Genomic DNA, 124,079 nt, shown 5'->3' with positions numbered 1-124,079 from the left:
GTAATTCAAGCAGATAATTGTAGCTGTTGAACGTCATTTTTAAATGCTGTACTGTACGTGCTTATTTACCATACTGCTGCCTAAACATAAACCAAATTCATTTAGTTAAACATGATTTTTATTTGCTTTTCACAAAGTGCCTCGTAGAGATTATAGGGAAAACTTCCTCAAATGCTGCCTATCTTGTTTGGTTCCTGATCTCTTTGTCGAATGTCTCTGTTATGGAAAACTATTTGTATTGAATTTTTTCTAGTCAACCTGCCAACTACTATTCTAGTATAAACTAGTGCTAGTGTTCCACGTGCTACTGGACCTGGTCCTCAAGTCTTTTTTTTGTTACTGTTAGTCTTTAACATATGACATTAGACAGCAGAGATATGAATGGCACATTGAAAATGAGAATTAATAAGAGACATAATATTCAGATGTAGAATTTGAATATGCAAAAAGTAAACAAAATGTTTGGATTAGCTTACTCAAAATGATTTGTTCTGAATGTATGCTAAATCACTACAATATTGCATTTTTTAATTTATTTTGTCTTGTATTTACTTTGCTTTTTTATATGATATAAAATGAAATAATCTTGTTTTGTCACCTTTGTTATTTTCTGGGACGCATATGATTTTTAGGTTTATTAGTTGATGTAATATTGATGAAACCAGCTTTCCTGTTAAGTGGTCAGCTTTAATACTTTATATTTAAAATGAATATATGTTCATAGATTTTTTTTCTGTTCTGCAAGTGATTTACAGAGAAATATTTTTGTGCTGTTTTGTTGATAATGGCATTGTGAGCAGAATAAAAATTGGTGAGAGATTAAATGCTCATCCTCTTTTAATCATGCACAAAGTCTGGCGGGTGTGCTGATGTTTGGAGTAGAGGACATATCTCTTTGTCTAATGACATAAATGTAAAAATGAACCTAAAGCAAAAATAACAGTGCTGTGCTTTCATCCTGCAGTTCCTGGAAGGCTGATGAGATGCAGCAGAAGTGACACAGAGGTAATGTGTAGATTCAGGCGACAGTTCTGCAGTCAGATGGATGAAATAGTAAAACAAGATGGACTGAGATCATCCCAAAAACATTTTCTATCCTGACTATCCTGTTAAAATAAAGGATAATAATAGTAAATAACGGCTTTTGAGTCTTCTCCTATAATGCCTGATGAGTTTGGAGAACACCTGACAAGAGATCAGAGACCATTCCTCCATACAGAATCTCTCCAGATCCTTCAGATTACCAGATTAATGTTGGTGCTTCTTCTCTTCAGTTAAACATGGCAGAAGCTTCATTTTGTGCTTAGTGACACATTTTTGTGTTGATTTTGATGTTTGTTTTGGACCGTTGTCCTGATGGAAGATCCAACCACGTCCCATTATAAGATTTCTAGCAGAGGTGGTCAGGTTTTACTTTTTTTTTTGAAAATCTGTTGGTATTTGCTAAAATCCATGATGCCATGTATCTGAACAAGATGCCCAGGACCTCCAGCAGAAAAATAGGCCCCCAACATTAAAGATCCATCAGTATATTTAACCGTGGGCATGGGGTACTTTTGATTCCTGTGTGCACCAAACACATCTGGTGGGTTTGCTGCCAAAAATCTTTTTTTTTTTTTTTTTTTCAACTGACCATAAAATCCAGTCCCTTTTGAAGTTCCAGAAGTGTCTGACAACTAAATATGCTGGAGTTTGTTTTTAGATGAGAGTAGGGGATTTTTTTCTTGAAACCCTCCCAAACAACATGTTATGTTTATTTTTTAAGTTTTCTGACCCCAAGACCAAACTAATATCCACAATTCTCCATCTGTGATCCTTGGAAAGGCTTTGGCCACTCAAACTTTCCTCCTCGCCGTGCATTAAGACAATATAGAAACATGTCCACTACGGCCTTAACGAAATTCACCAATGATTTGTTTACTTCCTTTGATAAAGGCCAGTTACTGGTGCAATCTTCGTTGATCTCTCTAAAGCATTTGACATGGTGGACCATTACCTTCTGCTTGATAAATTACACACTGTAGGCTTTGATCAAAACTCTCTCCTCTGGTTTAATTCCTATCTCCATAACAGACGCCAATATGTTTTTTTTTTCAAGGCTCAAATTCGGATTATTTGGTTGTTAACGGTGTTCCTCAAGGCTCAACACTGGGTCTTCTGTGCCTTTATTAATGACCTTCCCAAAACTTGCTCATGCTCTTCCATTCATCTTTATGCAGATGACACTGTCATTTACTCTTCCCCTTCTCTGCAGTCAGATTTTAACTCATTGCAGGATTGGTTTTACAAAAACAAACTTGTCCTCAATAAAAAGAAGTCTTGCAGTATGCTGTTTTTTAAAAAGACGCCACCCCTCGCATTCCTTTGATTTAGATATTAGTTTTAATGACGGGTCACTCCTCATTGAAGTTAATCTATTTAAATATCTTGGTCTTTGTCTGCACCAGAACTCTCCTTTAAGCCTCACATTAATTTTGATCAAAAAATCGTATGGTTGCTTATGTTCTCTTTATCGCTCAATTCATTGTTTTTCATTTCAAGACAGAAAAAGATTAATCTCCCAATTAATTCTTCCTATTATTGACTATGCAGACATTATTTACCAAAACACTTCAGATACCAATTTAAAACCTCTAAATGTCATTCACAATACTTTATGTAGGTTTGCTTTGAGATGTCCTTACAGAGCCCACCATTGTATGGAACTCTTGATTGGCTCCAATTAAAATCCCGAAGGCAATATCACTGGTTCCAGTTTCTTTTTAAATGCATTCATTTTAATTGCCCTTCTTACTTAAAACAGCTTTTGGTTCCATTTACATCCTCCTATCCCTTTCGACACATGCAGCATCCGTTTTTCTGTGTCCCGAGAATTTTTACTGAAGTCGACCGCAGGTCATTCCAGTACAAAGCTCCATCTGACTGGAACAATCTCCCTTCTCTTCTCAGATCAATCACATCTTTCCGTCTTTATAGGACTAATCTATTTACTCGTCTGAAAATAACCTGCTCATGTTTTTAAATCAAGGCTCCTATACCAACGCTTATCACTTATCCTGTTTATTATATTGATTTATTCATTTGTATGTCTGTTATCTCTCAGGGTGCAGGTACATTTTGATTTCCATGTTTGCACTAAAATGTATGTCCTCTTGTGTGTACATGCTCCTGTTTGTCTAATACAGTTGTAGACGGTAGGTGGGAGAATAGGGGAGTGAGCTATTTGTATGTTTAAGTGATTTTATTTGTTTGTTTTTTGTTTTGTTTATTTGTTTGATTGCTTTAAATGTGTTGTATTTTGTATTGTAGTTTATATGTGTTATTGGGACCCCCTCGAAAATGAGATGTTGCATCTCAAGAGACTATCCTTTCAATAAATTCAAACTCTTCCAGGCAGATTTGTAACTTCTTTAGTTGATTGGAACTTGATGGAAATGGGAATTTTCAATGCTTTAGCTATTTTCTTACAGCCACGTTCTAATTTGTGAAGCTTAACAATCCTTTGCTGTAAATCAGAACTATATTCTTTGGTTTTACTTATGATGGATGATTAAGGGAATTTGGCCTTTGTGTTACCTCTTATTTATACTCATGTGAAACAAGAAGGGACTTTGGCTAGCATATCTGCATTGTGTTATCATTTCAGGCAGCTGTAATAAATCTTTCAGGAAACGCTGGAAAAAATGCTTACTGTAGGGAAGCAGAGATCTGCTGACAAACAAAGTTGCTTCACAGATTTAAAAAGCTGTAGAAGGCCTAAAATTTTGTCAGATCTCTCGTTTCTCTGTTCTTTGCTTTCCCGCGCACAGTCTCCTCAGCTCGGGTTTCAGTGGCACTGAAACTGACACCAAAATTAAAACAAAACACTGAAGCGCATATGAATTAGTGATCGTCGCTGAAAAGATAAGCTAAACTTAAGAGGACAATTATGGTGGGTCATGATGAATGGCTTTTGAATGGGAAACCTTGAGCATATGCAGTGGTTACATAGCCAGTGTGCGGATTAGCTTTCAAGGGCATATAGCGCTATCAATTGAGGTTTATGTGGCACTCAATGTTTTTTCTTAGGAAAATACAAAATGTATTGTGCATTTTGTATGTAAATCTATGATAAATAATGACAGTAAGCTTCCTACGTTTTGCTGATCAGCCAATACAAGCGGCCCATTGTTGCTATGGTTACTTCATCAGGTGCTAGCAATTTACGGTTTTGCGACAATAAAACTTTAAAATTAAGTTTTATCCTTTTTAAACGTTTGTAAACACTATAAAATGTACACATATCATGTACTGATTATATCTGTTAAGAATAAGTATGTTTGTCTATATAGCTTGTTTCCACAAATGAATAAAAAGTAAAAAAAGGATAATTCAATTGCGACTTTTATCTCACAATTTGAACTTTTTTTCTCACAATTGCGAGTTTTATCATCTCTGCGTGATATAAACTTGCAATTGTGAGTTATAAAGTCAGAATTGCGTGTTATGAAGTTATAAAGAGATATAAACAATTCCGTAATTCGCAATTCTGACTTTATAACACGCAATTGCGACTTCATATCACAATTATGAGAAAATAAGTCAGAATTGTGAGATAAAAACTCGCAATTACGAGAACAAAAGTCGATTTGTGAGTTTATATCTCTTTATAACTTTATATCACACAATTCTGACTTTAACTTGCTATTGCATGTTTATATCGCAATTTTGACGTTATAACACAACTGTGAGAAAAAAGTCAGAATTGCAAGATATAAACTTGCAATTGTAAGAAAAAAGTCCGAATTGTGAGATAAAAAGTCACAATTATCTTTTTTGGCAGAAACAAGCTTCCATATAAAGGAGACGACATACAAAGAACGAGGCCCAATCTTTCCTACATGACCACGAACACAGATTTAATTTAAATTTAGGATATTGTTCATATGCCTCTGTCCACATTAGCCTGTGAGAACATGAAACGCTTGGCTGTGACATCATCAGTTTTATCTGCTGCTAACAACAGTGTCACATGACTGTATCTGATTTAATCTCTGTGCCCTTTCTTCACACAAGCCAAGCTTCAAGAAATACCACCCAAGAACGGACTCGCCTGTCAAAACAGCCATCAGGACAAAGTGTGAACTAACCAAAGCCAAGGGTTGGCTGGTCATTGAGCAACCAAATAGCCTGAATTACATGCAGCTGACATACTGTGACCTAAACAGTCAAAATACAACAGAAGCACTATGATCCATTCTATATGTAGCCACCCGTGCTTTGACAATAGTCTTTTCTCATTATATCTTGGCTGCTGCTGTCTTAAATTGATGCAGGTTTATTTTGAGTAGATGAAATGTAAAGTACAGGTACAAAAATAGCTTTAATAAGTCATTAAAAATGTACTCTTATCAACTCAAAAGAGTGCATTTAAGAGTTATATACTACTATATACAAGTGCATTTATGGAGCTTTCACAGTTCACTCTGACGGTACAGTACATTGGATTCAGATTTTGGCTTCAGGTTCTGCTGTTTCGATGTCAGAGAATGGTACAAAATCTGGATGCTTCTGGTGAGGAGGGAGGCACGGAATCTTCCGGTAGCTTTGGAATGCCATCCAGAACTTGAAGTTTTGGCAAACAGAAGAACACACTGCAGAGGAAACGGCACAAATCTCAAGGTTAGACTTTAAGGTGAGACTTGGCTCCCTAATGAACGCTTGAAATGAACCATCACATCTTTGGTCAGCTCTTTTTTTAGTAAATTATATCTTCTGGCATAGCTATTAACTTGAGGCATAATGTGATTTTGGAGACAAATTATGCTGTATGGCGTTTTATAATAATTAAAAGCTGTAATTAGCTGATTAGTTTTAATCAATCCACTGTTTTGACAGCAAGTTATTAAAAGCTCAGTGGTGTTCTATATACCCTTGTGGAAAAGAAGTGTGGTTAACTGTATTGAATGTGCACTTGTAGTGTACTTCAAATCTGAAAAGTATATTTTTAAAAATATGTACTTGCAGATAATATATTATGTTGTAAATAAAAGACCACTTAAGGGTATTTCCAATCCACTTTTCATGTTTCTTTACACAGTTAAAGGGATAGTAGAACAATGACAAGTCTGTCATCATTTACTCACCCTCAAAATGTTCCAAACCTGAATTAATTTTTCTTCCGCTGATCACAAAAGAAGATATTTTGAAGAATGTCGGTAACCAAGCAGTTGATGGGACCCAAAAGACTACCATAGTATTTTCCCCCCCCATACTATGGAAGTCAATGAGGTCCATGAACTGTTTGGATGCCCATGTTCTTCAAAATTTCTTCTTTTGAAGAATTCAAATATATTCATTGGAGCACAGACTTTGGTCTCTTTTTTAAAGAGGACACTTAGCAGATTATTGTTTAAGTTTTTTTATTTTTAAATGAAACAAAACAGTTATACAACTTTAAGTTTATTATTATGAAAAATGCATACAAATACTCTTTTTAAATTTTATATGAAATACATGTTTTCCAAAACATGTTTTAGTCTAAAACTGTGAGAAAATCAAAGTCATAAATCTAAACAAATTGTGTTCCAAATCTGAGGTTGATTTCTCAAAAAATAAACTTTTTAGTTAGATTTTGTTTGGGCGCAGTACCAAAGGTTTCCACTAATTGAAACTCGCTTCCCATTCGTTTCCAATGCGGTCATTTTCGACTGTGAACAGTACAAGTGTGACTATTTTTTTTCAGGACCATTTAACCTTTTCGAATCATGTCCATAACAAGGGCCTTTGCCAAGTTTCATACCATTCCAATAAAGTAAAAGATTTCTCTCACCGTGAGCGGTAGTCCTCCTGAAACTGGCAAGGGTTGCATTTGAGGGTCAGAGATCGGAGCGGCGCGCTCCTCAGCAGAGACAACTCGCCCAGAGAGGAAATACTGTTTTCAGACAGGCACAAGTGCTGGATCTCAGGAACCTTTGGCAGCTGACGAATGGACGTCAAGTTGTTCCGGTGAAGATTCAGGATTTTACATCTATAACACATGCACACTCTCAATCACAAGTTTTGTTAGTGATTGTAATGCGTCCCAATGTTCTGCCTCGTATAACTCACACAAAAAATTGCATGAATGATAAAATATTAAAGCAAGCAGTATTATTCTAAAGAAAAAATACAAGCCAAATATTTCACAAAAAAATGTATAGGTAACGTGTTGATCTACAGTGAGGAGAAAAGTATGTATATATATATATATTGAAATGATATTCACTGACACTAATTGCAACCAAAGTGTCCAAAATAATTTTGGAGCCACTGTATTTATGTTTCATTCAGTACAAAAATGTACTGATTATAAATGAAATATTATGATATTAGCAATGCAACTCTTTTATCAGAAAGAGACATTTTCAAATAAAATAACGTGATTAAAGAGGCTGAGTTTGATGCTGATACATAATTAACAGTTTCCTTCTTACTGTAAAATAAACTCCTCATATGAGATTACAGCACACAGCTAAAGTTGCACTACATGTATTTTTACACAGCCATACACATACTGTTACCAAACAACTAATGCAATATAATAGGACAGCCTCCGTTAAAGAAAGATCAATGGGAATTTGTGTTATTATAACCAACCAGATCTGCGCTCCATCACAACTCATGACAGTGTCATCAGTACTCAGAGTTACCTTCATGTGCACTATCTTGCAGTTATTACAGTCTAGAGGTTAGTTTGGTACCTTGGCAGTCTGACAGAGCTGAGATCCCTCAGAGCGTTATCCACCAGCTGCAGACGCTCCACCCGGATCAGTCTCCTCAGGATGCGGATGAAGTTCTCCAGCTGGTATGGATCTCCCAGGTCCTGATAAGACAAGTTCAGCACCTGCAGTCACAGAGACAGAACTTTGAATGCAATACGAAGCTGGATAGACAGAATTTTTAGCATCAGTTTTCAGTGTCACATGACCATTCCGAAATCATTCTACAGGTTTTCTCAGTCGCTTCGGTGCATTTCTCAAATCATCCTTAATATTTGCAAAGAAGTACGTGCATTCTCAAAACAATTCGTACAAACAGCACCACACATTGGATTACCTGCAAAAGCCTGTAACTTTTTTAAAATCTTTAGTTCATCTCTCAAAAGTAAGTATTTATGTCAATGAACATATCAGTGCCATCAGAATGAAAATACAAGATACAAGATTCACAAACAAGATAGTCAAAATGCTTAGTCATGTTGTCAATAAAACACTGCATTCTGTTAGTATTACCTGATGTAAACTATGGCAACAGTTTGGATGACAGTTACTGTATTGAAATGTTCAAAGCTGCGCTTCTTCTGTATGCCATATATCCATTTCAAAAGTACAAATTTACGCACTACTGTACGTGAGTTATTGATTGAAAGAGACTGGATAGGATTCACAGTTACACTTTTACTAGTGGTCTGGCAAAAAAAACATTACAATATTATTGTGATATAGAAAAGAAAAAGAAATTTCGCACAAAGGCGAAAATACAATATTAGACAGGCAAACACAGGAAAGACCCCTTAGGCAGAAATTTCCTTTTGCATGCACTGTGTGCTTGCCAATTGAAGGTTCATGAGATGCAACTTTGAGCTATTTCAGAGAACTGGTTTCTCATTGTTTGATCTACATTCTCTTCATTAGTGAAAGTCAAGATTCACCTCCACAATTCATCAATGCATGGCATATTTACAAAAAGTCTAATAGAAATGTGTAGAAAATATGGTTGACAGTTTATGACAACTAGATCAACCATTTTGCATTTAATGACTTATACGATGAACTGATGACTAGATGTTTTGAGGGGTAAGAAGACTATTGCACAGAGAACTATTTAATACATTTTGAGCAACATGGCATTAGCAACTGTAGGAAACCGCAGACAATTTTACATAATCAATTGCATGAATTTACTAAAGCAATCACAACTTGTTCAAAAGAATGAGAAACTGCTTTATGATGTGCAGAAGTGACTAGATGATGTGGAGGTTGAACAAGTAGTTTTGAGAATTTCATTTCTGATCTGAGAACTGCACCAAAGCGAATGAGAAAAACTGTAATATGCTGATTTGCTGCTCAAGAAACATTTCTTATTATAAGCAATGTTGAAAAAAGTTATGCTGATTAATATTTTTGTGAAAACCGTGATACATTTTTTTCAGGATCCTTCTTTGATTAATATGAAGTTCAAAAGATAGATTGGATGGATGGATGGATGGATGGATGGATGGATGGATGGATGGATGGATGGATGGATGGATGGATGGATGGATGGATGGATAGATAGATAGATAGATAGATAGATAGATAGATAGATAGATAGATAGATAGATAGATAGATAGATAGATAGATAGATAGATAGATAGATAGATAGATAGAAGGATGCTTGTTTGGTGTCTCACCACACAATTCTCCCAGTTCTCCTGAAGTCTCTCCTCCCATTTCTGTCCTTCATCCTCTCTCCTCTTCCTCCTGCCTCCTCTGAGAAACATGTCTTCACTGTTAACAGACAGCTCGTCTTCAGCAGGTCCTGTTTGATGACATCACTGATTGTCTGTGTCCAGTGATTATATGCCACAAAAAAAACTATAAATGCATAGTGACCCAGAATGGACTCTTACCCTCTCTGACCCTGGGACAGGCGAGCTGGTCTCCGCGGACATCATGCTCCTCGAGCCAGTGCCACGAGGCAAACCTGAACCGGCTGGATGGCAACTACACAAAATAAACGTAATGACAACATTCAATGTCCATACAGTATAGACAAATAAGGTGTCAATCAAACCACACATGATACTTTGCAATCATATTGACTTTGAATTGGCTTACTGGTGTGGCAACAATGCCAGAGTCTGGAGTCAGTTCCACAGAGAAAGGAGTGTGTGTGTCGCTTAACTCAGAGTAGTGCGAGTGAGACTTCGGAAAACTTTCACTGCTGGTGTTCACTCCAGAGGAACTAGACAAAGAGAGACTGAAGTCATTAACAAACATTACTTCGGCCTCATGCTTAACATTCAAATTACATTCAAATTTGAATCGATATACAAATATAGCTATTTGACTTCACATTACCTTGCTATGATAAGCTTTATACAAATAAATAATATTATTAATGACATATAACCAACTAATTTCAATAAATTTGCACAAATATTGACAGATCCTTGGCTGTGGCCAAAAACATAGTGAGTTGACTCCCCCCAAGATCATGTATATACTGTATATAGTGTACTGGTCAAAAGTAAAAAAAAGACTATTTTTAATGTTTTTGAAAAAAGTCATAGCCTATATATGTAGTATATATATGTACTATATATATACACATACACACCACTAAACTAGGAAATCCCCAGCTCCATTTTTGAAATTCCGTTCAACATATGCTACTGCAAAAATTAAAAATGTGCGGTTGTTATTTAATGTTTTTTTTTTATTATAATTAATTATTAGCCATACTTCCTTTGTTCGTTCGTTCGTTTGTTCATTTATTTATTCATTCATTCAGATTCAATCATATTAAACTACCACTTAATTTATCAAATGACACACCATCCTTATAGAAATTAGAATCATAGATTCGATAGAACACCTACGACACATGTTCCTGCCTAGGGAGCTCAGCAGGCATTGAGACACATCCTCTGTGTGTAATAAGAGCCCGTGCGTCCTTACATCCGCTGGGCTGAGGTTCTGGTGTAGATTACCGTGAACTCTGCACCCTGATCCGGATTAAAGTCACCCACGCCACCCGAGCACACCCGCACATTATATCAGAACAGTATAAGATGTGCTCATGTTAACGCTGTAATGGCTATTGATGATGTGCTAGGTTTTGTGAAGCTGCTACTTGTAAATACACATTATTTTCACTTAGTGATTCATTACAATATCATTAAATATTTGTAACATGGACATAGATTACATAATGTCATACTAATGTTTTAATATAATGTCTTAATAACTGTGACAATATCATAATTACCTAAAGCCTATTTAGTCCACGAATAAAATTGCTTTAAAGGTAGATATTCATGTTCCAGTGGTAATTCCCATAAATTATGCAGAAAAGTAACTATAAACAGTCTTCCAAACCTGAATGAAGCAGACAGATCTAAAATAAAAGCCAGCTGATCATGCGTTTTTGTTCCAGACAGTGTACAGAAAAAAGAAGAAGAAGAAGAAGAAGAAGAAGAAGAAGAAACAGCAAGACATCTCCATGTTTCAAAACTTTTCCTACCTTTCGGACATGTCCGTAGGTTCTGACAGATCCCTTTGGCATTTGACATGCAGTGAAGAGTATTATTTACAAGGAATATAGTGCGGTTTCCCATTGATGATGGATGAATAGTGTGCTAAAGTGCGACAGGTGAGTGTAAGCTCTGCGCATGCGCGCAGCAGCGTCAGCTTCAGTGATCTGCGCACGGAGGTCAACTAGGGCAGCAGTGTGTGTCTAAGGTTGCACTTCAGTGACTTTTGGAAAATGCAGTATATCAATACCCCTTTTATGTGGTCATCATTGTCATATTGAGATTTGTACTTATGAAAATGAATTTGTCACACCGCTAGACCATTTAAATAAACTATAGAGTGAGGGAAAACAGTACAACAGTAGGCTAGTGTGTGTGTGTGTGTGTGGGGGGGGGGGGGGGGGTAAATGTATAAAAGTATACATTTACTGACAAATCAGAGCAGTTTTAGTTTATAAGACATGCCAAAATAACAGTAGATATTGATTTTCCAAAAAAATAGGCTGATTTTCCATGCTGAAAATCAGCCTATTTGAAAAATATTGTTAGCTGATGCTAACTGGCTAGCTAGCTAACTAGCTAGCTGATACTAAATTGAGGGGATTTTTAAATATTATGTCCAAATATTTTTATTCAACCACCAATTACATTTGATGGAAAACCAACGGTTGTATGATAGTGGGAAGCGTTTTACCCATAGATATGGTTTTACCCCACTAGATTTGGGAAAAAAACTTTACTGCTGAAAATTGTATCACTTGAGATCAGTTTTCTCTTAGGTACGTCGCCAGTGTAAGCTTCACAGTGAATTCTTCTACTTCACTCTTGTCAATTTAGTCCATAGCAATAACAAAAACGTATCAACTTTATCTATTGGTATCTACAGGCCTGAGCGGCTTCAACACGCAGTCTGTCAGAGACGATAAATACCTAATAAAACATAATTGACTCTCAAAAGCATATATTCGTATTATATATATATAATATAAATAAATAAATAAATATGTATATGTATATAATGACTTTTTCTGCAAGATATATTGGTGAGCCTGTAGGTGGCGACAAGTGACAATCTTTATGAGTGAATTATTCAATAAACCGATTCGTTTACAAAACTGATTCATTCTAACTTTAGATTGAACTAATTTGGTACCAGGTGCTAGGTGAATTTTGAAGGGGCTAGAAAGGCTGATGAAGTGGGCAAGGATGTACTTTAAGCCTGCAAATCAAGATCTGTAGTGCTGAAGAAGGGGAGAGTCTCAGATTTAGATTCTCAATAGAGGTTACCAAATCCCAACCATCACAGGTAATCCTGTTAAAATGTATGCAGCACTCAAGGACAAGGCAGCAGTAAGAGGTACTTGTGGGGAGTGTGAGCAATGGTTGCAAAAGTCGACAGGAGTGGTCACCCAGGGCGGTTCAAGACTTGGATTTATCAACATGGCATACTACCAAGAATCATCTGGCCACTGCTGCTATAGGAGTTCACAATTGCCAAACTTGATATGGTAGTCAGTCTGTTCTTGCGACGATGGCTGGGTCTCCAAGAAATATTTAGCTATGAATGGGAGCTTCTGCAAACTAAGACTCCCCTTGACATCTATTGAAGAGTTTAAGGTAATGCTAATGTGAGAGGAGTGCTGTTTCAGAACCGAACACAGAGCTCCAGCTTCAATAAAGCAGGTTATGGCAGTGGCCATAAATCACACTTACAGTGGACAGTGTGCTTGGACTGCACAAGAACGGATTGTCTTCATCATGGCTGGAATCTTCTGCAACAGCACAAAATACTTTGTTCATTTGTAAGATTTATCTGCAAGCAACTCAAATTGTGATAAAACATGAAGTAGTTTCAATAGAGTTGGTCTTCAAATAGACATTTTACTCTGTTTGAACACTGCTTTGAGCACCTTCTCTCGCTTTGGCATATAATCTCACTTAATCACGCAAAATTACGCACTAGACATATTTTAAATGTTACTAACCTGACTGTTTACATTTACATTAACTCCACCAACATAAGTGCACCTATTGTCAGTAAAGTAATATATGTTGCTTGTCTTTGAAGTGGATTGTTATAGTTTTCAATAGAGGTTATCTTAGACATCAAAAGTGTGTGCTGGCAGTGTGTGAAACCATAGGCTAGACTAGAGGCTTTTCTGTATCTATATTTTGGATCAATTCTGAAATGTCAAAACTTCTGTCACTAAAGTTACACAAGACGACAAGTTGAAGACATTCATCTTTATTTCTGAAATAGAGAATACAGCGGGTATTTTTTCAATTTTTATACCAAATGCACTCTCTCTTGGTCTGCCTGAGTCTCCATGGCAACAGCGCTCCACTACCTGTACATTCGCAATCTTACATTAAATCAAAAACTCATATTTATATAATAAGGCATATTAGTATGTCAGCAGTAGTTCAGCCATGTACAAAACCAAACAAAGGTGGTGGTGGTTGAGGGGAATAAAAGACCTTAAGTGAGTCTACATATAGAGAAGTGCACAAATCCTTGCAATAAATATCAACGTTTTCTCTACGTAACACAATAGCAAATATACAAGAGAAGAAATACAGGAATTACAGGAACGAATTATGCTGGTGTGGAATAAGACGTGATTGAATGGGAATACATGGAATGGAGTGATTGCATAGTGTCGGCCCAGATCCGGGCCACATCTGGTACATGTGGATTCAACGCGTACCAGATGTGGGCCGCATCTGGGCCGACACTATGTTGCTGTCTGGGCGACTTCAAATATTTACAGCTCTGTATTTCCTGGTACGGTTAAAGCTTATGAGTATCAAAACACAATCACTTTCATAATATAAATATCTTGTTTATATAATATTTTCCTTTGTGTTTAGAAAACCATGGCAAAGTAATGAGTTTGCTTTCTGTGATGTAACTCGTGGTTGGTAGAAGATAAGCATGAACTCGGCTGAGTGTCAAGTTGTGATTGCTGGGCTTTTACATGTCAAAGTTGTTGTCAAAGGGCTCGATGACTTCAGGATTCATAACCCTGCCCATAAAGAGGATTGATCCTATTAGAAAACAAAATAAAAACAATTAATTAACAGCACAACTGATAACATTCACAGAAAAAAAAAAAACCCACAATACTAAAATAAGATTTGTGCTTTATATATACACATTACAATACCATTCAAAAGTTTGGGGTCAGTAATTATTTTTTATTTTTTTTTAAGAAATGAATACTTTTATTTACACTTTGTATTTTTGGACCTGAAAAAAGTATAACGGTTTTCAGCATTGATAATAATAAAAAATGTTTCTTGAGCAGCAAATCATCATATTATAATGATTTATGAAGGATCATGTGACCCTGAAGACTGGATGCTTAAAATTTAGCTTTGCCATCACAGAAATAAATATAAAACAGTTATTTTAACATGGAATAATATTTGGTAACACTTTATTTCAATAGTCCACTTTAGACATTCTACTAACTATAAATAACTTTGCAACTATATGTCAACTAACTGTCATTAGAGTATTAGTAGACTGTCTGCTTAATATTTGCAAACACTTTATTTTGATGCTCCCCAACAGACATTCTACTGACTATAAGTAACTTGGCAACTACAAGTCAAATTATTCTACTAACCCGAACCCTAACCTAACAGTCTACTGACAGTCTACTAATACTCTAATGAGTGTTAGTTGACATGTAGCTGCAAAGTTACTTATAGTTAGTAGAATGTCTAAAGTGGACTATCGAAATAAAGTGGAACCTAATATTTTACAATATCATTGTACACGGCCCTCATCTGGTACACGTGGATTCCACACTGTCCAGATGTGGGCCGGATCTGGGCCAACACTATGTTGCTGTATGGGTTTTAACAGCAGTGTATATATTGTTGTTTTCAATTTGTGTTATGGTCATGGTTTTTTGAAGATGGCATGTACCTGTTTTTCTGTTTCTGATGACGAAGAAAAAAGGGTGGTCAGCCATGACCTGTGGGTAAAGCACCAGCGTCCTCGTCAATGCTATCATACCTGTGGGAAAGACAAACAATAGTGGCTCAGTGATGTGAAACATTTCTTTTATTTAATTAAAATTTTTTTTTAATTAATTTTAATATTTTTTATTCAAATTAATTGTAATATTTTTGTGGGGTTTAAAATGAGGGTGTACAATCCTTGGGGAAAACCTTTAAGTAGTTTGGCATGATCTTTTGGTTTAAAATATTAATATTTAAAAAACTGTTTGTTCACTAAAAATCCGTTGTTTAGCGTCAATGCTGTGTTAACAACATGCATAACCATAAAACTGGGAATTATATTCTTCCTTCAGGCCCTCAAGGTTAGTTGATCAAATTTGTCCTTGTTCTGCAAAATGCTATTTAACTGGTATAACCTAATGAAAAGAATGGACACAAAAATGTTCTCCAAAAATAAAAATCTTTACATTCAAATTTACAGAAGCCACAAAAAGGTCCAATAAAGTGCAAAGTGCAAATGTTTTCGGGATCAACCCTTCATCAGTGCCATATAGTGTAAGCACATCTATTGACGAAGTATTACTGTAAACATCCTAATACGTGTATTGGCACAATACATTGTCACATTTAAGAGCAAAGTCATTATCACATATAAAAATGAGTAATGGTCATATATTCATATAAGTCCCTATATCCTCTAGGTATAAATTAAGAACTGGCCATGAATTGATTTTTCTGTGAAACAATTTTTGTGCATGGTTTACAAAGATTGTGGTGCACATCTGTTTTGTATATTTGTGTATATATATTTCTATCATTATTGAAATATATGGGTCATGTTGGTTTATTATAATTTCATAAGCCTATAACTAAGGCCTAATTGTCCAACTGATATTGGACATTTAAAATATACATCTAATGTTTTCGTTTTTTTTAACATCTAAGCGGCACATGCCTTATTTTAAAATCCTTTTCATAATTTCGGACTTCCTTGTTTGTTTTTGACATCAATACAGAACTGATATATAAAAACTAATATTAAAAGGATTTAACCAACACTACATGACGACTCAGTCAACCTTTTATGAACCTTGATTAAAAAGACTTGTGTTGAACAGGAGGGGGCGCTTTTAGCTTGTCTGAATGTACAAGATTCTCAAAGCAATTTACTGCAGTGAGAAAAAAGCGTATAGAGAACAGACAGAAAAAGGAAGGATGGGGAGGAAAGTTAAGGTGCACAAAAGGTAAAATTGAGAAACAGTGATAAAGGGGAGACTTGAAAAGGGAAAATTTGAATTAGAAATGCAGATAGAGAAAGAATATTAAATGTGTAATGTAATTATAGTAGAATGTGCCAGTAAAATAGAGATTAGTGTCACCTGATCCTGCGGCCCCCTCGGCCCCTTCCTCCGTCACCTCCAGGTAAGCCTTCTGCACAGCCTTCCCGATAAACAGATCCTGTCCATCTGTAGACAGACAGAATATGTAAATAAAGAAGATTACAGAATCTGAATATGCAAAGCAAGTTATTTCCATTTATTTATGAGCTGGTGTAATTAGGGATGCAGAGCAGTGTAAAAACACATACAGCTCATTCACAGATTATAGTTTTAAGGGCATATTTAGCACTGAAATAGAACAATTGATAAATTGAACATGAAATTTTTTATATAATAATAATAATGAACATGAAACACATGTAAAATAAAATACTTTTGAACATGAAAAAAATACTAAAATAATAATATTGAACATAAAAAAATATATAAAATAATAAAACTGAATCTGACTAATTGAAAAATGAATCAAATTAAAACAAAAACACTTTTGTTATTTTCACCACACCCAACACAGAAAACAAGATCATTTCAGCTGAATAAAAACGTGCTGTATGCATATATGATCATCACAATTAGACTTAATAATAATAATAATTATTATTATTATTATTATATAGCATATGCAAATAGATAAATAGAACGTCTTTGATGCTAAAAATGTGGGTGATGCTTGTATGAGCAAAAGTCGGCACAACAATAGCTGGGTGGTTGCCAGAGAAAAACAAGTGTGTTACATCCTGTCCTTGAGCTGTCAATCACATTTTGATCATCTGCATACATGTTCAGAATAACAAAGCGTTCTCATAGGTCAGTGGATTTGTTTTATCGATTACCTGTCACCTCGGTTGTCATGGCTGACAGATCGGCATCTTTGGTGAAGATGTTCTTAATGCCCAGCTGCTGCAGTGTGTCTCTCAGATCGATCTTTTGTTCCACCTTAAATCTAAAAAATGATCAGGTCAGTGTGAACTTTGTCCAAAAACAACAATTACACAGGTTTTACATAAATCAAAAATCATTTATAAATGAAATGAAAACACCTGGTAAAACAGAACACCGTGCGGCTCACCTGGGCAGGTAGACCTCCACCTTCTGCCTCTTGACGTTGTTGGCCCACTCCTCCAGCAGCTGGGCTTTGATGATGGGCTCCAGGGTGGCCAGAGGAACCTCCTGACGGGGCAGAACGATCATCATGCTCATGTCTTCTCCTTCATAGACCATCTCCAGGACCTGGTACGCTCCACCCGCCTCTGTGGTGCCATCGCTGAACTCTCCTGATGATGGAGAACATGGCGAGGTTAGTGATTATTAAATCTACTGAATGATGGAGCCATGTTACTTTAGTATGATTGAGATACTATAATACCGGTAGCTTTCATTCATATGTTGAAGTTTCATTTTCATTTTAGTTAAAGTTTTAGTAATTTTGTCATTTTTAAATGTTGGTCCTGGAAGAGCATTCTTATCAACTAAGTATGGCATTTAGCAGGATGTTTTGAAGTTCTGTACTGAGCCATTTCCAATGTCCTCGAAAGCTAAGTTAGGCAATTTCAGAGAGGCTAGCAATAGCAAGCTAGCTTTGAAAGCATGAGATCCAGCCCTCCCTTCAGAGCGTCTCCAAAGCCACGCCTCCTTCAAAACACATGATCACAACTCACACAGCAGCGTCATCTCATGTCTCAAAGCACATAACATTACAATAATAATGAATGTGAACAATTTAGAGAGCTCTTACTTTTACCCCCTGACTGCTTAAAATTAATTTCGGCGTTGATATTGATGACATTTATCTAGACTATATATATATAGAAACTCATAATTCCGAGTCTGAGGATGTGAACAGCTCCAGGCAGAACGTCACGGGTTGCCTTCTCTTAATTATGCTAGTTACGACAGGGAACTACGTGAACGCAGCATACGCTTGATGTTTTGGTTCAGGAGGAAATGGAAGCTTTAGCGTTAAATTCTGCCAGGAAGACTCAATTGCTACGTCACTTATTACCTTCTCATCTATCCAATCGTGTTCTAATACTTGCGGTATAAAAGACCAGTACTTACACATGTCTGAGTTCGCAGATGCTGACGCTTTCATTCACCTCCATCCTCCCTACCACCATCAAGATGGTTCCTTCCCCTCCATCCTCCCCACCACCACCAGGATGGTCCCTTCCCCTCCATCCTCCCCACCACCACCAGGATGGTCCCTTCCCCTCCATCCTCCCCAGCACCACCAGGATGGTCCCTTCCTATACCTCCCAGGGGGTCAGCTGCGCCCCTGCCTTCGTCTTCAGGCAGGAAATGCAGAGTCCGGATCCTCGGATTGCGAGCTATGGACGGGGCCTACGCTAACGCCAAAGAACTTTATTGACAGCAGATTTCTGTGCAACAACATTTTTTGGTCCTGAGACTTCCACAGACAATATATGTACATTTTTAATATTTAGACCACTTCTATTATTGATTGCTATCAGGATGCAAAAAGAGTTTCAACCAGTATAACAAAAAGTGTTTATGAAAAACATTACTTACCCTGAGCCAGAATATAACAAAAAGTGTTTGTGAAAAGCATAAAACCTAGCTTTAATGTGACTCTGCTTTTCCCGTTTTTAAGAGCTAGAGAATGCAAATGTTGAAGATAGCTCTGTCTCTCATTTACCTTCATCTGTCTTTTTTTGTCGAAGAGATGGATGGGACAAGCGCACTGCAGTGATTCTGTGGGATCTGAAAGTCTCAGCCTGACCAATCCGCAGTGAGCCATGCATACTATATACCACTGCTTTTGAAGAACATCTTACCATGACTGCATTTATTTGTTAAAAATACAGTAAAACTGTAATACTTTGGAATTTTTCAGCAATTTAAAATGATCTTCTATCTTAATATACTTTAAAATGCAAATTTATTCCTGTGATAGCAAAGCTGAATTTTCAGTAGCCATTACTTTCAGACTACTCTTTTCAAGCCAATATTCATACTTTCATTTTCTAGTTAAACTCCTGCAATCACTCCATAGGAAAAGACATACAGCGAATTAACAAATAATAATAAAAAAAACTAATTCAAGCCTGGTCTTACCGTAGTAGAAGTCTCCCTGCTGGTACATCATCAAGGTCTGAACTTCACTGCCATCATCCTTGGTGAAGGAGAAGGTTCTGGTGTTTTCTGGTCTGAACTGGTTCTTCCAGCTGCCCCTGAAGTACACAGCATTTACTAACATGATCATGTTGGAGCTGCTGAAGTCGTCGGCAGACACCAGGTTTTGGACTTTGCCTGCAACAACAACAAAAACCCAGACTGAAAAAAACGCTGCATGTCACAATCCTCTCTTTCTCGGAACAGGAAAGACGGCAAGATCTCTTCAGTGGCATAAAATCATCTCTCTTCCAAAGCTCTGGGATTTGTGCTGGTATCTGACAGTCCTCCTGCGAAGGCTAAAGCTGACTGTGAGAAAATGGATCTGCCTGGAAATGGATTGGAAATGTCATTATTATGCAGAATATGACTGATCTGCCATTATCTACTTTAATGTCCTCCTTCACTAAAGTCATAGTAATTCCTCTTAATGCCATCTATTCATTTTGAAGAGAGTTTTACTTGAAAGTAAAATCATTCTAAATTGGATTACACGCTTTGTATTTATTCAGTGGTTAAATGACATATATATTTCTATATAATATATTTGGGGAAATTAATACTTTTATTCAGTAAGGATGTAATAAATTGATCAAAAGTGACAGTAAAGACATCTATAATGTTACAAAAGATTTCTGATAAAAATACATCAAGCTATTTTCAACATTGATACTAATAAGAAATGTTTCTTTAGCAGCAAATCACTTTCTGAAGGATCATGTGACACTGAAGTAATGATGCTGAAGATCATGTGACACTAGGGTTGGGTATCGGTTGGGTTTTATCCGATTCCAGTACCTACTCGGTATTTTTTAAACGGTTCCGGTGCTTAAACGGTTCTTAAATCGGTACTTAAGAAAATGAAACCGTACACACTTTATAAAAAAATAATACCCTTTAATTTACAGGGCCAAACTGGACACAATATCAACTTAAATCTTTAAACAATATAAATACAAGTAACATATGGTAATAATAAAACCAATATAAAATAAAAATTCATATTTACATAATATCAAATGAAACAATATTGTATCAAACAATGTAATAATACTGGAGATTAATAGAGATTTCTAGCAGGCAGAGCTGCCAACTCTCACGCATTGACCGTGAGGCTCACGCAAATGACCCTTTTCACACAGAGAAATCGGGGACAAAGAGGACACTGACACCGACAGACAAGACAGAGAAGGTTACTTTTGATATGGAACAAATCCACAGCTGTCAGATTCTGTCAATATTTTAACGAGATTCACACAATAAATAACGTTTTGGCTCTTTGAAATGTGACAGATCGCTGTAGCGCGTCAGTTCAAACGCCACGTGATACAGCAGCCTACAAATCCACTGCTTCTTAGCTACGCAGCGTTGAGTGAACCTATGAAAGAGAACATCTCTGGTTGCTGGTGTAACATGAACGGGACGCTGCCAAGCTCCTCGCGCTGCCGACCAGCTTCCTTTTTCGGCAGAGAAATCAGAGGAGCAGATGGCGCGCGCGCGCCAACATAATATGACGACGTAAGTGCGTCGATGCGGCGCCCGCGCCATCAGCCAATGAATTGGCTTGATTCTATATGGGATTCAGACTATCGGCACACCCAGAGGGCGTTCTGACACGTAGTTTTACACGTGAAATGCAGCCAAACCTTGCGAGAAAGAGCGCGCATGCGAGACAGAAGAAACTGTGCGCCAAACTGTGTAGCACACGCGCGGCGGAGAGGGAGAGAGCGAGAGACCTTGTGTGTGTGTGTGTGCGTGTGTGCCTAATGAAGTCAGGCACCGAAATCAGGCACCGAAATTTTCGTTCTTATTCGGTCTGGTTACTACCGTTTACGTCGGAACCGGTTCCCTATTGGCACCGAGTTTCGGTACCCAACCCTATGTGACACTGAGTAATGATGATGCTGAAAATTCAGCTTTGACATCAGAAATAAATTACATTTTAAAATATATTCAAATAGAATACAGTTATTGTAAAAAATATTTTACAAAAGCACACAGCCAGTTTGAATACATTTTTTCCTCAGTGGTGTAAGATGACTTACTCTCCGTGTGGTTCAGCACCCAAGAGTTGATGCGTTCAGCTACGGCTGCTGACTCGCTGAAGTCCACCGTCTCCAGCTCCGCTTTGAAGTACTTCTTCATGAGCTGCAGGAAGTCCTCATTGAAGTGAACCCCCCTCTGCAGAAAGAGGGAGTTGGCCAGCCGGACCACGTACTGCTCTTCGTCAGTGGACAGGGCCTGGGTCAAGTTACTCAGCAGAGAGAACTCCTCATCTGGAGCAGGTGAAGAGAACAAGAAAATGCTTTTGTATTATATGCTGCAATAGTAAGGTCCGGTATTAATAATCTCTTTAAAAATTCTAAATCTATTTAGAAACTAGGACATATTTCACTCCAAAATAAAAAAAAGTAAAATTTCACATTACTGTAAAGCAAAATAATAATAATTAAATAAATAATATACAATTCATTTAAATTTTGTTTAAATGTATTATTATTATTATTATTATTAATTTCTTTCCTTTTTTAACACCATTCCAGCTTCTATTGTTATGTTAATGGCGAGAGCCAGGTTTAGTTATTCAAAAATAAAAAAATGTTTAAAATAATTTTAAAGACTTAATTTGGATTTACTTGTTTAAAAACCTTTACAAAAGTATCAACAGAATAAAAGAAGTTTCTCAAAGGGCATTTCTCAAAGTATTACAGTCCAGCAAAATATGTTTAAAGGGGTCATCGGATGCAAAATTCGCTTTTATATGGTGTTTGCATATAAATGTGTCTTTGCAGTGTGTGGACACAACCACCATACAATGAAAAAAATCCATTCATCCTCAAAAAGCTTAAACACTCTCAGTAATCAAGCCGTTTGGATTTACTGAGCAATATGATGTCATATTGCTCATGCTCCACCCACGACCACTGACGGACTGTCCCGTATTAGCATATTTCATGTATTAACAAATTTCAGCCCTCAGCCATTTGTTTACTGTCCGCCAAGGCAGCACTTTATGTCTTGAGTGACACCCCCCATGGAAGAGAGGGGTGGGGTGAGCAGTTGCTTATTAGCATTTAAAGAGACATGCACCTAAACGGGTCGCTGTGAACAGAGCTGTTTTTGAGGAGGTAAAAAGGGTGTTGTTTACACAACCATTGAGGAATTTTAACCAAAGTATGTTACAAACTACATGAAGACCCTACAGAATCATACCAACTTGTGGAAAATGGGCATCCGATGACCCCTTTAATGGACAGTGGATGACAAGTATTTTTATTAATTATTACTTAAACTGTTTGTTTATAACCTCTAAACTAAAATTTCAGACTGATCTTTTCAAGCCAACATTCTAATAAATAAAGAAATATTATTTTGTTTTATATTTATAATGTTTTTTTTAAGTCGTACATAAACAATTTGTATACAGATATAGTCTGCTTTTACAATTAGAGGGAACATTGATCAGGCCTATATAAACTTCAAGTTTTTAAAATGATTTTAAACTTTCAGTCAGACTAATCTTTTCGAGCCAACAGTCAAATTTCTCATCACAGTAATGCAAACAAATAAATATTATTTTAAAGTTCAAACCATTTGTTGTACTGCCTTTAATTGATATAGAATCCCTGCTAAGATTAGTGGGAATCACACAATTTGTTTTTGGAAAATTAGCTTAATTGTAATGAAAATATCATATGACTATGAAAGTTTTGATTCTATTTATGCAAAATATCTATTTTCTTTTTTGATTTGTGGGTAAATTGTCACTTGGCCGTGTTTTCGTGAGATTTGCTTGTATAAACATTTCAAGTCAAACCTAGAATGATACCTATACTTTTTAGTGCTTTGAATCAAATGTTGTAATGTTATAATTAGTTTGGTGCAGAATTTGCTGAAATGCCTTTAAAAAAAATGTATAGGAAAAAGTGCTTGGTCACTGTTGCGGCCAACAGGGAAAAGACTCAAAAGTTGAAGATGAAAGAGAACATGTAACCTATCATGCTATAGATTTTGTTAACTGTACCTTCTCTGAAATGACTGTAGCCCAAGGCCTGTCTGATCTCCTCTAAAGAAGAGCCACGGGCGCCCAGCTCCACCATGCCCAGAGCCAGAGCCACGCTCAGCGGGGAGAAGATGATGTTCTCCTCTCCCCCCGTGATCTGGAGCTGGTGGTACAGTCTGACCGAGAACTCTGCCGTCACATCCTCAGGAACGTCTGCCGCCTGGCAACCACACCCCCGTAGTAACATCAGCGGCAAGAGTCCGAGCAACAACATGGTAAACGTGGGACGAGCTAATGAGAGACAGGAGAGAAAGAGTGAGTCAGAGTCAGAAGGACATGGTACTGGAAATATAACCCCACGTGAATGAGAGGCATCTGTATAGTGTGAAAGAGACACATCATGAAAATATTCGGCATATTCTTCCAAAACTTAATGGGTTATAATATTGCATTACTTCCTAAAAAAACCCAATTAATTACGTGAATTAGTTACTTTTTTATGGAAAATAATGCATTGCGTTACTTTTTCTGAGCTGGGCTTGCTTGTTTTTTTTGTTTTTGTTTTTTAAAAGCTTTCAGCTGTGCTTGTAATTCTGGATGGCAAGAGATTAGGACGTAGAAGAAAATTCCCTACTTTTAGTTCAGCAATAAAAAAAATTAAAAAAATGAATCTAATGTGACTAAACTAAACACTGATTTTTGCTTATTCATATGGTTGATTTGGATCATCAAATGTGAGCACCAAAGTCATTGGGTAATAAAGTGAGATTAAATACATAAAGTAGGCTATATGTGTATTATTCCAGGTTCGTGTAATATTCTGAGTTTGCATCTCACTGTTTTTATTCATTTTGAGAAATACTAAATCTGGTTTGTGCAAGTGAGATAAGTAAATGCATGCAGCAAGCTCACATTTAGTCTAGAACTACAATAACCATCATGTTTACGCAGCGCACACAACGCCTCTGCACTTCACTCCTAATTTCTCACTTGCGTTACTTGTTGAAAAAGTAACTCATATTTTGTAAATTTGAAAGTAATGCATAACTAATCGTTACTTGAAAAAGTAATCTGATTACTTTAACTCATGTTACTTGTAATTCGTTACCCCCAACACTGGTGCAGAGTTTATCGGTTTTGGAAGCTTGTTTCCACCACAGAATAAAAAATAAAAAGGTAATTCCGACTTTCTCTCACAATTCTGACTTTTTTTTTCTCACAATAGCGTGATATAAAGTCGCAAATAAACGTGCAATTCTTACTTTATAACACGCAATTGTGAGTTTATATCTCGCAATTCTGACTTTATAACACACAATTGCGACTTCATTTCAAGCAATTCTGACTTTATATCTCACAATTCCGAGAAATAAAGTCAGAATTGCTAGATGTAAACTCGCAATTGTGAGATAAAAAGTCGCAACTATCTTTTAAAATGATTTATTCTGTGGCGGAAACAAGCTTCCATAATCAGTGTACACTATTCCAAAGAAAAAAGGGAATTTTTTTCTGAATCAGTTAATAGTGAATCACCTTTTTCAAGTCCTAATTTACATGCAAACTAGCGTTATTGTTATTCAACATGAGTAAATGAGGGAATGAAATTGAGTTTATCTTCAAATACTGGTAGAATTTTACATTACAGCAAAAATATATGGAAATTCAGAACCTGTTTCACTCAAAAATATGCTGCATTATGAAAGTAAAATAGGTTCAGATACACTAACAGTCTCGCTTCCCCACAGGGTTAATACTTCTGTTCACAGCAAATACTTCACAGCAAACGTTCAATGCACCAGCATACCTGCTTATGCAAGCGAACAAACCCACACTTATGCACAGATATAGCTCTACCTTCATCCTAGAATGGCACAGTCTCCTGGCTTTAGTCGTTGCCAGGCAACAGTGTTTTCCACACAAACAAAGAATGCAGGGGAGAATGTGGCCTTGTGCCATTGTGTGATGGAGATAGAGAGGAACAGGCATGCCCTGCGTAAAGCTATAGCATGTTCTAGAATCTAGAATTATATAAGTTTGTATTAGCCTACTATATTACTAAAACTGAAATAAAAATAAATTAAAACTAAACAGAATAAAAAAAAAATCACATAACAAAAGTAATCAAATAAAACCTTAATTTCAACAAATTAAGAAACGATATATTGGAATAAAATGAATACATAATAATAATACAACACTTGTGACAGCTGTAACACCGGACCTGAGAATAAAAAAAAAAGCTGTTTCAAACTAAATTTTACATGAAGAAAAGTGGTTTGTGATGGGGTTTGTGAGTTTAATGAAAAGCTATTAAGTAATTAAATCATGCAATTTCTAAATTAAAATCAATAATTTAAAAATAAAAAGTCAAAATAAAATAAAACACTAAAATATGATATATTTTATTCGTCTACCTGAATTAACCGAACATTGAACATTAACCGAACATTAACCAACACCAGAGAACCATGAACTTATTTATCATTATTATTATAGATAACTTTAAAGGGGTGATTGATTATGATTTCACTTTTCTAACTTTAGTGTAATGTTACTGTTTGAGCATAAACAACATCAGCAAGCAAAAGATATTTGCTTTTAAAGCTGCAGTCCGCAGTTTTTCCTCTTTGTCGCTATCTCTGTTCGAAATCTGCAATTGCAGTCATTCGCGGAATTATCAACTCAGCTGTCAGTCACCGTGCCGGTGTGGATACTGGCATTCAGAATCACAGATTATTATTTTTGGAAGTATGACCAACATAATAATTTTCACCGGAAAATGTCATTTGAACAAGTAAGTAACATCCACTTTTGTTCTGGTTCTGACATTGCAGTAAATCGCGCTGATTAAATCTAAAAATCGCTTATCATCACGCAAAACCGTGCAAATTATATTTTGTTCTCAAATTGTAGATGTTAACAACGTCAGCATTGCGTGACTACATGTAATGTCCTTCCGATATGTATCCTTGTTTTCGCATGGGGCCGGTTGCAGTCTCTTTTTTTCTGTAGCCACTCCGAAGTCCGAGCGAAGTCTTTTGTATTTTACAGCGGGTGAATCTGTTGTCACTGGTGATTGTCGTTTGAACCTTTCTGGATCCACCATCAAATTGATAAGTTTAATTATATCAAGTGCTGTGAAAAAAGGCTATAAATCTCCACCTCCAACATCCTCACACGCAATATAGCCTACTAGCCGACACCTTCTTTATGTGTACAGATGTGACGTAATGACGCAAAGACATGCTCGAATCTCCCGCAGAAATCCACCAGTACCACTGGAATTAAAAACATTATTACAAGCTTACCGCTTTGAATCGAGCTAAGGCAAGCAGAGAGTTTTGAATACTGGCTGGTTATGTATTTTCTCAAATATGTATTTTGGATCATTTTAACCCAAAAAAAGCTACGGATTGCAGCTTTAAGGAAATCGTTTTTTTAACGACTACAACAAAGCTGGTATGGGACTACACGGCATTCCTCTCGGGTTAGTGACATCACTAACCCATCACTAACCTGTCACGGGTTAGTGACATCACAAATGCAATAGCATGTCACTCTGTAGGCATCTTACAACAGTTACCACACGATTGATTTTATAGAATATTATGATAGAATATGCTGCATGAGGTAATCAGAGCTGCAAACACGCACAAGCTCTTGAAGCTCCGCCCTCTGTCCCGAGATACCCCTCGCTGCAGACTGTAGCGCGGTGACGTCACGTATTCACGTCACATATGTACGTATGTGTTACCACGCATGCGCAAAGTATACGCATGTGTGCACGTGCAGTTCATTACAATCACTTCCGGCGATGGATTCGATGGCAGTAAGTAAATAAGCATTATTTATGCTGTTTTAACAATTGTTCTTTTGTGTTAACGGCTTTTAATTGTAAGATATGGAAGCTTGTTTCCGCTACAGAATGAAAAATAAAAAAGGTAATTGCGACTTTTTTTCTCACAATTGCGAGTTTACATCTCGCAATTCTGACTTTGTCAGAAAAGATGTCAGAATTTCGAGATATAAACTCGTAATTATGTGTTATAAAGTCAGAATTGTGAGATAAAAAGTCGCAATTCTGTCTTTTTTTTCCTCGCAATTGCGACTTTATTTCTCATAATTGCGACTTTATATCTCGCAATTGCGACTTTCTTTATTTCTCAGAATTGCGACTTTATATCTCGCAATTGCGACTTTATTTCTCAGAATTGCGACTTTATATCTCGCAATTGCAACTTTATTTCTCAGAATTCTGACATCATATCTCACAATTATGAGATAAAAAGTCGCAATTATTTTTTTATTTTATTTTTATTCAGTGGCGGAAACAAGCTTCCATAGTAAGAGATTCCATAGAGCGTGTAATAAATGTTTTAGATTTTACAAAAAATGTTATTATATGTTTTATAATCTCATATTATCAAAATGACTTCAGCGAGTTTTAAAATGATATGTAGAAGTCTTAGTTCGCCTTTAAACAAAGGCTTGAAAGATGTCTTCAAATAGAGCAGAAAGACTTAAATTAATGAAGTAATGTAGTTGATTGTTGCATCCATTGCAAAAGAAATGTTGTTCCTCAGTATCAGATCGTACTGTAAAAGTTACATTCATGAATGTAGTGAGTGTACTGTAAGTTATGTTAAATACATTTGTGGTGAAATTAATTAAAAAGTAATGGAGTTGAACATTGTATTTTGCTCAAATAAAATTCATTGTGATTCTCCTTAGTTGTTTTTATCATTTAGATAGCATAACTTTTTTTTTTAACTAGTTTATGTTGTTCATAAATAAAGAAAAGTCTCTTAGGTACTTTACAGACAAAGCCAATAACTTTGTTTAATATATATATAAAAAATTCCTTGTATGACTCTGTACTATATTAATGCCTTTCTTCAAAATGATTCAATATTGTTTGTTCTGTATTTTATCTAAATTAGTTGTTGTACTAGAGTGCATTTTCCAGACAATACAAGCAAGAGTTCCGGGTGCCGTACTCGTTGACTCTGTGCTTGCACTGCAATATAGAAGGACTGCCAAGCTGGGTCTGTAGGTGATGGCAGAAGGAGTCCTGAGTTGTTTTTATTCTGATAAGGAGGTTGAGGGCTATTGCTCAGTTGATTGTTTTTTCAATGATGGAGGGGAATTTCAAGCCGAGTAGGTGTGTGTGTGTGTGTGTGTGTGTGTGTGTCTGTGCTCGTGTGTGTGTCTGTCTCTCTCTCTGTGTGTGTGTGTGTGTGTGTGTGTCTGTCAGTGTGTGTACAGATGTATGTGATTATCTGTATTTGTACATATTTCTTTTACACAATTATCTTTGCTTTGAAATAAAAGTTATGACTGTTATGAGTTTGTTTTTTTGAGTTGGCATGCATAATATCAGATACAGAGATTGACAATGTACTGTATGTAGTTGGTTTAACTTCAAACTACTTTATTGGAATAAATGTTTTATGATAGCCTATAATGCACAAAAATAAACAATTATTAATGTAACGAGTGGCACGGATTCTATATCTCACAAGTTCAGACTCAGAAGATTTCCGGATCGACTCACTGAAGCAAAACTAGCAAAAGTCAATATTATAATAAATTAAAATGAGTAAATCACTCAGACTACTGTAATGCAATCTGCTAAATAAAAGGTAAGTATATTTTCTCTTTGTTGGCAATTTGAATAATTATGGAAATGAAAATAAAACAAAGCAATTAAATGACAGAAAAATACAGTACTTCAATTGAATTACATATACCAGGAAACAATGAAAATTCTCAATGTCACTTTTCGAAATCTCAGCCTCAATATTTAAATTCCAAATTCAACAATTGTATTCTCAATTTCAAAAATAAGAAATAAGAATGTTCATCAAAATGGAAAAACAGTTCAGTCCATGAGGAGAAAAAAAACTCAAATTCTTGTCTTCAGGAAAATCCAGGTAAAGTGAAAAGTGAAAAAAAATACCATGTGTGTAGTTCTGTCCTACCCACTCTGAAACTTTGTTTCTCACACTCTTTTACAGGTTTCCAGGGACGAAATGATGGGATGGCTCGCCAGTCCAACCAGGAATAGAAAATCCACAGCAGGACAGAAATCAGAATCTCGGCAGCAATTCAGGAACTCTCAACAGAGAATTTACAGGAAAAATATACCAAAACAAAAAAACCCGGCCTTGGAAACAAAGCCAAACACAATTATTAGTACATCATCCAAATAAAACTTTTTAAACAATTAATCAACATTCTCTTCAATTATTTAAATACATATGCATGCTAATCACCATGTGCTTGATTGACACACTTGAGTCTATGTACAGAGCTAGCAAAGCTAGCACCGCATGGCACACAATTTTCAATAAAGAAACACAATCTCAACAAATAATACATCTCTGCATTATTTAACGCAACTATATACCATTACATAGTATATTATGAAACATTTCCAAAATTTTTTCATATAACAATCCACTTTACTGATGCATTGTTCATATTACTACTACAAAAAAAAAAACGATATTCTCATTAATTAAACACTTTTCATAAAGAAAATTGTACTCACCAAGGAGAAATATAGATCACAGAACAAAAAAACAATTTTCCAAAGGAAAGATTAGAAAATTTCTCCTATCTCTTCAGTATGGGTTCAGCACGACGCGGTGAGTTTTCACAAAGCAGTTTCTCACGTGCGAGCTCTCTAAAGAACTAAAGCCTCATAAATCTACTGTGCTTCTTTATAATTTTTCGCAAAATTATCACTGTTCCTTCTTTCTTAACTCATTCAATCGATTTAATATCACTTTCGTGTCGTTCAGAATCTCTTGCAATCTTTCATCTCTGGTCTCGTCTCAGCTTGATAACCGATAGATCTGGAAATTATTTTCTCAACGGTGGGCGGAGTTAACCCTTCACCTACCAATCGGAAATTCACTCAAAAACGTTTTTTTTATCCTTTAATTATTTATAATGAAATAAATACATTTTATTTATAATTTTTCACTCACTATTAGTTTCATATCGATATGAATAAACCAATACTAATTATAAACACTAGTGACCCAAATTAATGTACTGGGTTACACTCTCCCTGCCTGAATATATGCAGGTCCCTCTGCATACTCACACTAAAATCATTTCTATCAGAGTCACTTCAAAGGGTCTTCCAAAGAGGTAGTTATCGCAGTACTCAGGCTTGATAGTAAAGATTGGATAACTAAACTAAGGGGATTACCCAATTGCGGGTACTGAAGTCTTTTGGGGGGTTCACATTGTCTCTTTGAACGTCGAAGACCTCCTCCAGTTTCAGTTAATCCACTCTGATTATCTTGAGAGTCACAAGGAGTGGCAGTTTCTTCTTGAGGGGAAAGGATACTTCTTTCTTTGTGTGAATTTCCAGATGATTGTCCACCCTCAGCATTAAATTTCTCACAATTCCTCACTGTTTCAATTTCTTTTCCAGACTCCTCAACTGAACTTTCGTCAAGAACTTCAACTTCAGGCAGATCTGCTCGGCTCCCTTCCACCAACTCCTCTGAAGTAGGATGATCAGCATTCTGCACATTGGAGGATTCCACATCAGGCAAGTTCCCATTTTTTCCAGCGGGTTCTTTCGGGATAAAACATCCTTCCTCCTTTTCAGCCTCATCTTCAGCTCTAGGTAAGTGGACTGTTCTCCCATCTCCAGTGAAAGATATGAATCCTGAATTTGGAAGAATCCTGGTTTCAACCTCAAAAAACCTTTCGGGAATATAATGGTCTACTGGGTCACAGTCTGACTCTGAACACTCATTTACACTCTCAAACTCTTCAAATTCTTCAGCACGTCTGGCTCTGGTTCTGGGTTTGTGAATTACTTTCCTCTCAACAGGCTCATCAGGTGTCGACAGGAATCCACAGGGCAACAGCAGATCCCTGTGCAGAGTCCTCGGAGGTCCATTCTTTTTTTCTGGAGTCACCGTGTAAACAGGTAAGTCTCCTGCCTTCTTGATCACAAGGTAAACATCAGATTCCCACTTATCCGCTAACTTATGTTTTCCTTTCAAGCGAACATTTTTCACCAATACTCTGTCACCAACTTCCAAGGTAGAGGCAGTAACACGCTTGTCATACCTCTTCTTGTTTCGTCCTGCTACCTTTTCAGCATTTGTAATTGCCACCTTGTAGCTTTCTTCAAGTCGCTTCTTGAGACCTTGTACGTACTGAGAATGGGATTCAGATGAGCCATCAACTGGCAACCCAAAAGCCAGGTCAACCGGTAGTCGAGGTTGTCTCCCAAACATTAGTTCGTACGGGGAGAATCCAGTCACGTCACTCTTAGTGCAATTATAGGCATGGACAAGTGGTTTGACATAATCTTTCCATTTTGCCTTTTCTTTGTTGCTCAAAGTTCCCAACATTTGTAGCAGCGTTCGATTGAAACATTCAACTGGATTACCTCTCGGGTGATATGGGGTAGTTCTAGTTTTGGATATCCCAGCACATTTACACAGTTCCTTAATTGTTCGAGACTCAAAATCAGTGCCTTGATCGCTGTGAAGCCTTTCTGGGAACCCGTAATGCACCAGAAAATTGTCCCATAAACACTTGGCCACTGTCTGAGCTTTCTGGTTCCGCGTTGGCACAGCGACAGCATATTTAGTGAAATGGTCAGTGATCACCAGGATATCTTTTGTGTTACTCAGATCAGGTTCTACTGACAGAAAATCCATGCAAACTAGCTCTAACGGTCTACTAGTCTTGATGTTCACCAATGGAGCAGCTTTTTCTGGCAGAGTCTTTCGTCGAACACAACGCTCACAGGTTTTGACCTTCTTTTCTACTGCTGCAGCCATTTTAGGCCAGAAGAACCTTGTCCGTACAAGATCGAGAGTCCGTTCGATTCCCATGTGACCCATGTCATCGTGGAGCTCCCTTAAGACAGTAGAACGAAAACAAGCAGGTAATGCTAGCTGGTATGACGAAACTCCCTGCTTTTGAATTCTCCTGAAAAGTACTCCATTTCTCAACTCCAACCGGCTCCACTCTTTGAACCATGGAATTAATTCAGGTGGGCTGGTCTTGAAACAGGGCTTGTCATTTAATTCCAACTGTCTGATAATTGCTCCAATTTCCGAGTCCATTCTCTGTCTTTTTCTCAGTTCTTCTTCAGACAAATGGGAAATCTCTGTACGTTGGGAAGTATTTTCTTGTTGGAAAGCTTGTGGTAAAGCATCCACATCTATGGCAAGGGATTCTACTAAAGTCACTGGAAGATGAAGGGATTCAGGCTGACCGTTTGATTGACCAAGATGATGACGTTCACAGATAGCTTCTACGGCTTCGGCAGAAACGACATGCGACGTGTCTTCAGTTAAGTGTTGGTGAGTAAATTTTCTAATCCTTTCCATTTCTTTTTGTGTTTCCAGGTCGTCTGGAACTTCCTCCTGTGGTCTGCGGGATAACCCGTCTGCATCCTGGTTTCTACTCCCAGCTCTGTACTTTATCTTAAACGTGAATGTTGACAGACTTGACAACCACCTATAACTGGTGGCATCTAACTTGGCGGAAGACAAGATGTAAGTCAATGGGTTGCTGTCTGTTATCACAGTAAAAGTAGCCCCATACAAATAATCATTGAATTTCGCGGTCACAGCCCATTTCAATGCTAAAAACTCCAATTTGTGGGCGGGGTACCTTACTTCACCCCTGGTAAGTCCTCGACTTGCATATGCGATGACTCGCATCTGTCCGTCTTGCTCTTGGTATAATGCTGCACCAAGCCCGGTGGTACTGGCATCCGTGTGGAGCACATACGGGAGTTTGGGGTCAGCAAATCCCAGTACTGGAGCAGAAGTGAGTTTCGTAATGACATCATCAAAGGCCCTTTGACATTCTGGTGTCCATCTTTCGCCAAACTCTTCTTTTGGACTGAAATAGTGCTTTGTTTCGTCTGTTTTTTTCTTGCGACCTTTCTGTAACGGAGGATACCCAGCAGTGAGATCATTAAGAGGCTTCACAATTTTTGAATAATCTTGCACAAACCTTCGATAATAACCAGAGAATCCAAGGAAAGCTCTGAGCTCCTTAAGCGTTTTCGGCCTTGGCCAGGTTTTAAGGGCCTCCACTTTTGCTGGATCAGTTTCAACTCCACTCTGCGAAACTATGTGGCCTAAATACTTGACAGAGGTTTGGCAAAACTTGCACTTCTCAGGTGAAAGCTTTAGCTTGAACTCACACAACCTTTTGAGAACCTCTTTCAGACGAGCTTCGTGTTCTTCCAAAGTTCTTGAAAAAACTATTAAATCGTCAATGAACACCAGCACTTCTTTCCGATTGAGATCTCCCATACAACGTTCCATTAACCTTTGAAACGTACTAGGTGCATTTGTTATCCCTTGTGGCATCCTGTTAAACTCCCAGAATCCTAATGGGCATACAAAAGCGGTCTTATGTTTATCAGACTCTTCCATTTCAATTTGATAGTAGCCTGACTTTAGGTCGAGGACTGAAAACCATCTTGAGCCGGTCAAGACTGAAAAAGCTTCTTCCAGGTTAGGAAGGGCGTATGCATCCTTGATCGTCTGAGAGTTTAATTTCCTGAAATCTATACATAATCGCACAGAGTTGTTTTTTTTCCGTACCACAACTATGGGAGATGAGAATGGGGATTCTGATTCTCTGATAACGCCAGCTTCAAGAAGTTCTTGCAGGTGTTTCCTGACCGCATCCACGTCTTGAGGGTGAATTGGCCTGGCTCGGTGCTTGAATGGTGTCTCATCACTGAGCTTTATTCTGTGTCTCACATGGTCGGTATGTCCGTAATCCAGATCGTGTAATGCAAACACGTCAGGCATCGAATTCAGCAGTGATGTTATTCTCGCTCTCCACTCAGGCGTTAATGGAGACTCTCCAAAATCAATTGGAATCTCTGACAGAGGTGACTCAGCCTTCTCACTTCCAGTATCTGCTTTCAAAGAATCTTTTTCTATTACTCGCTGGACTGCATGGATTTCAGCTATCACAGCCTTTGAGGGAATTACAAGATCAGTTTGGGTGTCATTCTTCACTACTACTGGCAACTGAGCAAAGCGTTGCTTTGAAGGTAGGCTGTGCAGACAACTTGCCACCATAAGACCACCAGGTAAGGAAACCATGGTAGGCGGCTCCACTACCACCCATTTTTCAAAAAGTGGACCTCTCACCTGGACTAGTCCATCCAGAACAACAGTACACCCTGCCGGAACAACTTCTTGTTGATTCCCTTTCAACTTCACACATCCTACAGTTCCACTGGAAGCGTGCAATTTCCTCTTCTGCAGCACGTTTATCACAGCTTGGTAACCATAAGAAAGAGACTTGATAGCACCCGTGCCCCCTTCAGTGCAATTGGCATATAGCACGTCGAGCGAGTTGGTACCAATTAGAATCTGTGGTATGTTTGTCAGGTCTGGGACTATCAGAGCTAACGTCGGGACCTCAGCTTCGACTCCCAGGAAACTTTCTGGAAACTTCAAGTTGAGCTCGACATAACCCAAATAGGGTACAGCTTGTCCGTTGGCTCCCTCCACTTCAAGAAGATGCTCCAAGGATTTCATGGGGTGCTTACACAGGTATTTATCATAGTAGGACTTGGGAATGGTTGTCACCTGCGATCCAGTGTCCAGAAGGCAGTTCACTTCTCTCCCCTCTATTCGAATCCTGGTGGTGCACCTGGTCCCTACTAATCCGGTAGGTAATTCACGACATAGAGATTCATGTGCCTGCTGCTGCAACAGATATTCATTCTTCTTAGGGCATTGTTCTTGTCTTCCCGTCTCTGTTCGCCCTCCAACTGAGACGGATTTCAGTTTAACTGCACAGGATGAGAGAGGTTCTGCAGATCCCATTTGATTTGTCGCTCTCTTAACTCACGGCGCTTCTCTTCGACCTTGCGAGGGTTTGGGTCATTTCCGCAGTTAACAGCAAGGTGTCCATCCTCTCCACAATGGAAACAGTAACCAGGACGGGGTCTGCTGTGCGGTTGCCATGTGTGCCTTGAATTTCTATCCATCTCTGGTTCCATCGGCTTGGGTCGATACTTTTCAGGAAAAGTGCTCAAACCTGGAGACTCTCGATATTCCCTCTGCACTTTTGGGACAAGATGAGCTTGAAGTTCAGCTATCTTCTGCCTCAATTCAGAGAATTCCTCAACCGTAGGACTGATCTTTTCTTTACGAACTGGTTGTGGTTTCATCGCAGAGATCTGAGCTTGGAGTTTTGCAACCTCCTTCTTCAGGGTTTCGACTTCAGACTTTTCAGCTTTGCTTTTGGACTTGGCTGACTTCGGCTTTTCACTTGACTGGCCTGGCACCTCGTCAGTGGAATCTTCAGATACATCACTGCAGCACACAACCTGTTGATGGGTCGCTGTTCGTAACTTAACTGGAACTGTAGAATGTCTGGTTAGTCCGAGATGCTTCCTCATCCTTTCTTCTTTTAAAGTCTGTTTGTCCTCTGCAGTACGAATGAGAACTACCAGCTCAGCGAAAGAAGGGGATGTGACTCTTTTTCCTTCCAGCTGCAACTCAGTGATTAGGCTGTTGTCCCAGCAACCTCTGCAAAATTGCTTGAGAAGGCAACGGTTCCGTTCAGCTTCAGCAACACCACCTCGTCTGATTGCAACACTGAGCATTACATGAAGACGGTGAAGATAGGTGGAGGATTTTTCCCCTTGATTTTGCAAGGTGCCAATGAACTTTGCAAACAATTCATCTCCATCTTCCACTGAACCATACACAGACTCCAACAGTTCCAAACACTCTAGTGGTAGGGCATATGGGCCGATGTGCTTGACAACATCCGAGGCTGGAGGCAGTAGGCTGTCGAGAATCTTCCCAGTCTTGTGCAGTTCAGAGAGAGACTTGTCATTCAGTAGGAAATCCACACTTGTACGCCAGGTGTCGAAGTCTGGTTCATGGCTAGGGCGAGGGATTCTTCCTGAAAAAGATTTCAGTCGGAAAGTAGCATTCGAAGAGGACAAGGATTCACTGGTCTTTACCACATGCTCCATTACTACTCGTTGGATTCCTGGTGGACTCAGAGCACTAACAGGTAGATTCAAGGACATAGTCTCTGCAACGCTGGCGCCAGTACTCTGTATGTTATGAGAGGACTGTGCCAGGGTGCTCCCCTTGGCTGGGTTTTCAGGTTTTTGGGTTGGAACACTCAGTAGTGGTGAGATCCTTGGTGAGGACATTACTGTTGTTTCTACTTGCCCTTGTTGCACATTAGCAGATGGTTGGTATTCTTGATTCAAGTGTGGAGGGGTATTCGCATGCATACTGCTGTCATCTGCAGGCTGTTCAATTTCTTGCTCAAGTCTTGTGGATTCATTTTCTTGTGGAAACATCATTGCAGAGATCTTTTGCAGCTCACATTGAAGCACTTCCTGAACGGTTATTCCACTGTCTCTGGCGATGGCCTTCAGTTCTTCCAGATACCCCTCAGTAATGTTGTCACTCGTTGCAGAAGTATACACACTCCTCAAGCTGCGTACATGGAATACAACATTAGCATCTAGTGTGCTTCTGATAGTCAAGGGCAGTGAGGCTTCCAAATTGTGCATGGCAGACTCATGTGAGAATTCCACAATAGCACTGTTGTAATACTCTGACTTGGGATCGTCAATGATTAAATTGCGTTTGATGGATCCATATTTTAGCAGGCAGTCTTCTATCTCTGAATCTGGGTCAGAAAGGGTTAAACCACTTACAATGACTGCTCTCCGCACGTTAATGTCTTCACGTTTCACTACTTCCATTTTTGTCTGTTTTAACTGTTATTTTATGGAGCAAACTGGCTCAAATTGTTTTTTCTTCTTACTTTTCTCTTAAACTCTTTATTGTCTACTTGTGATTATTAAGTAGTTTTAGATGTACACTTTGCTATAATTTTGCTCCTGGCTGGCTTGCCAAAATTTTGTGTAACGAGTGGCACGGATTCTATATCTCACAAGTTCAGACTCAGAAGATTTCCGGATCGACTCACTGAAGCAAAACTAGCAAAAGTCAATATTATAATAAATTAAAATGAGTAAATCACTCAGACTACTGTAATGCAATCTGCTAAATAAAAGGTAAGTATATTTTCTCTTTGTTGGCAATTTGAATAATTATGGAAATGAAAATAAAACAAAGCAATTAAATGACAGAAAAATACAGTACTTCAATTGAATTACATATACCAGGAAACAATGAAAATTCTCAATGTCACTTTTCGAAATCTCAGCCTCAATATTTAAATTCCAAATTCAACAATTGTATTCTCAATTTCAAAAATAAGAAATAAGAATGTTCATCAAAATGGAAAAACAGTTCAGTCCATGAGGAGAAAAAAAACTCAAATTCTTGTCTTCAGGAAAATCCAGGTAAAGTGAAAAGTGAAAAAAAATACCATGTGTGTAGTTCTGTCCTACCCACTCTGAAACTTTGTTTCTCACACTCTTTTACAGGTTTCCAGGGACGAAATGATGGGATGGCTCGCCAGTCCAACCAGGAATAGAAAATCCACAGCAGGACAGAAATCAGAATCTCGGCAGCAATTCAGGAACTCTCAACAGAGAATTTACAGGAAAAATATACCAAAACAAAAAAACCCGGCCTTGGAAACAAAGCCAAACACAATTATTAGTACATCATCCAAATAAAACTTTTTAAACAATTAATCAACATTCTCTTCAATTATTTAAATACATATGCATGCTAATCACCATGTGCTTGATTGACACACTTGAGTCTATGTACAGAGCTAGCAAAGCTAGCACCGCATGGCACACAATTTTCAATAAAGAAACACAATCTCAACAAATAATACATCTCTGCATTATTTAACGCAACTATATACCATTACATAGTATATTATGAAACATTTCCAAAATTTTTTCATATAACAATCCACTTTACTGATGCATTGTTCATATTACTACTACAAAAAAAAACGATATTCTCATTAATTAAACACTTTTCATAAAGAAAATTGTACTCACCAAGGAGAAATATAGATCACAGAACAAAAAAACAATTTTCCAAAGGAAAGATTAGAAAATTTCTCCTATCTCTTCAGTATGGGTTCAGCACGACGCGGTGAGTTTTCACAAAGCAGTTTCTCACGTGCGAGCTCTCTAAAGAACTAAAGCCTCATAAATCTACTGTGCTTCTTTATAATTTATCGCAAAATTATCACTGTTCCTTCTTTCTTAACTCATTCAATCGATTTAATATCACTTTCGTGTCGTTCAGAATCTCTTGCAATCTTTCATCTCTGGTCTCGTCTCAGCTTGATAACCGATAGATCTGGAAATTATTTTCTCAACGGTGGGCGGAGTTAACCCTTCACCTACCAATCGGAAATTCACTCAAAAACGTTTTTTTTATCCTTTAATTATTTATAATGAAATAAATACATTTTATTTATAATTTTTCACTCACTATTAGTTTCATATCGATATGAATAAACCAATACTAATTATAAACACTAGTGACCCAAATTAATGTACTGGGTTACATTAACTATTAAAGTGGAATGATTAAAATAAGAAATATATAAGGTGCCATCAGTGTTTAAAGTAATTTTGTAATTTACAAAGTGGAGTGCAACAGAATGTGAAAATAAACTTTAAATAAAATACTACACAGATATTACACAATATACACTCTAAAATTTCTTATGAGTTTACCTTAAATCAGGCATAGTTAAAACTATGGATGTGTGCTGTACTTCTTTTTGCAGCTTTCATTATTACTTTAGAGTTTTTTAATACATTTTTTTTATTTTAATATTATGTCAAATTGACGCGGGACGTCAAAACACGTGACGTAACCGCGTAACGCGCATGCGCTGTCACCACGATATGGCGCATGCGTGGTAACACATACATGACGTACGTTCGTGACGTATTGTATATACGTGACGTCACCGTGCTACAGTCTGCAGCGATGAGTCATAGACTGTAAAAAATAGAGGAGTACTAGCCTGTCCCGGGTGCAGCAGCTCATTTGCATTTAAAGGGACACACACAAAACGACACGTTTTTGCTCACCCTCTAAAAGGGATAATTTTAATATGCTGTAAAAAATGGGAATTTTGAGCTAAAACTTCACATACACACTCTGGGGACATCAGAGACTTATTTTACATCATGTGAAAAGGGGTATTGTACCACCGCTTTAAAATCTCAGGGGGGACTTCAAGTAAATATATTAGGTCAAAGAGGTTTAGCTTAGAAAAGTCGGGGAACCCCTGCATTACATGTAAATATAAAGTTATGTGAATTTGTACATTTATCAAACGTCTTCAAAAAACAGTAATGCATGGTTAAATGACTCTGAAAACACTCCTTAAATGTGAAATGATTTATGTAATCCAGTGATCAAATGCTGTGTGGGTCTCAGTGTACAGTGAGGCTCACGACTAGTGGCTGGTCTGTGTGTGCAATTCCACAAACCTGGAAGACCTTCTGAATGTAGGCCTTTTTTAGAAGGGAAAATATAAAAGATAAAAATGAAGTATAAGGAGGACTCAATGAATTATGAATAATGTCCTGCCATTGTGAGAATAACATGTAATAATCATGCAATCACTAAAAACATAACTGTAGTCTGTTTATGAGTATTTTAAAACATAATATAATCTAATTTCAGTTAATTTTTGGAATCTGATTGCGTAATCCAGATTACATGTGATCAGTTACTATAGCACTGCATACACAGTACCTACGCATGTAAAAAGACATAGGTAAACATCAAATACAGGCATATAAATTAAGCTAACAGCTGAAGTTTAAAATTTCAGAATAAACTGAAGAAATAACAAGCAAGCAGCTATTAAGGGGCCAAGCAGAAAGAAGGCACGATAAATCATGCTTGCGTGGCTGGGAATCAGACCAACTGCAACAATGAGCAAATAAAGACATATTAGAATGATTTCAGAGTCATTTTGGCATCATGCCTCAACTTTGTTGTTGCGTTATACGAAAACAGTTTTGTCTTTTGACACGAAATCCATTAATTTTTGTCGGCACAGTCTGAAGATGATATGGCAAAATTGGCATCCATGTTCTCAGCATGACCCAAGGAATCTATTAATACCAGTTTCATTACAATAGCCAAAACATCAAAAGCTATTAGCATTTTTGGAAAATTTATTATAACTTACGTAACTAGTTTCATTTCGTAACAATACGCCAATGTGTTCATAAAATATAGCATTTTACGACAAAATTCAAAATGGCTGACGCCAAAAATGGCTGATATGGTCATATTGAGTATCGTTCGACTCAGCATGCCGCACTGAATCTAAAGATACCAGTTTTTTTTTTTTTTTTGGGCCAAACCATTCAGAAGTTATAAGCGAATGTCAATTTTTATATATCTCCTGACCACTAGGTGGCACTGTGTCAGAATACGCTAAAGCGTTGTGGAGGTATAGCCTCAAGTTAATTTGGCCGTGCCCTTCGTCAAATTCGTTTGCGGGTTATTCAAGAACGGTTCGACATATCAACTTTTTGTCTGCAAAAAGTACTGTTTTATGGTGTTGAAAGGGCATTGCTATGCAGTTGCTAAGGTGTTGTTGGAGATTGTCAGGGCATTGCTATGTGGCTGCTAAGGTGTTCTGAGTGGTTTTAGTCAGTTGCAATGCATTTACATTTGCTTGTATCCAAAGTGGCATAGGATGTTCGGTGATCTGAAAAATGTCTGATGCACTAGAGTCATCGATTTTCAATCTAACAAAACAACGTTATTACGTGCATCTATTCAGCGCCACATGGAATTCAAGCGAAACAAGCAACAGACTCAAAAGTCTGGTTCACAATCCACAGATGATTCATCTGTTCTCATTCTTGAAACTTTCCTGATCTCTCCATTTCAGATACTCTTGGTTTAAGACGTAGGCTTGTGTAACCTGACCCTGGTGACCGAGGTCTGGGACGAAAAACAGATGGTCACTTGTGAATGGGAGAGAAAAGAGAAAAGTGGGACGACAAGAGAGGGTTCGCCTGAAAACAGCACCAAACCTGCCTGACCTTTCGCTTACCCGTGCTGGATTCTGTACAAAGGTCTGATGGCCACCTGGGAGAACTCAACGAGACCACCAACCACCCTAATGGGACCAACCAGAAACAAAGAAATTCTGGCTCTTGTGTGAGCTGTCCTCTCTGGTGACACTTTATTTGTCACTGAACTCTCAGTGAAGGTGCTTGCACATGCAAAACCATGTGGTTTTTAGTATGTTGATAATTCAGTACAGTTCCTTGGGTGGTACTAAGTCTCTAAGGGTACGTATACACAATGCTGTTTTCAATTGAAAACGGAAACAAATGTATGCGTTTTGGCCATTCATTTTTACACGACAACGGCGTTTTGGGGGCCTGCAAATGCAAGATTTTGAAAACGATGCCTTTACCGTCTCCATGTAAACAACATGAATTTATGAAAAGGTGACGTCATGCGCATACATGTTCACACATGTGGATTAGGCCTTGCCCACTCTAATACATTTTAGTTTGAAAACGCATATTTTTCTCTCAGTTTTGGCCTTCCGTCCACGGAGGAGAGCGTTTGTGCTGTTTTATGGTCTGCCAGGTGAAAATCATAAGTCTGATCGTTTAAGGTATAATGTATAACAGTGAGCAATGAGTTTGATGGCAAGGTGTAATACTTTTTTTTGAAATCACTAAGAAACCGTCAGTGTTTTTATTACCTCAAAGCACAACTGCAAATGTTTTCTGAGAATGTCTGATATCTGGCTGTCATCTCAAGCAAAGCCTAGACAACCCTGTCAGTATCTGCTCAAGTGAAATCAAGCTTCAAAGTGCCACAAAACTCTTCTCAGTTCCTTTCACACACGCACAGAGCAATTGCTTTAAATATCCTCCCAACTGCCTTTAAAATGTATTCAACTATAGCAAGCGCATATGAAGACGTTTCCGAAATGGGGGCAGCGCGCGCCCTTTTCATATCTTGCTTTTTTACTCTTTTCATTTTGAGCTCAAGCTTGAAATACAAGAGACTAGAAGGATATAGAAAGACAATCTGATGAGAGATATTGAAAGACCCGCTTACATAACATGAGTATCTTGCTGGATCTCCATGCAATTCAATATTTCAACTTAACTGATGCATTGTGTTTCTAGTTAAGCTGACCAATTATGTAGTTAGTAAGAGGCCAAGTGGAAACAACAGCATTCAATACACAGCATGTGGAGTGATCAGATACCTCAGCAACAATAAGTGAGATGTGAGATTGCATACTTAGTTTTATACCATATTTCGCAATGGAGGCAAACCAGAGCAAACAAACTTGGTTTTCCATCAAGTTCTGAATGGATCTCTTATTTCCCAAAGAGGATCATTCATTCATACAGGTGTCTCTGTCATCATTAGAGGGAGAATCACAGTTGGTGGCACCAGGACAGTCTATACACATCTATCAGCCTCCTCTTTCCTAGATAGAGCAAGGCATGCTGGGTAAACTGCCATCTCTCTCCTCTTCTAGCTCCAGAAGCCTCCAGAGGACAGACCCGGTGGTGCAGCGCTGTTTAGAAGCGGAAAAGGACACGGAAAAAGATGACGGAGCAGGAGCAGGATTTGACTGCAAGTGAAATGTCGAGCAGGTTGAGGAATTGGAATGACACCAAATATATTCAGACAGAAGGCTACAGACTCTGAGGAGAAGACACACTAGTTGAGGAGTTAAAGAGCCATGCACTGACAGCGCAGTGGCGAGGTAACTCCACTGGAGACATGGGTCAGCTTTAATTTAACTCTATTCAAGCGAAGACACCCACAGGAGCCTGCTCAACACTGTTGTACAGAACAAACCACTGTTATCACTCTGAAGATATAGATGCAGGAAACTGAGCTAAAACAGACATATGAAGACTTCAGGCAAAAGTGCACCTGGGAAATTCACTTCTGAGTTGAGCTTTGATGACATGAAGTTTTGAAGGTTTATATTTATTTATTTAATTTATTATTTATTTTAGATTTTTATTTGACATCATTTTCATTTATGTATGGTATCTAAAAAACATTAACTTTGTGTTTGTTGTCTATACACTCTTTTGTACATAAAACTTTAATATTATTTTTAAATGAACGAATGCCTAATAATTGTTTCAAGTGAATCAATCACACACAGCTTAATTGTAAGACTCAAATTAGTGAAGGAAAAAGAAAGAAATCCAGATTGTATGGGGTTTACAGTGGCGAAGCTCTCATCCTGTCAGCAGTCCTATACCACCCAGGTCAACACATGGCAGCATCCATCTATCATTAGAGGGTTTGTATCCTGACAGCGTTCAGAATAAGAGGCTTTGACCACAGTATTTGTGTGTCTGTGTGTGATATTATCTCCTTCCGCCTGCACTGGCACAGCTGTCCAACAGCAAAGCCCACAGCTGGAAAATAAACAAAGCAGGGCCATAAATCGCTGCCACCGTAGAGATCACCAGGCTGATGCACGTCACTCTATTATAAATGATACGAGGCTCTTTTATGCAAGCATCACTTTTACATTTACATTTACATTTACATTTAGTCATTTAGCAGACGCTTTTATCCAAAGCGACTTACAACTGAGGACTAAACCAAGCGAGTCATCGTGAAGAGGAAAAAGCAACGCAAGAAGTGCTCAAAATACAAAGTTCAGACATAGCTCGGAGTAGCATAAGCCAGGCAAGCGAGGATTTAGAGGAAAGGATTTTTTTTTTTTTTTTTTTTTTTTAAGTTAAGTGCTCCCGGAAGAGATGAGTTTTCAGTTGTCTTTTGAATGTTGTCAGGGATTCTGCATTACGGACGAGGGTGGGGAGATCATTCCACCAGCATGGAACCGTGAATGAGAATGTTCTGGAGAGTGATTTTGTGCCCCGCTGTGATGGTACCACGAGCCGTCGCTCATTGACCGATCGTAGGCTTCTGGTAGGGATGTAGACTTGTAGTAGTGAGTGGAAGTAGGAGGGAGCTGAACCTGTGGTCAATCTGTAAGCAAGCGTCAAAGCCTTGGACTTGATGCGAGCAGCGAGTGGTAGCCAGTGCAGAGAGATGAGCAGAGGAGTGACGTGGGCCCTTTTGGGCTCGTTGAAGACCAGACGAGCTGCAGCATTCTGGATCATTTGTAGAGGTTTAGTTGCACATGATGGAAGTCCAGCCAGAAGAGCATTGCAGTAATCAAGCCTAGAAATGACCAGGGCCTGGACGAGAAGTTGTGTTGCATGCTCAGTTAGGAAAGGCCTGATCTTCCTGATGTAGTGCATAGCAAACCTGCATGATCGAGCTGTCTTTGTAATGTGGTCTGTGAAGGTCAGCTGATCATCAAAGATTACTCCAAGATTTCTGACCGACCTTGATGGGGTGATTGAGGATGGATCTACCTGGATAGTGAGGTCGTGCTGTAGAGACGGATTGGCAGGGAGGACGAGAAGCTCAGTCTTTGCCAGGTTGAGCTGCAGGTGATGTTCCTTCATCCATGCCGAGATGTCCGCCAGACAGCTTGAGATCCGTACAGCTACTGTGGGATCATCTGGTTGAAATGAGAGGTAGAGCTGGGTGTCATCAGCATAGCAATGGTAAGAGAAACCATGTGCCTGTATGATAGGTCCCAGTGATGTGGTGTAAATGGAGAAGAGGAGCGGTCCGAGTACTGAACCCTGAGGAACTCCTGTGGTCAGTTGATGTGCTTTGGATACCTCACCTCTCCATGTGACCTTGAAAGACCTACCTGTGAGATAGGACTCAAACCAGTTGAGGGAGGTTCCAGTGATGCCCAGTGATGAGAGGGCGGACAAGAGGATCTGATGATTCACAGTGTCGAAGGCAGCAGACAGGTCCAGTAGAATGAGAACTGATGATTTGGAAGCAGCTTTTGCGATCCGCAGGGCTTCGGTGACCGACAGCAATGCAGTCTCAGTTGAATGTCCTTTCTTGAAGCCAGATTGGTTGACATCCAGCTGGTTGTTCAGAGACAGGAAGGATGATACTTGGTTAAAAGCAACTCGTTCAAGTGTTTTTGCAATGAATGGTAGGAGAGAGACAGGTCTGTAGTTCTCTAGAAGTGATGTGTTTAATGTTGATTTTTTAAGCAGAGGGGTTACCCGAGCCTGCTTAAATGCTGTAGGGAAAATGCCAGTGTGGAGGGATGAGTTGATAATGTGTGTGAGAGCTGGTAGAAGTGTGGGAGAGATGGCTTGTAGAAGGTGTGAGGGGATGGGGTCTAGAGGGCAGGTAGTAGGATGACTGGAGAGGAGAAGTTTAGATACTTCTTCCTCGGTTAGTGGAGTGAAGGAGGAGAGAAGGTTATTGGCTGTGGGAGAGGTTAGTCTGGGTTCCTGTGCTGAGAACTGACTGCTGATAGTGGTAGTTTTGTTAGTGAAGAAGTTAGCAAAATCATCAGCAGTTAAAGAGGAGGTGGGTGGCGGTGGAGGTGGACAGAAGAGAGAATTGAATGTCTTGAACAGTGAACGTGTGTTAGAGGCGCTGTTGATCTTGTTGTGGAAATATGAAGATTTTGCAGCGTGAACATCAGCAGAAAAGGAAGAGAGCAGAGATTGATACATACTCAGGTCAGACGTGTCTTTTGATTTGCGCCATTTCCTCTCCGCTGCCCTGAGTTCAGTCCGGTGTTCACGAAGAACCTCAGATAACCAGGGGTTAGAGGGAGTGGTGCGTGCTGGCCTAGAGGAGAGAGGGCAGATATTGTCTAAAGAAGAGGTTAGGATGGAGCATAAAGTATCCGTTGCAGTATTCACATCCAGAGATGAGAAATGTGAGGGTGAGGGAAGAGAAGATGACACAGCAGAGGAAAGATGGGATGGAGAAAGTGAGCGCAGGTTTCGTCTGAAAGTAAATGGTGGGGAGGTTGGTGGAGCATGGGTAGTGAGTTGTAGATTGAAAGTAATGAGGAAATGATCTGAAACTTGGAGAGGTTTCACCAAAATGTTGTCTGTGATACAGTTGCGTGTGTAAACCAGGTCCAGTTGGTTGCCTGACTTGTGAGTACCGGTGGTGATGAGCCGTTTGAGAAACTTTTCTCTTTCCATCTGTTATTTGAAAGTAATTTCCTTTTGACCTTTGCCTGCACTTCCTTAAAGGAACAGGTCACCCAAAAATACAATTTGTCATCATTTACTCACCCTTATAGCTTTTTTTTTTTTTTTTTGTGAAGCTTATATAGTTCATATAGCTCATATAGTCGTATAGTTGTAGGAGATACTATAACACACACACATGCACACAGTGTGTGTGTGTGTGTGTGTGTGTGTGTGTGAACTGCTTCAAGACAGCAAATTACCTGAGTTTGACTTTACCTCTCCTTGCAACCCAGAGTTAAAAACCTTTTATCCTTCCCAAGTTCAAAGGCAGAGTCATTTCCTCCCTGTGCTGACGAGAGAAGACGTGACTCAGAAATGCAGGCGTCCTTCAAAAACACCCCCCAAGAGGGCAAAACAGTGACAAACCCAATCGCTCATAGGCTGCCAATGTTCAGATGCTTCAAATCTCCTCATCAACATTCATGCCAATTCAGCAGTTCTACAAGAGGTTTATCAGCGGCAGAACAGCCTAAAACATATAACAGTCAGCAGTGCTTCTATTTTAATTAATGAATAAAAATAAGCAAAATTAAATACATAATTTTAAACATAAAAGTTGTCTTCAATCAGCTGAACAAATTCTTAAGCTTGAATGGATACTTTGACAATTTTCAATCTGGTTTCCGATCGCATCACAGCACAGAGACAGCGCTCATAAAGATAATAAACGATATCAGGCAAATTATCAGTACTGGTACTACTCGACCTCAGTGCTGCATTTGACACTGTCGATCACAACATACTTCTTGACAAGTTGGAAAACTGGGTGGGGCTTTCTGGGATAGTCCTAAAATGGTTCAGGTCATACTTAGAAGGGAGAGGTTATTATGTGAGTATAGGAGACCATAAGTCTAAGTGGACATCCATGACATGCGGAGTCCCTCAAGGCTCAATTCTTGTGCCACTCCTGTTCAACCTGTACATGCTCCCAATGAGCCAAATAATGAGAAAGAACCAAATTGCTTACCACAGCTATGCAGACGGCACACAGCTCTACTTAGCCCTATCGGCTAACGACTCCAGCCCCATTGACTCTCTGTGCCAATGCATTGATGAAGTAAACAGTTGGATGTGCCAAAACTTTCTTCAGTTAAACAAAGACAAAACTGAAGTCATTGGGTTTGGAAACAAAGATAAAGTTCTCAAGGTGAATGCATACCTTGACGCTAGGGGTCTAACAACTAAAAATCAAGTCAGGAATCTTGGTGTCTCTAGAGTCAGACCTTAGTTTCAGTAGTCATGTCAAATCAATAACTAAATCAGCATATTATCATCTGAAAAATATTGCAAGAATTAGATGCTTTGTTTCCAATCAAGACTTAGAGAAACTGGATTACTGTAATGGACTCCTCACTGGCCTTCCTAAAAAGACCATCAGACAGTTGCAGCTCATACAGAACGCTGCTGCCAGGATTCTGAGCAGGACCAGAAAATATGAACATATCACACCAGTCCTCAGGTCTTTACACTGGCTCCCAGTTACATTTAGGATTGATTTTAAAGTATTATTACTGGTATAGAAATCATTCAATGGGCTAGGACCTCAATACATTGCAGATATGCTCACTGAATATAAACCCAACAGATCACTCAGATCATTAGGATCACATCAGCTAGAAATACCAAGGGTTCACCCTAAGCACGGAGAGTCTGCTTTTAGCTATTATGCCAGCCGCAGCTGGAACCAGCTTCCAGAGGAGACCAGATGTGCTCCTACAGTAGTCACATTCAAATCCAGACTCAAAACACATCTGTTTAGCTATGCATTTAATAAATGAGCACTGTGCCACTGTTCGTCCGACTGTTTTTACTGTACTTAATTTTATTTTTTATTCTAAACTGTTTTAATTATTCTTATTTGTTTTATTTGTTTATTACCATTGTGTATGAAATGTTCTATATAAATAAACTTGCCTTGCCTAATTAAAATATTCTGTTCAATAGCTAATTTAGCTAATTCAAATATTTAAAATGAATTTTAAAAAAGAACAAAACAGACACATGAAAGTACATAAAGTATTAAAATACTATAGGCTTACTACAACTTAATAATAAATAAAATAGTCAAATATATATCAAGTATTTTCAACATTTAAATATGAATAACATATGAATTATTTACAAATAACACAAAATAAAAACATCAAACATAAAACTACTCATTATAATTAAAATAGTATGGGTTCAGTTCATCTTATTATTTAAAAAAAAGATAATAAAAATAATAATAAAATATGACATTTAAATCTAAATCTAAATATTTGTATTAATTTAATTTACACCGTATGCAAATAAGACTAGTGTGATACAACTGCATAGAAACATTGTCTATAGAAAGATAAATACAGACCATATAAGGCTTTTAAAATTTCACATGATATGTACAAGGGTGTCAAAGGAAAAATATATAGCTACTAATACTCTATAAATATAATTAATTAAAGGAATAGAGACCTACACACACACACACACACACACACATATATATATAGAAGGAGATTAAATTAAAAATGTACTCGCTTTCCAGTAAAACAAGTCGGTCCATGTCGGCCAGTTGTTCTGACTCAGTCTGCTTTCTGCAGTTCGCAGGCTTGACACATAATAACTGAACAGCGGTCAATAACAGGAGCTTCGCATGTTTAGAAAGGCCATCACAGATGCTCAAGGAACATGTTCAAAAAGCAACAGTGAAGTTCAATATATTCTGCACACTTAGTGACAAAGCCTTTGAGAGAACACAGATGTTTTTAATACTCTTTATGCCATCTGTTCTGTCCTGAGGCCAAGTGACGAGTGTTTGCGGGAAGACAACAATCCGTCAGACCTGGAAAAAATCCCTTTGCCACCACTGAAATTTAAGCTATATATGGCTGTACTTACTTACATAGCACCATAGTAACCTTAAAGCCTTATTTAACTTCTTCAAAAATCACATATACCAAAAGGAGAACATCAGTCAAAGCATGCATCAAATTAATTTGTGTGGACACAAAAAAATCTTTGTGTTGGGACTATCATCCACCATGCAAAAAAAAATATATATATAATATAAAAAAATAAAATGATTTAACCAGCACACCTCTGTTCAACAAGCAGCATGATTTGAGAAATCATTTGTTTGTAGCAAAAATGGTGCAGAGCAAGTTACACACTAAAGTAGGCTATAATTCTTTGGGTTATGGATTTGTTCAAAATTTTAACCCTTCACATGCAATAATAGAAAACACAGTGCAATATTTCCTGTATATATTGCAAACTGTGTTGGTTCTGTCAATACATTCGAGAAAGCACTTGACCTGTCACTATTATTCATGCTTTTTTTTTCAAATGAATGGCTCATGCACACCACACAAGCCAGCAATCAATCTGGGAATCAATATCCACTGATTGGAGGTGACCACCAAGGAATCCACATATGTGTGAGTGTGATTGCGAGCCCTGAAAAGTGCTGCAATTCTGTTCCAACTCCTTGCACCTTGCAGCTTTTTTCCGGAGCACCATTCTTTTTTAGTCCTCTCTCTTTCCTCATCCTTTTTCTATCGATCCCTCGCTTTCATTGCATCCCTACTCATACCGATTGCACTTTAACACCTCATTTTCCTTCCCCTCTCCTTTAGTGGCCTCTCTCTCTCTCATATACTCCACATTACACACACTCTCCAGCACACCTAATCTCCACGTGAAACGCGTCCCACAGAACAAACCAGCTATTTTACACCGGCACTAGCAAAGGGGGGTTTGGAAAGGAGGTGCGTTCTCCATTCTGCTCTCCCCGCGTGTCTCATTTACAGAAACATGAAATAGGATTTTCTTGCAGGAGATGATTTACGCATCCCCAGATACGCCCAGATGTGGGAATGCATTGCTGCCTCCCGTTTGCAATAGCTGCCCTTCCTGATTCAATACAAACATTTGAATGATTGAATCAATAACATAACATAATAAAAGCCACAGGATATCACTAAAAAACAACACTACACGCTTATCAAGACAAGCATGAACAAATGGTTAAAAAAGATGTGCAGAATTATCCTGAATTTTCTTCAAGGATTGTGATTTTTTTTTAATTATTTCTACAGAATGAAATATATGCAGAATAGATGTATGTGAATTGCATGTAAAACTGCAAATGCATATCACTGCAAGAACAATTCTAAACTGTAAAGAAATTTGATATTAGATGTTATCAGACCAGAAAAAAAGCATTTGTGAGGAAGATTACATGGAAAATGTACACATTGTTTAAAAAAAAAAAAAAAACATCATTTGTTATTATAGGACATTCACATCTGAACAACCTCTCTTGTAGATAATAAACCCATCATACCAATTACATCGTGATGAATTATAAACCTTACAGAATACAACATTCCTTGTAATTCTGAACAGATGACATTTGGATAACATGAAAAGACGATGCGTGTATGTCTCTTACCGTGAGATGCCAGAGAGATGCTGATGCTCTGGGATGCTGATGTTAAATCCTGCTCGTCTCTGCACCCTCACACACCTTTATTATGAGAGACAGCCCTGCCCCTTTTCTCTTCTGATTGGCCAGGCCTAAACTTAGCCTTAAAGCCTAAAGCGCCCTTATTTGTTGACAGCTTTTTTGTTTTTCGTCTATTATTTGTTATCTTACGTGTTCTGTTTTTATCCTAAATTAATCGTATTGCTTGTAATTTAACATTTAAAATAAAGATATACATTTTAACCACATATTTTCAATGAATACTGCGATATGGCGAAACAGACGCCAGTCTTTTGACTGGATGTCGCCAGTTTTAGAAATGACGGTCATGGGAGTTGTAGTTCTTTGTCAAATTTCTGAGTATTGCCTTGCACCGTTTGAAATATTTTAAAGGACTACTAAACGTCGCACCTAGGTCCGTTCTATCCCCTCTCTGTTCTCTGATTGGTGCTCACCACCACCTAGCTCCGCCCCTCATCCTTTAGATTGGTCATGCAGAAAACTTCCGTCTTTAGCGAGCGATTCCAATCCACACAGAAAGGAAAATATTCAAAAGAGTTACCGAGCACATCGGCAGTCAAATAAACATCTATACGAGCTTCACACAGGTAGGAGAGGCAGAAAACACACTTTTAAATTTAACTTGGAATTAACGATGTTCGTTTAGCTGCGGTTTATATGAAAATAATTTGTGTTGGGACTAGCAGTCACCTAAGCTAACAGAGACTTTAGCAATCCAGCTAATCAGAGCCTCACAATAGACCAGTGAGTAAGAAAAGTAATGATGATGTTTAAATTTGATTTATTTTGTTTTATACAAGGCCAGGAAGCCCATCTCAGATCAGTATTACCCAGGCCTTAAGTTCTAATGGAGAATAAATCAGGTTTGAAGACAGTAAAAGCAGGCCTGCTGAATACTGAAAGAAAATATAATAGGAATTTAACGTTACTCAATCAGGGTTAGAATGACACAGTTTAAATATTACATTGGCTTTGATCTTATACTAATCATTCATACGAATCAGGTTAGATAGCTGTTTTAACGTTACAAATGTTGAAACTTTGATATCCTGGATCTGTTTTAGACCCGACGTTAGAATCAAGCTGTTACAGTGTTTCACACAATTGCAGTTCTGATAAAAATGATGACGTCACATTTGGGTGTAAACCTGAAACATCTTAACAGCTTAAATCAGTCGGTAGAATCTGTTTTGAAGTCATTATCCACTTATGTAAGAGTCCGATATAGTTTCCGTTTACACTGTGGGAGAAAAGTATCTGGATTGATTAAATTAAATTGAAGTGAAGGTGACCTATCATATATATCAAATAATTATTGTATATATATTTTTAATTCTGAGGGTCCTTAAATTGGCGGAGAATCACTGGCTCTGTGAAAGCTGGAAAACTTGCTCTAGAGCGACATTAACTGACCAATATTTGTCAGTTTAAAAATGCTTGAGTGGAAGAAATGATTGTTTTTAATCACATTACAAGAAAAGTTTTTTTTGTTGTTGGTCCATTTGCTGAAAAACAGAGCAAAAAAATTACTGATGTTGAATGACTGCTGAGTATTTGTGTTGATTTATTACTTTAATAAGCATTAAGAGCTGATTTGTGACAGCTAGTCAGCATCATATTGAAAAACCATTATGTTTTAACACAATCAAGCATATTAATGTATGAATTCTGATTTTAGAAATATAGAGCTTGATGACAGTATTTATATAATTGCAGTTACAATCTTGTGAGGTACTAAAATGTACTAGTGACTGAACAAAATACTTTTAATATTTACTAAATTACAACAGTGCAATAATCACAACTCAGATGAGCTATTGTCATGCATATCTGCATTATTCCATATTGTGGCGGTTCTATAATTGGCAAAACTTTCCCTCACTTGACAGTGAATAGCCTATGTTGTTTCACTTTCAATCTTCAATGCATTATACAGTAAAAAATGTAGTATAGGTGGATCTGATTCAGGATTCACCTGTGTTAGGGTGCTACCCATTTCAGTGCCAAGGTCAGACTCTGACTAGAGACACTACAGGAATCAGGTGTTGGTTGGCCTTTGTCAAGAGGAAAAAGGTGAGTCATTATAATGCATATGTAACCTGGCAACCATATTTTATAAGAGGAGTGTTGGTATTTTCAACCATTAAGTGAAGCAACGGCCTGCTCTATGTGGTGACGTCACTGCTATCCCTGAATGTCACCCAGATAAGGCCACCTCCCATAGCGGGGCCAAAGGCCTTCCGATCAGGTGGGAATGACTAACGGCCTCCTGTCCATTAGCCTGAATCGGCGGCATTGAGATAAGCGTGCCTCGCTTTCAATGGTTTGTAAAGTTCCTTGTAGCTTGAGAGGAACTGTGACCTTCTGCAGATAACAAGAAGCGCTATTGTTTCACACGTGTTGGGTGAAGGAATAAAAACTTTGGCATGTTGTTGTAGACTTTGAGAAGAAATAAAGTCACTTAAGGCCTGTTCACACCAAGTACGATAACTATAACGCTAACTAATAATCATTCAAATTCTTTGAGAATAAGGAAGTCCATACCACAGTGATGACAATACTTGCAATATTGTTGGAATACATTTTAGAATGTTTTTTTTTTTTGTCCCCAGCTGATGAACGATATAACATGGCAATAAGAATCCACTCAACTTTTAAAAGCTTGAGCATTTAAAGTGGCAGATGGCATAACTGCAGCACACGTGTGTAATAAACAGAACATTATCATACGTTGTTGTGTGGATTTGTAGGGCTGCCCCCAAACTAACGATATTTCTAGTTGACTAGTAGTTCACTTAAGCCATTAGTCGACCAATTGCACGCTTATATTAATTTAATTACTTAAATAGGCTATATAGCCTACTCTGGGGCGGAATATATGCCTATTCCAATCCGTACACAAGTGCACACATAAAGCTTGCCGCAAAGCATCGTAATGATTATGAATGTGTCCGAAAAAAATAACAAGGAGACATTTTAATTGTTAATTAATAAACTAGTGTTTTCTGATTCAGTGTCGTCTGCAAAGATGAAGTTGACCATGCTCGGCATGTCTGCAGTAAAGTGAATGCGCCTATAGAGAGAAATGCAGCTTTCATACGGATTACATAAGCAGAGAGTATTTGTTTGATTTGAATTGGTTCATTTAAAACTACACATTTCAGGCTTTCTATCTATCTTAATAAATGTCTAATGTCTGTGAGGCAAGTAGCCTATGCACTGAGTTTCTGTTCATTTTTGTGACGCGCTCCAGTTCATGGAGACCGAGACGGCAGAAAGTGGTGCATCCTGTTTTTATTTTTTTATTTTACAAAAGCACAACGTTTTGTTGTTATTATGAGTTTACACATACAAGTATTCCCTTTACAGTTTTGAATGATGTTTTATCCGTAGGACTAAAACTGACGGAGTATTTTAAGTTGTTTTCGCTGTTACCAGGAAAATGCAGTAAGTGCTCTAATACTTTAGCTTCCATGTTCCGCGCGAACACTTGGAAATGCGCCTAATAATAGCGCACATTTATCTAGGTTTACATTAGAGCGAGCAGCCAAGTTACTCACATGTTTTACTTTTAAAGGGGGGGTACAATGGTGTTTCATGTATTCAGAGTTGTTTACAGTGTTAAAGAGATGGATTCTCATGCTAAACATAGCCAAAGTTAAAAAAAAATATATTTTGGACGAATAACGGAGAATTTATGTGCCGAAAATCTTACTTCCGGGTTGGTACAAGTTTCGGCTGGTTTTTTTCGATCGTGGATCTAATAGACGGGATCTAGTAGACGAGAGTGGAACTCCTTATATGAGCATTTCTCTCGGAAAAGCGCGCCCGCGCACACGTCGACCAGAGGAGAGCGAGACCACGCACATCAACGCGCTTCAACAGGAAATCATCGGCAGCGCTGCATAGGATTTGTTCAAGAATGTCTTTAAATATATTTGTTTAGCTGGGCACTGTAGGTGTCTGTTTGTTTATTTTAAAACCAAATCATGTTCTCAAAAACCACGAGTAAACACACAAATGTTGTAAGTTATAACTCGCGCATGACATGGTGTTCTAAAAACACAGCGCTCAAGTTCAAATCATTTCTACTTTTAAAAAACTCCCGCCTCAGTCGGCATCAAACTACACTTCCCACATGTACACCTTTTAAAGAAAAAGAAAAAAATACGACGACATAGTGAAAATTAGTCATTTACAAAAACCACTAAGCAAATATAAGTTCTCTTACGAGAAGTTCTCTCGTATTGCGTAAGTTAGCTTACGCTACGGGAAAGATTAATCTTTTCGAGATATTGAAGCCAAAAAATTATCCTTAATTTTGTATTCATTGTCAACGCAGTGCAGCAGCTAGCAGACCTAGAGCAGGCTGTCTAGCGTGCTCATTGGCTGCCCTGCGGCAACTGCAGCAGGCTACCACTGAGCCTGGCGTGACGTCACGTCCAATGAAGGGCGCTCGCGCCCTCATCGCGCCTTAGGCCGCCAGAATGGGCGTGGCTTAACGTATATAAGCGGGGCTCGGAGGCTGTCTCCCTGATTTTCATCTCTTCAGCAAAGCTCTTCGCATCGCTGGACTCCGAGAGAAGCCGCCGCCGTCTGAGGAGCGAACAGCCAGCTTAGGACAGAGCCTGAAGAAGCCGGCCGCCTTCAAGCCATCCGTGCGAGCTACGCTATCCGGCGACGTATCCTTTTTCCTCTCAAGAGCTCTATCTCCTGTGTGTGTTCGCCGCTGCGACACCACTTTTCTAAAAGAGTAGCGAGACGTCTTTTTCAAGATGCATCGCACTTCCTGCGGCTCGTGCAGAGCCCCGCTCAGCGCCGGAGACCGCCATGTGATCTGCGCTCTCTGCCTGGGCCAGGAACACGCAGCGCTCGCTCTCTCGTCGGGAGGCTGCGAGCACTGCGACGAACTTCCAATGTCGACCCTGCTGGCTCGACTCGAAGTTTTCAACCCAGAGGCTGTCACTCCGCCCTTCGTAGGACCACGCAAGAAGAAGCGCCGTTCTCAAAGGCCTCCGGAGCCTGTGGCCACCGCGAATCGCTCGCCGGAATTCCTCCCTCGAGCTTCGCTCTCGCCTTCTCCGCCCCCCCTTATTGACGCGCAGCTGCCGGCTACGGCCCGCACTGCCGTCGCTTCGGACGACGAGGCGGAAGGACAAGCCACAGGGGACTGCTGCTCCATTCTGACATCAGACAGTGAGGAGTGGTCGGGTTCGCATCACTCCGCCTCTTCCTCGATCCAGGAATCCGGCCGGACCCGTGCTGGAGTGGACGCTGTGCTGTTGCGCCTTCTCTCTAAGGCCGTCTAACGACTCGGCCTCGAGTGGTCACCGTCTAAGGAGCCCGCGCCTAACAGACTCAACGGCTGTTTCCTTCACCACCGCCGTCAAGGGCCCGCATCCAGGCCTGCGCCTTTCTTGCCAGAACTCCACACAGAGCTTACAAAATTGTGGAATGCACCATTCTCCGCAAGGCTCCAATCTCACGTCTCCGCGTCGCTCTCCCAGGTGGACGGCGCCGCCGAGAAGGGATACACCTCTATCCCCCCCGTGGAGGCGGCGGTCGCAGCGCACCTTTGTCCGCCCTCCGCGAGATGGCGCTCAAAGTCTACTCTCCCGTCCAAAGCCTGCAGGACCACGTCCGCCTTTGTCGGCCGCGTCCGCCCTTTACTCGATGGCTGTACTACAGATCCTCCAGGCCGATCTCCTCCGTGAGTGGGATGAGAAAGGCCCAGATCCAGCTGCCGTCACGGACCTGAGAAGCGCGACAGATCTTTCCCTTCGCGCTACTAAGTCTGCAGCTCAGGCCTTAGGAAGGTGCATGGCCGCACTAACCGTCACAGAGAGGCACCTCTGGTTGACGCTTGCTGACATGAGGGAGTCTGAGCGCGCCACGTTTCTCAACGCGCCGCTCTCCCCCTCTGGTCTCTTCGGCCCAGCGGTGAACAGTATCGTCGACCGCTTCTCTGAGGTGCAGAAGACCACGCAGGCCATGAACCTGTTCCGGCCACGACACTCTATTTCCTCTGCAGGTCGCCCGCGTGACCAGCCGCCTGCACAAACCGCTTCACAGCGCCCAGCACAGCCTAGCCAGCCCTCGCAACGACGACAGGGCAGCCGCCCTAGGTCGCGCTCGGCCAGCCGTCACAGGCCGCATCCCCCACGAGGGCCTCGGCCGAAGATCGCGTTGAAGCCCGAGCACGCGAAGCGGCAGCAAGAGGGAAAGACGTCTGAGTCCCGCCGCGGCCGGACTGCCGTCAAAGCTCCTCTCCCTGTTAGTCCCCTTCGAACAGGCTACTGCAGTGGTACATTCAGCAGCCAACGAGCCGGTAATACGACCCGCTCGCCTGCACACATCCCCCGTTTTCACGGCGACCCAGAGAAATCTTTGTCTGTATATATATATATATGTTGCAGGACCCCCTTGAAAATGAGATACATCTCAAGGGGTTATCCTGAAATAAATTCAATTCAATTCAAATCTCATAAAGAGTACAATGTCTGGTTATCCGGCTCACGCCGATGGTGTTTTAAGTGTAGAAAAAGTGCCCACATGTCAGTGTTCACCCCTACACACAAGCACAACACTTCCCGTGTCACCCACAGAGCCCACTCTCATAAAGCTGGCAAATGCCGCTCGAGTGTTAGATGTAGGAAATGTGCCCACGAGCCCGTGCCCACGCCTACTCTCTGCCCGCTCTATCACACGGCCAAAGCTGCCTCATATCGGTCAGGTTATAAATACAAGTCCCGTGCCCGCTCACAAGCGCTCACGCTTATTAACACACCTCTCCCCAGACACCGCCCGCGCGTCTCGAAGTGATCATAAAACGTTCCCCATTCATAGCAATCGGGACATCACGTACAAAACAGCCTGCCACCGCTGTCAGCGAGCCGCCGTGTTCAAGCACCGGTCCGGTTCAGTTTCTCGAGCCCACGCAGTGCGGCGATCAGAACCTGGAGGCCATCCTGCCCCACGCTACACGTATAAAAGCGTGGGAAGCGATTCCCGGGGTATCAGAATGGGTGCTAAGTACAATAAGGCAGGGCTATTCGCTACAGTTCGATCGCCGTCCCCCGCGCTTTCGGTGAATTATGAACTATCTGGACAATTGGCTGATTCTGGCACAGTCAGAGATAGAACTTTTATCTCACAGAACAATGCTCCTCAGTCATCTGGAAAGCCTGGGTCTCACGGTCAACTGGACCAAGAGCTCATTACTGCCCAGCCAGTCAATTTCCTTTCTAGGAATAGAACTGGACTCTGTGGCTATGACGGCTCGCTTATCAACACAGCGCGCACGCTGTGTTCGACGCCTGGCCGCGTCTTTCCAGAAGGGCAGCATCATCCCCCTGAAAAGATTTCAGAGGATGTTGGGTTGTATGGCCTCAGCTGCTGCAGTGCTCCAGCTGGGCTTAATGCGCATGCGCCCGCTACAACGCTGGCTGAACGCTCGAGCGTCTCGCCGAGCTTGGGCCTCCGGCCACGAACGATTCAGAGTGACTCAGAGCTGCATTACGGCTCTGCAGCCCTGGTTAACGGCTGACTGGTATCAATGGGGAGTGATTATGGGAGCTGTCTCGTATCGGAAGGTCATCTCGACAGATGCGTCCAACTCAGGTTGGGGCGCTCTCTTCGAGGGCAGTCCGGTCTTTGGCCTGTGGTCAGACCAAGAGAAGCTCCTTCACATAAACTGTCTGGAAATGATAGCGGTCGAGAACGCGCTGAATCGCTTCCTCCCGTTCATACGGAACCACCATGTTCTAGTCCGTTCGGACAACATGTCTGTAGTGTCCTACGTGAACCGTCAGGGCGGTGTCAGATCCAGGAACCTCTGCGATCTAACAGAACGCCTCCTCGTTTGGTCTCAGCACCAGCTGCGCTCGCTGAGAGCTGCACATGTGCCAGGCCACCTGAACGACTGTCCAGGGACATTATTCCCCCGGGGGAATGGTCCCTGCACCCCCAAACAGTCCAGTTACTATGGCGCCTTTTCGGCAAAGCGGAAGTCGACCTTTTTGCGTCAAAAGACAACGCTCACTGCCCAATGTTCTTTTCGAAGAACGAGGACGTGCTAGCCCAAATCTCGCCACTCTGTGCTCCTTATAGCCCCACGATGGGAGAACCAAATTTGGTTCCCGGAGCTGACGCGGCTGTCACAGACAGCCCCGTGGCCGATTCCGGTGAGGGCAGATCTCTTCTCTCAAACTCGCGGCTCGATCTGGCATCCCCATCCAGAGTGCTGGTTTTTGCACGCATGGTTGATCAACGGATACCCGTTATCCTGCCAGAATGAGTGATGAACACGATTACGCAATCTAGAGCTCCACGATTACGCAAACGCCCCCCGTCAGTTCCTATGTGGGATCTTTCTTTGGTCCTTGAGGCCCTGAAAGCATATCCTTTTGAACCGTTAGATTCCGTGAATCTAAAGTACCTATCACTCAAACCCGGTTACCTAATGTAACCTCGGTTCTCTCTAGAAGAGGGAACGAGTATTGCGTAACCTGCCGTGCTCGCGCCACGATTGACTTTCACTTCAGTCGATAAAAACCGGGGAGACAGCCTCCGAGCCCCGAGCCATGCCCATTCTGGCGGGCTAAGACGCGATGACAATGAATACAAAATTAAGGATAATTTTTTGCCTTCAATATCTCAAAGTTGAATCTTTCCCGTAGCGTAAGCTAACTTGTGCACTACTCGTTCCCTCTTCTAGAGAGAACCGAGGTTACGTTAGGTAACCGATACGTCATACAGTTCCAGTACACACCACATAGAGACGTCCTGCTGTAGTCGTTGCTGCTGCTGCTCGTCTTCAATTTCAGCCTCGGGATCTGATTCGGGATTAAAAATGTATGGTTGAATCTGATTGTTAGCCATGGTTTGTTTTGGGATGTCACAGCTTCCAGACACTCTCAACGCAAAAGCTTTGCGCGCTCGTGATTATTTAGCTCCGCCCACACGGCACGCCTCCACCAGCTCGTTTTTTTCCGGAAAGACTCGGTACAGCCTATCTTTCTTTTATAAATATGATAAAACTAAAGACTTTTTGGAGATATGAAGGATGCAATACTACTCTATAGGTACTCAAGATTAACATGAGATTGACTGAAACTGAGTGTTTAACCCCCCCTCCCCTCTCCCCCCCTCCCCCCTTTGAATGATAAGCCATATTTGAGGTTGATGATGATAGGAGAACGTTTGGATTTCCTGTCCAACATACTGTAATTAATTCCCACGATAATGAATGAGGCATTTAACACAAGGACCTGCCGTTAATGATCCAATGAGCCTGATTTCGAATCTTCCTGTGGAGTTTTGTTTTCTGCGACTAACCAACTTATAAAATTTTGGTCGACTAAAGCCCTATTCGGATGGGATTCGTTTTACAAGGGTAGATGGAGTAATGCAATTTTACCATAGGACGTCTGTAATATTAATGGCAAATTCACACGGGATCAGAAAACAGGTTAGTGCTGCTGCCTGAGTGTTTCTAATACAATGACTGAGTAAGTGACAGCAAATTTGACGTAATTTTTTCTTCTGCTATCATGAGTTTTTTCTTTTGCTATTGGGGCAAATTGGGCCGTAAAAGTTATAATTGTTGTATTTCCACATTCACCATTATAGAAGTGGCGACTTCTGCTTCTGAGAACTCTGGAAATGTGAAAAGGGTCCATTTGTTGAATTTCATTGTCTAGTTGTCTACTTAAGATTTTCCTTAAAATCTCTGTTGTCTTTGGGCCGTACAACCTGAGAAGGATAATTCAAAATCTAACATTATCATCATAAAGTCATGGGCGCACCGTCCAGGAAATAGCCTTTATTTTGCTTACACTGGCCACGTGTCTCATACCTTTAATCTTAAGGGGCCCAAATCGCCTAAATCTCACCAAAAACTTGGCGCTTTCCCATGGCTATCACGTCTACCTTTGAACGCAGGCTGAAAATGTCATTTCCTTACTTGTGAAATGGAATCCCGCTACCCTTTTATAATCTCTTCCTCATTGGTGCCCCTTTCAGAGATCGTCTGGGCCCCCCTCATCGCGAGCCCCCCAGGAGTGAATGACGCTCCCCCCATCTCTTCCGCGCCCTGACGAGGATGACAATGGAAGAGATGAAGAATGAAGCAGACGCAAACTCGATGGTATCCATGACTCTCTACGCCGTGATGTACCCTGTCTTCAATGAGGTATGCTGGTTTGTCTCCAGTAGGAGAGAGTTCAGTTATGGTTTGTTGACGCAGACTGAAGTTCAGGATTAGGAGATGCAAATGATGCACACCCATATGCTCAGGAAGGTCTGAGGTAGTGGAGACACACTCATTTCACACCACTTCTAGTTCTGGTTGAACTAGTGTTATTATATAGTGTAAAGTTTTCATAAGTTCATATTTTAGAATCCGTTTGACTTAAGATGATAATTGGGGGAGTGAATAACTAAATGAAAGGAACTTGGCTAACTTAGCTTTTTAATTAATACATAAAAAAAAAAAAACTTTTTCTCTAATCAATCTATCTTTTTTAAACGCATTTTTAGTAATTGTTGTAGACACAAGTGAGGTTAGACTACAACAATCTCTTCTACAATGTCTAGTTCATTTCAGCAAATAGTTTCATTAGTATGGATCTTTCAGTTATTGAAATATTAAAAATTATTCACAGTGGTGTCCCCTGAAGTTCCTGTGACATTTTATGATATTTTTGTTTTAAGTTAAATATTAAATGTAGCTGTTTTTTCCATTGTTTCCAAATATAAATAGTTTTAAAGGATTTTTTAAGTTGTAATTCAATGGATTGAGATGCTTTGGCCTTCAAAATTAATTTATTTCAAGCTGCCTTGTTTGAAACTTTAGTAACATTTTGTTGTCACTTTTTTATATATATATAATATATTACTTTGTTTCCACCTTCCAAGCAATGTACTGTTTAAAATTTTGGGGTTAGTAATATTTGTATTTCTATGTTTTTGAAAGAAGTCTCTTATGCTCACCAAGGCTGCATTTATTTGATCAAATACAGTAAAAACTGTAAAATTATAGGTATGTTTTCTGTTTGAATATATTTTACATTTTAATTTATTATTATTTAAGCTGAATTTCAGCATCATCAATACTCCAGTCTTCAGTGTCACATGATCCTTCAGAAATCATTCTAATATGCTGATTTGCTGCTCAGAAAAATGTATTATCATTATCAATGTTGAAAACAGTTATGTGCTGCTTAATATTTTTGCATAAACCGATCTTTTTTTTTAGGATTCTTTGTAGAAAGTTCAAAAGAACAGCATATTGCATACTTGGCTGCATGATACATTGTAATTTGAGATACATTTTGGAGTTGTATTTACTGCAAAAGTAGTTATGTTGTAATATACTGTAGTTTATCCATTTTATCATCAAAAATATAATGCAATAGATTATGGTTGAACATATGCTGGACTGAATTTCTTTGAACATACTTTTGGTGATTTTCTTTCTTCAAGAAGAGCAACACAGAGTATTGTCTTATAAAATGGGACAACTTTAATGGTTATATTTAACTAAATATGCACACTGACTCAATAACATTGGTTTACAATGGAACCTTAAGCATGTCATAAATGATCTTCATACTCTCTTATGAGCACAGTTAACGCACAGTTAACACACAGAACACATGCGTTTTACACAGTCTTCATGTGCTGCTGTGGATTCATTCATGTCTCTTTAATTAGAGGCAAAATCTACACCCACTACAACTATATTTCTATTTTAATGTGGTGATAATGGCTATGTATAATGTATGTGACACTAAAACCAAACAACCTGCTTTATCTGGCAGTAAAATAAGTGTGTGTGTGTGTGTGTTTTACAGCTGGAGAGAGTAAATCTGTCTGCAGCACAGACTCTGAGAGCAGCTTTCATAAAGGTGAGTAAACATGCCGTGATTCTGTCATTACCTGATCGGCAAAACCCTGCTCTCTTCAGCTTGCTTTTCTTTTCATATATTTAATTTGTCAGAAATCTCCTTCAGACCATCTGACATTTATCTACATCAAGGTGAAATTAGAAAAATGTTCACCCCATGAAGCTGTAATATACCCGACTGCTGATTTTACATTTAATTGTCAGCAACTTTGCCTGTCCTGATACAAACTGTGCTGAAAGGCTTAGGCTTTGTCATAACAGAGGACATTTGCATATAAAGATTATACATTTTAAACAAACAGTAGCAAAACGGCTAGTTTAATTCTAAATGCTAAAGTTGGACATGAGTTGGTTTTGGTGCAAGTAACCTTAACTAACATATAAGTAGACCACAGGGGGGGGGGGGGGGGGGATTCAAAATTTCAGCAAAAAAAATCTGGTGCAGACTGCTTTTGCTGTCTCAGCAGCACCATTTCTGCTCATGGCTTTGTAAAATTGTTGTGTAACAGTCATATAAATTAATGTTAGAAGACATTGATTCATTAATCATGAAAGCATTTTGACATGTTTATCTTTTCCTGATAGTAATATACTGTACATAGATTGATTTGTCTAAGTTTGAATATAAAAATAGTTTGATATGTTGACCAAATTATGAAACTCTTATTAAAACAATTTTTTTTTTTAGAAATGCTATGTTTGTGGTTGTTTTGGACTGATTTGTTCTCTTTATTTGTCCAGGCAGAGAAGGAGAACCCTGGGCTGACTCAGGATATCATCATGAAAATTCTGGAGAAGAAGAACGTTGAGATCAACTTCACTGAGTCTTTATTACGCATGGCTGCCGACGATGTTGAGGGTGCGTATGAGTTTTCACATTTTTTGAGAGGAGAAAAACAAGCTTGTATGGTTTGCAATGCAAATTCTTGTTAACGTTGCAGCCTCTTGCCTCTAGGGGGAGCTGTTTCCCCATGAATTAAAACGGTATTGACACTAATATATTTTCCCTCATAATTTAATTTCTTCCTTTTTGCAAGAGTTTTTGACATGTTCAGATGTATTCTGCTAATGAATGCACAGAAACGCACTGGGTTTCTGGCTAATGCCCATTTTTGTTGATTTGAAATGTAAAGAATACTAAATGTACCTCCAAATTGAATCCAAGCCCATTGTAAAATCCTTGTTTTGCTCTTCCTACTGTAATCTATCCTTGTATACTTTGTGTTTGTGAGGTGCCTGACTGTGTTTACTTGATAAAATAGAAGTTTCTGCATTGCTATAGGTGTCATCTGCAGAGCATTTAACATTTCAGCATTTGTTCAGTAGCATGCATGGTCTCAATGCAGACGGTTGTCGATCATGATTGGCCGTTAAAAGTTCTATGTCTTTAAGTGCATCACATTTTAATGACGGGTCATTAGAATTCAACTGTTGTTGCCATGGTAACTGAGTGTTTCTTGTGGGTGTGTTTTGTGTGCAGAGTACATGATTGACAGGCCCGAGCGGGAGTTCCAGGACCTGAATGAAAGAGCTCGCGCACTGAAACAGATCCTCAGCAAAATCCCTGATGAAATCAATGACCGAGTCCGTTTCCTGCAGACAATCAAGTGAGAACATATTCATGTGCACATTCACACACAAATAATAATAATAATAAAAAAATTCACTTGCCCCTTTTTCCCCATTTGCGTCATGACTTTCGTATCATTACGTCAGTCTTTACTTGCACACTTGCCCTGACAGAGTTTCTTTTTGAAGTATTTATTTAATATTTAAAGAAATGTCTGGCTCATGTTTCACTCTCAAATCAAAAGAAAAAATAGGACATTTTTGATATCATAAACTGAAGCCTGTTTTCTAAGAGCAGTTAGATCTGTTTTCTTTTTCCTCCCTTCTTTTGATTTTTGAGGGTGGATTTTTCTTTCAGACAGATTTTAGCCAGTTTTAAAATGTACGAATTTTTGACAGTTGTATGTAAAAAGCATTAACTCTTTCCCCGCCAGTGCTTTTGAAAAGCTGTCAGCAAACGCCAGCCTTTTTGATCATTTTCTAAAAAGTTTCATGACCCCCAGAATATTTTGTTGTATAAGTATCTGAACATGTGATTTTTCAAAAGAAAGAACAGAGCCTCTGATTTGCATTCCACATTTCTTCAACACTTGAACTTGGGTAAGTTTCATTAAAAAAAAAAAGCAACAGTTTGACAAAAATGTGTTTCTCTCAGCTTTTTGCTCAGAGTACATCCCGATCGGATTCAGAACGATGATCAAAACATAGATGGAGTAGATCGAGTCCAACAACACCCCTAATGCTTGCTTCCTGGGTTGACATTCGATTCAGTAACATTAGGCAGTTTTTATTTAAATGAGGTTTAATGTTGATGATCGTGTTATTTTACATATGCATCTATCTCGCTTGTTTCTGCATCTTCCTCACAAGTGTTTTGATCAGAAGGTTCAGTCCTCTTTCAGAAGATGCGTAATAGCGCCCCCTACATTATAACAGTGAAAATATGGAAAGTCGGAAAATTCCGTCAATGGCGGGGAAAGAGTTAACAGTAAAATATTAAGTATTCACCACCATTACTTTCCCCACTGAAGGTCATAAATATGACTGATGAGTGGAAAAGGTCACATGAGTGAGACATTGATACAATTATGTCTGAACATTTGTTTAATTGGTGTCCACAGAGATATAGCCAGTGCGATAAAAGAACTACTGGACACAGTGAACAACGTCTTTAAGAAATACCAGTACCAGAACAGAAGGGTGAGTGACAGCACACACACACTCATTATTAGATCGATGCAGCCAGTATACTGTCTCACTTACTGAAGGAAGAAATAAAAATGGCTTTGTGTTTTCCAGGCTCTTGAGCATCAGAAGAAAGAGTTTGTGAAACACTCAAAAAGCTTCAGCGACACTCTGAAAACATACTTCAAAGACGGAAAGTATGGAAGTTTTAAGAATCGGCCATTATTCTCACTGCAGATCACTCTTTTTTTTTTTTTTTTTTTTTTGCCAAAGTTTCTTTTTCCCCATATAAATTTATAATGAATGGTTCTTGGCTTGATTCTTGTTATCTTTTGTGCTTCCATCAGAGCATGCCATGATATTTAACACAACAAAGAACTAGTAATTTGAAAATTAAATAACGGTAATATACATCGATGAAATTGTTACAGTACTTCGGATTTTATCAGACCAGCAGTGTTGCAGTTCTAATGATCTTTTAGGAATTAAATGACATAGTAATGTTTGATCGTTTTAATTAAATTTATAGTGGTAGCTATGATTAATAGTGAATTGTTTCAGCATAATTAATTATTGCGTAGCATTTAATATTATTCTCCATAAAATGCATGGAGAAATGTGGCATATTAAGTAAGAAATATAAGTTAAAGTACCCTCCCTGTAGACGTGTGATATGCATTTTACAAAAAAAATAGTATTATTCAAAAGTTTGGGGTCAGTAAGATTTATTATAAATATTTTTTAATGTCTCTTTTGCTCACCAAGGCTACATTTATTTGATCAAATGCAGTAAAAAAGTAATATTATGTAATATTATTGCAATTTCAAACAAGTGTTTACTATTTGAATATATTGTATTAATGTAATTCATTCCTGTGATGCAAAGCTGAATTTTCAGCATCATTACTCCAGTCTTCAGTGTCACATGATCCTTCAGAAATCATTCTAATATGCTGATTTCCATCTCAACATTTCTTAATATTATCAATGTTGAAAACAGTTGCCCTGCTTAACATTTTTGTGGAAACTGTGATAACTTTTTTGCAGGATTCTTTGAATGGAAAGTTCAAAAGAATAGCATTTACAAAATAGAAAGCTTGTAACGTTATAAATGTCTTTACTGTCACTATTAATCAATTGGAATACATCTATTCTAAAAGTAATCTACTGACTGCAAACTTTCAAACAGTAGTGTACCTTATTAGCACTGCGAGCAAATTATTTGAGCAGAGGCGACAATAATGATGGTGGTTTATGAATAATAATTTGTGTCATTTTTTGGATCTTTTTGGAAATGGCATTAGGGTGTTGCTGCATAACATCTGTAATTTCACCTGTAGCTTTAATATGTGTTCAGATCTAATTTGTATTCCTTTCTTCTCCACATTTCTTCCAGGGCAATAAACGTGTTTGCCAGTGCCAACCGGCTCATCCACCAAACCAACTTGATACTGCAGACCTTCAAAACTGTCGCGTAGGAGTCGTAGAAGTGTTTTTCTTTTTTTTTTAATAACCTTTATATGAACAATGTAAAAAACCAACTTTGGACTGTAATTTATGATTCTTTTCTCCTGGCAGTAACACTTAAGGCAGGATGGCTTCTATTATGTTTCTAACCCCATCTAAATCTAATCTTCTTCATGAGCTGGAGTGATCGTCCAGTTTTTCTCATATCCTGAGCTTTTCAGTCACACTATCGCTGTGGAGACTCTCTCGCTTGCTTTCTCCCTCTCTCTTGCTTCCGAAGTGTTTTTGTTCTGTCCGGTCAGTCCAAGAGAAAGCCAAATGCCTGGGGGCCTTAACGGTGATGGACACGGGGTGTTCCAGACGTGCTTGTAAATGCTGGGGTTTAGCTGTCTCCTCTGATGCTTTGAACTTGAATGAGAGATGTATATTTAATAGATATTTGGTAACAGAATTGTTCAAATAAACAGCACATGTCAAACACAAGTTGCTTGGATTTGTTCTCTTTTTAAAATGATTTGTTTAGCCCTCATTTCAGCATGAACAATAGTGAAGGCTCATACTTTTGGTTAAAATCTCAAGACCCCTAACCTCAAGTAATACACTTTAGGTGCACATAAATTATACTTTAATCATGCTAATACTTTGGAAGGAAAAATATGTAAGGGAAAAAAAAAACTAACATGGGCATGCACTAATTTTATATTTGACATTGAGCTAATTTTGAATGACTTTTAACCATACTTGGCACAATGCATTTTAGGATTGGCATCTCCACAATGAATTTTGGATCTGGCGTGCCTATAATATTTTGAAATGCTCCCTGAATGTTGAATAATCAGTTTTATGTGATGTATTTCTAGACAAAGAAATGACAAATTAAAAGAGTTTATTTTTTTTTATTAAAAAAATAATACTTTTCGTTTATTAGTATGGTTGAATTGGATCATCGAAGGTCAGCAGCAAAGACATTGGTTATTAAAGTGAGATAAAATACATAATGTTTGTGTACTTTGACATTTAATTATAGCATGTTTGCGTAATATTCCGAGTTTGCTTTTCACAGTTTTGATTTATTTTGTGCAAGTGAGTTATGTAAATGCAAGCTCACATTCAATCTACAACTACAATAACATCATGTTTACACAGCGCACACAACGCCTCCGAACTTAGGCCCGATTTCTCTCAACATGAAGACAAGAGAGGTGTCAGTCAATCAAAGGAAAAACAAAGTAAATTGTGTTATTTATTTGAAAAAGTAGTTTAGATTTTTTGTTGTGAATTTAAAAGTATCTCAACCCCTTGAGAGCGTAGCTTTTTAAAGGGCACCTATAGATTCTCCAAAGACATTCTTCTTTCAACCTTAAATGGTCCAACAAAGTTATTTTTTATAGTGTTTCTTCCTTTAAAACAAAAAAAAAGGATGCCTAGGTTCTCCAAACAAATATTTCTGCCAAGTTTAAATCTGAAGACCATCTTAATGGTCCCTCAATTATTTTTTCATGTATGATATATTTCTTCTTCCCCATGATGATTATAGATACCATGAGACCTTCAGAGGTTCTCCAAAGGATTCCATCATTGTGGCATTCTGAGGAATCCCAAATGTGCCATCAGCTTATGTTTTCATGTTTAATGTGTTGCTTGCTTCCTTTTATGATTTTTGGTACCTTGACAACTAGCTTTGATGCCATACATTAAGATGGCTTTGTTTTGTAGTTCCCATAGATTTGATTTTAGGTTCAGGGAAAATTGTTTGGCGCAATGCTGTGTGCATTTTATTCAAAACAACTTCCAAAACTACAACACAAGAGATTCCTTGTAAGCCAATACTTGCACTGTTCTGGAATATGTGTGAATATATTATAGAAGTACTGTATGCTTTTAGTCTCCTGCAGTGGAACAGTTTCTCTTAAGGTTCTTCCTTCCATCATAGCCAGACTGCAGTGTATCAGGATCTTACAACCATCCCTTATTCACAGCATGTCCTAATGTTTCTCCTCAGGTGTTCTCCCTATTGCTGTAATGCATAATGCATGTTCTCCCTATATGAACTCTAGGCTCCATGTCCCAGAGCAACTTCCTCCCTCTCCACTGCACTTTGATTGACAGGGCCGAAACCATGGAGACCGCAAGTGTTTGGAATGTCTCCTGACTGCAGAGGACCTTGTGAACAGGCCAAGGCTCTTGTAGCGAGAGGGAATATTTTAACGTGAGCGGCAGAGCTTTTGAAGTCCACTTTGATAGAGCATGTCTGAGTTTTAAAGCTCTCTATTCCAGCTCATAATGCATTAGGTGGCTTTTTTTAGGTGATGTCTGATCTCAGTGTTTACAGAATCTTGTTTGTGTAAAACTTTTAACTTAGATTTTGGCAGTGCAGATTTGAATATTTTTGAAACCTGCATTGCAGTTTGAGGTTCCGCCAATCTTCTAAATAAACAACACAAGATAAACCAGATTTACAAATAATTACCGGTAAGTTGAGCTCATAGAGGTGGCTAATTTACTTTGCGGCAAAATATTTTAGAATTATTGTCAACTCAATAAGATCTTTTTTTCTTCTTAAATGTTTCATTGTCATGATCAAAAATGATTAGTTAAATTCCGTTGTCAATGTACTCCTAAACAAAAGCTTCCTAAATGACTTTTCAGCCAACTCAATTAGATTTTTTTTTGTCTCCATAGAAGTCATAAAATTATTAGTAATACATTATCAGTAAGGCTATATTTTGTACACTATATTGGGGTTATTTTGCAATTATTGTTTAATCTCAAACTAATGTTTCTGACAGCAACAATGCATTGCAAATAAGTCAACCTAGCTAAACTTCAGCTAATTGTCATTACCATCTTAAATTAATGAATATGCAGTACATTAATATAGTACTATGCTCATTTTATTAAAATCGATTAAAAATAAGTTTACTTCTACCTAAACTATGTGATTAATGCCTTTGCAAATAAAAACATAATATGGTACCATACTTTTATGCAATAGTAACAGTCCTGTCCTTCCTCTTTATTCATGAAGGTTCTTGGAAAAGGTTGAAGATCCCAAAAATGGAACATTCTTAAGGAGGCTATTTTATGGTCTTGTGTTTGTTTAGCAGATTAATGGTATTTTTTTTAGGTCGCTGCCCATTCTTTATTCTTTGGTGTTGAGACTTGGTTATCACCATGAAATACTACTGCGACACAGTGGACATTTAGAAGATTCTCAAGTTACAGGAGTTGAAAACATGATTTGGAATATGACTATTTCAGGTAAGCTCCAACCCAACATAATTCTACTTCCTGTGTGTCACTTTGAGAAGTTCCTGTTATTTTTGCAGAGAGCCGCAGGTAATGAACACATCACTGTCCACCATGTGTCTAAATATATTACGGCGTGTAACGCCAACTCACGTTTAGGCGGACGGGGAGTTTGAAGGACGCCACATCTCGCATCGCCGGCGTTCTGCACTTCCCGCATCAATTAATATGCAAATCAGTGGCGCTTTACGCAAGGCAATCAAGTAGATGCCTCACTGGCTTTTTTTCTTTTCTTTTTATGTCTTTTTGATGTCACACCCAATGAGTTTCAACAAGGCAATTTAGTTTTAACGCCTCACTAATATGAAAGATCATATTGTCGCTCTTGCTTCTGTATAAGCACACATACATGCCCTCCTATTGAATTATATAAGGAGCGCTCGTCACTGATAACGGCGCTTTTCATGATAAAGTCCCTCGAGCGATTGCTCACTTTAGTGTGTCGTAGCTGTCAGCACTTCTTTTTGCCTCTGGATTTGGCCTTGTCATCAAAAATGTGCTGGGGTTATGCCCTGTTGCCTCATGGGATATCGCCCTCTATTTTCTTGCAACATGTAAATGAGTTGTTAACTCCTTTTACTGACTTCATTTGACTTTCCTTTCAGTTCTTGTTTAATTTTGTTTAACGGCAGACCTTTCTCAGCTTGAGGAAATCACAGCCCGAGGTGCACACTTGCCGGGGAGAAATATTTTCCGGGGTTTTTCTGTAGATATTATTGACAGACATGCACAACAAGAAGTCGACAGTGAGTATCTTGGGACTGTAGCCTGAAGCCACGATGCAAACGCTCTGATGCAAGCTGTTATCGTTATTTGTCATCGTTACAGTAAGGGACCGTCGTAACTCAGTGCTTGATATGCGTCTCACACTGTGAAGAAGACAATTTGTGTTCGTCTCTTCGTGTGTGGGTACTTTTGCCCTGAAAGATAGTCAGAGGAATGATGGAAAGAATGGAATTTTAAATAAACAAGAAAAAACAAACCGAGGGAACACAACGAAACATGAAAAAGACTGGTTAATTGAAAAATGTGGGGTGCTTTATCTCTGGAGCTGTGGGCGGGATCCTTTTTGAAGTCTCACCTCCTTGGGGAACCGTCTAGTGTTCAGGATTAGACATGCAGCACGTCTCAGTGTGTCTGTGGAGTCCCAATCCTGTTGGCACTCTGGCCCGATAGATGCTATTTCCCATAATCCCTTAGTAGCTCTTGAGTTTACAGCATCAGCGTTTGATTTTTTCTTTATTTGGAGTGTTTGTTGGTAATATGCACGTCCTAATTTCATGATTTAACATGAAATTAATGGGGGTTACTCTGGGTTCGGGCCAAATTACTCAGGTAGTCAGTGCTTTTTTTTTTTTTTTTTTTTTTTAATCAGTGTGAAGATGCATGGACTGCCAGTGCATCAGATGAAGAGATTGAAAAGTTCATCAAAAGATGGCTGTAGCTCAGGCCCAAAAGCAAACAATTTCTACCTACGGTATGTTCCAAATGTTTATCACCATTCATGTTATCAGTCTGAGATTTCTGAGATCTATCTGACTGATCACATGTGTCATTGTCTGTTCCCCTTTTTGTCTCTCTTTCTGTCAATAATATGTCCCTCTTTTATGGTACGCTTACTTGAGGTAGCTCCTAAAGTGTTCTTTCTTTCCTTGTCTTTCTTTTACTGTTCATTACACTTTTTGGTTGTTCTTATAAAGTTGTATGTTAATGTTATGTTTCAAATAAATGATCATACCACTCATATTTTAGTTGACTCATTTTTAATTGGGGGAAAAGGAGCAAATATGGATGTTTTGGGGTAGAAGGTGGGGTTAATTTGATATAAAACCCTATAGTTGTCATTTTATGTGGTTTACAAGGACACTGTAAAATATATATAACATTTTTAAAGTTGGAAGTAGATGCCATCTTAAGGATTTTATGGTAACTATCATTTTGTGGGAAAAAAAAATATTCAAAGCTCTGGTTTTATAGTAGTCTTTAATACACATATTTTAGAAGTTGTACTGAACACACAAAAATGTTTTTAACTCTGTATAAGAGTAAGTGCAAGTATGTTTTAATTTAGCACACAAGACTAAGAGTACCATTTTTGCTGGCATCATTGTGGCCCAGTGTCGGCTCAGTTTCAGTACCCAGTCTCGGACCAGTACCGGGCTGGATAAGTGTAACATTTTTGTTGGCATGATTGTGGCGCAATGCCAGCGGTGTTGGCTCCGTTTTAGTACCCAGATTCGGGCCAGTACCGAGTAAGTGTTCAATTTGCATGATTTTCCCCCCCAAACCAGCGGAAATCCCACCCTGCAGCTTATTCTAAAGATTTCATTGGTCATGTCAATCCTTGTACTGATTGCCTACACCAAACACTGATCCCTAAACCTACCAGTCACTGATATCGGCAGGTTTGGCAGCCGGACTCGGGCCAGTGTATTTGGGCCTATTCTGGGGCGTCACTCATCCCGTGTCCATGCCGAGTCTGGCAACCGCAACCGTGCCGAGTTATTTATTCCGGCCTGCCAGATCTGGGCCATTATCGGGCCGAACAGTTTTGGCTACCTGGGTACTGAGCCTGGAGCCCTCTCCTCGAACAAGCACACCAAATATCCATACCATTGACTCTATCTGACTTATTTGTAAGTGTGAACTTGTGAAACTCATTGTACTATATGTATAAAGTGTTGTTTACATGTGGTAAAGTTTAATCACAATATTGCCTAAATATAATAGTAGGTAGCTCATTAAAGAAAGAGAAGAGAAAGAAAATTACACACCTGAGAGGAAGTAATTGACCGGCCACCACTGTATGCATGTCTATGTAGCCTGTATCTTTTAATTATAGAAAGTTAATAAAGACGGGAGGAAACATCTGCTCATTTTCTCCAAAGGCAAAGTGAGAAGGAGGGAAAAACAACGAGGAAGATGACAGAACCGAGAGATGCTGACAGAGGGAATGAGACTGCTGAGGTGACGAAGAACTGAAGAGGTGATTGGGAAGAGGAGGCGTCAAACAGAAGCGTGAGAAAGAGCAAAGTTTTAAACCAACGGTGAAAATGACACTTTAGAGGAAAGGTTTGGGCTGTGCTCAAGAAAATTTCCTGTCACGTTTTTATTTTTAACACAATCAACACTTGATTTGAACGTTTTACGATGTGGTGTGATGTTGGTGGAGTTCAATCTCTTACCCCGTTTCCGGTGGAGTTATTTAGCGCATTTTTAGCTGGAACAAGTTATGCATTAGACGTCGTTGAAATCTTCTCAAACATTCAGGAATGATTTCATGAAACTCTCCTTAAACAGCACACTCTTCTCCGTGGTCGTGACTCGTGTCACTTGCGTCCAGTACAGTTCTGTGTTTAGACAGGAGGGGGCAGTGTGGAGCTGCGCATCATATTCCGCACTTGTTTACATGCTCAAACCTTTGTGATGATTGAGTGAATTGTACCGTATTTCATTGGATTAAATGTTTACATAATGATTTAGAGTGTTTAAGCATCACGGTAAGTTTTTAAATAAAATGCTATTAAAAAATCAAAAGCTGAAAAATGGTAAATGAGATTTCTTTAATAGCCACTTTATAGGCACATATGAGATTAAAGAGAGATCAACTAGCCTATAAGTTTTTATTTGAGTCTGTTTAAGCAAAATAAAATTATCCTATCTAATCTCACAACACCCTTACAGGTTCAGAAGGGATCTCAAATTGTGCTCGGATTTGCCATGACACAAACGTCCGCATGCAGTGATATTTTAGTATCATGCATAGGCTACTTTTATATATTTTATTTTTTATGGCTTTAGTTTAGTAAATGACAACCCTGGCCTGTAGTCAAAATGTAAAGATCTCACTATGAACTCAATGGGAAACAATTCCCATTAAAATTAATCCAATATTAAACGATCTGAGATGCTATCCAAATTAATTTTATAGATCCCTCATTGTATGACAAAATTCTTATTTGTACTTGTTTCTTCAAATGCATCTATTTTAAAAGGAACATCAGATATAAAGATGATACAAAAGAAATCATTTAATTTTCTTCTGGAAATATGAGAAAAAGCACAGAGGACTGTAACTTGATGGTTCTCTTATTTCTGTCTAACACTAATTGAATCCTTGACTGAAACACTGAAGGATGCACGATGCTCTTGTCTTGCTTCTCCTTTAAGGTCATTTGTGGGGTTTCGGGCTCTGCTGTGGCGGGATGGCTGGAGGATGCAAGTCAAAAGGTCAGCCAATATACCTGTTGTCATGGCAGCACGGTTTTTAACCACGCTGCTGGATGAGAAGCAGACACTACAGGCACGAAAGGTCGGAGGTCATTGATACAGGTAAAATGTTATGCAATGTCACATATTAAATGCCATTTTAAATGGCATTTAGGTATTTATTTTAATTAGTATGCATGTTTTTATGATCTCATATTAATTGAGAATAGCTACTGTAATGAAACATTTCTGAACTTTCAGAACATGCACGCACGCACGCACGCACGCACGCACGCACGCACGCACGCACGCACGCACGCACGCACGCACACACACACACACACACACACACACACACACACACACACACACACACACACAGTTAAATTAGGACATTCAAGTAGCTTTTATAAACATTGTTGGTGTGCATCTTGAGACAAAACAATGACACTGATATATTTTAAGATATGTAAATCATCTTTCCCTTAAATCAGCTCAAACATGCATTTTAGTCTGAGACTAGGCTTAAGCCTTGCCTGTGAAACCGGGGGATAGTGTCTATGAGTTTGGCCATATAGCAGGAAGTCGACATCATATCATCTGAACAGAACTGTGTTTGTGTCTTTCTTCGTTTCTCTGAACATTTGTTGTCTGTGTGTGTCAGTGTCTGACAGCATCTTCATCTTTCATTTTACTCTCATACTGAAGGAATAAAGTTGTTTGTTGTTGGTTAAATCACTTTTATTGTTGAGACACAGTTAACAGTAGGTTGTAGGAAGAAGAATATAGCAGTAGATGCGACAGTGAGAGTGAAAATGTTTGCCTATGGTTTTCGAGGCCAGTCTCTCTCTCATAATTTTTTTTTTTTTTTATAGAGAAACTTCACACTGTATATATTTGTTAATAATATGCTTTAATTTAGATGGACAGGAAAAAAATTTAAGCTGTTCGCCATCTTATTGTGTTGCTTCACCACAGTGGACATTTCGATTGTGACATTTTTCTTGATTATAATGGGAATTCTGTTTTGCTAGACTAAGTAGTTCTTGTTCTGAATACAATTATTATACCGTTAATCATAGCGTTGATGACCAGCAGGTTTAAGGGCCAACAGTGTGGAGGGGATTTTTCCGACACCCTGTTGGTGGAAAAGGGTGGACTGGTGGCGAGAGTCACATCGATGGCTCTCCTCGCAGACATAAGCGCCTCTCATCTCTCATTCTGCCTATGTCCTGCGGTCCCTCTCTGCCCTATGGCCCTCTCGTCTCTCTCGCCCTCATTTTCTGGAAGATATAACCAGCAGGAGGTGTTTGAAGAGGCTTCATCTGTTTCACCAGTGTTATTTGGCATCTTAACATAATGTGCTTGTCTCTGTCCAAGACTCATCAAAGAGAAAATCAAAACAGCTCGCTTTTATCTCTGTCCGGGTGTCTCAGAAAGACACGGAACAGTTTACGTTTGTGTAAATGAAAGTCTGTCTGTGTGTATGTCTATGCGTCTGTGTTGAACGCTCACGCTCATCAAAGACAATCGCAAACAAATTCACCCGGGCACTGAAAAAGAATCTGGGAATGATAAAAGCTTCATTAGTAGCTGCTCTTGTTTTATCAAAGTTTGCTGTGTGTTTGTGTGTTCACTTCCTCCCTGTGATGCTGAAATGCGTGTTGCCTTCCTCCAAAGGAAACAATACATATTCTACGGCATAATGAACTCCTGTTCAACTCCACGAATACACACAAACACGCACGCTGGGTTTAATAATGCAAGTTATCCCATTCTACACAGTCATTCCAGGAGGCAAAAACATTTTTGCTCAACTGGGGCTTTTTTTTTTTTTTCAAAGACAACATGGACTGTAGAAAATGTTACTATTCTGATTGGCCAATTGCAAAATTCTGCAGCATAATATTAAAGCACAGTGACAGCTAAACTTGAACGTTCGCCTATATTCTTTCTTCTATGCATAATAGAATAATTGTCAAATTAATATTTATTTATTGTTTTATTTTGCTGTATTTTATTTTTATTTAATTTTTTGTTTTATTTATTATTTTATTTATATTTATATATTTTATTTTTATCTCATTTATTTATTTAATATATTTATGTTTTATTTATTGTTTTATTTGTTGTTTGTTTAATTAATTTGTTTTGGTTTTTATTATTTGTTGTTTTATTTTAGTTTTTTGCTTTGCTTTGCTTATGTTATTTGTTTAGTTATTTTATAAATGTCAGTACAAGTTGTTTTATGTTTTTATTGTTATATTTTATGTTGTTTTTTATGTCATGTATCATTTTGTAAGTAGGCCTACCTGCATCATGATGATGCCAGGTTTGGCACATGTTGTTTCCACATAAAATCTAGTATTAACAGTTGTAGCCTATTTTTTTATTATTATAAATCAATGAGGCGTACAGTATATCCTGTACACTAGTATTTTAAAAGCCACAGAGAGAGTAGAAGAAAGATTGCACCAGGGTTCAGTTTGTCCTGCAATTGAAAACTTCACAGAACACTGAGGGGACAATTAGAGGGTGATAAAGTGTAGATTTTGTGTATGTGTTCTTCTGAAAGAGGGGACGCACTGCAGTGTGAACGGAGCATGACTAACAAGCTATTTGAAACATTCCTCCTGTCTGGATTATCCTGATGCTCAAATTAAATTATGTTTACTGGAGCGTCCCAGGCGTGGATGGCGGCGCAGTGAATCTGCATAAGAGAAAAGCCACTTCTCCTCATCAATATTCAAATTCACTGACTTTTTCTCTCACACAGACGCTGCTGCGACAGCGACGCTCGCGGCCAAGCACACGTCAAGACAGTGGCTGCAATCTGTAGTGAGTTTTTTTTTACACAAAAGCACACAAATTCCCGCTGCAAGTGTTTGTTGACTTTACTGTATGTCAAATTACATTATTATGATCGCTGACAACACACTGCCCATCTGTATTTCTAGATTTTCGAAGTTTCTTAACTAAATTTCATACCCATGACATGAAGGCATACAAATAACAAAATGCTCAAAGTTTGAACTATTAAAGGAGTTTCTCAACCAAAATTGATTAAAAATTATATAGGCTAATCATTCATGTAATTCTAGCCCCAGTGATTTTCTTTTTTCTGTATTTCAGTATAATGAAAGCAAACAACTGAAGCAAAATAATAAAAAAAGCATCATAAAGGGCGATAAAAGTAATCCATACTAATATATTTACTGTTCAAATGTTTGGGATCGGTAAGATTCTTAATGTTTTTGAAAGAAGTCTCTTATGCTCACCAAGGCCATTTTATTTAAACAAAAATACAGTAATATATAAAAACAGTAATATTGTGAAATATTATTACAATTTAAAATAACTGTCTTCTAGTAATATATTTTTAAATGTATTTTATTCCTGTGACGGCAAAGCTGAATTTTCTGCGTCATTACTCGTCTTCAGTGTCACACGATCCTTCAGAAATCATTCTAATATGCTCAAAAAACATCAAAGTCCCTTACAAATATCTATAGTCTTTGGAACCATTTCTTATTATCAATGTTGAACACAGTTCATTTAATTTCAGTTATTTTTTCAGAGATTTTTTACAGGATCCTTTGATGAATAGAAAGTTCCCAAAGAACAATTTATTTGAAATAGGAATCTTTTCTAACATTATAAAAGTCTTTACTGTCACGTTTGATCAATTTAATGCATCCTTGTTGGATAAAACTATTAATTTCTTTAAAAATAGATATAACAATTACAATTAAAAATTACATCTTTATTTTTGCACGGTAGTGTATAATTTGGTCTCCAAAACTGGTCTCTGAAACTGACGAATCGTTCATGATTTTTTTTTTCTGTTTATGATTTGGTTTTAGAACTCAAATGATTCAATGACCCGATTGCAGTTAACTGTCCAATGGAATGGAAGTTTATCACTGAATTACAGCTTAAAGTTGTGTCTATTTGTCGTACAAAGTTATATTATAACTTAAAAAGACTTGAAATGTAGCATCTAAAGCTCCAGTTCCAATTGGATGTAAAAGAACAACTAGTTTTATTCAACATATCTTCTTCAGTGTTCCAACAAACAAAGCCTTAGACTGAGGGTATTAGTGTGAGTAAATTACTGAATTTTGATGAACTATTGCTTTAACATTAACATTGTAAGGTTTGAGTGTACGATGTTCACCCAAGAGTTGAGATGCCGACCACTGCCTTTTCTGCACACCTCAGCGACTGCATTAGCACACTGATTGGAATGGATGACTAGCGTGTACGGGACAGTTGTTCGGAACCTTGAATAAGTATATGGCCAGTGGGCAGATGAATAATGGAATCTGTGAGCCGTGGCTCATTTTCTTCACACCAGAAGCCATAACATAGACGTCTTTAACATTCCTTGTGTTGCTTTTCATGTGTTCAGCATCTGAATTTGTCATACAAAATGAGAACTTTGTGAAATAAGAGTTTGAGGGTGTTTCTTTTGTTAGGAGCAGTGATGGTGAGATGATTGGATGAAAAAAAAAAACAGTACAGAAAACAGGGCAAATCCTTTGTCATATGCACTTTGCAACTTAACAAGTGAGCTTTTAGAATCCTGTCTTTCAACCAAACCTTTCAATGAGCAGGCTATCAACATAGTTGATGTTTAACTCATGAGAAAGGTCACTTCTTCTTCCTCTTCTCTTTTATTGGTGGCATTGCCTTTTGCTGCATTCAGATCCTATTGGGAAGTTAATTAAGAGGGGTTTTTGGTCTGAATAAGACACTGTTTCATATTTCTTTCTCTGTTACTTAATGACCAATCTTGGAAGATTTTTAGCAACACTTCAATAAAATGAAGAGCAAAGGATGCACACTAGATTTGTAATTGAAGCTTTATCTGTGTATTTTATCGTTCTCATAGTGCCACAGGGAATGATAACAAATGTTGTTCGGTTGTACGAGTGCCTCCTCATCAACTGACTAAATGAGTAGTGTTTTCTGGCAAGTTTTATCACTATTCTTCATTAAAAGTACTTAAAATGAGTACAACATTCACAGTTGAAAACTTATGATGAATACTAATTTGCTTTCTCCATAACTCTTAAATTCATCATGTTTAGTGCTTAAAGAAAATCCAGTGCTAATTATGTATTTTTTGTCTCGTTAATTTGTACTTATCTTGTAAATACAATCAACCCGACTTTACTTAAATGCAACATTCAACATTCATTTTGGACTTTTCTGTCTTGTAGTGTGGAGAACTTCAGTCATTTTTATCAGAGACAATTTATATAGAGAGACATGCCACTTCCTCAATCCTCAATACAACTATATAGGGAAAACCCGTTTACGCCAAAGATGGCAGTTGTATGCACATGTCCCACCCCTCCCGCTGGAAAGCCAATCGTCTGCTTTTAACAGTCAAGCCGGGAAACATTTAAGCCTATCGTCTGGTTCCACTGACGCATGCGCACAGTTGAGGTTTGCGACAGCGGAGACGATTTGGTGACAGCGAGTTGTGTTGTGTGCAATATCAGATGGAATCCACATGGAAGAGGGTGATAACAACGTGAAGGCACCAGCCTACCAAGGTAGTTAAAGCATTTTATATCGACCACAAATATGTTACCTTACATTCTAAGTGCTGTAGAGCACAACACTGGCATTTTGGATAGAGACGTAAATGAAGTTGGTGTCGTGAACCCTTGCGCAAACGTAGTAAAAGTATAACCTGTGGGGGAAAAGGCGTTTTAAACCTTATTTTGGGGCAAACTTTAAGTCGTCAAACTTTTTCAGTGATTTTTATCATATTTTTTTAATGCTGTTTCTATACATGCAGTTTTTATGTCCCAGTGACCAGTGCAGACCAGTGCAGTTCTGACTCTCTGCCCATTCATTTAGATAGGAGCCTGGTCTTGTTAGTCCGAAATAGCTGCCCGGAGGCGTTGCCGAGATGGCGGCCGAGTGGCATGACTTGCCTAAAAGGACTTTGTTTTTTACTAGTTATTGTTTTTTATGTTGTTTATGTCTATAGAGTTTTTACTATTTTACTTTCAGTAACAGTATATCAAATTAAACAAAATGAAAATAGTTTTAGTTAACTATAATAACCCTGCTTTCAAAAAATCTCACCAACCCCAAACATTTCGAATGGTAGCATACTTTTCAATGTTGATGCCTTTGAAATTCTGCAGCAGAGCAATGACATCACAGATCATTATCTAGTCTCGTGTATACCGTAATTCCCCAAATAAAAACCAGTAGTCAATTAAACGCCGGGCCTCTGATAGTGGCCGGGGGAGTGGTCAACACGGACAAATAAAGGCCGATCTTAAATTAAGGCCGGGGAAAAATGAGTGTGGATAATCTCCTAAATGCCTTTCATATAATGTGCATTCAAGTTCATTGTAACGGGTGCTACATTGGATGTAACACGGGTCTCATTTAGTGCTAGTGACGGACTTTTCAACAACTTTATTGAAAACGAACTTGAGGAGCATGGCACACAGACGCAAATTTGATTTAAAATTTAAACAAAGAGTTTTAAAGTATGCGGAGGAAAACTCGGGTGAAAAAGCTGCGAAACATTTTGACGTTGACCCCAGGATAATCCGGCACTTGAAAAAACAAAAGGATGAGCTGACAAGATTAGCCAACAAGAGCAGAGCACGGCTAGCTGGAGGTGGGAGGAAAAAAGTAAGCCTGGAGCTAGAAACAAAGGTACCAGACTGGATCTACTCCATGCGGGACAAACACAACCGAGTATCAAGAAAAATATACAAAATAAAGCGTTGGAGATCTACAATACCGTGAGTGATGGAGGAGATTTGTTTGTGGCTAGCAGAGGTTGGCTACAAAGATTTCTACAGCGCAATGGTTTCTCACTTCGACATCGCACCATCATGGCCCAGAAAGACCCAGATCTACTAACTGAGAAACTTGTTTCGTATGTTGACGACGGCAGCAAGGCTGTCAGTTCTAAAAAGATTTTAGAGAAGGACATCATTGCAATGGACGAGACTGCAGTTTGGTTTGATATGGTGTCTCCCACTACTGTTGACACACGAGGAGCAAAGAGTGTGTCTCTAAAAACCACAGGACACGAGAAAAGCCATTTTACCGTTGTCCTCGCTGGCAAGGCCGACGGCACCAAACTGAAGGCTTATATAGTTTTTAAAGGGGCTATTCGTGAAGTGAAGGCGATGCAGCAGCAGATCTCCAGCGCAGTAATCGCCACTTCTGTGAATGGCTGGATGAATGACACTCTCACAGCAGACTGGCTGAAGTCTGTGGTGGGAAAATTCAACTTCACCCCGCGGCTGCTGGCGTGGGACTCATACCGCATGCCACATCAGTGCTGCCACCAAAGAGGAACTAAAATGTGGCTACAATATCACAACAGCGGTGATCCCGGGAGGCTGCACTGCATCCAAGCCCCTGATGTGATGTGGAACCAACCCTTCAAGGCGAGTCTGCACGATACCTACGATCAGTGGATGGCAGGGGATGCAGATTAGGAGTACACAGCCGGAGGTAACTTAAAAGCCCCCGCCCGACGCCTGCTTGTGGACTGGGTGGTTGCCACCTGGGACAAACTGGATGTGGATATGATCAAAAAGTCTTTCAAAGTTTGTGGACTGTCTGGGAAAATGTCTTTTGACTTTAATCTTACGGTATCCGGAGTAGCGTTACTTCAGATTTGTTGTTGTTGTTTTTATGTTTTGACACTGGATGCCATGATGTGACATACCGTATGCTTACTACACACAAGTGTAATTTAGCATATGTGTAGCTCTGAGGAAACATTGATTTTTTGTCATGTTCTTGCTGGTTATAGCTGCCGTCTGTAACGTTAATCAGATACTGGTGTGCTGCAAATCAGCAATGTGTTTTACATAGCTACCGTATGCACTTATTGTAATCTACCAGCAATACCGTAGTACCTGTATTTGAAATAAACACCCGGTACATTAACAGGGTTCAAACTGACACAATGGTGGTGTTTGATTACCGTAATTCTGACCCAAATTTCTTTGTTGCCTTTCTGGCTGTAGTTGTATATGGTGATATTTTTGCAAATGTTTCTTAAAAAATGAATGATCTCTGTCCACTGGAACGCTATCGCTTTTAATTTAAAACGGTTTATTTAAAACAATTGTTTATCAAACAGATGGAATTAGAAATAAAGGCCTGCCTCTAAGAAAAGCCTGCTTCAAATAAAAGCCTGTTACCTTCGGCAGTTCAGGTAAATAAAGGCCCCGGTTTTTATTTGAGGAATTACGGTACTTCATTTAGCCAAGGTTGCAAACCCGACTTCTGCCACTAAAGATTGCTTTATTAATAATATTCCTGATCAGTTTCATCTCCTCAGCATCCCAGATAGCTTAGAAGAACTCGATATTGTGACAGAAACTGACTCTCTCTTTTCCAGCACTTTAGACACAGTAGCTCCTTTACGCTTAAAGAAGATTAAAGGGGTCATATAATGGTACATGCACTTTTTCAATTTGATTGCACTGAAATGTGTGTTGGCAGTGCCTGTACACAACCATCATATAATGATACAAATCTATCCAGTGTTTTTGTTTTAATCTCCTTATATGTTTTTCCCTGCCTCAAATCAAGCCTGTCACGCCCCTCCCACGATTGTTGCTTGACACCAGGGTTTCAACACAGACCTGCCCTGAGCGAGCTGTCATCATAGTCCGCTATTGTTGATACGCTGGAGCAGAATGGCGTCTAAGCGATTGTGGTGTTCTGTTCTTGGGTGTAATAACGAACACAGCAGTCATTTTGATGTTCCTAAATCCGAACCGCTGAAGACGCAGTGGCTGAGTTTTGTTTTCGAAGGGAATATTCCCCACGAGCAACGTCAATGCTTTCATGTTTGCACGAATCATTTCTCAGCAAACTGCTTTATAAACAAGGATCAGTATAAAGCTGGTTTTGCTAAGAAGCTGCTCCTGAAAAAAGGCAGTATCCTCACAATTATGTTCCTTTTTAGAAATAAATGGTATCTGTGAGGATTTCCGGTCTGGATTTAGACTGTATCATAGTACTGAGACTGCTCTCATTAGAGTTACAAATGATTTGCTCTTATCATCCGATCATTGTTGTATCTCTCTATTAGTCGAAAATTATGCTGGCATTAGTGGAATTGCATTAGCATGGCTTAATTCATACTTATCTGACCATTATCAGTTTGTAGCAGAAAATGAAGAGATGTCATATCGAACACAAGTTAAGTATGGAGTACCACAAGGCTCAGTACTAGGACTGTTGCTTTTCACCCTGTACATGCTACCCTTAGAAGATATCATTAGGAATCATGAGATTAGTTTTCACTTTTATGCTGATGATGCTTTCTCTATAGCTCTATATTTCTTCGCGCCCCAACGAAACGTACCAATTCACAAAATTAACAGAATGCATAGCTGATATAAAAATGTGGATGACTAGTAATTTCCTACTAATTAATTCTGAAAAAACAGAGTTTCTAATTAGTTTCTAAGAGTTTCAAATCCACTGCTTAAAAAACCAACGTTAAACACATCACTTTTAGTGAATTACAGACCTGTCTCTCTCCTACCATTCATTGCGAAAACACTTGAACGAGTTGCTTTCAACCAAGTATCATCTTTCCTGTCTCTGAACAACCAGCTGGATGTCAACCAATCTGGCTTCAAGAAAGGGCATTCGACCGAGACTGCATTGCTGTCGGTCACCGAAGCCCTGCGCATCGCAAAAGCTGCTTCCAAATCATCAGTTCTCATCCTCCTGGATCTGTCTGCTGCCTTCGACACCGTGAACCATCAGATTCTTCTGTCCACCCTCTCATCACTGGGCATCACAGGTACTCCTCTCCACTGGTTTGAGTCCTATCTCACAGGTAGGTCCTTTAGGGTCACATGGAGAGGTGAGGTATCCAAAGCACATCAACTGACCACAGGGGTTCCCCAGGGTTCAGTTATTGGACCGCTCCTCTTCTCCATTTACACCACATCACTGGGACCCATCATACAGGCACATGGTTTCTCTTACCATTGCTATGCTGATGACACCCAGCTCTACCTCTCATTTCAACCAGATAATCCCACAGTAGCTGTACGGATCTCAAGCTGTCTGGCGGACATCTCAGCATGGATGAAGGAACATCACCTGCAGCTCAACCTGGCAAAGACTGAGCTTCTCATCCTCCCTGCCAATCCGTCTCTACAGCACGACTTCACTATCCAGCTAGATTCTTCCTCAATCACCCCATCAAGGTCAGTCAGAAATCTTGGAGTAATCTTTGATGATCAGCTGACCTTCACAGACCACATCACAAAGACAGCTCGATCATGCAGGTTTGCTATGCACAACATCAGGAAGATCAGACCTTTCCTAACTGAGCATGCAACACAACTTCTCGTCCAGGCCCTGGTAATTTCTAGGCTTGATTACTGCAATGCTCTTTTGGCTGGACTTCCATCATGTGCAACTAAACCTCTAAAAATGATCCAGAATGCTGCAGCTCGTCTGGTCGTCAACGAGCCCAAAAGGGCCCACATCACTCCTCTGTTCATCTCTCTGCACTGGGTACCACTCGCTGCTCGCATCAAGTTCAAGGTGTTGACACTTTGCTTACAGATTGACCACAGGATCAGCTCCCTCCTACTTCCACTCACTACTACAAGTCTACATCCCTACCAGAAGCCTACGATCAGTCAATGAGTGACGGCTCGTGGTACCATCACAGAGAGCCTCAAAATCACTCTCCAGAACATTTTCATTCACGGTACCATGCTGGTGGAATGATCTGCCCACCCTCATCCGGAATGCAGAATCCCTGACAGCATTCAAAAGACAACTGAAAACTCATCTCTTCCGTGAGCACTTAACGTATAAAAAAAAATAAAAAATCTGTCCTTTTCCTTTACATCCTTGCTTATCTGGCTTATGCTACTCCGAGCAATGTCTGAACTTTGTATTTTGAGCACTTCTTGCGTTGTTTTTGTCTATTCACGATGACTCGCTTGGTTTAGTCCTCAGTTGTAAGTCGCTTTGGATAAAAGCGTCTGCTAAATGACTAAATGTAAATGTAATTATTGGGCTAAAAACCTCTGCACGTACTAACCTAGAATACTGTCTAACAATTGATGGCTGCTCTGTCAAGTCTTTGTCTTCAGTTAGGAACCTGGGTGTGCTCTTTGATAACAATCTTTCATTTAAAAGCCACGTTTCTAGCAACTGTAAAACAGCATTCTTCCATATTAAAAATATATATATGCCGCCGTGGGCGGCAGTGGCTCAGTGGTTCATGTAGGTTGTCTACAAACCGGAAGGTTGGTGGTTCAATCCCCGGTTCCACTTGACCAAGTGTCGAGCTCTCCATGAGCAAGACACCTAACCCCAGCTGCTCCCGACGAGCTGGAGGTTGGTGGTTCAATCCCCGGTTCCACTTGACCAAGTGTCGAGCTCTCCATGAGCAAGACACCTAACCCCAGCTGCTCCCGACGAGCTGGATGGCGCCTTGCATGGCTGCCGTCGCCCGTCGGTGTATGAATGAGAGAGTGAATGGGTGAATGTGAGGCAAATTGTAAAGCGCTTTGGTGGCCATTGGGTCTATGAAAGCGCTATATAAATGCAGTCCATTTACCATTTACCATATAAACTACAACATATGCTTTCAATAAAAAATGTGGAACATTAAGTTAATGCGTTCATGACCTCAAGGCTAGATTATTGTAATGCTTTACTGGGTGGTTGCCCTGCACGCATAATAAACAAAGTCCAGCAGCAGCTAGAGTTCTTACTAGAACCAGGAAGTATGACCACATTAGCCCGGTTCTGTCAACACTGCATTGGCTCCCTTTTAAACATCGTATACATTTTTAAATATTGCTGATTCCTTGTAAAACACTAAATTGTTTAGCTCCCCAGAACTTGAGCGAGCTCTTAACGCATAATAGTCCTTCATGTCTATTGCGATCTCAAAATTATGTCCAGTTGATAATAACTAGAATATAAAAATCAACTGCTGGCGGTAGATCCTTTTCCTATTTAGCACCTAAACTTTGGAATAGTCTTCCTAGCATTGTTCGAGAATCAGACACATGTCAGTTTAAATCTAGACTAAAAACACATCTCTTTAACCTGGCTTACACATATAACATTATACATTTCTATTATTCAAATCAGTTAAATGATTATTAGGCTGCATAAACTAGGTCAGCCGGAACCGGGAACACTTCCTATAACACCCGATGTACTCGTTACATCATAAGAAGAATGGCATCTACGCTAATATTAGTCTTTCTGTTTATTTCGAGGGTTACTGTAATCAGCTGTAACTGTAACCCATCTCCATACCGCCGTGATGAATCCGACCTTCAACCAGATGGAACTGGATAAATATTCTGAATGTTCCAATACATCTGACTTCTGACCTATAATTCTGCCTGAATCATTGTTTGTTCGTTGACCAGAGGAGAACTGGCCCCCCGTCTGAGTCTGGTTTCTCCCAAGGTTTCTTTCTCCATTCTGCCACCTGATGGAGTTTTGGTTCCTTGGCACTGTCTCCTTTTTCGCCTTTGGCTTTTGGCTTGCTTAGTTGGGGACATTTAATATTCAACAATATTATTGTTCTGCCTGCATTGACACCATTAAATGAGAACTGAACTGAGCTGGACAATGAGATCACGGTTTTCTCCAGACTGTATATATAAATGAACTAAATGAATAACTTTTTTACAACAAAAATGAACCATCACTGATCTTACTTAAGCTGGATTATGACGCTATTTTGATTTTGGAAATTTAGATTTTGATGTCTGGAAATATTGATTTTGAAGATGTTGAAAATGATAGTTTTGAGAATATGTTTGAGATGGCGAATATGAGCCAGATGCTGAATGTACTGGGAAATGAGCTCTGACAAGGACAATGATGATGGAATAAAACATCAGCTCAAACTGAACTAGCCTGACTTCGTCATACTCATATTCTAGTCAGAATGTGAGTCTGATACTGCTTCATAGGGCTTTGATTATGAGGCGTGTCTTAACCGAACCAGGAAAAAAAAAAACTCTGCACTCAATTGGATAGACCTACAACCAATGAGAGCAACGCAGTAAGTCAACTACTTTGCATAGCACAGTTGTCAACTACAGAACTCAAATGCACGCACGCTGGAAGAAGTAAAATAACGAGTGTTGCTTCTTTTACTTGGTCCTCTATGAGTGCGACCAAAGGAGAAACCACAACGACCACAGGGTTTTCATTGCGTCCCATCTTCTTAGTTACCATCGGAGCCAGCTGATAAATTAAACTTTTGCCGAATCCCATAGGAAGGACGGCAAACATATCTTTCCGATCGACAAATGCCTTGATTGCAGTTCTATGTTCGTCTTTTAAAATGAATGCGCTGTCGATTTCTTTTACAACAGACGCGATAGCGGAATCTCTACATCTCAGTTCTCCAGCGGCAGTCATCTGTGAGGGAAACCAGTTCAACCCAAGCGCTCTTTGATAACGTGAGGATTACGTCCCTGCAGATCATCTGTCCATCATCGTATAAAGCCCGCCCTGGCAATTTGATTGGCCCGACGATTTCTGAACCGATCATAATTACTCCTCAATGGAGCGAGTCCAGACCGAACTTCCCGATCAAAAAATGTTGTGGGCGGGGTTCGGGCTGGCATCCAGGCTAAAACTGAACCCTTCCAAGCTCCAAAAGGTAACAAAATATGCTTTATTTTATTTTTCTGTAATTGTTTCTCTAATATCCAGAGATTTTTATATCGCGACAGGTAGAGATCCATTCGTGTTAGATATAGATCCGGGTCGCTAAAGACCCAAATATGTAATAATGATTAGCGAAAGATTCATGCATTTAAGGGTTAAGATGATAAATGTCCAAATACTTTTGTATGACAATAGTAGTATCGGTAATTGGCTAATACCATAACCCTTAATTTCATTTAAAATCATTGGCTTATACCATAACCTCATAATAATACTTCTAATCTTCTTTTGTGTTTTTTACTGAAAGAAAGTCATACAGATCATTTCCATTTTGGTGTGAACGATCCCTTTAACTCGAGGTTGCTCCAAGCAGATTGTTTCTATAGTTAACATGTACTTTAAGTTGCTTCAAATGGAAAAGTGTCTGCTGAATGAATGATAATAGTGAAAGCTGATGCACGACTCTCATGTCAGCCATAAACCTCCCCCTCAGTTAAATCCATCGATTCTGCTTGTAAGCACGACTCAAAAAAAATCATTACCATCTTCATGACGGATGATATTTTTCGGAGAGAAATGTTTCTGCTCATCAGCGCTACTGTCGGATGTACCCTTTTGTCCTTGAAAGACAAAGCGGGCCTGACATCACAATAGAGAGATTGATGATTCGAGAGAGGGGTGTTTGTCAATTCCCCATAACTTTTGCCGAAATATTACCGCACCTTCCAATGAGGATGGATTGGATATTCATTTTCATTTTACTGCTTTAACAACTCATGATAATTTGTGGCCTCACATTTAGCGGTTAGACAGCACACTTGTTTGATGTAATGGCCTAACAGACCATGTAATGGATTACTACGGTATCTCTCCAAGAGAATGTGGCAGCGGTTCAGATGCCCGTCTGTCTCTCTTTGTTGAGATGCAAAGTTGTGTTTAAAACTTATTTGCTTTTATAAACTTTGTTAAAAGAGGTCAAAGGTCAGCCTGATTTTGTTTGTGTCCTCCATATGTTGCTTCGACTTTACGCTGATGTTTTCTGTATACCGAGTTTCTTGCATATGTAGCATAAAAATCTAACACAACAAGATGTTCTGTTACAAAAAAAGTATGTTTCTGATCTGACAGCTGTAGTTGACCAGTTGATCTGTTTTAGTCAAAGCCAGAAATTGTGTCATAGTATATGTGCTAACCGCCGTAGAGAAGGCCAATGTTATTTTGAGATTGTTTTAGATAAAAAAAAAAAGATTATATATACTTTGGGCACTATTTTAATGACCTAAGCGCATGGTCTAGAGGCCTTTCATATCCGCTGCCTACATAAGATCCTCAGCTTTTCCTGGAAAGATCGAATCCCCCACACAGTCATCCTCAGGAACACTGACTCAATCTGTATGGAAGCAGCTGTGGCCAAAAAACATCTGCGTTGGATAGGGCACATCATACCCATGCCTGAACACCGCCTGCCCCGCCAAGTCCTCTATAGTCCTCTATAAGTGCTCCACTGGTGGGCAAAAGTGGCGTTTTAAGGACTATACCAGGGACCTCCTAGCCTGGTTAAAACCAGACCATTCTCAGTTGTAACTGAGTTATGGTCTGGCAAAGCGTCATAGACAAATCATTTCCAGAGGGGCGTCACCACCAGACGTCGCAGATAGACCTAAAACCAATCAGAGCGATGAAGGAGATGACGTATGCAGAGTGGCGGAGAAACATCTCAGAGTGTTGTTCTTTGCTCGGTTTTTAACAAAAAGGAAACGTTCAAATCGCTTAAAACAGACGAGATAGCTGATTCGAACGAGTGATGTTCGACGGCGGCATCCATCTTTGTAATGTAGGCTACAAAATCTGCTTCAAAATCCCAGCGCTGTCGTCATCGTGTAAAGCCCGCCCTAACGTTTCTGATTGGTGCCTTGATTTCGACGGATTGGAATTGGGCTTGAATGAGCTCTTTCCCAGACTAACTTTCAGAGCAAATCTAAATTTGCCGGAAGTTGTCTGGGTTTTCCCAGGCTAGGGACCTCCTAAAGCGAGCGAACATCCCCCTCACGCAGCTCGAATCTTTGGCACTCGACAGATCAGCCTGGCAGGTCACCTGTGCCACTGCTGTCTCTCAAATACACCAAACCAACCAAGACCGACGATCCAAGCGGCAAATCAAGAGATACCAATGGGGGGCTAGTACCCCCCTGGTATCTGGTTTCCCCTGTTCCATCTGCGGTCAAGTGTGCGGCTCAAGGATCGGACTCGACGCCCACGAGAAGTGGCACCAGCGGCAAGGTTGCTGAACCCCAGCCCCCGTCCCTGGAGCAAGCGTCATCATCGAACACGATGGACAGCTAAGAGTGTGTGTGTGTGTGTGTGTGTGTGTGTGTGTGTGTGTGTGTGTGTGAGTGAGTGTTAAGAATATCAATGTTTGTGTTTTCTTTTGTTAAAGGATTTTTGTTTATGGATATGAGCTTCCATTCCTCTCATCTACTCATGCTATGGGGATTATGTGCTATCACTTATAAAGAGACTGATGCACCAGGACATATGGGACAGTTCCTGATTTATGATGTGTCTGGTCTTTATCTCATGCACAATAATTCATGTCTCAGATAAGACCTTTTTTGTGACTTCCTCCATTTATGTTGTATTGTTTGATTTCTGCTATTAATATTTTTCTTTTATTTCTCTTTCTTAATCATTGTTTGTACTGATGCATTGATGAGATGAGAAGGGCTGCTCATACTCAAATATGTATTACTCATATCTGATGTGAATGAAAACCTTTGAGGAATTAAACAAGTATCGACTTACATAGACAGGTTTGGGATAAGTTAGTTTAATTTAAGAACCACATTAAGGTAGGTTCTTGGTCCAACCAAGTTTACTTCAAAAGACTACTTATCCATAATTTACTGAAAAGGGCAGTCCATAATATTACCTGGATGAACTTAAAAGTAGTAAGAGCACAGGAAGATTCATGCTTTCTCTTTTAAATGTATAAATTACTGTACATTTCTTGTTAATAATCTGTGTGATGAAATATAGAAGACCTTATTTACATCTTGCATTGCACTTCTGCAGAAGCCCATGCGGATGGAGTCAGAACAAGCTCTAAATGCACTGGATCTGTGGAATGGTAATCTGCTTTTAACAAATAGTGAGATTAACCTCCTACATCATGCTGAGCGAAAATATGTGCACTTAAAAAGAAGATGCATTTTCAATAAGGGGCTGAAAGCTTAAGTCAGCATTCAGAATGACCTCTGGATTAATTATGTGAGGCTCGTAGCAGCCAGGTTTTAAAATATATATATATCTATATATATATTCCACTTTTATCCTTTGATCCGGTGGCCTCAGCTCCTTTTGGGTTTGATCGCAAAGACTTTTGTGACATTTGAAGTTCTTTCTTGCGCACACAGAGCAGGAGGTGATGGATCACACAGATTTATGAGACTTCAAGCGGATATGAGGAATGTCTCAGGGTGGTAAGCAACTTGAGGACTACATCAGGGTTAATAACTCCCTGAGGTTCCCGTGAGATCAATTATTATGACAAATGCTGGAGAATCAGGGATTTTTATTTGTATCACAGGAAAAAAATTCTAAATAGCTGCAGTTTTCATTTCATATCTAAAATGGAAACACATTTCACGATTTACTTTTTTAAAGTCCACCTGTAGTCAATAATTTTATCCCTTAAAACTCTTATTTGATCACCAAAAATTACATATGTAAACTTTTTTTCCTTGATGCCTTAAAATAGCTTGAATGTAACTCTACACCCTTGCCTCATTTAGTATACGTGGTTCTATGAATATGCAAATTAACCCGCCTCCACTCACTCACACCAGCTCAGAGATCCACTCATTGACGATCACACATTGACGTGATTGGTAACAAGGTAGTTTGTGACGTCAGAAACACCAGCGATTTCAAACTCAATACTCAGTAATGGCGCTGACATGAATTTGCACATGGTTTGTCTTCAAGCATATTAAAAACACCACATAAAACAACATTAAAAGCTTGATTTTCACCACAGGGGGACTTTAATACATTCCTGGTCTCCTCTGAGACAAATTTCCTTTCCAGGTGACATCACTGATGAGTTTTTAGTTAATTTACACAAGCAGACAAATAGCTTTTTAAGTGTGTTAATGAACAAATTATGGCAATAACAGCAAATATTGATCTGAATCTATTTTCATTTGTGTCTAATGTTGACTTTTTTAAAAGCATTTGTCTTTCCCAATCTGTGTTAAAGTGTGTATGTCAGGTTAAATTTGTAATTAGGATTAACACAAAATAGTTAGGGGAAATGCACGTTTGACAAGTTGTTGTATTGCTTTGTATGATTTTCGATACCTAAAGGCAGAATATAAGATGAAAAAGTTAGTTATTTTCAGGACTCACTTAAAACTGCTCCTCCGCCCAAACGGATCGCTTGACGTCATAAGAGGGAGACGTCTCCCCAGGTCGCTGAGAAAGTGAGTCTGTGAGCTGTGTTGATAATTGTACGAGTGATAGAGCGAGAGAATTAGTGATTAGGACATTTATTTATTTAGTTAGCTATTTAAGTTAGGTAGTTAGTTAGGTATACGCAGGCGTATTTTCACAATGGTGAATTACTGCGGTAGTGCTGGGTGCTAAAACACAGTTAAAACCGGTCACAGAGTCCACTTTTTCCCAAAAAGCAGGTCTGTGTTCCGTGCCTGGGTCAACTTTGTTCGGACCAAACGCGCTGACTTCAGTGCTGCTTCGGTATCCAAGACTTTGGTCATTTGCAGCGCACATTTCTTCCAGTTTTTACGTTTCCACTGTTCGTGTTCGATCGCGCCCGCGTGTCTCTCTCTCTCTCTCTCTCTCTCGCGTCTCTCTCTCTCTCTCGCGTCTCTCTCTCTACTTTAGTGCTGCTTCACACACACACACACACACACACCAACATATTCCAGCATTGCAATCTTGACATCGAAGCCTGTTCATTATAGCCACGGAGCTTCAGAGCTAAGGCGGAGCTACAGATCATGTGTCCCTAAATAACCCGCGTATCTAACAGTAGTTCCGCATTAATTAATTTGCACGCGAGTTTTATTTATTTTTATACTCGTGTATTCATGCACTGAACCGTGACGCCCGTACCGTTTCGGTATACATGTACCGTTCCACCTCTAAGTTATGCCTATATGCACCTGCCCAACTCTCCACTGGTTATCTTCACACCAGATATTTATGTTTCTTCGATAGGAATTATTTAAATTTCTGTTTGCCTCCTCATCTGTCTCACGCCTGGGAGGCTCAAAAGTGTATGGCTGTGGGGGGATTTTGAGGGGGATTTGAGGGGGATTTTGGATCTGCTCAGACTCAAAACTCCCCATACTTGAATAGAACGTTTGTGGCACGACTCCCTCTTCTGACGTCACAGCTCAGCTGTGTTTTAAAAATATGATCTTGACAGAAATGGCTATAAAGCTTACTGTAGGGTAATTACAGTAATAATTTTAATGATAATTGCATTTTCACTCAGACATCTAACCCTTATTTAATATATCTAAAAAAAAAAATTTAACCTGACATAGACACTTTAAAGGCACACCGCGGAACTTTTGGCCACTAGTGGCGCTCGACCTGTAACTTTCACGTCTAGCGTCCCTAGAGGCCACAAGCTCCGCAGCACTGTCGCAAAAGTCAACAAACAGTCAACCGGTCAGCCCATAGACAGTGGGTCAGCTTCCCGTGTCTTTAGATTGTGTGTGCTTGCAGTGTTTGAGGCGGGCAGCCTGGCCGCGCTCGATTCCCTTATAGCAGTCTGCTGAGAGAGAGAGAGCGGGGCGAGCCCCGTGGGGCTTTTAGTGCTAACATGTCTGTGAGTGAATGTGGGCGCGGGACGGCGGGCACATTTACTGCACTAAAAACACCGTCGGCCTGAGCTGACTGTAACTTATGTGTGTTGGTTTCGTTTTACAGAAACCGTGGGATATGTTGTGTGTAGTGTTTGTGGGCACTGAGTCGTGGGCACGTTCACTACATTTAATGTACATTTGACATGAGTCGACTTTATTTGTGCGAGCCCTGCACTGTGGCGGGCTGTGTTTGTGTGTAGAAATGAACAATGGGCTGTGGGCATTTTATTACACTCATAACACCATCGGCTGTGGCCGGAATACCAGAAAATACTACACTACTTATATGATTTATCTGGGTCACCTTGGAAACGGCATTTGTGTGCAGGCAAGCGTCAGCATCGGTCGGGCACCCCTCCTCCTCCTGAAGCTCACGCCAGCGAGCGAACGCTGGACCAATGGTGATCCTCGTCCTGGCTTTTCATTTGTCACTATGCCTTTTTCTTTTTTTTTTGCGTCCTCTGACAAAACCTTTGCCTTCTTCCTTGTAGCTGTTGGTTCGGCCATGACGAAAACATACAGACGGCAATCAAACGCGAGTTGAGCACTCACGTCAGAATCTGAGGAAGTTGTGGGTGGTGGGGGAAGTGACGTATGCCGTAAAGCGGTTGAATTTTGTAGTTCTTTTTGTGCTCGGGTTCCTACCCGAAACCCGAAGTTACATAGTGCTAGGAAAAGCGATACAGACACCTTCAGGCTACGGCAGACGTGTCATTCAACCTATTGTAAGTCGATGTACCATCTCAATGGGTTTTGGTAATATATTATAAAGGTTGAAAAGTTCCACAGTGTGCCTTTAACTAGCTAAGGACAGGCTGTTCTGAATACCCAGACAAACTGTTTTATGAGCATCCAAATGAATAGTATCTCCTCCAGAGAAATCAAGTGTGTGTGTATGTGTGTGTGTGTGTGCTGTGATTTGTCCAGCTGATTGTCTCAGTCATACCAGATGTTAGGACAGACCTGCTGGTCACCTGTTTTTTTCTATAGCTGCTCGGTTTAGTAAGGCTGTACACACAGCTGATAGAAATTGTGAGGCCTTTAAAGTATAGGATTTTTATATGATGGAAGTGATTTCATATTATGATGGCCTCATGTACTGCCATGGCCCAAGTTGCTGAATACGGAATCATCATTGATGTCTAAATCTGGGTGGTCATTTTAATATGCTCTTGGCTGTGATTCTGGGATTTTGTTGTTCTTATAAACTGAATGATATATTGATATTTTTCTGCTAATTAAGTGCTCAAAGTCAAATAACAAATTTTGCAACATCGATACTGTTATTGAACTGAACAGAATCAACACTGTCTTTTTTTAGAGCTGCATTACAGCAGAATTTAAATTTCGCATCATGTTGACCACTGCAAAGCTGATTTGAAATAATCTGTATTGCATAAAGTGCTATAGCCTATAAATGAGGGTGATTTGAGTTTGCTTTTTATAATTTATTCATGAAACGTGCATTGTAAAAAATGATTCTGCATTTTAGTTTTTTTTTCAATGTAATTTTGTAAGTTGATACAACTTGCAGTTTCTGAATTTGTTAATTCAACTTAACATGTTAAGTTTTTACTGTCTTAACTAGTCTGTAAGTTGATTTAACTAGAGTATGTGTCGCCTCAACTTAAAAATATAGGTAACACTTTACTTGAAGGGGTGTGCATAAGACTAACATGACACCTTCAAAATCATGACATGACACATGTTATGAATATGAAGGGAGTTGTATGCATGTTTATGACAACTGTCATTAAGTGTCATTCGCTCAGTTATGACATTTTTAATAAAAATATGACATTGTTTAAGATGTTTTTGTTATGACACCTTGACATAAACAAATACATCATAACCTGTCAGTGTCTTTGTCATGACAACTTGACATTACTAAGACAACACAACCTGTCATAAACATGACCTAGCAGATTAATTATCAAACTTAAGAAACCACTTAGCTTTATTGGTTAACATTACATTAAACTGTCAGGTGGTTGGTTTTGACGTTGGCTGTCATGAAGCCATTATAACTTTTTAATGACAAATTCAATTTGTACCACTGTAGTTGAGGTCATGAAAAATATTTATGACACAGTTATAATGGCCTCATGACAGCCAATGTCAAAACCAACCACATGACAGTTTAATGTAATTTAATGTCAAGTTGTCATGACAAATACACTGACTCTGTCACGGTGTGTGTATGGCAGGAAACACAAGGAGACGAGGATTTCCAGAAACAATCACTTTTACTTCTAAACAAAACAATAAACAGATGCAGGCAGGGAATACACTCAGGTAACAGACAACAACCGACCAGGACAGACTGAACAGAAGCAAACTAAATACAAGCATGAATCAAACATAACAAGGTGAAAACAGGTGACACTGATGATGATAACGAGGGACAGGCTGGTAAGTGAGGGAGTGAATACAGGTGTGGAGACGAGGAGGATTCTGGGAAGTGTAGTGCAGACACAAAGACAGACTGGTGCAGACGAGGACTGTGACATTACTCCCCCCTCCCAGTAGGCATGACCTCACGCCGTGGAACAACAGGGGTGGGAGGGTGGGCATCCTGGAGTCTGTGATTGGAAGACGGACCGGGTGCAGCTGGACAGACTCCAGGATGGTCCAGGCGGCCACGGCAGAGCAGGACGTGGGCGTGGCCAGGGCGGAGCTGTCGGCCCCTCGGGCGTCCAGGGCGGCGGAGACCCTTCGGGCGGCCATGGCGGCGAAGACCCCTCGGGCGGCCATGGCGATGCAGACCCTTCAGGTGGCCATGGTGGTGAGGACCCTTCGGGTGGCCATGGTGGTGAGGACCCTTCGGGCGGCCATGGCGGAGCCCTATGGCCCTCCCCCCAAAAAAAATTCTTGGGGAGAGTGACGGAGTCTGACAATGACTCTAGAATAGAGTCGGGGACAGGCTCTGGAACAGTCTCTGGCTGGGCAAGCGGTGAGGGCTCTTTGCTGGACAGGACCAGTGGCGATGGTTTTGAGCTGGGCAGGACCAGCAGTGGAGAAGGCTTTGAGCTGGGCAGGACCAGCAGTGGAGAGGGCTTAGAGCTGGGCAGGACCAGCAGTGGAGAGGGCTTGGTGCTGGACGGAACCAGCGGCGAAGGGGTCTCTGGGCTGGACGGAACCAGCGGCGAAGGGGTCTCTGGGCTGGACGGAACCAGCGGCGAAGGGGTCTCTGGGCTGGACGGAACCAGCGGCGAAGGGGTCTCTGGGCTGGACGGAACCAGCGGCGAAGGGGTCTCTGGGCTGGACGGAACCAGCGGCGAAGGGGTCTCTGGGCTGGACGGAACCAGCGGCGAAGGGGTCTCTGGGCTGGACGGAACCAGCGGCGAAGGGGTCTCTGGGCTGGACGGAACCAGCGGCGAAGGGGTCTCTGGGCTGGACGGAACCAGCGGCGAAGGGGTCTCTGGGCTGGACGGAACCAGCGGCGAAGGGGTCTCTGGGCTGGACGGAACCAGCGGCGAAGGGGTCTCTGGGCTGGACGGAACCAGCGGCGAAGGGGTCTCTGGGCTGGACGGAACCAGCGGCGAAGGGGTCTCGGGCTGGACGGAACCAGCGGCGAAGGGGTCTCGGGCTGGACGGAACCAGCGGCGAAGGGGTCTCGGGCTGGACGGAACCAGCGGCGAAGGGGTCTCGGGCTGGACGGAACCAGCGGCGAAGGGGTCTCTGGGCTGGACGGAACCAGCGGCGAAGGGGTCTCTGGGCTGGACGGAACCAGCGGCGAAGGGGTCTCTGGGCTGGACGGAACCAGCGGCGAAGGGGTCTCTGGGCTGGACGGAACCAGCGGCGAAGGGTTCTCTGGGCTGGACGGAACCAGCGGCGAAGGGTTCTCTGGGCTGGACGGAACCAGCGGCGAAGGGGTCTCTGGCTGGACGGTCTCTGGCTGGACGTGAATCGTCTCTGGCTGGGCAGGCATGACGTGAATCGTCTCAGCCTGGGCAGGCTGGAAGGTCTCAGGCAGAAGAAGGTCAGGAAGGTCGTCAAAAAGCTCAGACTCAGGCTCGGCAGAACATGACTCAGGGCCCACAGTGAGGGAGGATCCACAAACCCATAAGGTGTGGTCGATGAACTCGACAAAAGGGAGATGAAGATCTCCCAACAGCAGCATCTGGGAAAGTAGATCGTCCATCCCACTCCAGAATTGCTGCTTGAGAGATTCCTCATCTCTACTCACGTCCTGATAAAGGTTGATATAGACCTCTACATACTCCTCCAGTGATCGTCCATCCTGGGCAATCCAGTGATCTGCCTTCATGCTAACTCTCTTTTTCCTCATGGTCGGTCGTTCTGTCACGGTGTGTGTATGGCAGGAAACACAAGGAGACGAGGATTTCCAGAAACAATCACTTTTACTTCTAAACAAAACAATAAACAGATGCAGGCAGGGAATACACTCAGGTAACATAGACAACGACCGACCAGGACAGACTGAACAGAAGCAAACTAAAAACAAGCATGAATCAAACATAACAAGGTGAAAACAGGTGACACTGATGATGATAACGAGGGACAGGCTGGTAAGTGAGGGAGTGAATACAGGTGTGGAGACGAGGAGGATTCTGGGAAGTGTAGTGCAGACACAAAGACAGACTGGTGCAGACAAGGACTGTGACAGACAGGTTATGATGTTATGGTTTATGTCAAGATGTCATAACAAAAACATCGTAAACAATGTCATATTTGCATTCAAAATGACATTATTGAGCGAAAGACACTTAATGACAGTTGCCATAAACATGCATAAACCCTACTTCATATTCATGACATATGTCATGTCGTGGTTATGAATGTGTCATGTCAGTCTAATGCACACCCCTTCAAGTAAAGTGTTACCAAAATATATGCTGAACCAGTAAGGTTAGTTCTCATTATTTATTGCGATATCACGTGAAGCGGTCTCGTTCATCGGCTATGCTGAAGAATTTATTGGCAGATGATTTAATTCTTCTATCATCATCAAATCTGGTAAGTAAATTTTTTTTGTTTTTTGTTTATTGTTTGCAGTATCAACATTTCCAGATGACATTGGACCGTTGCTAATCCAGTTTTGCCAGTTATGTAGTTGTCAGCAAACTAAAGCTATAAATCGATAAAACTAGCCAACTATTACTTCTTTTTCTTTTTCACGTAGGCTACATTATTTCATTAAGTTCCCAAAAGGCGGGGGTGGCAAGACTAATTTCATATGGAGGATATTTCGATCCTCCCATATTTAAAATTTAATTTATATCACAATAAGCAAAGTAATGTTGAAATATCTGCAAATATCTCTAAAAAATGTAAGTTGAGTGAACACATTTTTTTTTTTTTTTTGCAGTGTGGGTTAAATTCCAGAATGGAGTGAAAGCTTTAAAACAATGTCTAAATAAATAGCCATTTGTCTATTGACCAATTAGCCTTTCATGATGATTCATCATTCATTCATCAAATGTAGAACAATTTAACTAAAATTATGTGCACTGATGAATACAACCACAGCAATGCATTAAGTGCTAAGATGTAAAAAAAAAAAAAAAGGAACCCGTAAAATTGCTTCAAGACATGTTTGATGTGTTAGTTTCTGCCTTTTTGTATTTCCTACACACTCTTAAGAACTAAATCAATACATCAGTGTTTTTGTAAGCTAGTCGTTCTTTCAGACCAAACAAATCTTTCCAAAGCTTTGTGAGAGAGTTTAATTGTTCTCCTCCATGTTTTATTTGCCGCTGTCAGGTGCACTTACTGTGTTGAGGACAGATGTGATGGAGAAAGTGCCACAGAAGTGTTTAATTTGGCAATCCCATTTGAATTTTGGCAAGACATGGAGGTCCTGTTTACAGTCTGGTTTCACAGACAGGGCTTTAAGTAGCTTTTATAAACAGGTCTAAGAAAAAAAACATTACTTTGAAGTAAGGGATCGAATATTTGTGCATCTTGAGACAAAACAATGGCAGTGACATTCAATTTATGTCAGTGCAAATTGCTTTCAGTTAAAACAGCTCAAACATGCATTTTAGTCTGGGACTAGGCTTAAGCCATGTCTGTGAAACCAGGGGCAGGTTTCAAGGAGGTTCAACCAACTCCGAGTTAAAACTTGAACTCTGAGTTGACTTACCCTGAGATGGGAAACTCTGAGTTTTCGGTTACTGAACAGCTGAAATGAGTAAGTTCAATCAACTCTAAGTTGACTGACTCTGAGTTAAGCGCGTGCACCACAACTATAAAAAGCCATTATCAATGGAGCGCAGATATTACGAGTCACCATGGTAACAGCGCCAGACAAAAAGAGGTCTGCATATTTCTCACCAGCAGTACGCAAAAAAAAAATGTTTTAAGTAACACGGCAGCAGCGGCGATCAAGAAAGTTAGTTTGGGAGAAAATAGTTGCTCGAATCAATGCGTAAGTTTACATTTGAATTACTGTTATACAGTGTTGGGTGTAATTACCAAGTAATCTAAATACTGTCATTTAGTTAAAGGGATTACTCTTAATTCTTCTGTAATATAAAGTAAAATATGATGTCATTGCATTAAATACTGCATAGACTATAGAACAATTCTGTTTAAAACAATAGTGGATTTAACATAACATTTTTAAAAGGTATATTTTTAATGTAACCTTCACTCTCTACACACTTTGGTCAATTCAAGAATAATTCATGCAATTGTATATTGTTAATTTGAAAGCATTAAAAGTGCAGTTTTGTCTCTTTTTGTATTGTTCAAGTGGTTGAGGTTGATATGGGATTTAGAAAGTAATTAGTAATAAGTAAACCAATACTTTCTAGAGATAGCAGGGGCGTAGAATTTAGTAGGGACGCTAGGGACGTGTCCCTACCAATATCCAGTGACACTGATATATCCCTAGCAATATTTTCGATCAAAACTTTAAATATATTAAATATTGATGTCCCCGTCCCCACCAATTTCAAAATCAAACCTACGCCACTGAGAGATAGTAATTATTACATTAATCTAATTACACTGTTGAATATGTCATTTGTAGTTAGTAATTAATAACTATTTTAGAGTTACCCAACTGTTATAATATCAGAGGTGAAACTGGAAGAACAGTATGTTATTCAACCTAATTTTAATTTTCATGTAGGTGCAATCCTGCAGGCATTAAAAGAACATGGCAGCAGCTGAAAAGTTATTTGAACGGTAATTGGTGACAGACTCAAAGACTGAAGTCACTTACTTTAGGTGTTGTTTGTTGATTTTTGTGAGGACCACGTAGTGCTCCGTTTTAACGGGAGAATCGGGAGTTTGCCGGCCGCGACAGGAGTCGGTGGCCCGTCTTCAGAGTGAGCGCAGCCGCGCAACGGAGGACGATATCCCGAGGCCTACTACGGTGCAGAGGAGTCGTTTGCTCTTATTCAGAGAGCCCGCAGCAACGACCAGAGGAAGATTTCCTGAGTTTTCTTCAAGTGCAGCTGAGTCACTTATGGTTCCAAACTGAATTCAGGTACCTGTGTAATATTGTTTTTCCCCCGCTCAGGAGAGTGAAGCGGCCAGTTTTGTTGTTTCAAAGGCCACCACGTACCCCAGCAACGTCTCAGGCCTGCAACGGTGTGTGGGGACTAATTGTTGTGTGTGTGTGGGCCCACAGTGTTTTGTTTATTATTCATATGTTGTTATTCAGTGAACTTAAAAACTGTGATTTTTGTCCTTTTCATCTTTAGTGAATGTGTGACATACACATTCATTAATTTAGACACTTAATATATTGCCTATTCGGTGTGATATTGTGTCTATTGGTGATTTTGAATTATTTACATACTGGTACTTTGTTTATAAACAACTTTAACTCTCATTTTATTTTATACAAATTAAATTCTTCACATTTTGTTACTTTCAAAGAGTTTTTATTCCTTCAAAAAGAGTTTATACCAGAGTGTTTAAACATAATTTAGTATAGAGTTTTATTAGAATTTTCATTCAGGAGAATTAATTCAGTTAGTGACATCAGAGGGGCCTAACTTCAACATCTGTAGGCATTTAGTTCATGAATCTGGAGCGCTGTCCTACTTAGTTACAAGAAAGACAGGTAGGGGGCGCTACAGAAATATAAAACATAATTCAATCAGGTAAGGCTTGAGCATATCATGGATGTAGGGTACCTGACTTTACAAACATTTGACATATTAAATAACTAAATAGCATCCAGTGTTTAGCAGTGCAAAAGCATTTTTGACATAGGTCTAATTAACACAATTAAATGGTCATTCTCATTTGACTTACTCAGCCAACAGAAAGAAGGAAGAGGCTCACAAAGATGGAGATGAAGATGCAGAGGAGATGAAGATGGAGATGGCCTTCATAAAATGTATAAGAGGTCTACATATGTGTTATTTTTTATATAGGCTGTTTTTGATATTTCCATATATTTTACTTTGGGTTGGGTTTTTTGTTGCTCCCAACAGATTCTGATGGTAATATCTGTCTTTTGGAGCCTCATGTCCCAACAGAACCCCAGACAGTTGTAAGTAGCCTACTCAATACACCAGAAATGATGACAAATAGTATTAGCCTATAAAATGTGCTCAATCAAATGCTCATCTTCCCAGGACGATGGGGATGAAGAAAGGCCTACTAGGAAATGTTAATATTATCTGTCTGTCTACACATCAAACAATCTACACATTCAAATTTCTTCACATTATTTATGTAGAGTAGCCTATAGAATCTAAGTTTATTTCTAAGTATAAACTGATATTCTTATCTCTCCCCCTGTCCCCAGATTTTCAGTCAATGCCACAGTTTAATTCTGTAGAATGTGTTTAGAACTACATGATGTAACTCTAATCTACTGTATTTTCAGTTGCCAGTTAAGAAGTTATATTGACTTCATCTTATTAAAAAAATTGGGGAGAAAAAACCCAGCAATGAATAAATGTACCGAAAGAACGAATGAGGTGTTTAAACACCGCTTCCTCTTTAAAAAAGGGGAGGAGACCGAAATAAACTCTAGGTTTACCGAAGTAAACCTGCTCCCAACCAGGTTCGGTTCACAGAGTAAGTTACCATGGTAACTGACTCTGAGTATAAGTTACCTCTCTTTCAGAAACGGACTTGACTTACCCTGCTTTCTCAGGTTTGACTTACCTCCCATTCTGAAACAGAAAACCCAGAGTTTTGTTTCATGTTTTTGTTTCATGTCTGTCATGTGGTTCCCTGTTATAGTCATGTGATCCTGCCATGTGTTCCCTTGTCTTATGTGTCATGTTCTGATTGGTTCATTGTTTCATTGTTCACAGGTGTCCCTTGTCTTGTCTTGTCTTGTCTTGTCTTGTGAGTTTTTAAGCCCTCATGTTTACCATGTGTCCTTGTCAAGTATTGCTTGTGTAAACACTGTTTTGTAAGTCCATGTTCTTGTTTTTGTTTTGAGTTCATGCTAGTGGTGGGCAGATCGAAGCTTCGTGGAACACTGAAACAGTTGAAGGCGGCAGTGGCTCAGTGGTTCATGTGGGTTGTCTACAAACCGGAAGGTTGGTGGTTCAATCCTCGGTTCCACCTGACCAAGTGTCGAGGTGTCCATGAGCAAGACACCTAACCCCAGCTGCTCCCGACGAGCTGGATGGCGCCTTGCATGGCTGCCGTCGCCCGTCGGTGTATGAATGAGTGAGTGAATGGGTGAATGTGAGGCAAATTGTAAAGCGCTTTGGTGGCCATTGGGTCTGTGAAAGCGCTATATAAATGCAGTCCATTTACCATTTTGAAGCAAATGTGCTGTATTGTGTCGAGGCTTCGAAACAATCCGACACCTGTCTCCAAGGTGACCCCTAGTGGTCAGAACCATAGATATACATAATAAAGGCTAGATGTCTCGTCCGCGCTGCTGGCCAATGGAGGTCGACGTCTGGCCATCTTGTCACAGGCAGCTCGCTTACTCGTAACATTCTGTTTTAATGGTGCATGTACTTTTTAAATGACCATAACTTGCTAAATTGTCTACCGACTTTCAAACGGTTTGGTTTGTTATAAACGTCAGAGATGTAGTTATGACACTGCACACTTATGGAAAATAAGTGTATCAATAAATAATCATCCAGAATTATAGCCACGTTAATAACGTTTGTAACAAACCAAACCGTTTGTAAATCCGTCAAGATTTCAACGAGATAAGAGTATTTGTGTTCGTGCTGATCACTCATCTTACATCAGGTACCACAGAGCCCACCAGAAAGCTTGCCAGTGACAAGATGGCCGCCGGTGATGACGATTGAGACTCCCCCGTAAGACATCTAGCCTTTATTATGGATATCTATGGTCAGAACAGTGTAAATGCAACAAAAACCCGGGGCAAACATGCATAAAAAAACATTTTACAACACCTTTTTATTGAAAGTAAAATCTTTCAAATGCAATTATCTAATCATCTAATAAAATTATCAAGTATCTATATGTTATTTTATCAATTGTCAGGGTTTGTTTTGTTTGTTCTATGAATGGCTCAGTTAAACAGGCCAATAGTCTAGTCAAGTCAAGTCACCTTTATTTATATAGCACTTTTTACAATACAGATTGTATCAAAGCAGCTTCAGAGTGATAACATGATAATAATACAACAAAGTTTGTTTCTAGAAGAAAATTGCCTCATCGTCCACCTTAAGAAAGGCAGATCAATAATATAGTTGAATATTTAATGTCCCCAACTAAGTAAGCCAAAAGCCAAGGCAACAGTGTAAAGGAACCAAAACTCCATCAGGTGACAGAATGGAGAAAAAAGGGCTGATGAGGCTGGCACTTCAGGGATGCGTCATGGATGGGTCTAGGTGCAGGTCCACCATCTGATCTGGATACTGCCGGGATCCGGCTGACTTCAGTAAACAGGGAAGGGACTGATTGACACTTCAGGACTGCATTGTCATCGTGTCTAGGCGCAGGTCCTGCATCAGATCTGGATATGGCCTGGATACGGCCTGGATCCAGGGCTGGACTGGGACAAAAAATCGGCCCGGGCATTTTGGCCCAGACTGGCCCACTATATAACACAACCGAACTTTGCACGCCCTTGAATATGTATACCAACTCCTATTAAAACCACTAATGCCATAAGTGAATAGGAGTGAGTAAGAGTTAACCGATGAAAAATAACTACTAAGTTGAACTATACTCCACACTCCACAGTGATGAATCCTAAAGAAAGCTATAAGCTGGGATAGCAATACCGTTTTTTCCCACAGGATTTTGTGAAATCTGTGGTGAGTGCACCTCTGTCCCTCTAGGGGGGTTGGGGGGCATGCTCCCCCGTAAGAAAATTTTGTGCTTTTTAATGTTAAATTCATCAATCTGGTGCACTTTGAGAGTTAAAAATAAAGAGCTCCAACCCATATTCAGTGTGCAAATTGAACAAAGAAAAACTCAAAACTCTTTTAGTTGTGATATAGTGTCTGTCTACATTACACTACTACATAATAATGGTTATAATATTAATCCCATGCATGGCAGTAATAGCCATATGCAGAGGTGGAAAGAGTAATAAAATATTCTACTCAAGTAAAAGTACTACTACTTCAATGAAATTTTACTTAAGTACAAGTAAAATTACCGGTCAAAAAATCTACTCAAGTACAAGTAAAAAGTAGCTCTTTTAAAATTTACTCAGAGTAAAAGTTACTGAGTTACTTTTTTAACAGCGGGGGTGGGGTGGGGTGTTGTGCCGAATTTCGACTCCCTGCCAGAATCTGACTCCCCCTCGCGTGCACGCGCAATGACGTCACCACACTAGTCGCCGAATTTAGACTCCCTGCCAGAATCTAACTCCCCCTCGCTTGCACGCGCAATGACGTCGGTGCGACTGTTTTATTTTTCGTCTGTTTGTGTTTCTTAAAGTTTGGTGTCTTTTTTTTTTTTACAGGTGTTTATTAATAAATATAATAATTATCAGTGTTTTCCAGAAAGCGTTGCAAAAACCGATCACTGGCATACAGGATGTTTAAGTGCACTATACTTACCAAGTCAAATATGAAATGTTAATATTTAACATTTATTCCCATTTCCCATTGTGCACTGTTTACTACTATAGACAGTCCAATAATACCATGTGCAATAAGTTCTACTTTATTCTGCACATAGATTATTCTATACTCTGCCAGTAGGCCTACATTTTATTTAAATCCAACCCCAGAATTATTTTCGTGTCCAAAGCACAGGTGTAAGCAAATTATATAAATCATACTTCCCTAATTTTTCAGGTTTGCAAAGTCAAAGACACATGAAACTCATGCTGGTTACACCTCTTACTATGGATGGTAAAATAATTTCTGTGTTTTACATTTGATATTGTATTGTGATAGGCACTTTTAGTTAATTCTGGCTGATATTTGCCAGTATAACTGGGTGGCTAGACATTTACCTACAACTTTAAATGTATTTTGATGGTGCACACTTTCTGTTTTCAGGATGATTAACTGCATTTCGGTGATAAAAAAAAAAACAGAAATACATGTAAAAACGCCTATAACTGTGAAGTCATTCAGGAATGTTTTTATTATTATTTGCTCAATGAAAATGTCATTTCATTGCCTTCACCGTTGGTTCCCTTTTATGTACATGTGTCACAGTAAAATAATAATTTTTATTGTATGTGCAAAATTGTTGTCTTTTGAATTGTGGTCTCCAATGAGCTGATCAAAAACGCATAAGTTCGAGAATAATAACTTAAATAGAATTACAAACTAAACAATAAAAAAAAAGAGAAACTACTACAACACTTGAAAATAAATACATTTATTTCATACAAGCTGGACACAAGTAGTTGCACTCAAAAAAATGACTCTTTGGTTGAACATGATTTAATCATGGACAGTGGTTCCACGTGATTGATTCAAGTTATTCGAGTATGACTGAATCAGGTTATTTGGACAAGACTGAATCAAGTTATTTGGACACGACTGAATCAGGTTATTTGGACAAGACTGAATCAAGTTATTTGGAAATAATTAAATCAAGTTATTTGGACATGATTAAATCAAGTTATTTGGACGAGTCTAATTTTAATTGCGTTTACTCACTTCGCTTAAGTTCATCCAACATGAAGTTTTTTGGTTGAGATAACATGGTTCCATCATGTGGAACCACTGTCCATGCTTGAATCATGTTCAGCCAAAGAGTTATTTATTTGTGTCTATTTAATAGACACACAGAGTTAAAATAACATACAATCAACCTAAATATAGCTTTTCTTTTAATACATACGATGTTGGCAGTCTAAAAATGGTACTGATTGCATCACTAGCAAACCCATTGGAGTTGCTTTTAAAGCAACTTGAATTCTTAGCATGTCCTCCACCGAAGCACATTAAAGAAGCCACTTTATCACAATGGTAACTCACCCATAAACACCTACATATAAGAAAGTCGTTTAAAATACCAACATAATAGAAAATTAAACATTAACAAGTCTCCCTATTTTCTCATCTTGCTTACATTTTTTATTTTTATCAAAGAACACTGGTACATTGCAATTACGACAGACCAGGAGGGTATTCTTAAGTTTTTATTGAGACACAACATTTACTTCACATAACATTTTCAGGCATAAAACAAAATAAGTGGGCTTTATAGTAAAAAATAAATAAAATAACATTAAAACAATATTATCAGACTTTTTCACCAAATAAGTGAAAACTGCACAAACAAGGAAATATGCTTGTTTAAAATTTCCTTTTTTTTAAAATGGTAAAAATGTGTAAATATAAAATAATATTATTATAATAAAATATCTGAAACAAAGAGTGGACCATTTTTAAGTAAAATGTTTCCTCTAGATTCAACAGCACTTTATAAATGAACTTTGAGAAGTTAGTGTACTCTAAATAAGGGCATAAATAAGTGCAAAAAACAGCAGCAGTGCACTGACCAAGACTTGGTAGACATCACCACCTCATCTTCAATCAAAACATCCAGTGAGTTTAAAGACACCGTTCCTCCTCAACAGCAATGATGGTGACTGCTGCACCTGGTCAAACTCCTTACATTTCTCCTTACAAACCCCTTTTTCTAAATGCATTGAAAGAAAAAAAAGAAAGTGTTAGTGCATGTCACCACATATCATAAAAACGACCCTTGTGAGGACAGACATTTAAATTTTCATAAATTAAAATAAAGACATGAAGGATCAGAGTAGTGTTTATCCAGTAGGGTTTGTGCCCATTTAAAACCCTGTAGTACTTTTTTTTACTACACGTCTTCCAGAGATGTTTGTCAGAAGGATTTTATTGGGAAAAAATGTCAGGGGTTTATCGGTTGAATGTTCTAGAGCTTAAAAAAAAATGTCATTAATAAAATGTAATTTGGCATCAGTCGGTTCTTTATTACAAAGTAGAAAGTAAAGTGGTGCTTAAAAGGGATAGTTCACCCCAAAATAAAAATTCTGTCATCATCATTTACTCACTATCACATCACACCAAACAAGAATCTTGTTCAGCTTTGGAACAAATTATTATTATTATTTTTTATATATATATATGTCATGGACAATCCATCAAAAGTCTATAGACAATCAATAGTTAGCTTCAAGAAGTACATAAAGATATCTAATCCATATGAATAAAGCCGTTTTATACAAGCCTTCCAATGGATAAAATATGACAAAGTATGAAATATATTATTTATTTATTTTTCTTAAGATTAACAAAATTATGGTTTTGGAACATTCTAATTGAATTTTTTTCATTCTAAAAATATTGCATTTCTTCAAAGCTTTTTTTTGTGCCATTTGTGCTGCAAGACATCTCTAAAACTGAACGATGTACAAACAATATATTTAAATAACTGGTCATAATATGTGACAATTTACATCTCGTACAACACTAAAAACAATCAGTTTGTTCAATGTGAATTTTACTTACTTCGTTTTAGGCTCATAGTATTGCATCGTCTTGTTGACATTGATATCACTCCATCCCTCGTTGCCTTTACTCTGAAAAAAGTATGAAACCAACCTTGTTAGTGTGGGTTTCAAATTAGAAAACGTGAGAAGCAAATAACAGTCTAAAATGTTAACTAATGTTAGCAAAACAGCCATCATCATCGGTCCTCGAGGGGGGGGGGTGCTAGGGTGTGGTTACAGTTACATGGTTACAGTTACAGTTATGTTGTTCTGGATGAACACTATACTGTATATATAATTATCATAGGATTGGCAAAGGAGAAAAAAGGCAGTTAAATATAAATGAACCATGATGAGCAACACATTTGTTACTGTATTTATTATTCTTTGTTAATAAAAATACAGCTGTTCGTTGTTTGTTCATATTACTTCACAGTGCATTAGGCTAACTAATGTTAACAAATATAACTTTTAATTGTAATAAGGCTACTAGTAAATCATAGCTGCCAACTCTCACGCATTGGCCGTGAGACACCCGCATTTGATTGGTTTCACACGCTCACACGCCACACTCCTGATTTCTCACGCTGAAGTGTCAACCCGGGCGGTCAAATGCCTGGAAGATGAGTTTATCTATATATCTACCTGTTGAGCCACTCGTGATCGACTAGTTATACCGCAAATTCGTTAAAAATCTCCCGTTATCTAGAGCGAGCGTGCATGCGAGACAGAGATTGTGCTCCAAACCGCGTAGAGCGAGCGAGAGACCCCCCCATCTCACTCGTCTCTCCCCCCCCCCCCCCCCCCATCTCACTTGTTGTTATAGATTTGTTATACACCGATTCAGATCTCTTTTGAAGAGACAGATGTTGGACAGATCAGTTATTTTAACCATTCATAAAAGTAAATCGGTTCAAATGAGTCATTAGTTCGCGAATCGGACGTGCCATTAGCTGACACACACGGCACGCGTTGTGTGATTATCCCAGCAGATAAGGACATCGCACAAGATTTGTCTCAACTCTCAACACAGAAAACATTTAATCACTGGATAGGTTTTTTGTTTATTGAAAATGTGGTTTATGTCAGCTGAATGTGCGGAAAGCTTTTCAGAGAGGATAGGGCAATTTTAGTAGGCTGCAATTCACACCCAGCGGTAATTCAGGAAAAAAAATCTCCACGTGAAACTTTGGTCTTTTGATCTTTTACTATCGTGTCACTTCTCAATAGATTTTGATTAATATGCGCGATAGAGGGAGAGCAAGGCAGTTTGAATACAGTGAGAGTGCGCGCGCGCGCGACCGGCTCTCTCTCTCTCTCTCTATATATATATATATATATATATATATATATATATGCTCGACTTCTTTCAGCGCCCTGTCACGAGCGCAGCATAACAAAGCGGTAGCTAACCTTAATTGAATCAAGCAAACAACTAGATGTTGTTTTTGCTCCAAAAAAGCTTGATTTACCTCGAATTTCACATAAGATTCCTTCACGTTCTGAGTTTCCATCAGACTCGCGTGGTAGCCAGGTGTCTCATCCAATGGCGATTCTGACGCAAGTGCTAAGATTCCGATTGGCCAAGAGAAAAAGTACTAAGATTCCGATTGGCCCAGAGAAATGTCAATTATAAGAATTATCCAATAATGTTTCGCAATTCTAGCCTGCGTGCAGATTAAGGGCAGCCTACACCCCCCCACCCCACCCCACCCCCCAAAAAACTCTCCGGTTCTACGCGATTCACGTGAATGACCCAAATGACCAAGAAAACGGCGATTATCGCCGAAAAGCGACAAGTTTGCAGGTCTGCGAGACTTCGGCTGCTTTAGAAAACTTAATAAGCATCACATGGATATGCTAGATAAAATTGACAAAAAAAAACAGGTCATAAAACGATTAACAAAAAGTTTAAACATTGTAATGTAGTGAATGGGTGGGATTGCGTTAAGTTAACTTACCTGTTGTTTACGTGGTGTGAATGACGGTTAGAGATGTGGAAGATGGTCCGTCTATCAGCCGTCTCTGTTTTAAAATAATAATAAAAAATGCCGGAACTTGTTTGTCCGTGTCCAACTGTGAGAAAGCACACAAAATATTTATTAATTTCCCACTGACAAACTGTGGCGTAAAACGCTGCATATTTAACACTTGCCGCTGATAAGTTAACTGTCTTTGATGTAAGTTAACTTAGCTAGCTGCTAATGGCGCGTTGGCTCCGCTTCTTTGCTAGCTAACGTTAACGTTAACGTCACGTACATTAGCGTTACTGGGATGGTTAACCTTCAGATAGAGAAGTACGACAATAAGACATAAAACGTTCAAATGTGATTTAAATGGGGATAAAGAAGTTCGAAATGCTTACCTGTTATTTTTCTTGACCGTTAGCCGTCCTGCTGTGACCCGTGGAGTGATGTGAGCGCGCAGTGGGGGATGGGCGGCTGGGCAAACGACTGCCTGCCTGAGAGAAAATTCGCGGTTCTTTTTTTTTTTTTGCTTCTTGTGAAACACTCCTGGATAATATTTTGCCATTAGAAAAAGTAGTTAAGGCTTAATGTATGCTTAATATGAAATAGATTTACGTATTTACTATTGTTTATGTTTTTATTTGATTAGCTTTTAGTTTAGTTATAAAAGAAAACAGCATAATAAAATGAGCCCTTTATATGCTATAGCCTACAAACGTAATTTCTCAGAGAAAATTATTTAAAAGAAATTAGAAATCATGGAGTAAGTTAAGACATTTTTATATATATATTTTGTGGTCAGGCATAGACGTAAGATATCAGATTAAATTAATTGCTGAGTTACTTGATTGGAACGTGTTCTATTAAAATGAAAACATCAAGTTAAGTCAAAGAGTAACCGTTTCAAGTCAGTTTAACATGATGCAATAGTGTTTGAACATTAAACCTGATACAATGGTGTTAAATCAAAATGAATGGTTTAAACAAAGTGAACAACATCAAAAATTCATTTTTTTGAGTGTGGTAACTTCCATCGATGTTTTTGCGCAGTCACAGTGGTACCACCGAGGGCACACATCACAGCCAATCTTAGGGACAAAGTGAATATTAGTATGCACCACAGTTATCTTTTTACATCCATTATGATGAAAAAATAAATATGGTGTACTTAAAGACTACTCTTTTCAACAACAAAAAAAGGATCAAATAAAAAGTACAGTTAGAGTACCCACCCAGTCAGGACTTTCTTCCTCCCCACAGAGAAAGCACAAATCTTTTAGATCATCTATGACAATGCCAGGGGAGAAGAGCCAATATAAGACACAAGGCCAAACCTCACAATTACTTTAAACAGGCTCCTGAATAGACTACTTTAAATAGACAGTCTGAATATTTGGATTTTTTGGCAAGGGGATAGTATTCCACACTTACCCGTGTTTTGTAGGAGGCAAGTAGCTATGGCCAATCTGATGGAATTCACACTTGTTTTGCTTGTTGAAAACAGAACTGGCTTTTTGTCCAGCATACATTCAGCAAACTAAAAATAAACAATTAGAACAATTTCATTGTAATAAAGACAAACAGATGTGTTGGTATCAAAGATTGCAGCCAATAAACTGACATCAATGAAGAAAGAACACTATGTAAATCTTACTGTGTAACTGTCAGTGAGTGGTGAATGTGGTCAGCATATTAACACTGGAGTTTGAACTGATTTTTATGCTATTCATTAGGGACTACTGTCTTTTTAATCAGTACTCTTAGCCAATTCCATAATTCTTACTTTTAGGACAAAGGCCCCACAGGAACTGCTGTCCTTTTGGTGTGGGTGTGGCAGTGTGACATGCCCACGTGGACACATGTATGCCTTTTTGATTCATGAATGACCTGTAATCAATAATAATAATAAAAAGCTCAGAACAGCACAATTTTTTTCCATTCAACATTCATTGATAATTTGCCCCATCATAGGACTTGTTTAAAAGCTGTAATTACCTTGTCACTTCTTGGCATCTTTTAAGGTCAGGTTGCCTCTCCCCAAGAGGATCCAAATACAGAACCTGTGCTTTGGACACGAAAATAATTCTGGGGTTTGATTTAAATAAAATGTACTGGCAGAGTATAGAATAATCTATGTGCAGAATAAAGTAGAACTTATGTGCAGAATAAAGTAGAACTTATTGCACATGGTATTATTGGACTGTCTAGTAAACAGTGCACAATGGGAAATGGGAATAAATGTTAAATATTAACATTTCATATTTGACTTGGTAAGTATAGTGCACTCAAACATCCTGTATGCCAGTGATCGGTTTTTGCAACGCTTTCTGGAAAACACTGATAATAATTATATTTATTAATAAACACCTGTAAAAAAAAAAAAGACACTAAGCTTTAAGTAACACAAACAGAAGAAAAATAAAACAGTCGCACCGACGTCATTGCGCGTGCAAGCGAGGGGGAGTTAGATTCTGGCAGGGAGTCGAAATTCGGGAGATAGGTCCGCCTGCAGAACCGCAGAACCATACGTCATAGCATTGTGAGGACGACAGCGCCAGCCTGACAGTCTGATGCCGGAAGTGGGCGTGGCCAGGCATTGCGCTACTTCTGTGTTTTAGAACGTTTCAAAGTTTAAAACAATGCTATTATAAATATTTGTTTAAACGATTTAATTAAAGATATGTTTAAGATGTGTATATATATATATATAGTTGTGTGTATACAGGTGAAACTCGAAAAATTAGAATATTGTGCAAAAGTTCATGTAATTCAGTAATTCAAATTAAAAGGTGAAACTAATATAGTATATATATATATACATATGCATGATTATACTTTTCAGAGGGCCGACATTTCTGTATTTAAAATCCTTTTTTGTATTGATTTCATGTAATATTCTAATTTTCTGAGATTTTAAATTTGGGGTTTTCATAATCTGTAAGCCATAATTATCAAAATGATAACTTTTGCACGATATTCGAATTTTTCGAGTTTCACCTGTATGTATATATATATATATATATATATATATACATATCAAATATTATAAAATATAATAATTATTTGTCCTATTAACAAAAGACAATATACTACTATTAAAAATGCTTTTCAATTCAATCAAATGTTCAAGCTTTGTTTTAATTTTATTATTATTTTTGTTTAAAGCTTTATTCAATTTAAATTGTTAATCATTTGACACAACAAATGGATAAAGTATAATTTTAACTTTTAAAAAACTATTTTGTTAATACTCAACCATTTCACAACTAACAATTTATTTTCATAGACCAAACAACATAATTCTATGGTGGACTGAAAAAAATTTGATTAAATAAATACAATATTTTTTTTCCTCTGAAATGGCAAAAGCATCACACACAGATGTACCTGCTCTAAATAAATAATAGTAATTAAATAAAAATAAAAAATCGAACTAAATAAAATAAATTATAAAAAACAAAATCAAACCAAAGAAAATAAAAGCGAGTGTCATGACGAAAGGCGCCTCATGAAATCATCAGGATCATCAGGATTTATTTAGTTTATTTGTCACTTGAGAATTATTGTTAAATGTGTGCCTGCATAACTTTAATAAGATTTATTTTCTTTGGTTTGATTTTGTTTTATATAATTTATTTATTTGATTTATTTTGATTTTATATTTTGATTTAATTACTATTATTTATTTGGAGCAGGTACAGCTAGTGTGTGATGCTTTTGCTATTTCAGAGGGGGGGGGGGGGGGGGGGGGACACATTTTATTTAAAAAATGCTTTTCAATTAAATCAAATGTTCAAATGCTCAAGCTTTGTTTTCGTTTTATTATTTTGTTTGTTTTAAGCTTTGTTCAATTTATATTGTTAATCATTTGACACAAAACAGATGCATAAAGTATCATTTTAACTTAAAAAACACTATTAACATTTGTTAATAGGCTACATTGCCTGTCTTTTGTTAATAGGACAAAACATAGTTATTATACTTTATAATTTTATAAATATTATATTTTATAATATTTGATATATATATATATATATATATATATATATATATATATATATATATATATATATATATATATATATATATATATATATATATATATATATAGGCCTATCTCTTAAATATATATTTTGAATGAAATCGTTAAAAAATATATTCATAATAGCATTGTTTTAAACTTTCTAAAACACAGAAGTAGCGCAATGCCTGGCCACGCCCACTTCCGGCATCAGACTGTCAGGCTGGCGCTGTCGTCCTCACACTGCTATGACGTATGGTTCTGCGGTTCTGCAGTCGGTTACTATTGAAATTCGGCGACTAGTGTGGTGACGTCATTGCGCGTGCACGCGAGGGGGAGTCAGATTCTGGCAGGGAGTCGAAATTCGGCATAACAGGGGGACTCTCCCGTGTAGGGTTGTAATGTAGGAGATTTTCACAGTATGATAACGTCTCAGAAAATATCACGGTTTACAGTATTAATCAATTATTAAATAAATAAACTGTATTATTAAATTATGGTAATTATTATTATTATCATCAGTTAAAATGACAGTTAAATTAATGAAAACAGTTTTTTTGTTTTTTTGCTTTTATTATAACAAACTTGAAACCATTTGTTTGTTTTGTTAATTAAAAAATTTAAATTTCAATAAAACATGTCTAATCAATTAAATTTGATAATTGAAAATGAATTAGATTAACAACTTATTTTTAATGTTAATAATTTATTAAAATGTTTAAGAATAATATTGTCCTATGAAATGTATTTATTCAGAAAAGTAATGTTTCTTTTTATGATTTAATCCAAATATATGATCAAAAACGGTGGTAATCAAATTTAAATTTAAACTTGTGTCCTTTTATTTTTTGGGGAAGCGATGCAAAAATGGATTTACTAAATTAAACCATGGACAAAAAATATATTCCTTTAAATAATGTTTAAATAAAATGTATTATTATTGTTGTTATTATTATTATTTTTAGAAGTAGAATAGTAATGTATTTCTGTCATAAAGTCTCCTAGTAAAACCAAACTTTTATTTTGACGGGTTGTAGTGAAGACCAAAAATGTAAAAAAGTGTTTCAAAGTGTAGTTGGCAATGGTTTTGTTTTTCTCAAATAAAATGATGAAAATGCTCATTAGGCGTTCTCTCAGAGCAGCTCTGGAAAAGTTCATGTATTCATATCCTCAAATTGTTTGTGAGACGTTGAAAACACCATGAACGTCACGCGTACTTGAGTATGTATACTAGACAAAGCGGCGCAGCTCAGCAGAACAAATAGGGATATATTTACATGCAGTATTCTTGTGCTTAAATATTCACAGACCATGTCGCGATTGGATTTATTGCACAGTTCAACTTTCTGTGTATTCATGCATCCATTATTTAGCGTGTTTTACGCATAGACTGTAAAGGTTTTACGTGACATCGTGCGTTATGTAAATTCCATTTCATGACTGGATTCCGGGATTCCCTCTGCATCACGTAAGTCATTCTGCCTTAAGTTATAATCGGGACATACCTTATCTGCAGGAGGGATGGTGTCCTATGTATCCTCCTTTTGCAGCCACTTTGTGTCCACATTTTTTTGCAAATTGGATATTTATCCTCGAGGACAACCATGTTTTTTTTCTACAAAGTATTTTCATACTGGCCATAATCCGCTTCATAAGAATTCGAGGGCGCTTTCAGCTTCAGCTGTGTGCGTCACCTTTCTTGCTCGTTTGTTCTCCCACCCTTCAATCAATGCAGTAGTTTCCGAAGTGTGATTTTTTTTTCTCCCTTGTATTATTATTTTTTACTCAGTAACGGATATGATTTCAAATGTAGCGAAGTAAAATACTTCAAACAAAACGTACTTAAGTAAAAGTAAAAGTACAGATTTTAAAAACTACTTAAAAAAGTAGAAGTACACAAAAAAACTACTCAATTACGTAACGCGAGTAAATGTAATTCGTTACTTTCCACCTCTGGCCATATGTTGTAAAACAAATGCACTGAAAAATAAAAGCAACTTTCATAATTAGTTTCGTACTAATTTCTATACAGAGATAAGCACATGATCTTTTATTTTGACGGAAACGGCATCGAGCTTTTATTTTGAAGAAAATTATGGTTTACAAACTCATTACTCATTATTGTCTCATTACAATTCTAATAAAATGCGTAATCGTCAAATATGCAGATGTGTAAATAATGCGTAACTGGGTAGTGGGTTCCTACATAGCCTAATGGTGTGTTCACACCGAACGCGAATTTAATTACTTGGGCGAGTAGATTACATACAAAGTCAATGCAAAGACGCATCATTCGCGCCGGGCGTTGCGAATGACGCGAATTGGGCGACGCGTTTGCCGCAAATGTCTTCTGCGCAAGATGAAAAATTTTAACTCGAGCGAACGTTCAAGCGTCTAACTAAACGCGATAGACGCGTATTTGACGCTCTATTCGCGTTCGGTGTGAACACACCATAAGTGTTGTGACAGTAGCCTAGTTCTGCTTACCACAGTTCTCTGCACTCACTCATCTCTCTCTTTATCCTCCTCACTATCCTCCTCAGACACTTGAAGGGCCTTTGAAGTTTCTTTTTTCACGCTATTTCTCTCCACATTCCTTGCGTTTCTTCTCTATCGCTGTGACTATTTTGACAGATACACACTGACACTGCTCGCTCACTCAGAGCTCAAAGGGGCAGGAGTTTAAAGATGTGATTGGACCAGCCCAGTGTCAACCAAGAAAATAACCAATGGGCTGCTGATTTACGCGTTTCATCATGCGCCGGTCTGTGAGAAAAAGAAAAACCTACGCTGATTTTTTTGTCCAATGCATTACACCGGCACAAAGATCCCAGAGCCGCCAATTAAACAAAACTAAACGCAATGGGCCGCCGATATACGAGTTTTATGGGCCGTAAAAAAAAAAAAAAAAAAAAAGAAGAAGTATGAGATGTATCGGCCCACAAAGCACGTCGCCCCACCGGGCAAATGCCCGGTATGCCCGATGGCCAGTCCAGCCCTGCCTGGATCCGGCGGACTGCGGTAAACCTCGGATAAACAGAGAGACTAATATTAGCGTAGACGCCATCCTTCTTATGATGTAACAAGTACATCAGGATTTGTGGGGAGTGTTCCCGGTTCCATTTAAAAGAATGTTGTGGTCGATGGTATCAAATGCAGCACTAAGATCGAGTAACACTAATAGAGAGATACAACCACGATCGGATGATAAGAGCAAATCATTTGTGACTCTAATGAGAGCGGTCTCAGTGCTATGGTACGGTCTAAATCCTGATTGAAAATCCTCACAGATATCATTTCTTTCTAAAACGGAACATAGTTGTGATGATACTGCCTTTTCTAGTATCTTTGACAAAAAAGGTAGATTCGAGATCGGCCTGTAATTGACTAATTCTGTAGGATCAAGTTGTGTTTTTTAACAAGCGGTTTAATCATAGCCAGCTTAAAACTTTTTGGTATGTATCCTAATGACAAAGATGAATTAATGATATTAAGAAGAGGATATTTGACCTCTGGAAGCATCTCTTTCATTTGCTTGTTGGTATAGGGTCTAACATACATGTTGTCGATTTAGATGATTTAACGAGTTAAAAAAATTCTTCCTCTCCTATAGTAATGAATGAATCGAATTTTTCATTAGGGAGACTACAATGCACTCCCTGATGCGATACTGTAGTTGACGGTTGCATAGTTATAATTTTCTCCCTGATATTATCAATCTTATAAGTGAAGAAGTTCATAAAGTCATTAGAGAATAGTGAAAATAGAGAAAGTTTAGAATAAAAAATAAAATAAAATACAGTAAAAACAGTCGGACGAACAGTGGCACAGTGCTCATTCAGTAAATGCACAGCTAAACAGATGTGTTTTGAGTCTGGATTTGAATGTGACTTAGGAATATAATGTGAGTTAGGAATATATTTAAAGGCCAATCCAATCTACATGTATATTAAAATCACCAACAATTAGGACTTTATCTGCAGCGAGTACTAACTGATAGAAAGTCAGCAAATTCTTTGATAAAGTCTGTATGGTGCCCTGGTGGCCTGTATACAGTAGCCAGCACAAATCTCAAATGTGAATTATCATTTACACTATATATTGTTACATTAAGCACCAACACTTCAAAAGAATTATATTTGAAACTAGATTTCTTAGTAATTCTGAAAATATTACTATAAATTACAGCAACACCTCCCCCTTTGCCTTTCAGACGGGGTTCATGTTTATAACAGTAATCCTGGGGGGTGGACTCATTTAAAGTAATGTAATTGTTTGGTTTTAGCCAGGTTTCTGTCAAACACAACATGTCTAGGTTATAGTCTGTAATCATATCATTAACAATAAGTGCTTTTGAAGTAAGCGATCGAATATTCAGCAACCCAAGCTTTATAATTTGCTCATTTGTATTATATCTGTTTTTTTATTTGTTGAACATCAATAACATTTTTACCCTTAGATGGGTTTGGAAGTTTTTTGCATGTCCTAATTCGGGGAACAGGCACAGTCTCTATATGATGATATCTAGGTGAAAGAGTCTCAATGTGATGGGATTTATCTGACCTTGGTGACGTGAGACAGCTGGCAGACGGTCGGTTTAGCCAGTCTGTCTGCTTCCTGACCTGAGCCCCAGATTGTCATGTTTGAGCATGACAATAAGAGACTATTAACTACCATTATTCATTTTAATTATACTAATGTCTAATTAAATGTCTACAAATGTATAACACTGATCAGAGATCAGGCAAAACCCACAGACACTTGTTCATGGTTCTCAGTGACTCCTCATGATTCATGGGTTGACAGAGATCATCGCCCCCAGTGGTGAACCAAAAATTTCGAAACAGTTATGACGTAATGAAGCCTCATTTACTGAAATCACGTGACTCTGGCTGTTTGATACATGCTTTGAACCATTGATTCGGAACAAAAGATTCGTAAAGGTTTCGAAGTTTCATGAAGCAGTGTTTTGAAATTGCCATCACTAGTTCATGCCACATCATGCCTTTGTTTTATGTTTGATCAAGTTTTGTAAATAAACTGCACTTGGGTTCACACTACAATTTGCCTTCAGTAGATGTCTTTACAGAATACTTGACCCAAATATGAACCCAGCTGTTCAGCTCTTGCGGCTCTCTCAGGGTGATCGCTCCCTGGAGAGTTGTGTAGAGGAGTTTTGTGGACTTTGCTCTCAGGTGGAATTTAATGACGTGGCTTTAAAAGACATTTTTTGTAATGGACTTAATGCACCTGTTCGATTTAAGCTACCTGGGGGGGAAATTAATTGGTCCTTGGCCCAATACATCGACCATGTCCTTCTGCTTAGTGGTTCCTCATTTACAGTTGGGTTTGCATCCAAGCCTGAGTTTCTTCACGTCGGGGCTGCCGAGCCTGAGCTTTTTTACGTCGGGCCTGCCGAGCCTGAGCTTCTTCGCGTCATGCCTGCTGAGCCTGAGCTTCTTCACGTCATGCCTGCCAAGCCTGAGTAGTAGGTAGTAGGAACCTGCACTGCTGGCTCTGCCCAGGTCCGCCCACACTCCACAACCCAGGCCCCCCATCCCTCACCCGAGAACGCCCTCCTGGACTTTTATGTTTTTGTTTCATGTTGGGCGTCGGGAGCCGCCCATAAAGGGGGGGGATGTGTCACAATTTGGTTTGGTTTCATGTTATTGTTTCATGTCAGTCATGTGATCCTGCCATGTGTTCTGTGTTGTCATGTTGTCATTGGTTCATTGTTCACAGGTGTCCCTTGTCTTGTCATTAGTCTTGTGTGTATTTAAGCCCTCATGTTTGCCATGTGTCCTTGTCAAGTATTGTTCCCTGTTACTGCTGTTCATGAGTTTCTTGTTTATGGTCAAGCTTAGTTCATGGTGATGTTTATCGTCTAGTTATCGTTTTGATTTGTTCACGTTCTGGATTTTGTTCAATAAAGCTGCACTTGGGTTCTCACTTCAACTCGCCTCAGTGGATCATTACAGCTGGCTTTGTGTGATCAGTGGTCTTTGGGATTGCATAATTTGCATTTTATGTATGAAAAATGGGTAACGCTTCCTTTTACAGTCCTGTTACCCATGTACTTACTATGTACTTATTATAGTAACTATAATTACTGGGTAATAACTAGGTACTAACCCTGAACCTACCCCTAAACCTACCCCTAACCCATGTACTTACCTTATATTAGCCAGTACTTTCTAGGTAAGTACACTGTAAGTACTGTTCTGTAAAAGGAAGCGTTACCGAAAAATGCTATACATATACAATTATTATTACTAAGGCCCGTTCACACTGAGAACAATAACTATATTAGCGTTCACACCAGTGGATTGTATCATTCTGTTTATTCTAAGCACACTTGTCTGTCACTTTAAATGCTTGAGCTCATTACAGCAGGAAGAATTCTGATTGGCTGACAGTTTTTATCGTTCATCAGCTGGATAAAATCGTTCTGAAAGTATTCCAACTATTTCGTTCTTCTGTGCCGTTATCGTTATATCTGTGGTGTGACATCTGCTATTCTTTAATATTGAGAATGATTTGATAACTATCGTTATCTTTATAGTTATCGTCCTAGGTGTGAATAGGGCTTTATTATTATAAATTTTATATTTATATAATTTAAAATGCAATTTAACAAAAATATCAACAATAATAATAATTAGTATTATATGAGTTTGAGTAATGTATGAGTTTAATAATAATATTATTAATAATAATAATAATAATAAACTCATAAATAACTCATACTTTACTAAATAATTAAATTTTCCTTGTTGATGCAATAATGCCGAAATGGATCGATATGTGGCAAAATTATTGAGATTTGTGATTTTACAACATCAATTCATCTGCATAATAACCCACACTGTAAATAGTGTTAAAAGAAATGTTATATGCGATTTGTAAAGTTGAATAACTTTTTAAGAGAACATTTATTTGGAATGAATTGGCTGCCAGTGATTGCGTTGTTTTGTTGAACAGTAGCAAAGAACCAAGCTGTGTCGGATAGATTTACATCCCTCGTGGCTTTCTGTTCACTTGTGTGTGTGTTCAGTCTGCGTCCAGGTGTTGTGTTTTGGCAGGCCTTCCTGAACAGATGCTATGGTGTGTGTCCCTGCATAGTGTTATATCACTGAGCCCTTGAGTTAGGAAATTAGCAAATTCCAGAGATCTCCTCTCAAGCCGTTTGTGTGAGTGTCCATCTAGTCTTATGTGTGTGTGCCACTGCCTCTTTGCTAAAATGCTCCTCTTGCAGCAATTAGCTTCATACTATCTGGATGTCTTGCTGTCTGATATGCGGTGCCGACGATGTGTCACCTTAATGACATATATTCGCAATATTCATATTCAGAAAAGGTTTGCATGTAATGCGAGCATTAGTGTTTGATTCACACAGTAAACACTAGGGCAAGGATCACATGCTAATAAAAGTCAGAAAGCAGTTTTGGCTTATGCTACATTCACGTTACTCCCATCTGCTCACATCCTCAAACTTATCAATTATTCCTTTCCATGGTGATGCTCGTAAAACACCAAAATGGATCCATGTGGGGCTTTTTTGTAATGATGACAAAATGCTTGAAATTTGTGATTTAACTAGACCTTATGCGCCAGGAAAAACAAGAGTTCAGCCATCTTTAGAATTTTATCTTTGAACTTCTGTTTTTACAGTAGCTCTGTATGGCATCATTGTTGAAGAGTAATTAGCTTGTTTAGTGGATTTACTTATCTATTGTAGAGTTAACTAAAGTTATCATGTGCATTGTAATGTTTTAAGCAGATGTTATAACAAATGTCAGAAGACTGGGAATATTTTAAATCGAGCGGTTCATTCTGTCATGATTCTGCCCTCGTGTCCTTGATTTTCTAGTCTTGAGGCAGGATCATGACAGACCCATGTTTTGTGTGCAAGCACATGGCCTTTTGTTTGGGCCATGTGCTTGTGTTGTCTCGTCACATCACCCCGTCCCCTTGTTCTCCTCGTTAGGCATTATTGCTTCATCTGTGTCACCTGCTGTCATTATCAGTTTCTCCCTATTTAATCCCCTTGTGTTTGCTGTCCTGTGCCGGTTCATTTTCATACCTTGTTTAACCTTGTGAGTATCCTGTCAAGAGTATTGTCTTGTGAAGGTTCTGATTCTATATTTGCTGTTTATTTATCGTCTAGTTAAGTCACTCTTTTTCCTGTCCATGTTTTGCCCCCTCATGGGTTTTGTTTTCATTGGTTGTTGTCCAATAATAAACTGTGTGTCAAGCATCCTGTCTGCGCTTGGGTTCATCCTCAAAATCATAACACATTCATAAGATCTTTCCTTCATGCTGTGGAAATACAAACCGGAAGACAGAACACAACGAGTGCAGAGCTTAAAAGGGGCGGGGCTAAATAAGGTCTATATATTGACCTTTATTTCACTAAAATAGTGTAGAGGTTCCTAACTATCTTTAAAAACCCCATAAAATGACTTGATTAACAGTTCTCCCTCATGTGTTGATTTAGATAGGATGGAGATTTTTTGTATTGCTATTAATAATTTGTCAAGGCTGCATTTATTTGATTTTAGTAAAACATAATATTGTGAAATATTGTTAAAGATGCAATGTGTAATTTTTTTTCACCGCTAGGGGTCGCTAACCTCTTACAATAAAAAAGGCGTAGGTTGATGACGCAGAATTCCAGTTGAATTATGGAACTTGTCGTCAAGCTTATGGATCTAAGAATGCTTATGGATAAGT

General features: G+C 39.0%; 3 protein-coding genes across 3 annotated transcripts; 1 reads left to right on the top strand and 2 right to left on the bottom strand.

The window, feature by feature from the left end:
• Nucleotides 1-5,430: 5,430 nt before the first annotated feature.
• LOC130078650 (uncharacterized) lies at nt 5,431-11,367 on the bottom strand. The gene is made up of 7 exons (XM_056244226.1): nt 11,249-11,367; nt 9,841-9,967; nt 9,633-9,726; nt 9,414-9,541; nt 7,722-7,864; nt 6,812-7,009; nt 5,431-5,633 (listed from the first exon to the last, which is right to left on the bottom strand). Exons 1-7 carry the CDS (start codon nt 11,257-11,259, stop codon nt 5,522-5,524), a joined length of 813 nt encoding a protein of 270 aa, XP_056100201.1. The 5' UTR covers nt 11,260-11,367; the 3' UTR covers nt 5,431-5,521.
• A 2,115-nt stretch (nt 11,368-13,482) lies between these two features.
• serpini1 (serpin peptidase inhibitor, clade I (neuroserpin), member 1) lies at nt 13,483-51,335 on the bottom strand. The gene is made up of 9 exons (XM_056244223.1): nt 51,233-51,335; nt 23,727-23,996; nt 21,748-21,978; nt 19,646-19,840; nt 17,640-17,844; nt 17,404-17,513; nt 16,610-16,696; nt 15,196-15,285; nt 13,483-14,306 (listed from the first exon to the last, which is right to left on the bottom strand). Exons 2-9 carry the CDS (start codon nt 23,977-23,979, stop codon nt 14,233-14,235), a joined length of 1,245 nt encoding a protein of 414 aa, XP_056100198.1. The 5' UTR covers nt 23,980-23,996; nt 51,233-51,335; the 3' UTR covers nt 13,483-14,232.
• Nucleotides 51,336-51,727: 392 nt separating this feature from the next.
• pdcd10a (programmed cell death 10a) lies at nt 51,728-67,898 on the top strand. Its single transcript, XM_056244222.1, has 8 exons — nt 51,728-51,873; nt 61,310-61,478; nt 63,142-63,195; nt 63,936-64,053; nt 64,675-64,801; nt 65,885-65,963; nt 66,063-66,145; nt 67,345-67,898. The coding sequence occupies exons 2-8, from the start codon at nt 61,389-61,391 to the stop codon at nt 67,424-67,426; spliced, it is 633 nt and encodes a 210-aa protein (XP_056100197.1). The 5' UTR covers nt 51,728-51,873; nt 61,310-61,388; the 3' UTR covers nt 67,427-67,898.
• The last annotated feature ends 56,181 nt before the right edge of the window (nt 67,899-124,079 follow it).

Source organism: Rhinichthys klamathensis, unplaced genomic scaffold (assembly GCF_029890125.1).
Source record: "Rhinichthys klamathensis goyatoka isolate OS25496 unplaced genomic scaffold, OSU_Roscu_1.1 h1tg000945l_1, whole genome shotgun sequence".
Lineage (NCBI taxonomy): Eukaryota > Metazoa > Chordata > Actinopteri > Cypriniformes > Leuciscidae > Rhinichthys > Rhinichthys klamathensis.
Note: the sequence above shows the minus strand (reverse complement) of the source record. Positions and strands in the feature narration are given on the sequence as shown.

Coding starts and splice junctions, on each gene's coding strand:
- LOC130078650 (XM_056244226.1), bottom strand. Junction 7,010..7,721: donor AGCTCTGTCAGACTGCCAAG/GTACCAAACTAA, acceptor CATGTGTTATAG/ATGTAAAATCCTGAATCTTC. Junction 5,634..6,811: donor CAGGAGGACTACCGCTCACG/GTGAGAGAAATC, acceptor TTTCCTCTGCAG/TGTGTTCTTCTGTTTGCCAA.
- serpini1 (XM_056244223.1), bottom strand. CDS start 23,979: ATGTTGTTGCTCGGACTCTTGCCGCTGATGTTACTACGGGGGTGTGGT. Junction 19,841..21,747: donor GGTGCTGAACCACACGGAGA/GTAAGTCATCTT, acceptor TTGTTGTTGCAG/GCAAAGTCCAAAACCTGGTG. Junction 16,697..17,403: donor CATGACAACCGAGGTGACAG/GTAATCGATAAA, acceptor GTCTGTCTACAG/ATGGACAGGATCTGTTTATC.
- pdcd10a (XM_056244222.1), top strand. CDS start 61,389: ATGACAATGGAAGAGATGAAGAATGAAGCAGACGCAAACTCGATGGTA. Junction 63,196..63,935: donor TGAGAGCAGCTTTCATAAAG/GTGAGTAAACAT, acceptor TTATTTGTCCAG/GCAGAGAAGGAGAACCCTGG. Junction 64,054..64,674: donor GGCTGCCGACGATGTTGAGG/GTGCGTATGAGT, acceptor TTTTGTGTGCAG/AGTACATGATTGACAGGCCC.